Source organism: Lampetra fluviatilis, chromosome 56, assembly GCF_964198595.1.
Source record: "Lampetra fluviatilis chromosome 56, kcLamFluv1.1, whole genome shotgun sequence".
Classification (NCBI taxonomy): Eukaryota; Metazoa; Chordata; class Hyperoartia; order Petromyzontiformes; family Petromyzontidae; genus Lampetra; species Lampetra fluviatilis.
The window spans coordinates 3,452,007-3,596,185 of record NC_136330.1 but is presented as its reverse complement, the minus strand read 5'-3'; the positions used below and the strand labels follow the sequence as shown (position 1 = coordinate 3,596,185).

Genomic DNA, 144,179 nt, shown 5'->3' with positions numbered 1-144,179 from the left:
CTGCTCGATGTAACACGCTTTGAGTCGACATTTAAGCTTGCCAACAAATGCAAGTCCTCCCGGCGCAGAACTATTTGCGGGTTACTGGCCCAGACAGCTAAAGGTGGTCAAGTGGGAGCTGCTGTGGTCTGTGGCCTATCGTTGAGAGACGTAGGGGTGAAAATCCAGGGGTCGCCTTTGTCGCTATTATCTTCTGGAACAGCAGTTCAGTCAATGGTGCGAGTTTCTTAAATCCCCCCCCCCCCCCACCTAAATTTCGATTTAAAGCTTTCGTGACTGCAGGGATTCATCTTCTTGGTTCTTTCGGTAAAGTCACGTAGAAGGGAAATAATACAATAATTCTCACGACGTTTCGGCCACAACGCGCGCAGCCGTCCTCAGGTAATTCTCACGACGTTTCGGCCACAACGCAAGCAGCCGTCCTCAGGTGAAGAACCTGAGGACGGCTGCTTGCTTGCGTTGTGGCCGAAACGTCGTGAGAATTATTTTCTTATGTTTTATTTTTATTATTTGATTATTTCCCTTCTACGTGACTTTACCGAAAGAACCAAGAAGACCCCCCCCCCCCCCACCTGTTCTGTCCGCCCAGCGGTATAAATGTCCGCGAACCGCAGTTGGTCCATCGGCTGACCGCGTGTGACGCGCGTGCGGAATGCGTGTCGCATTCCGCACCGGCGCGGTCACGCAGGCCGCCGCTGCAGTCGTTTCCTTTCGCTCTCGGCAGCAAAGAAAAACGCCGGCGGTGGCCGACGGCTTCGACCCTCGGACGGCACAGCCCCGCGGACATGGCCGGCACCGGCTGGACCTCCCAGCGGTTCCTCAAGAGCCAGCGCGAGCGGCTGCCTCGCGCGATGGCGCCCTGCGTCTCCAGCGTCCTCGACTCGATGGTGGCGTGGGGCTTCATCAACCACGAGGAGCACGAGGACGTGGATTACCGGCGGCCCACCGAGGCCGCCCGCCGTCTGCTCACGATCGCCGAGGGCAAGGGCGAGGAGGTGGAGCAGGCGCTGCTGCTGGCGCTGTGGGCGCGCGGCTGCGTCGACCCGCCCGCCGAGATGCGGGCGCCGCTGGTGGCGCTGCGGGACGAGCTGGACGCCCGGTGCGCGTCTTGCGTGGGAGAAGATCCGGAGGCGAGGCTCAGGAGGATCCGACCGGCGCTGGTGGAGAGCTTCGACGACGTGGGGAAGGTGGTGGAGGAGCTGGTGCAGCAGGGGGCGCTCGGCGCGGAGGACCAGGAGAAGATCTTGCTGCCCTCCTACACGAGGCCCGAGCAGGTGGACGTTTTGATTAACTTTTTTCAATTGCGTGATCGAGCGTTATTCCTCAAATTTGCACAGTGTATGCGTACATGTTATATGTTTTGAGGAGTTCCCACAGACGCACTCGGAGACGCAGGTAAGTTGAGAGGCTTCCGCCAAAGTTTTATCAAGGATATAACAACAACACACACCAGGGTATACAACTTCCCAGGGGTTAGGGGTCCTACGCTGAGTCCCGCCACACGACCCTGCTCTGTCTGGTCCCAGCCCGGCTAGCTCCGGTCTCTCTCTCTCGTGTCGGATCGTGGACTCTGCCGACTCCACCGACCGGAGAGAGAAGCACCTCTACGGCTACCACCGGCTTCTCTTCAGACTCACCTCTTGATCCCTCTCTCTACCCCTGGTTCCCTCTCTACCCTTCTACCATCACCCGTTCCCACAGTGACCCCGCTCTCGTCACGGGGTCTCCCTTAAGTACTCTAGGAGACGTGACGTCATCGCACTGAACGGCAGACCTGACGTCACGTCCCCATTTCACTCCTCTACATATGTATGTTGAACTTCTTTCGCATCGTACGTAGCCAACCGTGCTCATCGGAGGGTGCAGGGAAAATGTCACAGGCATTAGCAATATTCAATTGTGGATGGAATTCCCAGCACGTGGAGCAAAACGTTGGAACATCGTGCCAAACAACACTCGGCTTTTGGCTAGCCATCGAGCAAAGACGGTCACTGCATCACACGTTTTTATATGCACTTCTGCGGCCGTCTGGAACGCTTCGTTCTGATATTGGAAGCCACAGCAGCTATGCACTTTTAAATCATCTAGATTGAAAATAAATTTCTTTAAAACTGCTGAGTGAGTGAGTAGGTGAGTGGGTGAGAGTGGATGGGTGAGTGAGTGAGTAGGTGAGTGGGTGAGTGAGTTTGTGGGTGGGTGAGTTATCAAGTCGGTGGGTGGGTAGGTGAATGAGTGGGAGGGTGAGTGGGAGTTTGGGTGAGTGAGTGGGTGAGTGGGTGAGTGGATGAGTGAGCGGATGGGTGAGTGGGTGAGTGGGTGAGTGAGCGGGTGGGTGAGTGAGTGGGTGAGTGAGTGGGTGAGTGAGTGGGTGGGTGAGTGGGTAAGTGTGTGAGTGGATGAGTGGGTGGGTGGGTAAGTGAGTGAGTGTGTTATTGTGAGCTGCAGTGTGGTGGTTGACCACCGTGTGAATCAGACACAGCAGTCAGTCTGCGAGACCGAGTCCTCGACACGGTGTGCACGTATCTACAGCAAAACTTGCGTTCTCTGTGTAATAATTCCGTGAGCGCCTTTCATTTCATCCATCTCTTGGCGCTGCCGTGTGTGTCGTCGTCGTCCCCTCCCGCAAGGTCCGAACCCTGCTCAATTTACTTGACGCCAAGGGCCCTCAAAGCGCGACGGCCTTCCTGGACTTGGTCGACGTGGAGAAGATCACCGAGCAGGGACCGCTGAAGCCCCCAGGTGTCGTAGTGCGCTCGACGTCGCGACGGGCACGCCCGCGGGCTAACAGCGGCCACAACAATTTACGACGAGTTATTTAAACTAAAACTATAAAGACTTTTTTTTTTGTAACGTACAAAGGTAAGGCCCACACCAGTGAACACGTCGCTCCTATTCTTTCCTCCCTGCACTGGCCCCCTGTAAAAAGAGTGTTTTGGCTACGGCAGTAAATGTCCACGCGATAAGCCACTTCGTCGGGCTGTCACTTGCGATGGCCAGGAGGTCGCGTCTGAAAAAGAGGCTACGTAGCTCAGTGGGCCTTACCTGAAAACAAATATATCAATGAATAAATAGACCGGCGATAACACAAGCGGATCGTAAACCCAACCCCCAACGCTCGTCGCGTTTCTCCCCCCCACGACCCTTCGGCGCAGTCCACGCGTTCCAGCGCAAGCTGCAGGACCACCACGAGTCGAGCTCGCGCCACCTGCTCGCCTACAGCCGTCGCGAGCACGCCCTCCTGGACGACGTCTACGTGGAGGTGCGGCTGCAGGCGCTGGCGCAGCCGGGCCGCCCGTCCGAGTGCGTCACCCTCGACTCGCTGGCTCGGGGCGAGTGGCTGAGCGACCGTGAGCGGAAGGACGTGCTGCTGGTGACGGGAGACGCCGGCAGCGGCAAGACCACGCTGCTGCAGAGGCTGACGGGCGAGTGGTCCCGCGGCAGGCTCCTGAGCTGCTTCGAGCTGGTGTTCGCCTTCGGCTGCGGACAGCTGAACGTCGTGAAGAAGGAGCTCTCGCTCCGGGAGCTGCTCTTCAACCATTGCTGCAGCCCCGGCGACGACGACGGCGGCGGCGGCGGCGGAGGCCTCGACGTGGTCGTGCGCTACGTCGCCGGTCACCCCGAGAAGGTCCTCTTCTGCTTCGACGCCATCGACGAGTTCCGCGAAGACTTCCTGGGTGAGGGCCGCGTCTGCTCGTCGACGGAGGAGCCCGTCCCGATGGCCGACCTCCTCAAGAACCTCCTGCAGGGCAACGTGTTGAGGGGCTCGAAGAAGATCGTGACGGCCCGGACGGGCGCGTCCCTGCAGCCGCTGGACGTGCACGTGTGCAGGAGGGTGGCGATCGCGGGTTTCTCGGACGACGCCGTCCTGCGGTACCAGCAGAAGTTCCACAGTGACGAGGGCGCCAGGAGGAACGCGTGCGAGCTCATCCGGACCAACGCGGACATCCGGAGCCTCTGCCAGGTGCCGCTCTACTGCTGGATCGTCTCCAAGTGCTACGACAGGATCGGCGGTCGCGGCGGCAGCGTGTCGACCGTCACCGAGATCTACCTGTCAATGCTCGAGGTGTTCCTGACCCGCGGCGAGTCGAAGGCGACGCCGACCAGCCGGACGACGCTCTTCAGCGCCAACAGGGACGCGTTGCTGCGGATCGGGAAGCTCGCGCACGTCGGCCTGCTCGCCGCGCGGACGTCATTCACCGCGCCCGACCTCGACGCCTGCGGCGTGACGCCGTGGGACCTGGCCCTCGGCGCGACGGTCCACACCCGGCGGTACGCGGGCTTCGGCGAGGGCGACGTGTACGGCTTCGTGCACTTCACGGTGCAGGCGCTCTTCGCGGCGCTGTACGCGGTGGCGAGCGCCGAGCTGGGACCCGAAGCGCTGCTCGCCCACTTCCCGAGCGCCGTGCGGCCCAAGGCGGTCAGGCGGGTGGTCGGCGCGCTCGGCTCGTGCGTAGCGGCGGCCGCGGCGGAGGCACCGCCGGGGTCCGGCTCCGCGCCTCGCCGGCCCCTCGCGGGCAGCGGCGGGGCCAACCGCCGCGCCGTGTGCCAATTTGCGAGCGGCCTGCTTTCCAAGAGGCACGGCGAGCTGCTGGCGCGCCTGTCGGGCGAGGCCTCCGTGCGGCGCAAGCGGGCCGCCGTGAGGAAGCAGCTGAGGCGCAGCGTCAAGGACCACGTCCGCGGGCTGAACGACCGCGACGGGCACCTGACGCCGGATTTCGTGTGGGTGCTACGCTGGCTGTTCGAGTTCCAGGAGGAGAAGGTGGCGCGCAAGGCGGCGCGCGACTTTGCCGGCGGGCACGTGAAGCTGAACTACACGTCGCTGGGCCCAGCGGACTGCACCTGCCTGTCCTACTTGCTGCGCCACCTGCCTCGGCCCGTCGTAGCGGAACTCGACAACAACTTTATCGGAGACCTCGGCCTGCAGCAGCTGCTGCCCTGCATCGGAAAATTCTCCGACCTCAGGTTTGGTTGTTCCTCTTCGTGTCTTCGTCCGCCTCCCTCCCTGCCTCCCTCCTTTCTTGTGCGTGGGTTGCTGCGAAACTTCTCCCAACAAGACGAACTGATTGGGGGGCGACCTCGTCACATCGGGAGTTGTTAGGAAGCCACCGGAGCTACGCACTTTTAAATCTCGAGTGAACACTCATTCTTGAGAACCGCTTTTTGTGTTTAGTTTGTTGTCCTAACCCCCGCAGCTCCCATTATCAAGGATGGCTACGTTCGGTGCGAAAGAAGTTCAACATACACACATACATAGACTCGCACGGAGACCCATAGACTCACACAGAAACCCATAGACTCACACAGAGACCCATAGACTCACACAGAGACCCATAGACTCACACAGAGACCCATAGACTCACACAAAGACCCATAGATTCACACAGAGACCCATAGACTCACACAGAGACTCATAGACTCACACAAAGACCCATAGACTCACACACATATATCCATAGACTCACACAGAGACCCATAGACTCACACAGAGACCCATAGACTCACACAGAGATATCCATAGACTCACACAGAGACCCATAGACTCACACAGAGACCCATAGACTCACACAAAGACCCATAGACTCACACAGAGACCCATAGACTCACACAGAGATATCCATAGACTCACACAGAGACCCATAGACTCACACAGAGACCCATAGACTCACACAAAGACCCATAGACTCACACAGAGACCCATAGACTCACACAGAGACCCATAGACTCACACAGAGACCCATAGACTCACACAGAGACCCGTAGATTCACACAGAGACTCGTAGTAAGTTTGTCATTCCTCCACACCTCCGATTAGCACGGTTGGCTACGTACGGTGCAAAATAAGTTCAACATACATAGGGGTGGGTGGTAGAGGGGTGGAGTGGTGGAGGGGACTGGGGATCATTGTTAAATGGCTCGCGACTGTTTTTACATTAAGTACGTGATCCCATCGATCACGTTGGGCTTTTAAAAGTCGTATTGTCGATATTGTGTTCTTGGACAGAGTTTACAGAGTGATCCTGGCCCTGATAGCAGGTGATGTTATTTGCTGTTCATCTGATTATATATTTTTTTTAATGCGGAGATTGCTCCAATGTGTATGGTCCATCTCCCGATGAACCCTTACTCCTCTTCGTAATAAATCAGGAGGCAAGATACCAGCTTTCATAGCGCTAAGCATGTCACAGCTTTGTACTTGTATAGCCATTTTACCAATCCACTGCTGGATGAAGGCCTCCCCTAACACGTTGTCGGTCGTTTGACCATACTTCACCACGCTGGTCAGCAAGGGTTGGTGAAATTGGGGACCCAGGACCGAATAAATCAGGAGGCAAGATACCAGCTTTCATAGCGCTAAGCATGTCACAGCTTTGTACTTGTATAGCCATTTTACCAATCCACTGTTGGATGAAGGCCTCCGTAACACTTTATCGGTCGTTTGACCATACTTCACCACGCTGGTCAGCAGGGGTTGGTGAAATTGGGGACCCAGGACCGACCGATACCACTCGCCGCTGACGCTATCTGTGGCCGGGAATCGGACTTCGGTAAAGTCACGTAGGTAAAAATAAATAATAAATAATGGAAATAATAATAGAAATAAAATAATAAATCACCTGCCTGTCATGTCCGTCGTGCAGTGCGCTCTCCGCTGCGCTTTCGCTTCATTGTTATATCCGGTAGACGTCCTCGCCGATTAATCGGCGGCATTATCTTTTTTTTTATTTTATCTCACGCGGTTTTGTCTTGCAGACTCAGCATCAACAGGATAACGGACAGAGGCGTCGACATCCTGATTCCTGAACTGATAAAGCACAACATCGTCACCTTTCTGGGGTAAATGACGGCACGGACGATGCATCTCGGTGGGAATTGTTAAACAGCTTTTTTTTCTAAAAAAAATCACGTTTCCACAAACCAATTTGTACATTCTAGATTTGAAGCTTTCGTGACTGCAAGGATTCATATTCTTAGGTTTTTCGGTACAGTCACGTAGGTAAAAAAATGTAAATGAATAAAAGTAAAATAAAAATAAAATAAAAATCACGACGTTTCGGAGGCAACACAAGCTTCCGTCTTCAGGTGGGGACTCTGGCGACCTAAGAATACAATTTGTACATTGCCACGGCACCTAAGCCGTTGACCCTACCCCGAGAGCTCATTTGCGCAACTCGTTTGCATGGAACCGAGTTGCTTGTCTGTGGTCCTTTCTGCAAGCGGTTGCGAGCAATCGCACAACTCCGTGGTTCACGGTAGAGGCGGGCTCGGCTCTAAAGCATCGCTCTGCCCGGCGATTCGCCGTGTGACACGTTTGCGAACTGTGACCGGTCGCCACAGTCCCGACGAATATCCGCCGTTCAATTTTCACGTTTATTGCGCAACTGCCCCCTCGTCTGCGGGCCGCGATTACGTTGCGCGTGATTTCCAGAGTGACCCTGGTCGCACGGCCGATGCTCGTGCGAGCCTTCACAGTCGGTGTGACCCCGCGCACCCGGCGATCGGACAAAGCGCGCGTTCAAGAAAGCAAGAGGCGGGGGAGCGCTTCAAACAGGCGTCCCCGCAACGCGCAGCGTAACAACGTACACACACCGTACTAACGGCGCCTCCGTTGCTTCCGTTGTTTTCTGCCGGGTTGTCGTCCCCCCCCCCCATTCACGCAGGCTCTTTAAAAACCAACTCACGGACGAGTCGACCCCGTTGCTTGCCGAGCTCGTCACCAAGAGCAGCCACCTCAAGTCGCTCGCGTGAGCCATCGCGGGGCAGGGCGGCGGCGCAGCGGTTATAACGATCGTGCCTCGCAGCAAGAAGGTTCCGAGTTTGATGCTCAAACTCTGGCGTCTTGCTGCTGCGTGGTGCTTGTCCGTTCTCCGCTGGGTTCTTCGGTTTTGCGCCAACAGCTGAAAGTAAACCCCCGATGCGCAATCGGTGACGGAGGGAAAGCGTCCCGGTGCTGCAAGGTTGCCTACGAATTTCTCGATTTGTCAACGCGGATTACACGTGGCAACCGCGAAAACTTGGGCAGCACCCTCCTGTCAATAATCGTGATACTCGGCGAGGCTTGCGAGGATCAACAAGAGGGGCAGTAAAATAATCTATTTGGTGTTCGAGCATCTTGACACCACCTACGGTTATTTTTCATAAAGGTTGCGCTCACACCGGGCGGGCAGGAAACATTTGATCCGCGTGACGCAGCGAGCCGCGGGGCCGGGACGCTGGGGAGTGCACCCTTCGCTAATTTGGGCAGTTTTCAATATGGCAATTCCCTAACAGCGACGTGATCTTATCCTAAAGTTTTACGATTCGTGTTTTATCGTCTTTTGCACGAGTTCTTTCGCCCGATAGCGTCGTGGGCAGACGGACGCGTGGACGTTTTCAGGATCGGAATATTTAATCTGTACCGGAGGAATCCGATGAGCTATGAAGCTCTTTCTCACACACGTCCATCGTCGTCAAACGGCCGCGTGAATGCGTCGCGCGCCGTTAATCTCGCGTTGAACAAACCACCGCTTCACCGGAACTGTTGGTGATCGACTATTTCCTTGCCTTGTGCTTCGTCTTGTTTTGCGGCTCCGCCAGGCTGGGAGAAAACCGCATCACCGGTGAGGGCATGGTCCCCCTCGCTAACGCCATCAAGCACAGCAAGTCGCTCAAAGTGATCCTGTAAGTCTTGCGCCGGGCACTCGGTCCTTGGGTGAGCCATTGGCTCGATGGATTGCTGTGCAGGTCAACGGGAGAAGTTTGTGTGCAGGTTATTGAATCGGATGGGAATCGCCTATACGCTACACTATACACTACATTATACATTACTATATACTACACTACACTACTATACACTACTATATAATACACTACACTGTACACTACACTATACACCACTACTATATACTACACTATACACTACTATATACTACACTATACGCTACACTATAAACTACATTATACATTACTATATACTACACTATACACTACACTATACACTACACTACTATACACTACTATATACTACACTATACACTACTATACACCACTGCTATATACTACACTATACACTACACTATACACTACTATACACTACTATATACTACACTATACACTACTATACACTACACTATACACTACATTATACATTACTATATACTACACTACACACTACACTACTATATACTACACTATTATACACTACACTATACAATCCATTATACACTACACTATACACTACACTATACTACTATACACTACACTATACACTACACTAAGAGTCTGTAGCATGACATGCGCACACTCCGTCATCAATTGACTCGGCGTTGGTAGCAGTCGTTGGGTGGTCGTGGATACGAGTTTTGGTCGTTACCGTGGCGGTCCTACTGACTAAGAAATGTCTTAAAAGCTGGGGGTTGCAAGGCGAGCCGTTGTCAATCGGGGGTCGCCCATATGTACGCTGAACTTCTTTCGCACCGCACGTAGCCAGCAGTGCTAATCGGAGATGTGTTGTTCTTACGCCCGCACCTCCAATGCGTACGGTTGGCTACGTACGGCGTGAAAGAAGTTCAACATACATCTATACACACATTCCTGCCCTCGCTAGCCATTTTAAATCTTCGGGAAATGCAGTGGGGGACACTGTCATGTGAAGGAACACAAAGGCAGTGGCAACTGGGTTGATTAGGAAGATAACACTGGTCAACACACTTTTTCTGGCATAAGGTATTCCAACGGTGGTAAGGTGATTTTGGGGTGCTGATTCTAAATCTGGCATCAGTTTTTGTCTATCACATCAGGTTTTTGAGATATCAGATATTGCATTTTCAATAAAAACTGCAGAAGAAAAATCTTAAATAAATGTGGATATCTACATAAAATTATATTATAAACACACTATCCTAAAAATACAGCACCATATTTTAACACTAAAGCAGTCACTGACTCGCAACAACTTGCAATCACAAGTGACAGAGTTAATTTCGGGTAAAATCAATGAAAATGGGGTATGCCGATAGCATAAAAATGAGATGTGATAGAGCGAATCTCAGATCAGATTTGGAATCGGCACCCTGAAATTAGTCTAAAACAGCTGCAAAATTCCAAGCCAGAAAAAAATGTGTGTTTTTTTGTTGACCAGTGTAATCATGGCTATGCAGAGGTCGCAACCATGTACCCGATACCCGTACCATACCCGATACCCGGCTACCCGTACCCGGCCGGGTACGGGTAGCCGTTTGCGACCCTGGTGCGGCCGGGTACGGGTAGGCCGTGAGTCACTAGTGAGTCACCGTTTGTCACTCATTTCGGGTAGGGTACGGGTACGGGTAGGGAACGGCTACCCATACCCGGCCGGGTACGGGTTCCCATTTGCGACCCTGGTGCGGCTGGGTACGGGTACGGGTAGCCGTTTGCGACCCTGGTGCGGCCGGGTACGGGTACGGGTAGCCGTTTGCGACCCTGGTGCGGCCGGGTACGGGTACGGGTAAGGAATCAAAACCCGTTTGCGACCTCTGTGGCTATGTCTGAGCAACGAGACGGAAAGTGTGGGTGTGACTGCGGGCCCTCGCTTAAACTTGCGTGCGGTGAGTTGCGCAAGAGTGAATGTTCTTCCTGCTTGTACCGCTGCTTCAATGTCAAACGAAGGGAAATTTGCGCTGGGGTGATTTTTTTTTTTAGCAAATCGGCCGGAGGTTCGTGAAGGGTGGCGGCTTTCGATCTCAAGAATAAAACCTCATTACGCGCCATTGCGGAACGTTGCGGGTAACATTTAGAAGAAAATAAGGAAGGGAAAATGGTGCCTATGAATGGATAAACCAAATGCCTTTTTCTTCACGAGTGTTTCGCGATAATTCATCCTCGCAGCGGCGGCTTTTGCCTCAGCCACCGCATCGCCAGGGGGCTTTCAGACGCGCTTCTGCGGCTGTCTGGAACGCTCTCTTCCTTCCGCTGTTAGGAAGTCACTGGAGCTATGCACTTTTAAATCGTCTAGTTTGACGAACTAATTTCTTTAGAACTTCCTTTTGTGTTTAGTTTGTTGTCCGTCCCCCGCACCTCTGATTAACACGATTGGCTACGTACGGTGCGAAAGTAATTCAACAAATCTTGAGCCGCACTTTTAAGACGACGTCACACGGCGTGTCTTGGAGAACAACCCGTGCCGGAGATGTCACAGAATTGCTTCTGAAATTCCTTCATTATCTCGCACGCCCAGCGGAAATTGTTCATCGCGCTGCAGTCGGAATGTATATATATATTAATATTTCCAAAATTTAAGTGCAAAGCCAAATTTTATTTGATAGCTTTTTCTTTTTTTATTCAGCTGTAGTAGGTTCGAATTAGGTGCACACACACGCAGCTTGGAGGCAACACTATTTATTAAACGGTAAGTAATATAACACTGTACATAAGGTGGTGACCACCTTCCTCAACTCACTAACACTCTGGAACACGACACAGACTGGACCAGGCAGGCAACGGCCTGCCTGGCCCAGGACGACGACTCGGGACTTGACGACCGATGATGTCTTCACTTTGGAGTACAGTACAACCGCCTCGCTCTGCGTTCACACCACGCTTATATCTGGTTTGGCGTGGCTGGCTCCGCCCAGGCGTGGCTGGCTCTCTTCAGGCCACGCCTCCCTTCCCAGGACACGCCTCACTTTCCCCACCTCTGGGAAGGTCCGGATCCCTCCACCACGTGACCCCCCAGGCACCCCCTTGGGGCCCCCAGCCTTCGTACAGGCCGACACAGTAGTGACCATTCTATGTCACTACACAGCCATTGGTGACCTGGCTGAGACCACCAAATCACTACACTTGACAACCCGGTTTGATCGCAGGCAGCTTAATATCCCGATTCCAACCCAGCTCTCAACAGTGGGTCACTCGACGCTCTGACGCCTGAGTCGGTTTGCCACCTAAGAGGTGGGATTATAATCACCCATCTGTCTCCCTGTCTCCCGCCCCTCTCTCCTTCCCTCCCCGACTGTCTCCCTGTCTCCCACTCTGTCACCCCATCTCTCACTCTGTCTCCCGCCCTCTCTCCTTCCCTCCCCGACTGTCTCCCCATCTCCCTCCCTGCCTCGGCGCAGCCTTTGGGGAAATGCAGTTGGGGACAGAGGAGCCGAGTGCCTGGCGGACGCGCTGGAGGTGAACGCCACACTCGAATTCATCAGGTGCGAGTCGTCACGCGACAGCGACGAAAATGAACCCCCCCCCCCCCCCCCCATTATTAAATTAAGGAATTAACTGATGAATGAATGAATGTGACAACTGAAGAGGCGCAAGCGTGTCAGTATCAGCGCGGGGGAGACAAAGGTGGCTGAATGTGGCTATAGCCACAGCACACCCTTGTTGTGCCGTGCCCCACATAATAGATGCTCTACGTACGTATGTTGAACTTCTTTCGCACTGTATGTATCATTTGCCAAATAGGTGGGGGCCTTTAAATGCAGGTGTATAGTCTGTGGGTCTCTGTGTGAGTCTATGGGTCTCTGTGTGAGTCTATGGGTCTCTGTGTGAGTCTATGGGTCTCTGTGTGAGTCTATAGGTCTCTGTGTGAGAGTCTACGGGTTTCTGTGTGAGTACGGGTCTCTGTGTGAGTCTATGGGTCTCTGTGTGAGTCTATAGGTCTCTGTGTGAGTCTATATATGTATGTTGAACTTCATTTGCACTGTACGTGGCCAACCGTGCTAATCGGAGGTGCGGGTGAAGGACAACAAACTAAACACAAAAAGCAGTTCTAAAGAAGTTAGTTTAAAATCCCGATTTGCAAGTGAACAGATTCCGGCGGCTTCCTAACATCGGACTGAAGAGCGTTCCAGACGGCCGCAGAAGCGCGTATGAAAGCGCCGCGCGATGCCGTGACCACCGTCGTCTTTGTTTGACGGCTGAGCCAACAGGCCGCCGCCGCCGCTGCGAGGGTGGTCGGAGTTCGCGTGACGACGGTCTACGCTCCTTGACGATGCTGTGAGACCCTTGCTTGCACTGTCGTTCACGGGGGGGTCTTTGTGTGCGGTTCGGTGGCGCAGCTTGGTGAGCAACAAAGTGGGGCACGCCGGGGTGGCGCGATTGGCCGATGTCTTGCACAGGAACAGCACTTTAAAGACCCTATGGTATGTATGGGTGTTTTGTGCAAAGCGCCGTGAGGATTTGTGTGAATTTGCACCGTGTTAAACGGCTGTGGGTCTCTGTGTGAGTCCATGGGTCTCTGTGTGAGCCTATGGGTCTCTTTGTGAGTCTATGGGTCTCTGTGTGAGTCTACGGGTCTCTGTGTGAGTCTACGGGTCTCTGTGTGAGTCTACGGGTCTCTGTGTGAGTCTACGGGTCTCTGTGTGAGTCTATAGGTCTCTGTGTGAGACCTATAGACCACCACTACCACCGCTACCCACACTACCCACCGCTACCGCCACTACCCACCACTGCTGCCGCCACCGTGGCTGCTGCTGCTGCCGTTGAGCAGGTTAGGTGAGAACGATCTGGGCGATGAAGAAGCTTTCCTGTTGGCCGATTGTCTCAAGTCCAACAAAGGTCTCAAAGAACTCTGGTAATTCAACTTTTTTTCTCTCTTCTCTCATTGTCGTCGGCTGACGGTGAGATGGAAGCCTCAAAAGTTATTTGTGATGCGTTGCAACAACAATAACAACAACAAAAACGCCCCACTATTTTTGATTTGTCCCACATACAATTCCAGTATTTAAGACCGACGGAGATGAGATATTGGCACTCTAAATGCATCGCTGCTAATCGACGGTCGACTGTAAATCTAAAATCGTGTTCTCCGCTTGTTTATTTTTGCCAAAAGGCCCAATCTCTGGTACAGCTTGACAACGCGTTTTGCCATTCGCCCCATCATACGTCGTGATTCATAACACCACCACCCCCCCCCCCCCCCCGATTGTGAATGCCACTGGTTGTGCGTGGTGAAAGGCTGAACAAGAACAAGATCACGATGTCGGGGGCGCGCGCTCTGCTGGATGCGTTGCAGGACAACGCGACCGTCGAAAAAGTGGTGTGAGTGTCGTGGACTGCGGCTGAGCGCGAGAGTTGTCGGGCACGCGTTGTGTTTTCTTTGTATCGGCGTCGATCACGGTGGTTCGTCTTCTTGGTTCTTTCGGTAAAGTCACGTAGAAGGGAAATAATAAAATAATAAAAATAAAACATAATAAAATACAATTCTCACGACGTTTCGGCTACAACGCAAGCAGCCGTCCTCAGGTGAAGAACAGGTCTGTCCGGAAGACAGCGTCTGAATGAAACACCACCAGGCTTGGAGCGTATATTTAAGCTGGGTTGGAGGGTGGTTCGGCTACGTCTCGGGCACACGTGGAGGAGGGGGGCTCGCCATTGCGCAGCCCCCCCCTGACCTATCGAGTTGGCCGTTCCCGCTTGCACATTCCCGCAGCATTGCATTTCGCATGTCCGATTGACACGGTTGGCTACGTACAGTTTGCGAAAGAAGTTCAACGCTTACACATAGACTCACACAGAGACCCACAGACTCGCATGTGAGACACACAGACTCACACAGAGACCCATAGGCTCACACAGAGACCCATAGACTCACACAGAGACCCATAGACTCACACAGAGACCCATAGACTCACACAGAGACCCATTGACTCACACAGACCCATAGACTCACACAGAGACCCGTAGACACTCGCACAGAGACCCATAGACTCACACAGAGACCCATAGACTCACACAGAGACCCATTGACTCACACAGACCCATAGACTCACACAGAGACCCGTAGACACTCGCAGAGAGACCCATAGACTCACACAGAGACCCATTGACTCACACAGACCCATAGACTCACACAGAGACCCGTAGACACTCGCACAGAGACCCATAGACTCACACAGAGACCCATAGACTCACACAGAGACCCATAGACTCACACAGAGACCCATAGACTCACACAGAGACCCATAGACGCACACAGAGATCCATAGACTCACACAGAGACCCATAGACTTAAACAGAGACCCATTGACTCACACAGAGACCCATAGACGCTCACACAGAGACCCATAGACGCTCACACAGAGACCCATAGACTCTACACCTGCATTTAAAGGTTTAAAGGCCCACACCTATTTTGCTTATGATACATTAATGTAATTGTACATGTGAGAAATCTATTATTTCCATTTGAATATAGTGGTGGGGAGGGGGTGGTGCAGCATCTGCTCATGAATGGGATTAGTTGCCAGGTCGATGAACTGAATTGTCGTAACGCTGTGAACGGTTGTGCCGATAAACCAAAAAAAAAATCGATCGATCGTGAATCGGCGCGTGTGTTCGTTACGCCACGAGTCACACCCACCCCCCCACCCCCCCGCGCAGCTCACCGTGTCTGTGTTTTTGTGTCGCGCAGATTGCGTCAAAATGCCCTCTCGGAGGAGGAGTACAAAGAAGTGCTCGCGAAGGAGCATCGGATGGACTGAACCTCCTCGTCTTATCTCGTAGGAATTTTACACGGCGCATTAACCAAGGAGCCTTACACAGAATTAACGACGGTACAACAACTTGTGTGAATGTAACGGTGGAGATGAAGCGAATGAAATGGATGAGAGGAAGCAATGGGGGGGGCGAATCTGTGATGATGATGATGCGTGACTTCAGTGAAGGCGAAATTGATGGCAGTAAATGACATTGAATGGATTGAATGGGTTTAATGAGTGATAGCCGCGTAATGAGAATACGAAGAGGGAACGGTGACGGTGGTTTGTATGAGGGTGAGCGAGGAGAGCGGAAGCTTAGTGAACGAAGCTTGTTCCGGTGAAGGGGGGCTGGGGGGGAGAAGAGAGAGCGGGCGACAGCGTGGATTGAGCACGAGGAGGAGGAACAGAGAGACGGCAAAGATTGCGAACGTAACTTACGGAGGATACAAAAAACCCGATCTTAGAAAGCCTCTGTGAACTATGCACTTTTAAATCGACGAGATTGAAAACTAATTTCCTTAGGACTGCTTTTTCGCGTTTAGTTTGTTGTACTTCCCCGCGCACCTCCGATTAGCGCGGTTGGCTACGTACGGCGCGAAAGAAGTTCAGCACGCGTACGTACGCACGGATCATGCGAAACTGCGTGTAACTTATGCAATAAAAATGTTATTGTTGTTTCCCGACACCAGGGGTCGGCAGCCAAAATACGAAGAAGAAGAAGGGCCATCTTTGTTCGAATTAGCTAAAATGCACCGTGGCCGCAATGCACCGTGGCGAATATGAAACGGTTGGAGTCCTTAATGAACGTCGTCACAGGAGAAGCGGTCCTTAAAGAGCAGCCGCGTGCGGCTCCGGTACCGCCGGTTGCCCGACCCCCTGGTCTAGACAGTGTAGGGTTAGGGTGGCAATCAGAATTTTTGAAGGTTGTTATTTTCAAGGTTGATGGCCGCCTTGATTTTCATTCGTTCGCCTGTTAAAAATTAAGCGCAAAGGTGTCTCCCAGGGCACGGGGTGGGGGGGGGCACCAAGGCTGGATTCAGGTTGGGGGGGGGGAAAACGTGGCGTTTGTTTAGGGTCTAAAACTCAAGGTGGGGGGGGGGGGATCCACGATAAAAAAAACATTACATTTTTTTCCGAAAAGCAAGGACTGTTTAATCACATCTATTTATTTTTTTACCAATTCGCGCCGCCCATCATGGTGCAGTGCGCGGGTCAAGCCACCTCGGTGATGTGACATTGTGTAGGAAGGAGGCGCTCATCGAGCAGTGAATTACACAAACGGGCTGTCAATTTATGTCGATGGGACCTTTTTGCCAGTATGAAAATGATAAAAAAATAAGAGTAGGTTTTACCCTTTCCGGCAATAAAAAAAGCAGGTGTTGAGATGTTAAAACACCAAATAGAAACCTTGTGCAGGGAATCAAGTCTGCATTAATCACACGCAGCGCTTTTGGTGAACATGCAAACGAACGTGGCTCTGATAATATTTGCATCGTCTTCGAAACCGATTGGCCTAGACCAGACAGAGCCTTCTTTAATTTAAATCATCATTATTTCCCGACGAGGGGAGTAATTGCACGAACGAGCTGTATCAGCTCTCTCCTCCAGTCCGTTTGCTCCACCGTAAACACACGAGCTCCCTCCTTGATCCACTGCTCTTCTCCTGCCTCCACCGTACCCCCCTCTCCCATGGCTTCCCCTCATTCCCGTCACCTCATTCCCGGGCCGCCGATGGCGCATGTCGTCGCGTCTCGGTACCGTGTCTCTCATGTCCCGGCCGCCAATCGTAGATGGCCGTACCCGCGAGGCTGCTCCCGGTCAAGTCGGCGCAGGGATCGGCCTCATGGAGGACCATTACGCGGAGAGTAAACGCCCGTTTGACGGGCGTTAACACCGCGCGTTTTCGCTTCAGCGCGGTCTTTCGCGGAAGGTTTTCGCTTAACGTGCGACCCTGGCGTGTGACGGACTACTTTTCTGAGCGGCGTGGGTGTTGTTGATGCCGGTACTACAGTACTCCAGTATTGTACTGTAGTACTGGTACTGTCGTACTGATGCTCGGTGTGATACACGGCGTGCTTTCTCCTTCCTCAGCCTTTGTTTTCTAGCATCTTTTGTGTACAGAGCGTCATCTCGCTCACTCACTTGATCGCCTTCCGCTCGGCATATCTCTCGCAGACTTGTATTTAAACGAATGACTTTCACACGTAGCATATTTATACAAATACGATATAAACAACGCGTTTTAATATAAACATGTACATGTAAAACGGTGTACTGTGAAGTAAAAATTGCGGGGCTGGAACGGTACCCCCATCTTCACTGTTATTCCGAATGGGAAAATTACTCCCGCTGAACGCGAATTCGCTTTACACGGCTACATTTTCAGGAATGCATTCCCCTCCGCCCGCCCGCGTTCAGCGGGGACTTTACAAGGAAATCCACCGCCCCTTGCTGCTTTTGAAACCTCGCGTGCGGCTGCCGTGCCTTTCCACACCGGTGTGTTTATATTTTCTCCTGACGACGGCAGGTCGAACAGAAGTGCCTTTGTAAATTGTGAACTTCACAATGGGAAGACCAACCATGCCAGCGTGTCCAGAGAATGACTTTTTTTGTAATCGGTGTGTCATGTTTACCTGCTGCCGTAAGACGTGTGACAAACACGAAAACATGCGCATCAACATTCAGTAGACTTTTGACAATCCACTCTCTGATGGGGACCTTTAAACTATAATAGAAGGGAATTATAGTATCCGATGGAGTCTCTCGATCAGCTGTTCACTTATCCTGTGGTCTGCTGACCGCCTGGTGTTTCCGCGAGGCTACGGCTACTACAACAGTGGAAGAGCGCGGAAAAGACGACAACCTATTATGGGACCTCCTTTTCCAGTACCAACATATGAGAAAGGTTTTTTCCCCTTTTTTCTGGCAGCAAAAAAACACCTTTTACAAGGAATCATGTCTGCATTAACCACAATACTTGTGGTCAGAATTCAAACAAAAAACATACTCTGATAATATATGCATTATCTTTGAAACTGATTGGTCCACCCAAGATGCTCACCCCGAGCTCTCATTACTCTGATAGTGGCATTGTCTTTGAGCTGTCCGCCTTTTGGCGTCCTCTGGTCTAACACCGTCTGAGACGAGGCTCAAAAGAAAGCTGTCTCTGGTGTGGACCAATCAGTTTCAAGGACAATGCACATATTATCAGAGTATGTTTTTTGTTTGCATTCTGACCACAAATATTGTGGTTAATGCAGACATTATTCCTTGTAAAAGGTGCTTTTTTGCTTCCAGAAAAAAAGGGAAAACCCCTATTCTCAAATTAACAACATCCTCACCAAATCGCGAGGCAGTGCTGTAGCGTGTGGCGGTCCGAGACATGTTTGGAGGTTCAAAACGGGGATTCGCCACAAACTCGACGCGAGGTTGGGAACTGCTGCTCTGAACAGACTTGTCTGATGGGGTCCCTTGATAATGCCCCACTGACAGATTTTGTGATCCCATCGGGGACCGGTGGAATGGCAGTGGGTGTCAATATCATGGTGGTTTTGATCAAAGTTCACCCGTTTTTTTTCCTGCCTTTTAAATTGCCCTGCGCCAACCCACTGCGCTAACCAATGCGCCACAGTTTGTTGTCCTTCCCCCGCACCTCCGATCAGCACAGTTGGCAATGTATGGTGCGAAAGAAGTTCAACGCATGTTGGTCATAAGATGTTAATTTGGGGTGGGGGGGGGCTCGGAAGCGAGTGGTGTGATATAGAGGCCGACCGAAACTGAATTTCTGGTTTCGGCCGAAACCGAAAGTAAACCAAAAGTAAAAAATTGACTTTCGGCCAAAACCAAACTATGCTGAAAGATATTCTTAGGTTTTTTCTTCTCACTTGATACAGCTGTCGTGCTGTGACAGTTCCACCTGAAGACGGAAGCTTGTGTTGCCTCCGAAACGTCGTGATTTTTATTTTATTTTTTATTAATTTTAATTTTTTCCTACGTGACTTTACCGAAAAAACCTAAGAATATGAATCCTTGCAGTCACGAAAGCTTCAAATCTATGCCGAAAGAGGCCATTTGCCAACTTTCGGCGCCGAAACCGAAAAATAATTTCGATCGGCCTCTAGTGTGATACCAGCACCATCACGTGTCTTAAGAAACATATGCCCCCTGGGAAGATGGCATGGTGGGCTGCTTTCTCCGGCAGGAGGGAGATGCGGTGGACACATCTTTCGTGTGGCCTGCACGGCGTGTGTTTTCGACGCGTGGCAATTAAACCAGAATGTGTTATTTGTAGAGGTTGTCGTCCTTGCCAAATTGATAAGTGACCAAGCAAATTAAATGTGTTTTTGTTAAATACAATTATTGGTGCCTTGACGTAGATCGGCCAACCCACTGCACTTAAAAAAAAATACTCAGTTTAGTCGAATGTTTTACACTCTTGCTTAACTTAAAAATGTTTTACAACTACACGCTCACACTTGTGTGCAAAATTTTTTTGCATACCTGTGTGTGCATGCATTTTTTACACGTGTATTAAAGTCTTTCACGTGCTCGCCTGCGTGTGGATATGTGTACTTGCGTGACATGCGGACATCTGCGTGAATGTATGACACGTGGTTGTCTCTGCGTATGTGTGTGTGAATGTCTGGCCGTACGGTACGTGTGCAAGGCTAAGTCTGCATGTGTGAAAATCTTCACGTGTATGTGGGTGTGAATGCCACTGGTTGTGTGTGTTAGTGTAGCGGTTAGCGCGCTATGCTACGTAGCCAGCGACACGAGTTCGAATCCCGCTCGCGGTCAACACCGGCGACGATTATCTGAACCGCTCCTAGGTCGACTCGGCCTCAAATGAGTACCTGGTGCGGTGTAAAAAAAAATCGCCACTGGGAAGACAAAGGCGGTCGGGCGTGATGCTGGCCACCCCACCGCCTCTTCCGCCGTGCCGGCCTTCATAGGTGCTATTCAGGCAGCACTTGTCCCCGACAGTCTTATTAAGGCTATAGGGGGTAGGGGGGGGGAGACATTTGCACGGTGAACGTATGAAGGGTTTGGGCAGGGTGAACGTTAACTTTGGCACCGAAGCATATTGTGAAGAGGTGGGCAGGACAGAATGTCTCCATAGGTCTCCGTCGAATGTCAGTGTTGCTTAAGACCCATGTGTAGTAGCTAGGGGCCCCGCACTTTCAAGGGCCCCGCGCTAGATGCTTTCAAGTTATCAATTCCGGTTCGGTGATTCTGCACTTGCTCTATTACTATAGTACTATACCGCCTTTCAAATTTTATGAACGACTGAGTATTGAAGGTTAGCGATGTGCTTGTTATCTGGCCGTATAGCAAATGAAAAAATTAAATTACTTTACTAAGCAAGTTAAGAAATGTGTGTTTTAATATTTACGTGTTTTTGTTTTATTTAGAGCCCCTTTATAACATTTGCTACAGGGCCCGCATTGCCCCCTTCCCGCTTCGAGGATGAGCTGTAGATAAACCCACGGTTCGCCACGAGATGGCGGTGCAGCGTGGAAACACGCCGGACTCCATCCTGAGTGTGAGTCTATGGATCTCTGTATGAGTCTATGGATCTCTGTGTGAGTCTATGGGTCTGTGTGAGTCTGTGGATCTCTGTGTGAGTCTGTGGGTCTCTGTGTGAGTCTGTGGATCTCTGTGTGAGTCTGTGGGTCTCTGTGTGAGTCTGTGGGTCTCTGAGTTTATGGTCTATGTGTGAGTCTGTGGGTCTCCATGTGAGTCTATGGGTCCCTGTGTGAGTATATGGGTCTCTGTGTGAGTCTACGGGTCTCTGTGTGAGTCTGTGGGTCTCCATGTGAGTCTATGGGTCTCTGTGTGAGTATATGGGTCTGTATGAGTCTACGGGTCTCTGTGCGAGTCTGTGGGTCTCTGTGTGAGTCTATGGGTCTCTGTGAGTCTATGGGTCTTTTTGTGAGTCTATGGGTCTCTGCATGAGTCTATGGGTCTATTTGTGAGTCTATGGGTCTCTTTGTGAGTCTATGGGTCTCTGTATGAGTATATGGGTCTCTGTGTGAGTCTATGGGTTTATGTGTGAGTCTACGGGTCTCTGTGTGAGTCTATGGGTCTCTGTGTGAGTCTATGGGTCTCTGTGTGAGCCTACCGGTCTCTGTGTGAGTCTATGGGTCTCTGTATGAGTCTATGGGTCTCTATGTGAGTCTACGGGTCACTGTGTGAGTCTATGGGTCTCTGTGTGAGTCTGGATCTCTGTGTGAGCCTATGGGTCTCTGTGTGAGTCTATGGGTCTCTGTGTGAGTATGTGGGTCTCTGTGTGAGTCTATGGGTCTCTGTGTGAGTCTATGGGTCCCTGTGTGAGTCTATGGTCGTTCTGTGAGTCTATGGGTCTCCGTGTGAGTCTGAATCTCTCTGTGTGAGTCTATGGGTCTCTGTAAGTCTAAGGGTCTCTGTGTGAGTCTATGGGTCCCTGTGTGAGTCTATGGTCCGTTCTGTGAGTCTATGGGTCTCCGTGTGAGTCTATGAATCTCTCTGTGTGAGTCTATGGGTCTCTGTAAGTCTAAGGGTCTCTGTGTGAGTCTATGGGTCCCTGTGTGAGTCTATGGTCCGTTCTGTGAGTCTATGGGTCTCCGTGTGAGTCTATGAATCTCTCTGTGTGAGTCTATGGGTCTCTGTGTGAGTCTATGGGTCTCTGTGTGAGTCTATGGGTCTTCGTGTGAGTCTATGGGTCTCTGTGTGAGTCTATGGGTCTTTGTGCGAGTCTATGGGTCTCTATGTGGGTCTATGGGTCTCTGCGTGAGTCTATGGGTCTCTGTGTGAGTCTATGGGCCTCTCTGTGAGTCTATGGGTCTCTGTGTGAGCCTATGGGTCTCTGTGTGAGTCTATGGGTCTCTGTGTGAGTCTATGGATCTCTGTGTGAGTTTGTGGGTCTCTGTGTGAGTCTATGGGCCTCTGTGTGAGTCTATGGGTCTCTGTGTGAGTCTATGGGTCTCTGTGTGAGTCTATGGGTCTCTGTGTGAGTCTATGGGTCTCTGTGTGAGTCTATGGGTCTGTGTGAGTCTATGGGTCTCTGTGTGAGTCTATGGGTTTCTGTGTGAGTCTGTGGGTTGTGTGAGTCTATGGGTCTTCGTGTGAGTCTATGGGTCTCTGTGTGAGTCTATGGGTCTCTGTGTGAGTCTGTGGGTTGTGTGAGTCTATGGGTCTCCGTGTGAGTCTATGAGCCTCTCTGTGAGTCTGTGTCTGTGTGAGTCTATGGGTCTCTGTGTGAGTCTATGAATCTCTCTGTGTGAGTCTATGGGTCTCTGTAAGTCTAAGGGTATCTGTGTGAGTCTATGTTTGTTGAACTTCTTTCGCACCGTACGTAGCCAACCGTGCTAATCGGAGGCCTGTGGCTCATCACGCATATTTAGTCGCCCTCTCTCTCTCAAAGTGTGCTAAGCGGCGCCTTACAAACCGACATGAACAAACCCGTCAACCCATCACGATGTACCCCTTATTGGTTCTTGTTCAGGGAAATTGAGTTTTCAAGTCCATACGGCGTACAGCCGTTTCAATACGGGCACAAGTAAAATGTTTTTGGTCTATTTGTTTGTGTTTAATCCTCGTGGTGGGATTTTGTATGATGAACGTTGAGATGTACAAGGGGCACTGGGTGACCGATAGGGTCTGAATTGGTCTGTAATTTTTCGATTTAAAGCTTTCGTGAATGCAGGGATTCATCTTATTGGTTCTTTCGGTAAAGTCACGTAGAAGGGAAGTAATAAAATAATAAAAATAAAACACAAAAAAATATTTATTGTGTTTTATTTTTTATTATTTTATTAATAATTTATTGTGTTTTATTTTTATTATTTTATTACTTCCCTTCTACGTGACTTTACCGAAAGAACCAAGAAGATGGTCTGTAATAAGTGAGGCATTTCGTTGTGTTGGTGTCAGATGGCCACGTTGAGATTTGAAGTTCAAATCGGGACAGCGCGAGAGAGTAGCTTCATGTTCTCCCTCTCTGCTTAGACATGTTCTTGCTAATTTGTCACTCTTGATAACGGTATGGGACCGTCCATAAATGACGTCACGCGATTTTGGACGATTTCTGACCCCCCCCCCCTCGTCACACGGCGTCACAAAAAGTCAGACCCCCCCCCCTCAAATATGACGTCACAAAGCTCTGCCCCCCTTCCCCCAAAAATAAAAAATGCTTCAAATCGCTTTAAACTATTGTCATTGTAGTGCGTATTTAATGTGGCGCTGCACTCTGATGTTGTAGGATAAAAAATTTGTAAAAAAAGTCAATTTACTTAAGTAGAACGCGTTGTCTATATTTATTTAAAGTTGCGCATTTTGATGTGACGTCACATTTCTCAAACTCCCCCCCCCCCCCACATTGTCACGAATGTCTGACCCCCCCCCCCCCCAGGTGCGTGACGTCATTTATGGACGGCCCCCAAAGCCGTTGCTATCACGAACGGTCCTCCGATGCAACAATCCACCTTGCACCTTCCCATATGTTAATTTGTATAAGAAAAATATATATTTAAAAAAAATAATCAATGACAACTTAAAAACAGAGAGAAAACCTCTCATCTGGCATAATTGCCCTCGAAATACAAAAACGCTGCAACGACGAAACGTGAAGACGCGTGACACATTGGCCGTGCAAAGTGGCTGCAGCCACGTGCCCTGATTTTCAGACAAGGCAATGAGACCCAAGCTGTGGCCCACGTCCCCGTGAGAGTTGAATACAGTATTTTCAAGCCACCGATAGCTTTGTTTTCAGACAGATGTAATTTAACAAGCCGTGGCCCGAGTTTCACATTGCAAACCACGTTGGCCTGAATTTCAAATATATTCAATGGGACCGAAGCTGTGGCCCACGTCCCCGTGGACTGTTGTTGACCAGTGCAAAGCCACGTGCCGTGATTTCTAAAGCTACGCTTTGTGAGACCGAAGCTGTGGCCCACGTCCCTCGTGAGAAGAATTGAGCGGTGCAAGCCACGTGCCACGATTTTCAAAGCCACCGCTTTGTGAAACCGAAGCTGTGGCCCACGTCCCTCGTGAGAATTACTGTACTGAGCGGTGCAAGCCAAACGTCGTGATTTTCAATTAACCCCCGCCGGCTTTTAACGAGAGACGAACCCCGAAGCCGTGGCCCACCTCCGCCTCTTCAGAATCCCTACACCGCACAGGCGGCCGTCGGAGTGCGTCGCTCGCTTCCCATTGGTCGAGCGGCGCGGGTAGCCCTCGCCCCAAGCGCTGTGGGAAATCAAAACGAACGCCGAAGCCCCGCCCTCTTCCGGTGACGTGTGTGGTCCGTGTCCGCCATATCCCCGTCTCTGTTGTAAACACAGCTCGTTCTGAGGCGGTCGTCTCTGCGTTCTTATTCTTTTTCTTGCCCCACCGCCTCTCTCCGTCGTTGATCGCGGTGGCTCCCCACCCACCCCACTCCTCACACCGACATCACGGCGACGAAGGATAACAGGCGACGAACGTCGACTGCCCAGGACTCGGCTCCCCCGTCATCCCATCTTGACGTGAGGGACACAAGTTTTTGTTGTGCGTTTCATCAACACACACACACATCGTGTTGCTGTCAGCGATCTTTCGAAGTGCACCTAGCCTGGCACGAACGCGGCGTTGGCGAATGGCGGCACGCGTGCTGGTGCTGGTTCCCGCTGTGTGGGCCCGGTGCAGATTCTGCGCGGCCGTCTGGAACGCTCTCGCGGTATTAGGAAGGCCAACGCGCACTTTTAAAGTCATCTCGGTTGAAAAGTCATTTTTTTTTTGAACTGCTTTTGTTGTGTTATACATTATTGGTTCTTTCGGTAAAGTCACGTAGATAGAAAAACTAATGTTTTACTTTCGTGACTGCAGGAATTCATGTCCTTGGTTCTTTCGGTAAAGTCGCGTAGATAGAAAAGAAAAAGAAAAAATAATAAAAATTAAAATGAAACATTATTGGTTCTTTCGGTGAAGTCACGTAGATAACAAAATAAAAAATTAATAAAATTAAAATAAAAAAGAATTAAATAAAATTGCAAGTACATTTTTTATAGAATTTTATTATTTTGTATAAAATAATAAAATCAATTTGAAATAACATTTTACTTTTTTTTATTAAAAATTTCTGTCCACGTGACTTTACCGAAAGTACCAAGAATGTGTTTAGTATGTTGACCCCCCCCCGCCGCCAAGCAACCTCGATTAGCACGGTTGGCTACGTACGGTGCGAAAGAAGTTCATACATTATCTTGCCAATCCACGCAGTCAGTTATAACCTATAACACCTGTGTTTGCCTGCCTTTGTCAGCGGGTCCTGCTTTGACACTTAACGCGATGGCCTCAAGGTGTACCTTGGCTGGCACAAGCGCTCAGGGAACGTGACACTCGCATTGTGGCGAATGGTGGCTTTTGTGTCTGTGTGTGTCATTCTCAGAATGTGAATCTCAAGGCTCTTTGTACCTTCCGCCGCTTGACTTTGGAATTCCTTCCAATCGTCTCACTTTCCCTCAATTCAATACAAAAAACCTGCTACCTCTTACGTATTATAACTTGGTTAGCGCTGTTTGTTTATCGCCAGTTCGGTGTTGTTGTGCTTGTGATTATATACTGTACTATACTACACTATGCGGTATTCAGAATCATGTTTTGCTGGCTGGCTTCCTGGCTGGCTGGCTGAATTCCTGGCTGGTTGGCTTCCTTTCTGGCTGGCTGGCTTCCTGGCTGGCTTCCTGGCTGACTTACTGGCTGGCTTCCTGGCTGACTTACTGGCTGGCTTCCTGGCTGGCTTCCTTTCTGGCTGGCTTCCTTTCTGGCTGGCTGGCTTCCTGGCTGGCTGGCTGGCTTCCTGGCTGGTTTCCTGGCTGGCTTCCTGGCTGACTGGCTTCCTCACGCACCCATCTCCGGCCGTGTATCCCACGCAAATGCGCGGGATCCGCTATCATACTCAGAAATCAGTTTAATACGTAAGGTTTCGCGACCAATATTATTCACAATAAATGTTTTTTGGTTAGATCGCTTAAGTATAAATGTGTCGTAACCCTCCACAACCCGACACAACCAGTAAGGTTTGTCACGTAAACGATGCACCAATTAGTTACTACAGCTGAAGTAGTAACTCGTATTGTAAATGTTATGGATTTACTCTCCAACACACCGGTGGGCTTAAGTAGTAACTAATTGGCACGTTGTATACGTGACAAACCTTACCGGTTGTGGAGGGTTACGACACATTTATACTTTGGCCATCTAACCCTAAAACCTTTATTATGAATACTCAGAAATATTTATACTGGAGGAGGAATCCGATGAGCTGTAAAGCTCTTTTTCCATAGATGTCCAGCCAGGGCCGGTCAGAATATTAACAACAACAACAACAAACAATACAAAAATACGATGGGAGTGAAAAGTATAGGAAAGGTAAACAAATCACTTTAAAAAATATAGACAAATAAACACAACTTTTTTGTATCTTTCTAGTTTAAGCCCACCGAGTCATTAGCTTATTTTTCAGAAGCGACTTTGCCACAAAATGATAGCTCAACTAAGCAGCGTATCGTGTGGAAATTAACAGCAGCAAAATAATCTAAATAATTTATACTATATACAGTACAATGCTATATTAGACAAAAGTTTGGCTGGCTGGCTGGCTGGTTGACTGGACAGACGGTCACGTCCAAAGGACGTGCGGGCTGCCGTGTGACATGGTATTCAACTACGTCTCTTATCTTGAAGATGATGACCCTGTGCGCATCTTATTGATTAAAAACGTCCCAAAAGTTTTGACCTGCCGCTTTTGTTGTGGAGCTCTGGGGACATCACTGCGGTTTTACTTCCGCGTGGTTTAATGCGTTGATCGCATACAGCCTCTTTTGAAAAATCCACACCGTGCCGGTCGCGGCACGATATTTTAACCGTACTTCACCACGCAGTTCGGTGCGGGTTGGGAATGATGGGGGGCATTAATGTCGGAGTGGAGTACAACATCAGCGGTTTTGCTGCACTGCCGTCATGTCCACAATGTGTTCCTCTGGCAGCCTATCAGAATCCGAATATGTATTGATACTGTAGGAATCCAATGAGCTATGAAGCTCTATTTTTTACAGATGGCCAGTTGTACAAGGTGGTCACCCACCCACTTTCCAGGCTCTCACTGCTGTTTAGTTTCCAAGATTTGATAAGATCGGTACCATTCCAGGTGATTTGGGCAATATAGGCTGACTTACTTTGTTAATTTTCACTTCTAAAGCGGTTGTTGATACTCGGTTTCAGCTGATTGGAAACTGTCACCGTCAAAGCAGAACTGTGTACATGCAAACTTCCTATTCCACGGTGTTTTCCCAGTACGTCATACAGTAACGTAGGGTTTGTCGGCTAGCAATCGGACTCTATCCCTCTTTCATCTATGAATTACCGTTATCATTATGATGGCAGTTATGGGACACTAAATTTGAGTATCAAATTGCTTTGCTATTTGTGACTTTCTCTTTGAAAAACTGGCCGATTTGATCAAAAGTGTTCCTAAAAACTTGGACGCAACAGAGAGCCACAAAGGACAATTAGCAAACAGGCTACACATGGGTTTCTGTTTGCTTGCGTACTGCTATTACAAAGACGAATCCATGTTGGAAATTATTCACATAAACCATGCATATTCATAATTGTTCTTCCTCATTTAATTGTCCTGTGCATCGACTCAATTTCCTGTTTGATGTTCTACCCGCGCTCTGACTAGATTGCCGGAATTACCGTCAAGATAAATAACTTTGACCGTGGCGATGATGAATTTTCATTTGCCCTAATTCTGCGTGGTCCTGTGCATCGACTCAATTTCCTGTTTGATGTTCTGCCTGCGCTCTGACTAGATTGCCGGAATTACCTTCAAGATAAATAACTTTGACCGTGGCGATGATGAATTTTCATTTGCCCTAATTCTGCGTGGCACCATCGCTGAACATCGCAGTGCGCGTCTCGTGAATGTGCGGGAAGTGGCCGCGTGTCTTATGTACTCCTGTTCTATTGACAGAAAGAGTAAAACCTATTCTTATTTTTTCATACTTTGATACTGCCAAAAAGGTCCAATTTTGTAGCTGCTCACTCCGAGCTATAAATGCTCTGAGAGTGCCATTGTCTTTGTGCTAATCGCCTTTTGGTGTTCTCTGGTCTGACACTGGTGAGACTAGGCCCTAAAGAAGGCTGTCTCTGATGTAGGTCAATCAGTTTCCAAGACATTGCGTCATATTATCAGAGCCACGTGTTTGTTTATATGTTCACCACAAGCACTGCATGTGGTTAATGCAGACTTGATTCCTTGCAAAAGGTTTCTCTATGATATTTGAACATCTTAACAACCTGTTTTATTTCCAGAAAGGGTAAAACCTATTATTTTTTCATCCTTTGTGTTGTATTCTTGGGTCTTTCGGTAAAGTCACGTTGATAGGTTCAAAGAAAAAAGAACAAAAAACTACGACGTTTCGATCGCAACACAAGCGGTCGTCTTCATTAACCATTCACATCGTGGCCAACACTCACTTTCACTCTACTTACTTCATGTTTTTTTTTCTTCTAAACTATTCATTGTACACATGCGTGTCGAGCCCTTTGGTCAAATCGCTGCTGGATGAGGGCCTCTTTACACTGTGCAGGTGATGGGGGTTATTTGACCATGCTTCCCAAGCTGCTCAGCGCGGGTTTGGTGAAGGTGGGTTCGGTATACACGGAAGCATAGAAGTACATTACGACGGTGGATTTTGCTGGATTGTTTTTTCTGCTGACAACGTAAGCCCCACAGCAGCCTACAAGACCTGTTTTATGCCATGGTGGTCATCCGTCTGAGGACTCTTTTGTATCGGCTTAAGGGCCACTGAGATTTGTCTCATTCCAGGTGATCTCTACGTAGACTTTATTCATGGGAATGTAGTTTTTAAAATTCCGTTGCAGTTGAGCGTGAATGCGGCAAGCTCCTACACAAATGGACAATCAACGATAGGCCCCAAAGTGTGATTGCGGTCACCGAATCTCAAGATTGCACCGCGTGGTAACACCACTACGCACTTTGATCATTCCCCCGAAGCCGTTTGCTGGCTTGTTTGCCAGCTTTGACACACACTTTTTTTTTTAAGCGGTGTGCTTTCGCTAAGTTGTCCCCACCTGAAGAAGGATGCTTGTGTTGCGCCCGAAACGTCGTGATTTAATTTATTTAAAATTTTAACCTACGTGACTTTACCGAAAAAAACAAAGGGTACACACGCACACATTGTATGTTTGTCACTGCTATAATGTGATGCACAAACGGCTCACCGGATCTTTAGTCTCATGGTGAAATCTCCGCATGAACATACATTGTTGACAAGAACAAAATTAACAACAGGGATTGCAGTTAATCCTTATTTAGCTATCATTGCCAGTGTGGAATTTCAAAGAGGCGTTATACGTGATCTGTATCAGTGCTGAACGCTCTTCAAAAATGCGTGCGATGAAGAAAGCCATTGTCCAAAATATATAACCCCCTTATAAAGAAATGTTGCCTTTCAGGCCACTGTTATTGTACGTACGCATGTTGAACCTCTTCTTAAGAGCGCACCGCATGTCATCTACCGTGCTAATCGGTTGCGGTGAGTTCTTTTTTTGTTGAGAGGTGACTGGGCAGTGTGGGGGTTATTCGTAAAATCCATGTCAAGTAACTGAGGCTGCCATCTTAATACCAGGGGGTTTAAACCCTGGTGGCCTCCAGAAATGTTGGGTGTGCTTTTAATTTATCGTCGCGTGGCTCCGGAGGAGAAATACGGTTCCACCTGAAGACGGAAGCTTGTGTTGCCTCCAAAACGTCGTGATTTTTTTTTACTTTCATTAATTTTTTACCTACGTGACTTTACCGAAAAAAACTAACAATATGAGAAATACGACTTGTGCGACTCTCTGGGTGATTGACAGACTAAGCAAGCGGGGTGGTCGGGGAGGGGGGGGCACTGCGTAGTGTTAGGCGAGAGGGGATAGTTGGCGTGCCCCGTTGAAGCATCCGTGTGGGTTGTAAGCGTCTAGAGTCAGTCATTGACATTGTGGTCTAAATCTTGACTTAAAGCTTTCGTGACTGCAGGAATTCATGCTCTTTGAGTCTTCCGGTAAATTCTAGATTTGAAGCTTTCGTGACTGCAAGGATTCATACTCTTAGTTCTTTCGGTAAAGTCACGTGGGTAAAAAATTAAATAAAAATTAATAAAAAAATATAAAAACAATAAAATCACGACGTTTCGGAGGCAACACAAGCTTCCGTCTTTAGGTGAAACTGTCAAAGACGCAAAGAGTATATATTGTGGTCTCTTGATAGAAGGGATTCATTCTCAAGCAGCTTGTGTTTTGGTGTGTGAACATTTTAACACGTTTTATTTCCAGATAGAGTAAAACCTATTTTTATTTTTTCATACTTTGATATTGGTGAAAGGTCCCATTTTGCAGCTGCTCATCCCCAAGCTATGAATGCTCTGAGAGTGCATTGTCTTTGCACTCCATTGGAACCTCCTTTGCCAGTAGCAAAATATGATAATAGTTTTTTTACCCTTTTATCTGGCAACAAAACTGGCACCTTTTTTTACAAGGAGTCATGTTTGCATTGACCACAATACCTGCAAACAAAAACACAACTCTGATAATGTATGCACTGTCCTTGAAATTGATTGGTCCACACCCGAGACAGCTTTTCTTAGAGCCCAGTCTCACATGGTGTTGGACCAGATGACGCCAAAAGGCGCACAACTCAAAGACAATGCACCATCAGAGTATGAGAGCTCGGGGTAAGCATTTACACCATTGGAACCTCCTTAGCCAAGTAGCAACATATGATAATTGGTTTTTTTGGCAACAAAACTGAGTTTTAAACAGATAAAAGGGTAAAAAACCAATTGTCTTTGCACCAGAGGTCGCAAACGGGTTTTGATTCCTTACCCGTACCCGGCCGCACCAGGGTCGCAAACGGGTACCCGTACCCGATACCTGGCCGGGTACGGGTAGCCGGGTATCGGGTAGGGTACGGGTATCGGGTACCCGGTTGCGACCTCTGCTTTGCACTGTTTGCCTTTTGGCGTTCTCTGGTCTGACACTGGTGAGACTGGGCCCTCGAGAAGGCTGCTGTGTCTTGTTTCAAAGACAATGCCCTTTATTATCAGAGCCACGTGTTTGTTTGCATGTTCATCACAAGCGCTGTGTGTGTGTTTAATGCAGCTTGATTCTTTGCAAAACTTTTATATTTGGTGTTTGAACATCTTGACACAACTGCTGTATTATTGCCAGAAAGGGTAAAACCGATTCTTATTTTTTCAGCCGTGTGTTTGTTTGCTTGCTTTCACGACTCCAAATTGTTGTAGAAAAATGTATACAAGTGCGGATATGTACTGCATATATTTGCGTACAGGTGCAGCCTTAAATTTCGATTTAAAGCTTTCGTGACTGCAGGGATTCATCTTCTTGGTTCTTTTGGTAAAGTCATGTAGAAGGGAAATAATAAAGTAATAAAAATGAAACAATAAAATAATTCGTCCTCAGGTGAGGACGGCTGCTTGCGTTGTGGCCGAAACGTCGTGAGAATTATTTTATTATGTTTTATTTTTATTATTTATTTCCCTTCTACGTGACTTTACCGAAAGAACCAAGAAGAGGTGTGCAGTCTTTTGTCAATCCACTGCTGGATGAGGGCCTCCCGTCACCGTGCGGGTCAATGGAGGTTACTCGGTCGACTTGGCCTCAAATGAGTTCCATGGTGCGATGTGTACAACATCCCTAGTTGTCTCGCTAGTGGATACACATGTGTACATGTATCCACTAGCGAGACAAAGGTAGCCTGGCGTGGTGCTGGTCACCCACCCCATCGTGTGCCGTACCGGCCTTCATGAGGTGCTCGCTAATAGGACTTGCCCCAAAAGTCTGGTAAGGCTACGCGGCAAATCTGAATAATAATAGTTTTAATGTATAAAGCACCCTTAAACAATCGTTTTTAGAGTTCTATGCATGGAAAGGTGGAACATTGTTTACAGCAACCAAAGGAAGACGAAGCTAGAAAGGCATTTGAACACAACTCGGGAGAGAAATCCATTTTAAACGGATACCTTTTTGTGTCGAGATTTGAAGATTTGTGTCTCGGAAGTGCCCTGGCCGCAAAAGGGGGGGCATGCAGTTCCAGAGTTTAGGGGCGGCCATTGCGAATGCGCCGTCACCACCACGCAAGTGTGAAGCCGAGAGACCGTTGTTGACAGTGAGCAATGCGCGATCTGAGGATCTTGATGATCTTGATGGATTATATGGCTGAAGGAGGTCATGAACGTAGCAGAGGAGCAAGCCCATTTAAGGCAGTGGTTCTTAAACCTTTACTGCAGCCTGGTTCTCAGAAAGGGCATCTCGTACCCCCAAGGGGTGCGTGCACCCCAAGTTAAGAACCACCGATTCAAGGCCTTGAATACCACCGGCAAGAAAATCTTTAAATATTTGTCCATATTTCACCACGCTCGTCAGCGCGGGCTGGGTGAAGGTGGGCAGCCGTTGCCATGAGAGTATAGAAGGACTTCACAGTAGTAAATCGGTGGATTTTGCTGCACTGTCTCTCTTAGCTGCCCGCCGCATATCTCCGCAGATTTTAACATCGTCTGCATGGTGGTTGCACGTCCAAGCACTATCCAGGCTCAACCCAACTTGGCTTCAGAGATCTGGCGAGAGATCTGGCGAGCGTTTTTTTGCACGATGTTTTCTGCATCATCGTCTGTAAACACATATACCTTACGCGGTACAGTACAGCGCGTGTACAATAACGCAAAAACCCTGCACGCTGCCAAATTACGTGTCGTAACGACGGCATGTAAAACAGATGGGTTTCCGCAGTTTTCGATTCCGTGTGTGTGCTCTGGCAAAACCGGCACGCGTCTGTATGTCAATGGAAGGCATTCATAACCATAATTACACCACCGTCACCACCACCACCACAGTGGGACCGAGACCATATTTTCATTCTCACAATCCCAACGTGCAGTCTTGTGAAGATTTGATAATGTTGATATTAAAATTACTAAGCACTCTCTGCAATATCTATATTGTCTTGAAAATAAATGTTGGGAAGGTTAGCGGGGTGGAATTTTGTCCCCAATTTGTTTTATTGCGATTGTGCAATCGGAATAAAATTATTTTGGCACGGTTGACTACGTACGGAGCGAAAGAAGTTTAACGCACGAGCATTACAAAATTAGCCGTGCTAAGCGTGCAACCAAATTAAATCTAATGGTGTGTGTGGTCGTTGGTGACCATGCTGAGGCCATCAACTCGTTCACACTGTAGGATCTTAGTTTAAGTCACCGGGCGTTGGATTGCCTTGGATTGAAACACAGAATCTCAGCGGTGTCGGCTCAGCCGCCCTCGTAATTGTCTTTTTTTTCTTCTTCTTCTCCCCGTGTAATTGGACTTTCCGATTGTGAGTGCAGTTCATTTTTTTGCGTTTGACGTTGTTTGCGGTTGTCGGACCGCTTTGCGTGGCGCGTGTGTGCGCGGTTGCAAAACGTTGAGCCGAGTTCAACTTGCAGTGCAGCGTTGCCTCGTTTGTTCGCGTAGAGGGACACGTTGCGGAGATGCTCCTGAATAGAACATTTTGCGGACAATGATATTGGCCGACGGAAATCTTTTTTTAATGAATTGCCACAAATAAATATATAAATAAGCTATTAAATACATGCACGTTATCATAATAGCGCATCAATTTATCTCATCACATTCTCTCTCATCACTGTATCTAACACATTCCTGCGGAGGGAGCTGGTAGGAACGTTGGGTTGCTCGGTCAATGGCCAGGGTCAACGGCGGCGTGGTGTATTCCGCAAATATGCTCGACTGTGAGGGCGGGCACAAGCCGGCGTGAGTAGGTTAAAAGTTGAGTTTTATAAGGGCACCACGGGGTGACCAGCCCCTCCTCACCCAGCCCCACCCCTCCCACCCCCTACCCAGCCCCTCCCCACTCCCCCCACCCAGCCCCACCCAGCCCCTCCCCACTCTCCCCTCCCCACCCAGCCCCACCCTCCCCACCCAGCCCCTCCCCACCCAGCCCCTCCCTTCCTACCCAGCCCTTCCCTGCACGACGGACACAATAATCCCCTGTGGGCTGGTGTAACCAGGAGGTTCCTACCAGAAAACAAGAAAAGGTTATGATAAAATATAATAGGTGTTTACCCTTTCTGGCAATAAAACAGGAGGTATAAAGATGTTCAAACACAAAATAGATTTTTTTTTCAAGGAATCAAGTCTGCACTAATCACACACAGTACTTTGTGAACATGCAAACAATCACGTGGCTCTGATAATGTATGACGCGTTGTCTTTGATACTGATTGGCCTACACCAGAGACAGCAGCCTTCTATAGGGCCTCGTCTCACCGCCAGTGTCTCACCACCAGTGTCTCACCACCAGTGTCAGACCAGAGAACAACGACAATGGGCGAACAGTACAAGCGCAATGCACCGTCAGAGCATTTAAAGGTTAGATTTGAAGTAAAGTCACGTAGGTAAAAAATAAAATAGAAATAAATTAAATCACGACGTTTCAGAGGCAACACAAGCTTCCGGCTTCAGTACAGTAATTTTGCTGTGACGGTGCCACCTTAAGACGGAAGCTTGTGTTGCCTCCGAAACGTCGTGATTTAATTTATTTTTATTTTATTTTTTACTTACGTGACTTTACAGAAAAAAAAAACAAAGTGTATGGACCCTTGCAGTCACGAAAACTTCAAATCTAGAATTCGATTTGAAGTGTTCTCTCAAGTGCACACACATTCATTCCGTACAACACATGTAGAATTGATTTGCGTGTTTCTATGCACATTATATGTGCCAGTGCAATACACAAATATAGCGTATTCCTCGTGCATTTTAAATGGGCAAACGCACATCTCAGTACGAAGATACCGTACAGTGCATGTGCGAACTCCGTGCGTTTTCGTATACCGCGGACCGGATCTCTGTAATTAAATTAAACGTTCGCTCCTGCGGGCCGGGGGTGTGTGGGCAGATTTACAAGCGGCTCGCGTGTGGAGCGATGGGATTATTTGGGAGAATGATCGTTGGCAATAAACCAGGTTACACTCCAAGAGTCACAACCTTGTTTTTACCATTACCGTACTCAAAATTATTTTGAATAGAATCGGAATATTTATCTGTACAGGAGAAATCCGATGAGCTTTAAAGATGATAATTGGTTTTTTACCCTTTTTTCTGGCAACAAAACTGACACCTTTTTTACAAGGAGTCATGTTTGCATAGACCACAATACCTGCAGTCGTAATGCAAACCAAAAACATAACTCTGATAATGCATGCACTGTCCTTGAAGTTGATTGGTCCACACCCGAGACAGCTTTCCTTAGAGCCTAGTCTCACATGGGTTGGACCAGATGTCGCCAAAAGGCGCACAACTCAAAGACAATGCACCATCAGAGTATGAGAGCTCGGGGTAAACATTTACACCATTGGTACCTCGTTTGCCAGTAAAAAATATGATAAGTGGTTTTTTTACCCTTTGATCTGGCAACAAAAACTGATGGAAATTCCACATTGCTATAACGGGCCAAGACGTTATCTATAGCACAACCGCAAAGCGGTACTAATTTTAACGACCACAGAGGGATGATGGGCTGAGTAAACCCCCAACCAGGATGTGAACTGAGACGGCGAAGGAAATTCCACGTTCATATAACGGGCCGTGAAGCAATGCATAGCACAACTACAAAGCAGTTCTCAATTTATCGACCACAGAGGGATGATGGGCTGAGTAAATCCCCCAAACAGGATGTGAACTCGATAGACTTCTGATTGCGGGCCGCTTGCTCCACCGCTGAGTGAGCCGGCCGGCGACTCAAGTGAATATCGTCATACAGCAACAAGGTGTCGTAGACTGATATTAAATGCAAGGTATCGTATCTTCCTCAGTACGTAATAATATCTACCGTACTTCATATTTATTTTTCTCAATTTTCCTGAAATATTTTTTCAGCCCGGCAAAATATTTATGAAGTCGAGAACTCAACAATTAATGGCTGTAATTAAATAGCTATGGCCCATTAAATTAGTGACGTTCCTTGAATGTTTTTCAGAGAAAAGCCATTGCATGGCAATCGTAAGCCGTCATACTTTTCACAGCTCATTACATTGTTTATCGAACGAGTCGATTGAATCGTGGTTGATTGAATTCGGAAATTATTCAACGTTATTTCACTGACCGCATCTGGATTACTATAGGCGTGACCGATTGTAATGCTTCCAAAAAAACTTATGGCAGGCTCATGCCGAGTGAACTGTGCAGTTGGTGACATTTTACGTTAAAATTATTCCTACAGCAGAGCACGAAAACCAGACGACAAGTTGCAAAATTCACTTGCGCGTCACGGGAAACGATGTCGCGACAATGCATATCGCCGTCACGCTGCGGAGAAATGACACCATCGTTAAACCGCGCTGTGCGGCCGACTCGGCCAACGGACGGCGTTGTGACCCTTGACACACCGTAGCGCGCTCTTCGTAACGCGCTCAGTTTGGGAGCGCGTTAGTATTGGGCAAACGAACGCACGGACATTTACTGAGATGCTTCAGCTGCCCTTGTGCGCTGAGCAGAGGTCGCAAACGGGTTTTGATTCTCTACCCGTACCCGTACCAGGGTTGCAAATGGGTACTTGTACCCAGCCGGGTACGGGTACCCGTTCCCTACCCTACCCTACCCGAAATGAGTGACAAATGGTTACTCACCAGTGACTCACGGCCTACCCGTACCCGTACCCGGCCACACCAGGGTCGCAAACAGGTACCCGTACCCGGCTGGGTACGGGTATCCGGGTATCGGGTAGGGTACGGGTATCGGGTACCAGGTTGCGACCTCTGGCGCTGAGTGGCCAAACGAATGTGGACCGTTGCGATGGAACACAATTCTCGAGGGCGATTCGTTCACTGGGTCTTTAATGTGCCGCTTTATCGTAGGGGGGAGGGGGGGGTGGTTTGTTGTTGCGCTAATTCCCCTTCTTGAAAAGCCCCCAGGGATCGAACCGCCGCTGTCAAACGGGACGGCGAATGACGCTGGCTCGGTGGCAAGTGGCGCGGCGATCGGCAGGCCTATCCACTTGACTCGCGCGCGGTCCCCTTGTGCCCGATTGACATTGAGGTTGGGTTGGGATTAAAAGCCAAAATAATCCGGCTCCGATGTCGCCGCGCGCGTGAGGCGGCGGTCCCCCGTCCGAGGTAGAAGGCCCAACGAAGCGCAGTCGGCCCCGATTCAGCGGGCACGTGTTCACCTACGGACACTCGAGGGCCGACGGATATATATCGAACCTGTCCCGCTGATTGCGTAGATCAACGAGGATTTTAAATCGTGCGCGTGCGTGGGATGTGCGACCTCCCCCCCCCCACTGACCCCGACCGTGTGTGGGCAAAAATAGCGACTTCAAATGATCTCAGGAGTCATCTTCTTGGTTCTTTCGGTAAAGTCACGCTGTCGCCTCGACAGACCTGGTTTTTACCTGAGGACGGCTGCTTGCGTTGTGGCCGAAACGTCGTGAGAATTATTTTATTATGTTTTATTTTTATTATTTTATTACTTCCCTTCTACGTGGTGACTTTACCGAAAGAACCAAGAAGATGAATCCCTGCAGTCACGAAAGCTTTAAATCGAAAAAGATCTCAGGAGTCGTTTTGTGAACCCTCTCTGACGACGCCTGCTGCACTGCTCTGTGACTTGAAGCCGATGGTGCAACTGGAACAAAGATTTGGGGGGTGGGGGGGAGGTAGACCACACAGTTGGTTCTAGATTTGAAGCTTTCGTGACTGCAAGGATTCATACTCTTAGGTTTTTCGGTAAAGTCACGTAAATTTAGCTGTGACGGTCCCACACACATAATCACAACTATGCCTGTTATATATATGGAAATGTTGGTAACTTTGGAGCGGAAAAGGATGGCGAGGTGGTTAACATCTCAGCCCCACGGTGGCGATATGAAGAGCTACGCTTGGGGCTCGTAGCAGCCGTGCCGGAGCAACTGTCCCACTGCCGCCGAGAAGCCACACGGTTGGCGAACGTGGCAGCCCCCGATGTATCAAACACGTTCCTTCGGAGTGGGCAGGTAGGAACTTGGTTGGACAGCGCATTCGTGCGATCCGTGTCACGCGGCGCAAGCTGCGTGGTGCTGAGCCCGCCCGAAGCGCTGCTATGAAATACAAATCGAGGGCGTGGCTATGCACGACAGACAGACAAATAATCCCTGGTGGGCAGTGTGGAGCCTGTTGTTCCTACCTGTAATAATCCCTGGTGGGCAGTGTGGAACCTGTTGTTCCTACCTGTAATAATCCCTGGTGGGCAGTGTGGAGCCTGTTGTTCCTACCTGTAATAATCCCTGGTGGGCAGTGTGGAACCTGTTGTTCCTACCTGTAATAATCCCTGGTGGGCAGTGTGGAACCTGTTGTTCCTACGTGTAAGATTGTTGAGCACGGTTCTCAAGTCGAGCGAGATGTTGATGCTCTCTCGGCCTTTGTCGAGGTGATTGCACGAGAATGCTGGCCAGGTGCATACCTGTCATCCCATACGGTTTACCCGTAGTCTTGTATGGGAATGGAGTAAAACGTTTTTTTTGTTTATTTGCGGTTCTCCCTTGTGATGGGACTTTGTAGGATGAACGTTGAATATTTATAAGGAGGCGCGGGGTGACCAGTAAGGTCTGAATTGGTCTGTAATAAGGTAGGCACTGAAAAGGGTTTGACAGGTGGCACAGAGGTCAAAGCTCTGAGCTTGGCACCGCTGAGATCCCCGTGTGTTGGAATCCGTGATTAATCAAGCGAGGTGAGTCGATGGTTTCAGCCTGGTCACCAAAAAAAAACTGCGTCAAAGAAACAAAAAGAACCTGCTTAACATTAAGCTTGCTTCAATATACATTTCCCAGGTCACTCTTGCAAATTAAATTCATCCTCTTGTCTCGAGTTCTCATCTCGTTAAGCAAAATACACTCGACGTGACCTGCTTCACCACCGGATTTTTTGTAAATTTCCAGATGTGAGATTTAAACCATCAATGGGTTTGATTTTCCCCGCGACGAACACTGCCTGCAGGGTAGGGCACGTAAAGATGTTTTCCGCTGGTTTTTGTATGAGAAGATGCTTATTTGACGTGTCTTGAGAAGCGGTGTTCCTGTGACGTCACCTTTTGCGGGGAGCATTTGCTGACCACGGAGTGGTGCGCTGCTCGCTGCGAGAGTTGTGAAATTTGATCACGGTACACGAAAAAGACGTTAAAAAAAAAACCACGTTAAAGACATTAAAAGAAGATTGCATGAAAAAGATTACTTTTATCCTAGATCCGAGTTACAGAGTCTACTCGATGTAAATGTTCCAGATAATTTAGGAGCACCGCATGCCATACAGTATTTCAACGAATTGTTTAGTCACAAGTCTAATGACTGAAAAAAAAGGCCCCGGTGGTTTTTGGCGACGTCATCCTCAAAGCTGCTTCCTCTCGTTTTCACAGCTGTTTCCTCTTTTTCACAGCTGATGAGCACAGGCCCAGAGGCTCCAAATAAACACCGACCGGATGACGACGACTAGTTACCTCTGTTGTTTACAGCCCTTTGCGTAGATTACGAGCGCGGCGCGTGGCAACGGGTTTCCCAAGCAGGGAGCAGCAGCGCGACGTGACGAAGCGGAAAGGTTGGTGTGTCCAGATGAAGGCCTCGACGCGGGTGATGGGATTGAGTGCGGCGAGTGACGTTGCCCATTGTCGTAGCGATAGCAGAGCGACGTGGAAGCGATTGACTGCCGGGGAGCGGGTTGACCGCGGTGAGGCGGGCGAGCGCTGGATCATCCATCAACCTGCCGGCGAGGGATGAGGTTCACTTCGGACGTTTCCAGGATGATAGTTTTGCAAGCGGCGGCTGCATTTTTTCGTTTCGCGTACGGTGCTTTATTTAAACTGACATTCCATGCCGTACCGCGGTCATCAGCTATTTCGGTCCTAAATTTTAAGCGTATTTAGCGCGAGATTGTACCGTGAACACGGAGGGAAGTGCTTTGCACAGGCGTAGCTAGGATAGTTTGCGCCCGGGGACGAACTATCAAATTGGCGCCCCCCCCCCCCCCGTTTAATCACTTACCAAAATGTAATTACATGACATGTAGGCTGCGTGTGGCGGGATATATAAACTTTGAGGTTGAGGTGTAGATTTGTGCAGTAGTTTCAGGCTGCCGCGCCCGCCGCAGTAAGTGATAATGTAACGTTGTAAGCCTCATTGTGGCGCCCCTTTACCTTGACGCCCGGGGAAATATGTACCCCCCTGCCCCCCCCCCTAGCTACGCGTCTGGTGCTTTGCGCCAAGGTGCGCAATATCTGACTCGCCTTGTCCACACGCAGCTGCTTTGGAGCCAGCTTCAATATATCCCGAAGCTGGATATAAGCACTCCCCTTGGGAGCAAGGCCAGCTGTGCTTATATCCAAAGTAGTGTGCATGTATCAGAAGTGGCCCTTTGCCTCCCCCCTCCATCAGTGTAATTTAAGGATATGTTGCATATTACTAGAACTGTGTTTATATAAGGCAGACGCACCAGAGGCAGATGTCACTAAAACTATTAAAACAAGTTTGTATTTGACCAGGTAAGGCCCACCGAGCTGTATGGCTATTTTTCAGAAGCGACCTTGCCTACACATGATAGCTCAACAAAGCGGCTTATCTCGTGGAAATTGATAGCAGTAGCTGAATGCTCTTAAACGCATATTTCTAAATGTGAAGGGGAATTAATAATGATAGTTTATTTACCCTTTTTTCTGGCAATAAAACTGAAAACTTTTTTTCACAGGGAATCATGTTTGCATTAACCACAATACCTGCGGTCAGAATGCAAACAAAAAACACACTCTGATAATGTATGCATTGTCCTTGAAATTGATTGGTCCACACCAGAGACAGCTTTCCTTAGAGCCTAGTCTCATATGGTGTTCGACCAGAAGACGCCAAAAGGCGTACAGCTCAATGCATTGTTTTGATTTCAACGAAGTGGCTTATCACGTGGAAATTTATAGCAGCCAAATACCCTAAACGCACGTTTATTCTAAATGTCGAGGGGAAAACCAGAGGACCCGGGGAAAATCCACACGACCACGGGGAGAGCATGCATACTCCAAATATACAGGCGTCAGGTTCGGGATGGAACCCACGGCCTCCTGTGTACCGGACGAGGTAGTTAACATCTCCTAGCCACCGTAGCGCCCAAATTAATTTACGTGTCATATTGCTTTTGACGGTGAACAGGGACCCCAGAGTTTAAATGGAGTGCTCTTGCCAATAACGTCTGGTAACCCGGCGGCATGTGTTTAACAAGCTGCTGATGGGACCCAGGTCAAACGTTATCTCGAGTTTGCTTGGTTAAACAATTACCGGATAGCCAGTCGTCTCATGGACGAAACACACATTTTTGTTCATATGAGGAGCGGCACAACGGGGGTTCTGATTACATTTTTCTTCTGCCTATAATGCCCCACGGCAGCCCGTAATGAAGGTGGGCACATGTCCCGGCCGCTACTGCGCTGACTAACAATCGTACTAATTGATGAACCCGTTAACCTTTTAGCACAAAGCGCGTCCGCTTAAAATGTGGGTCAACTTCTTGGTTCTTTCGGTAAAGTCACGTAGAAGGGAAGTAATAAAATAATAAAAATCAAACATAATAAAATAATTCTCACGACGTTTCGGCCACAACGCAAGCAGCCGTCCTCAGGCGAAGACCAGGTCTGTCGGGGAGACAGTATATTTAAGCTATATTTAAGCTGGGTTGGAAGGGGGGGGAAGGGCGCCTTGTTTTATTTTTATTATTTTATTACTTCCCTTCTACGTGACTTTACCGAAAAAACCAAGAAGATGAATCCCTGCAGTCACGAAAGCTTTAAATCGAAATATGTGGGTCAACGTTTGCGCTTCCTAAAATTGTTCTGTTCGACGTCGCCCTCGTTGAAGCTTGTGCTTAGGCGAGCGTTTGTTGTGCTGCGGCTTCGTTATTAGGCGGAAACGGTCAGCAGTTTGCGCCAACGCTGGTAAACAATTCCGTCTCTCCATCGCCGGGGCACTGCGCACGAGAAATGCCGTGGCGCATTCCGTAAAAAAAAAATGCTTTTTACGTGGGGCGCCTTTTCGAAACGCCCGTCAAGGGCAAGCTCGCGGAACGAAAATACTCTGGGGAATTAAAGTGGTGGGGTCATTATTTACGACTACAAATTCTGCTGGGACCTTTCAGCACGTAAGTGCGCGCAACAACTCCACACAGGAATTCAGGTCTGTCGGGGAGACAGCGTCTGAATGTTCAGACGCTGTCTCCCCGACAGACCTGGTCTTTACCTGAGGACGGCTGCTTGCGTTGCGGCCGAAACGTCGTGATAATTATTTTATTATGTTTTATTTTTATTATTTTATTATTTCCTTTCTAGGTGACTTTACCGAAAGAACCAAGAATATGAATACAAAAACTGTAGCAAACTGAACAAAACTATCTTTATTTTACCAGGTAAGGCCCACTGAGCTATGAAGTTTTTTTTTCAGAAGCGACCTGGCCACAAATGACAGCTTAACGAAGTGGCTTATTGTCGTGCGGATAGCAGCAACCAAATACAGTAAAACCTTGGATTGCGAGTAACTTGGTCTGCCAGTGTTTTGCAAGACGAGCAAATTTTTTAAATAAATATTAATTTGATAAACGAGCGAGGTCTTGCAATACGAGTAGTGCGTGTATACGCTTTGTCTGCCGAGCGTCACGTGATCACAACTGATATACGAGTGCTTTGGATTACAAACACGTTTCCGGAACGAATTATGCTCGCAATCCAAGCTTTTACTGTACTCTGAATGCACGTTGATTCTAAATGCGGAGGGGAAAACCGGAGGAGCCGGATAAAAATCCACGCGACCACGGGGAGAGAGACACGCAAACTCCACATATACAGCCAGCGTCAAGGTCGGGATCGAACCCGCGACCTCCTGCATACCAGGCGAGGGAGTTAATATCTCGCCACCACGGCCATTATGGTAACCCTTGCGGTTATCAGCGGATACACAGGGACTATGGGAGGGAATTTCCTCCACTTGTGGGTGACTCATTTCCTTCCCGCTCGAACTCGATCGTCGACTCAGCTCTCGGTTGCCACGAGACGAAGCCTCCGTTCGTAAGCTCTCGCAGAGCGGCGACGACTCGCCGTGTTGAAGGGCGGTCTGCAGAAGCGGATACGGCCGAGCTACCGCCGAGATCACCTCGAGTGACCACTGAATCCACGCAGAAGAGGGCAAGACGTTCACCACCCGCCGTACCGCTGGGAGTAGCGTTCGTTGCGTGGCAGTCGAACCGATATTTTCATTCGGAGCTGAGATTTAGCCGAATTGGGCGTTGTAACAAATTTTAATGCGATCGCTTTTTTTTTTTGTCCAGTCATTGTTGACCGGACTGAGACAAGCAAAGTCGTCACTACACTCGAGAACCCGGTTTAATCAGGGGTGGCTGAAACTTGGATTAGAAACCCGGATCTCAATGGTAACCAGCCCATCGCTATGAAATGTTTGTGTCGGCCACTCACACAGTTCACGTATGCAGTAAGGCTCTTGATTATCTGCGTGCGGTTTAATCTGATTTGCGGATTAACCGCGCACCTGAGATTTTGACAAAAATTAACAAAAATTTGGATTTAAAGCTTTCGTCACTGCAGGGATTCATGTTCTTGATTCTTTCGGTAAAGTCACGTAGAAGGGAAATAATAAAATAATATAAATATAAAACAATTAAAATTCTCATGACGTTTCGACTGCAACACAAGCAATCATCATCAGGTGTGAAATCCACAGCAATAAAATTTGAAAAAAAAAAGAATTTGAAATAAATTTCTTGCTGTGGATTTCACACCTCATGTTGATTGCTTGTGTTGCAGTCGAAACGTCGTGAGAATTTGTATTGTTTTATATTTATATTATTTTATTATTTCCCTTCTACATGACTTTACCGAAAGAATCAATAATATAAATTAATAACTCGTGAATTTCCCCATAAGCCCAAATTAATCTAAAAAAACGGTTATAGATTGTAATTCTTGGAAATGTTTATTGCAAGTCACGTGCTTAAACCGAACAAATATGTTGCCGCGGTTAATCCGAAATCCACGTGATCGCCTCTACAGTACAGTAGTTGCATATCTTTGCAAAAGTGGGCGGAGTTTGATTGATGTTGATTAGCGTGGCTCTGTTGCTGTTCACATCGTAGGCCGAGTCTTCTGAGCGGGAGCCAGGAAAGTGTCATCACGGAGCACGCACATCGATCGTCAGTTGTGCTTCAAAAACCATTCAGTTATACCCCTAAATTTGTGTTTTTTGGCCTTGAGCTTCGTGGAAAATTTCTATTTTTGGATCATCCGTGATTTAGAATTATCCACGGCCAATTCTCCCTGTCATTAGCGCGGATAATGGAGCGTTCTATTGTATTTATATCATAAAGAGAACAAACGTGTGCGCTTTTTGCAGCTTTACAGTGTCCGCGCTAACTTGATAACGTGCCACATCGCGGTGAGAAACTACGCTAATAACGCTTGTGCAGTGTCAGTGCTAACCTGGGCAACGTGGCCACATTGCGGTGAGAAACTACGCTAATAACGCTTGTGCAGTGTCAGTGCTAACGTGGGCAACGTGGCCACATTGCGGTGAGAAACTACGCTAATAACGCTTGTGCAGTGTCAGTGCTAACGTGGGCAACGTGGGCACATCACCGTGAGAAACTACGCTAATAACGCTCGTGCAGTGTCAGTGCTAACCTGGGCAACGTGGGCACATCACCGTGAGAAACTACGCTAATAACGCTTGTGCAGTGTCAGTGCGCTAACGTGGGCAACGTGGGCACATTGCGGTGAGAAACTACGCTAATAACGCTTGTGCAGTGTCAGTGCGCTAACCTGGGCAACGTGGGCACATTGCGGTGAGAAACTACGCTAATCACGCTTGTGCAGTGTCAGTGCTAACGTGGGCAACGTGGGCACATTGCGGTGAGAAACTACGCTAATAACGCTTGTGCAGTGTCAGTGCTAACGTGGGCAACGTGGCCACATCGCGGTGAGAAACTACGCTAATAACGCTTGTGCAGTGTCAGTGCGCTAACCTGGGCAACGTGGGCACATTGCGGTGAGAAACTACGCTAATAACGCTTGTGCAGTGTCAGTGCGCTAACGTGGGCAACGTGGGCACATTGCGGTGAGAAACTACGCTAATATCGCTTGTGCAGTGTCAGTGCGCTAACGTGGGCAACGTGGGCACATTGCGGTGAGAAACTACGCTAATAACGCTTGTGGAGTGTCAGTGCGCTAACCTGGGCAACGTGGACACATCGGTCGAAGATAAACTACGCTAATCACGCTCGTGCACAATTTACAGCGGATTTAAATCCACCGGCGGCGCGGCAACATCGGCGGCATTAGATCCTTATGGCGGTACCCCGTGGTTCCAAATAATACAAAATGTCCAGGGCAATTAAATATTGTATTTCTGGGACTCGGTCACGGACCGGGTCCTGGTCCTGGTCCTGGGCCGGCCCCGGGGCCTTCGCCCAGTGGGACGTTGCTGCTGCTGCTGCTGCCCCGTAGACTTCCAGGGGGAGTTTTACCAGAAGGGCATCCTTACCAGGTGACCTAACCACCTCAAATGGCTCCTCTCGACTCGGGCACACGTAGAAAAAAAATGTAATCCAATATTTGCTTTTGTGTGTGTGTGCTTGTGTTGGCAAAGTTCCAGCTCTGAGAATTTAATAAATGCAATACGTCTTGACGTCTCTCTTGTGACGGGGGCGACTTGTTTTTTGAAGGTTTTCTCAGAAGTGGGCCTCCGGTGACCCCTTCTGCGGGCCCTTCTAACGCCCTGTCGTGCAAAAAACGCGTTGTTGCTTGTCCACGCCTACATGCATCATAGCACGGTTGCAATCAAGTTAATTTATTTGGTATAGCCCTGTGAGCCATTCGGCTCTTGAATCGGGTGCAACCGCAACAAACAAAATAACATGAACAAGAAAACATCTTAAAGTGACTATGTGACTAAGTGCAAACAGAAAAGACAGCAAAATATTGCAGAAAAATACACCAACGCTGTGTGCAAAAATCCCAGTGGGATGCAAGTCAAATCGGGGAAGATACGAAAAATATAAGGGCGCCAGGCATTGCACGATCAAAAAGCGCCCCCGCCTTGCCCAGACCACCAGCGCAGTGGAACTGCACGTGTGGCCACGCCGTCGTCGTTGTCGTCGTCGTCACGATGGGTTTTCTCGCCGTTCGCGGACGTGATTCATCGTTTAATCCCGCGAGTGAATATAAAGTGCCTGGTGCGGCGCGTGTGTTGTGAACATGAAGACATTGACGAGGAGAGTTGGAACGGCGATGACGGAGCCGGCGTGCGAGGCGCTGCTCGGATTACCGCATCGCAGGATCGTGAGAGAGTAGGCGGCAGCTTGATTGGGGTGGGGGGGGGGGGCTGGGGGGAAAACCTTCATCCAGCAGTGGATTGACCGTGGCTGACGATGACGATGATGATGGTGATGACGGTGATCAGTGGTGTGAGACGTTAAAATGTAAATGTAGGGGGTTGTTAGGAGGATAAGACGTCGGCAGGACCTTTATTAACACATTCCTGCGGAGGGAGCTGGTAGGAACGTTGGGTTGCTCGGTCAATGGCCTGCAGGGTCAACGGCGGCGTGGTGTATTCCGCAAATATGTCCGACTGTGAGGGCAGGCACAAGCCGGCGTGAGTAGGTTAAACGTTGAGTTTTATAAGGGCACCACGGGGTGACCAGCCCCTCCCCACCCAGCCCCTCCCTTCCCCACCCTTCCCACCCCCAACCAGCCCCACCCTCCCCACCCAGCCTCTCCCCACCCTCCCCTCCCCACCCAGCCCCTCCAGGAGGTTCCTACCAGTATGAAGTTAAATAAACCTGTGTACAAGAGAGAGCGAAAGAGATCAGAATTCGTGCTAAGAGGTGGATGTCTGAAGCTGGAGTCGTGCCGATTACTACCGTAAGGGTCACGCGTTTGAACTCTGAACAAAGCAACTGAAAAATAGAGCCTTCTGGATTTTGGCTACGGGTGACCGTATGAATACGGTGCTACGAGCGATTAATTTAATGGAACGTTGGTTTAAGATCCTTGGAAGTTTTTTAGCAGAACGTGGCAGGGAAGCATGGTGTGCAGTCGTATTAGATGGTAGAGGAGCGTACGAGGCTTTTCCACATGGAGAAATCGTTTGCGATAACATGTCTGCGCGTGATTTTGGTTGGCACGTGGGCTCAATTGGGAAATGTTTTTATTGCTCGTGCCATTGCGAAAACACGAACCGCACCACACACAACGGCTTTGCAAAAAAAAAAACGACTGCGTGAGACGATCGGAAGCCCGGCCTGATTGAGGATTGGGGTCAAAGGTGACATGTTCTGAATGTCGTAGATTTATGCACAGCGGTTCCTCATATAACCGCGGTAGATGTGTTCCTGAAAAGTGGCGCATTAAGCGATTTCCCCCCCCCCCCCTCCAGTGGCATTTACATCTGCAGAACGTGAACAACCAGTGGCATCTACATCTCTAGAACGTGAAGAACCATTGGCATCTACATCTACAGAACATGAAGAACCAGTGGCATCTACATCTGTAGAACGTGAAGAACCAGTGGCATCTACGTCTTCAGGAGAGTATACAACTTTTAAAGCCAATCCCCGTGTTTTGTGTACATGCCGTACAAGGTGTTTGGAATCGACAGGAGTAAAGTTGGACTTGCGAACAAATCGACTTACGAACAGACCTCTGGAACCTAAATCGTTCGTAAGTCGAGGTTTCCCTGTACAACGAATGGTCACGGATTCTCACCGCATCCTGCGGATGATTCCGTGGGTAGCGTGGAATTTCTCTGCGTAGCAAAGTTGTGAGTCGAGTCGCATAATTGTTTCATTCATTCATTTATCACTTTCACCGTGTGTATGTGTGTGTGTCCCCTCCACACAACTCCCCATGCAGGTGCACAGTTGCCGTGGATGATGTCATTTCCTCTGGACGCAGTCATGCTGTCAGCCACCCAGATCTACATCATTCTCATGGTGCACATCACAGCCTTCCTCAACTTCTGCCCGGCCAGCGGTTTCATCATCGCGGTGAGACTTGGGGTGACGGTGGTGGCGGGACGGGCGGGCTTTCCGTCGGTCACGCAGGAAGCCACGTTCACGAATGCCGCGACTTCCAAACTACAGCTGCGACGTTTAGTTTGTTGTCCTTCCCCCGCACCTCCGAATAGCACGGTTGGATACGTAGGGCGTGAAAGAAGTTCTACATAAATACATAGACTTACACGGAGACCCATAGAGTCACACAGAGACCCATAGTTTGTTGTCCTTCCCCCGTAGCTCTCATTCGCACGGTTGGCTACGTACGGCGCGAAAGATGTTCAACGTACTTGCAGGTCATTCGGTCAATAAATCCGCTGAAAATTTGTGATCGACTGCTTTCTGTGGTCGATTACTCGGGGCTTCTGTTTTGGTCACCCTGCATTTGTGTGTGTGTGTATGTTGAACTTCTTTCGCACCGTACGTAGCCAACCGTGCTAATCGGAAAGACAGCAAACTAAACACAAAAAGCAGTTCTCAATAAATTCGTTTTCAGTCTAGATTTGAAAGTGCATAGCTCCGGTGGCTTTCCGAGATGTATAATTTCAAAAGCGAAATTTTATGAAGACTCACTCCAACCCTCCTCCCCCCCCCACTGCCCGCCCCCTCCAAAAAATAAAAAGGAATACCCTTGAAGAGGATTACGTGGTGCTATCTCTTCAACAGCGTGGTCAGAATTACCATAATTTAGTCAGCTGCGTCTTGTATACGCGGCTCGGCTGTGTGTGACTGTGCAATGGAACTCCACCCGGGCCGGTGCCCCAAGTTCAACGAATGATGCGTCACGTGCAAGCTTTACGATGCGTTGTTTTGTGGGAACAAGGTCGAAATTATGGAGAAAAAAATTTGACCCGATAATTAGAGTTTTATAGGTCCCGGCAATGCTTGTCCGCTCTGCCGGTTACAACAGCCAGGACACGCTGTGCGAGAGCCCCCTTTGCAAAATCGTACAACGCGCCGGGTAAGCGTGTGCCATCGAGGAGGGGGGTGCCGAAGACTGGTACCAGCGGTGTCAAAATCGGCCTCAGTGGAGGAGGCTCGTGAAGGACGCTACTGGGCAGTTGGAGGCAGTCGCCCTCCAACAACAACGGAGGGCGGAGGAGCGACGCTCACAACAACGAGCGGAGCGCCGGGTGGCTAAAGCACAGCAAGTTGGTGCAGTGGGGGGCACAGGTGGTGCGTCAGCCAGTCATCTCGGTCGTTTCGGTCAGTCGACCCGTGGCACCTGCTGGGTCTGCCCCGTGACCTCCTGCCAGTGGCCGTTCGACACTTCACGTGGCCTCAAGGTGCACTTAGCCTGGCACAAGCGTCGTGGTGACGTCACCGCCACTTAGTGGCGAATGGCGGTTGTTGTTGTTGTTCCGTGAGGATGCTCTCGTAAAAGTGTTTATGTGTCCTGTTCGAGTTTCTGCTTCTGCAGAAATCGCTAAAGTATTAACGCGTGTGTTTGTTCTCGACGAAAACGAAATGACTGCCGGTTAGTTAGAGGACGGTATAAACTTGTTTTTCTGACTGCAGAGGTTATTGAAATCAATACACCCCGTGAGCTTTGAAGTTATCCCACTTCAAAGTTCATGAAGAACGGCCCTCAGCGCACGCGAATTGTAAAATCAAGTCAGTAATTCCGGAAACGTTTCTGTGTAACTGATGTCTGTTGTATCTGACTCATCCCATCCGAAGACAGGCCTCTTGTTTGTACAGCTGGGGGATACCCCATTACTTCACTCATCGACGACTTTGCCAATTTTCAGTTCGATCACTTAACTAATCGATGACTCTACCGATTTTCACTTCTATTACCCCACTAACCAACACGTTGGAGACATATCACCTCCATTCCGCATGCGCCACCGGACGGGAGATGATAGGCCGAGAGCCTGGTGACATCATTGGCATTGGCTGGGGCGGCGCTTATCTGGGTTTCACCGCTTTCAGGAGGCATCTTGTGGGTCTGTCTGGCATGTTTGGAGACAGCTGTGCGTGGTGGTTTGTGCCCTGCTTTTTTGCGTAGCGCCTGGAGCCCCAGTGGCATTTCAACGGCGCGGTGGGTCACACGTTGTAACTGTGAATCGTAATCTGTCGCCGGCAGACGCGGGACAACTATTCAACGATGTTCGATGACCGCCTCTCCTCCTTCGGCAATCAGCTGCCCGAGCAAGGCCTCAAGGTTGGTGTGCAGAGAGCCGCCTCGATGCTCGCCGCTCTCACGATTGTGCCTCTTTGCGTGCAAATAAGCAAATAGATCTGTTCAGTTTTCGTTTTGTTTACAGACGGGAAAACATTGCAACGGTTTTTTAATCGAGTCGTTTGTCCCGAATTGCGACACTCCGTCAACGTTAGTTTTCACGCGCGTACCGGCTGAAATGTTTTTATATTATAGTGTTTGATTTTTTGTTTGTTTTACACTTTGGCTTTCGCGACCAGTCTTATAAATCACAATTGATTTTTGGGGTCAGATCGCACGAGTATAAAAAAATAAACGCGTGTCGCAAGCCTGGCAGCTGCACGATGATGCCGGTTGTAACGATTGGCGAAACGTCCGCGCCCGGCTGTTAAACGCGCGAGTGGATCGCTCTCCAGCAACGCACACACACCGGTGGTGCTGCTGAAGCGGTCGATAAATTGGCGCAGTCCATCACGTGACGCCTTCATTTAATTGGCGGCGTCGGGCGGAGGAGAGCTTTTTTGTTGTCGTTTTTATTTGAACTTTTTGTATATTTTGCGTCTTGTTTGCGCCCAACTCTTTTGCCGGGCGGCGGTGGCGGCGCACGCCGGTAAGCCCACAGTGACGTAGGCAGCGAGGGTTGGTGGATCGCGCGAGGTTTTGAAACTCCAATTCCTGCGGTCGTCGAGCTTCCATATATCCTGGCTCGCCGGGCAGAAGGCGGCAGAGCGAATATCCGGACTCCCATCGGTTGCATATTTACGTGATATAGTCTTGCAACCCTTTTGCCACTCCGATGATGTACGTCGACTTCATCGATTACCGAGGCTCCCACAAGGCCGTGCAGGAAGGGGCGTGCGTGGCACAGTTCGGCGCCAGATATCGTGGGGTGCGGTTGTATCGCTTCGGTTCTCTGCGGTGAGCGCAACGTCTTGAAAAACGGTGGTGCTACTCCGCCTCTCTAAATAATTAACACTGAACCGCTCGCGCGTTCTGAGATTCAGCGGTGAACGGGACACCCACCCACCCTGCAACTTGCAGACGTCTCGTAGTGGGAAAGGGTTAATTAGGCTCGTGCACCACTGCCAACGCAGCATCGCCGGGTTCCATTCCGACCGTAACGTCTGTAGATTAGCACAATTGGCTATGTAATGGCGTGAAGGAAGTTCAACATCCCTAGACTCGCACAGAGACCCATAGACTCGCACAGAGACCCATAGACTCGCACAGAGACCCATAGACTCGCACAGAGACCCATAGACTCACACAGAGACCCATAGACTCACACAGAGACCCCATAGACTCGCACAGAGACCCATAGACTCACACAGAGACCCATAAACTCGCACAGAGACCCATAGGCTCGCACAGAGACCCATAGACTCGCACAGAGACCCATACACTCACACAGACACCCATAGACTTGCACAGAGACCCATAGACTCACACAGAGACCCATAAACTCGCACATAGACTCATAGATTCGCACAGACACCCATAGACTCACACAGAGACCCCATAGACTCACACAGAGACCCATAGACTCACACAGAGACCCATAGACTCGCACAGAGACCCATAGACTCACACAGAGACCCACAGACTCACAGAGACCCACAGACTCGCACAGAGACCCATAGACTCGCACAGAGACCCTATAGACTCGCACAGAGACCCTATAGACTCGCACAGAGACCCATAGACTGTTGTCCTTCCCCCCAACGCCTCCGATTAGTGCGGTCGGCTACGTAATGGTCGCGAAAGAAGTTCAGCACAAACCTTGCCGTGCCAAAACAAGTCGTCCTCGCTGGTAGCTCAGGAGCACGGAGGGCACCTCGCCTCTAAGGGGCGCTGTAGCTCCATGCTGTCTGCCCTCCCCAGCTCGAGACGGAGTGACGTCACCACCCGGACCAACAGAGGGGGGTGGGTGGGGGGCAGAGGTCGCAAACGGGTACCTTTTCCCTACCCGTACCCTACCCGAAATGAGTGACAAACGGTTACTCACCAGTGACTCACGGCCTACCCGTACCCGTACCCGGCCGCACCAGGGTCGCAAACGGCTATCCGTACCCGGCCGGGTACGGGTAGCCGGGTATCGGGTAGGGTACGGGTATCGTGTACCCGGTTGCGACCTCTGGTGGGGGGGTTGGCCCTTATTTGGCGACGTTAAGACGTTGGCAGGCGTGCTAAGTGGGACTCAAGAAACTGAGAGAGAGAGAGAAAAGCCACGCACTCCCACCACCGCCACCGCCCCCCCCGCCGTTGAATGAGCGGCCATGGAAGTAATTATGCAGCGACAGTGTGACGCACACAATGCCCTGTGTGTGAAGCGAGCTCGTCGCTATTTTAACATCTCGTTGAATAAAATATGAAGGAATGATAATGATGGACAGCTTTTTGTCATTTTATTGATGGCCCTCCACTGGAGGGAGCTCTAGAAAGCCCCACTCGTGACTCGTTTGGCCTACTCTTCCACGCTGGACAGTTTTCTTTTGAAGAGGTGGGAGTGCGCACACTTTGCGCCACCGCACGCTCACTGCGGTGCAAACATTTTGTGCTGTTAGCTGGACAAGACGTGGCGTGGGGCGGTAGGAGCGGATTTGAGAAACGTGCCCCTCTGTTTTAACTGCCGTGTCGGGATTGCAAATCCGTTGCGCCCACCGCACAGGGTGGCAGATTCCACACTTGATATGTATGTATACTTTAAAAAGTAGTAACGTCAGTAATTCACCACGCATTTCAATGTTGCCGTTGGTTGAGTGATCGCATTCACCAATCTCCGTCTCGCTCTTTCTGACTGAACGGATAGTTTCAGCTCGGTCCTGTCACCGTGAGGGACGGATGGTGCCAAAGCCCCCCACACACGCGCACACACGCACACACACGCACACACACACACACAGGCACACACGCACACAGACACACACACAGACACACACACACACAGACACGCACACAGACACGCACACACACGCACGCACGCACACGCACACACGCACACAGACACACACACAGACACACACACGCACACAGACACTCGCGCACACACGCACACACACAGGCACACACGCACACACGCACACAGACACACACACACACGCACACACGCACACACACGCACGCACACACATACGCACACACACACACGCACACACACACACAGACACACACGCACACAGACAGACACACACGCACACACACACAGACACACACGCACACACACACAGACACACACGCACACACACACACACACGGACGTCTGTGGGAATTCAAGTGGGGTCTTGCCTCCTCCTACGCTCCCCAACCTCCCACCACGACCCCACACTCCCACACGCCACTGCAGCGCCACCCCGAGCCCCAACAACATTCACACGTACAGACAAAGCCCTTTTGGCAGGCCACACTGCTCTATCTTGGTCTCTTCATCAACGCGTGGTACCCCCGGGGTTGTTCGGAGCATATTTCATCAGGCTGGTCAGTGCGGGTTAGTACTACTACTACTATTTTACCAGGTAGGGCCCACTGAGCTCTTTAGCTCTTTTTCACAAGCGACCTGGCCACAAATGATCGCTCAATGAGGTGGTCATCATCATGTGGAAATTGATAGCAGCCAAATACTCGAAATGCACGTTGAGTCTAAATGTGGAGGGAAAAAGTGGAGGACCCGGAGAAATAATCCACGCGACTACGGGGAGAGAGAGACGCGCAAACTCCAGGCATACAGGGGTCGGGATCGAAACCACGACCCTCCTGTATACCCGGCGAGGTAGTTAACATCTCACCACAGAGAGAGAGAGAGACACGCAAACTCCAAATCAGGGTCAGGATCGAACCCACGTTCTCCTGTACACCAGGCGAGGTAGTTAACATCTCACCACGGAGACACGCAAACTCCAAATATGCAACAGGCGTCAGGGTCGGGATCGACCCCACGACTTCCTGTACACCAGGCGATGCAGTTAACATCTCACCACGGAGAGAGAGACACGCAAACTCCAAATCAGGGTCAGGATCGAACCCACGTTCTCCTGTACACCAGGCGAGGTAGTTAACATCTCACCACGGAGACACGCAAACTCAAAATATGCAACAGGCGTCAGGGTCGGGATCGACCCCACGACTTCCTGTACACCAGGCGATGCAGTTAACATCTCACCACGGAGAGAGAGAGAGACACGCAAACTCCAAATCAGGGTCAGGATCGAACCCACGACCTCCTGTACACCAGGCGAGGTAGTTAACATCTCACCACGGAGACACGCAAACTCAAAATATGCAACAGGCGTCAGGGTCGAGATCGAACCCACGACCTCCTGACACCAGGCGAGGTAGTTAACATCTTTGAAGGCAGGATGTCCACGGCCGGTTCAGATATATCACCCCACCACTGATGTTTGCCACGGTCGGGAATCTAACAGAGGTCACTGGGTTTATTCGTGCATCGCTCCACCACCCTACTGTATACTCCTTGCACTTGCCCAAACCGATCTTGAATCCATCCATTCACCAGCCCTCCCACACACACCATATGCAGCGAGTCTCTTCGTTTTCATGGTATCGGTGTCAATCCACTGCCGAATGAGGGCCTCCCCACGCCGTGCGGGCCGCGTGGATTATTTGAGCGCACTTCACCGCTCTGGTCCGGTGCGTGTCAGCGAAGGCGGGTCGCGTGGATGTGGGAGAGTAGAAGTGAAGTGAAAACTGTGGATCTCTTTTGCGCTGCCCTGGGGCTGCGTAAAACCCACCACCTCGACATAGCCCCACTGCGGGCTTGACCCCTGCCTAGCTTTCCGAGGTCAGGTGAGATTGAGCGCGTTCCGGGCGATTTTGGTCATCCAAGACCATTTGCCAGCGCTCGTTTTCAGAAAGTCCCTCCGTGGAATGTTTGGCAAAACAATTTGCGCGTGATTTTCTTTTTTTTTCTATGTTTGTGTGACTAAATTACCCATAGCTTCCCGACCCATAAGAAGGGAAAAAAACTAATTCTACACAGACAGCTTCAGAAGCCTACTTGATGATACTGCCTTCTCTTTGACACCTTACCACCCCAGTGGTCCGAGGCGGCTGCGAACAACAGGTTCCACACTGCCCACCAGGGATTATTTGTCTGTCTGTTGTGCATATTTGTCCGTCGTGCACGCATGCGCTGTCCAACCAAGTTCCTTCCTGCCCACTCCGAAGGAACGTGTTGGATCACGTTTCGATCGCAACACAAGCAATCGTCAAGTGGGACAATCACAGCAAGAAAAAACTGCTTTAGTGGCCGACCTCAGCAGTTTTTTTTTGCTGTGGTTGTCCCACCTGTTGAAGATTGCTTGTGTTGCGATCGAAACGTCGTGACTTTACCGAAAGAACCAAAGAGTAATTCCTGCAGTTACGAAAGCTCCAAATTAAGTATGATACCTTACCACCCCCTCCAGGCATCTTGGCTTACGTAAAAAGATGATCCCATCTGTGTGTGTGACCCACCAACTCTTAGAGTAGAATTAGTCATCTACTTCTTCTTCTGTCGACCAGCTGATTCCAATTTCACGTTCAGGTGGTCAAGCCAGATGACCGCGCCAGGAGTAGCGGAGTAGTGTATCGTCGCAGTGACGTCGCCTTCATATTTGTGGATCGGGCACGAAACGTTGCTCGGTCTGTTCTGGATGACCACAGTCGCACCACTACTGGAGAGTTTTTTAATCTGTCTCACAGGCAGCTCGAACAAAAGCCACCGTGAAACATTCGATGGAAAGCATTTACACCATTGGAACCTCATTTGCCAGTGAAAAATATGATAATTGGTTTTTTTACCCTTTTATCTGGCAACAAAACTGACACCTTTTTTACTACAAGGAGTCATGTTTGCATAGACCACATTATGACTGCAGGTATCGTGGTCTATGCAAACATGACTCCTTGTAGTAAAAAAAGGTGTCCGTTTTGTTGCCAGATAAAAGGGTAAAAAAAACAATTATCATTCGATGGAAAGTTTTTTTTTTAATCTATCAAAGACGCGTTCAATTTAATGGTGGCGTTCCGTGTGCCTGCGACCCTCCCCTTAGGGTTACCTGGTGCCCGTGCAGCCGGAAGAGGAAGGCTGCCACATACTGAGCCCTCCGCCCAAGATGCACAACGCCACCTACTTCATCGCCCTCATCCGCAGGGGCGGCTGCAACTTTGATGTCAAGGTCGGTCTCCTGGTGATGGGTGCCCCCCCCCCCCCCCGGTGACCGTGGTAACCCCCTTTGGTCGATGCACGTGATGGAGAGGCGGCCGAGGGAGAGAAACGCATCCCAGGAGGGGGGGTTGACCGCCGCCGTGGAGACGGAGCGATGGAATCGGTTTGTGTTTACGTGTGCAGGAGTGGGACGGGCTGTCGCAGCACCGGACCGACGGGCATGGAGAGGGGGGGAGGCTTTCATGCAGCAGTAGATAGACAACAAGTGCCGCTGAATGGTGATAATTATGGACGTGGACCAGATTGTCATCTGGACAGAATGGCAAAAAACCACGTCGTTAATATGACTTTTATAATCCACGGTCATTCCACTGCTGGATGAAGGCCTCCGAGACGTCGCCATCTCGCACGGTCCAGTCAAGTAACAATCCTCTTGGTTCTTTCGGTAAAGTCACGTAGAAGGCAAGTAATAAAATAATTAAAATAAAACATAATAAAATAATGTTTTATTTTCATTATTTTTAAACATAATAAAATATGTTTTATTTTTATTATTTTATTACTTCTCTTCTACGTGACTTTACCGAAAGAACCAAGAAGATGAATCCCTGCAGTCACGAAAGCTTTAAATCGAAAAAAGTAACTATCCGTTTAATGCGCGCACGCGAGCTGAGTTGGCCCCGTCTAACTCGGCTTGTCTCCCGCGGTGGACTTCCCTTGAGCTGTGAGTCCATCTTTCGAGTACCACTAACTTCTTCCCGAGTCGAGCCCAGTGTTTCTCCAACTCGTTTCGCCCCGCGGACCGCTCGTCCCGATGCCAACATTCCCGCAGGCTGCCCTCAAGGTCCTGGTGGTGACAAGACACATTCAACTCTCTCTCTCTCTCTCAATGATGCCAGTGATACACAAAATGATTCATATTACCGGAACATTAAAGCGTTTTTATTTATTGAATGCAGCCATAAGGTTTAGGGGCGGGGTGGGGAGGCATTTAGCTGTTAGGGTATTTTAATTACGGTCAGCATCACGTGTAACAAAATATGAATTAACGTCCGAAACCAAAGGTCATTATTGTCGGGATCAAACCGCTGCGTTTGCATCGCAGCCAACTCGGGACCACTTGGCGGTGGCGAGGAACCGCGCTCTTGAGAACCGCTGGGCTAGACCCCACCGGCCAACGTCCATGCTCACGACGCGTCCTGCCCCACGGCCCCGTTTGCGCTTCTTCGCAATCATCGCGATGTCTCTCTCTGATTTTGCGCACGTTCACGAATCCGTGCGTTGCTCGGCAAGTCCGTCGGTGGAATTCCAAGCTTGCACCTCTCCACGCTTCTTTCGCGCGCCCTTCAGCCTCTGTTGCATTTTCTTCGTCAGCCCGCGTGTGCCACGGTGGCGAGATGTTAACTACCTCGCCGGGTATACAAGGAGGTCGTCGTGGGTTCGATCCCGACCCTGACGCCTGTATATTTTTGGAGCTTGCATGTTCCCCCCCGTGGTCACGTGGATTTCTCTCCGGGTCCTCCGTTTTGTCCCCCCACATTTAGAAACATGCCATTGAGAGCATTTGGCTGCTATACATTTCCACGTTGATAATGCCGCTTCGTTGAGCTTTCATTTGTGGCCCGGTCGCTTCTAAAAAAGAGCTGTATAGCTCAGTGGGGGGGGGGGGGGTTAAAGTTCAGACATGGTGCTGAACAACACAGAGCGGGATACAACCCCTCCTGAGGTTCACAGCTCATCGGATTCCTCCAGAATAAATAAATATTCTGAATCGCAAAAAACATGCGCAGTGGTGAAAGTAAAGTGGAGGCCCGAAGAATGTCAACAGGTGCCTCCAGCGACTGCTCCCCCATCCTCCTCCCCTCCATCACCACTTCCCCCTAGGCCCCCGCCCCACTAAAGACAAAGATCCCCCGCACAGCCTTAACAGACTGTTGGGGCAAGTGCCGTTAGCGAGCAGCACCTATGAAGGCCGGCGCCGCACACGCCCGTCTGACTTTTGTCTCCCCGGTGGCGATGATGTTACGCACCGCACCGGGTACTCATTTGAGGCCGAGTCGACCTAGGGGAGGTCCAGGACCGGTTCAGATGATCGTCACCGTGTGTTGGTGGCCGTGAGTGGGAATCGAACCCGGTTCGCTGGGTCCGTAGCACAGCGCGCTAACTGCTAAGCCACCGCTCCTACCCCACCCCCACAGCCAGCCCCCCCCACCACACACGCACACGCACACACGCACACGCGCACACGCACACGCGCACACGCACACGCGCACACGCACACGCGCACACGCACACACGCGCGCGCACTTATCCGCTGCAACAAGCACAGCACAGGGCCACTGTACACGCGCCCAAGCGGTTTTGTTATGCCAGAGGCACAACCGGTTACACGAGGCAGGGCACCTGACCAAAGTTGACTGATTTGTTTCTCCGTTGCGCCACCGCAGTGGCAGTAAATGGTTACGCCCCGGTTTAAACGTGCGGCACAACCGTCCTTGTTACTCGCAACGTCGATGGCTTTGTCGTCGTCGTCGTCGTCGTCGTCCTCCTCCTCACACGTGTGACGAGTGACACGCTGATGGTGGTCTAGTGGTGTGCTAGTGCAGGTGTCGGCGACCAAAATATCAAGGAGAGATTTGAAGCTTTCGTGACTGCAAGGATTCATACTCTTAGTTTTTTCGGTAAAGTCACGTAGGTAAAAAATTAAAAAAATTAAATGTATTATTTATTTTGTATTAATTTTTATTTAATTTTTTACCTGCATGACTTTACCGAAAAAAACTAAGAGTATCAAGGAGAGACATTTTTTTCGAATCCGCTAAAACAAAAACACCCCTCAATATTTCAAGAGCCGCAATGCAACGCGGTCAATATACGAGACGGTGGTGCTCCTTAATAAAATAACGTCACAGGAATCGGTCCTTAGAGAGCCCGCCGCGTGCGGCTCCGTCTCCGCGGGTTGCCGGCCCCTGCTCGCCTTTGTGGTTTGGAGGATTCGGCGCTCTCACCGCGGCAGCACGAGTTCCAATCCCAGGGAACGAGTCTTCCCCCGTACCTCCGACGAGCGCGGCTGGCTACGTACGGCGCGAAAGACGCTCAGCGTGCTTATGTCCGTACGACGGACTCCCTTGCATGACTTTGACCCCCACGTGTTCCACCGGCGGTACAGCAGGAAGGGGGTCTTGCCGAGAAACCCGGCGACCTCGCTGTCCCCTTGCGAGCGTTGTCCGACTGTCACCTGCCACCTGTTTACTCCCATGTGACAATAATCTTTATAGTTAATGACAAACGTACATTTCTAATCCGGAATAATAACACCGGGAATGTGCCCCACCTCCAGACGGCCGCAGCAGCGCATCTGGCAGCAGTGTGCCAGTCCACGGGTACTCTCTCTCTGCGTGATGAGTACGTGGGTTTCCGCGCGAGCCTGCGGGTCTCTTGCGGATGTCTGTGCCGCGTTGATCTTAGCACAGACCGCGCAAATCGGAGGTGCGAATCTGGCGAGGCGAGCGGCATTTTAGTCTGGAGGTGGCGGTCGGAATGCACGACGGGTTTTTGCACGACGTGGCGAACAGCGAAGGCTGGCGGGGGAATTGGAACCGCACACGCCGGTAATATTCACACCTCCCCCCCCCCCCCCCCCCATCATGCCTTGCATGCTTGACATGCGATCACCGACATTGCACGTTCATTGTGCTCTTCTCAGACTTGCCCCCCGCCGCCCCGAGGGTAGCGTGGTTGGTACGCGTCGCTGCACTGTACGTCCGCGACACCACACCCGTGCTTCCCGCCTGCGCCAGTCTGCACGGGCCGAACGCGGTGAAGTCATAATCGCCACGACCCGCACGGCGCACGAGGGGGGGGCCCAGCCTCCCTCCATCATCCAGCAGTGGATTGAGAAATGGCCATACGCGTGGCAGTCCGTGTGTACGCACGTGCGTGTGTGTGTGTGCGCGTGTGCCGTATGCCGAACTTCTTTTCGCACCGCACGCAGCCAACCGTGCTCGTTCGGACGACTTAGAAATGTTCCACAGTGTCGTTTTGAGTTTCTTGTTTGGCCAGTAGTTTAAATTTACTTGCCCAGGGTTTTTCTTCCCCGCAGGAAGACAACGCTACACTGTACTCTGTACTGTACGTCGGTGGTTCTCGTCCTGTTTGGCATGGCGCCCCCGTGCCCAACAACGATCACAGGTCCCCGTGCTGCCCGCTGTGCCCCCCCCCCCCCACTGGCCCCCCACAAATTAGTAAAGGCACTGCAAGATCTGACCGGTTGCCGAACGAACAACGCCGTCGTGAGGTCGCAATCGTTCCAAACGCAAAGTGCTTCTCGCCACAAATGAGCCCCCACGATGCGTCGCTGATCTCGTCGAAGGAGCGTAAACCATCGTAGCGCCAACTCCGGTCATTCTCGCAGCAGCAGCAGCGGCTTTTAGCTGCTAGCTGCATCACGCGCGGCGCTTTCAGATGGGCTTCTGCGGCCGTCTGGAACGCTCTTTTTTCCGATATTAAGAAGCCACTGGGAGCTATGCACTTTTTTATCATCGTCTAGATTGAAAACGAATTTCTTTAGAACCGCTTTTTTGTGCTTACTTTGTTGTTCTTTACCCCGCACCGCCGATTAGCACGGTTGGTTACATACGGCGTGAAAGAAGCTATACACACATACACACAAGGCCTCAAGACTACACGGAGATCACGTGAGCACGCCTCGGGTCAACGCAAGCAGCATTTAGAAAGACACCCGTTTCATGTTGTGTACAAGCTTGTTTTGTAGCCGAAACTATAGAGCTGACGTTGCTGGCACGCATTCAAAAATGTTCCTGCACTGTATCCATGCTGCAGCCCCCCCCCCGTCCATTCCCGTCCCCCAAGTGCATTGAGAACCACTGCTAACACATTGTCCTGCGGAAGGAGCTGGTAGGAACGTTGGGTTGCTCGGTCAACATCGGCGTGGTGTATTCCGCAAATATGCCCGACTGTGACAGCGGGCACAAGCCGGCGTGAGTAGGTTAAACGTTGAGTTTTATAAGGGCACCACGGGGTGACCAGCCCCTCCCCTCCCACTCCCCACCCAGCCCCTCTCCACCCAGCCCCTCCCCACCCAGCCCCTCCCCACCCTCCCCACCCAGCCCCTCCCCACCCTCCCCACCCAACCCCACCCTCCCCACCCAGCCCCTTCCCACCCTCCCCTCCCCACCCAGCCCCTCCCTCCCCACCCAGCCCCTCCCTGCACGACGGACACAATAATCCCCTGTGGGCTGGTGTAACCGAGAGGTTCCTACCAGTATAATTTTTTCCTTTTTTTAACCAACACCGATGGGATTGATGCTTCTGCTGTTGTCGCAATACCATCAAGGTACCGGCAGGTGTCACCAAACGAGATTTCCCCCCTCCCCCTCCTCTTCCACTGCCGGCCAACAACTTCGCTGAAGTTCAGAGTCCATTTTTGGCAAATCTTTTTTAGGCCACGCATTTTGCGTCTAAAAGACCGTGAGAGGGATCCAACTCACCCGCCCAAGCGTGTAATCCTATACGAGCAACTCCCCACTGCATCGGAACCGTGTCTGGGTTGGGTGGGGTGGGGGGGCGATTGCTTGCGGCCGTGAACTCGGTGGGTTTGTATTTACCCTCGGCGATTTGAATAAGAGCCCAGCCGCTTTGCGTGACCCCGTTTAATCCCGTGTGGGTGGACCAATTTCCCGGACAGACCCGTTGGGACGGGGACATGGGAGCATTATCAATGAGCCGGGTATATTTTATTAAGGATGTACACTTTTGGTTTTGTTAAATGACGTGGGTCTTTGCAATGTCAGACGTGCCTGAAAGTCGCCACGTTTATTGCGCGTCAGCGGTGTGTGTGTGTGTTCTCTGCGGCTTACGAGCGGTGAGCGTTGCTCGTGCGAATTTGTTTCTACATAGGTTGCGGTTAAGATTGTTCAACGTGAATTTGATATGTATTTAGGAATATTGTCTTTGTAACCAGGCACTGTTGGTTGTGCCTCTGTTTTTTTTCTTTGTCATTCCCGTCATCCACAGCACTCTTCTTTACAACTTTTAAGCGGTCCCTAAGGTCTCGCCCCTGCCACCTAACGTACCTCGCCCGCTACCCACATTCCCTCGCTTCAGCTCCGTAACACATGACTAAACTCAAAACTAAAACTTTTTTTTTCACCAGGTAAGGCCCGCTGAGCTGTGTAACTCTTTTTCAGAAGCGACCTCGCCACAAATCGTAGCTCAGCGAAGGTGGCTTATCACGTGGACATTTCTAGCAGCCATGTGCTGTAAACGCGTGACGTTGATTCTAAATGGAGAGGGAAAAAACCGGAGGAGCCTGAGGAAAAAAAAATCCACACGAGCACAGAGAGAGAGAGACACCTCAAACTCCAATTATACAGCAGCAGGCGTCGGGACTGGGATCGAACCCACGACCTCCCGTATACCAGGCGAGGTAGTTAACATCTCCTAGCCACTGTGGCGTCGGGGTCCAGGGATCGAACCCACGACCTCCTGTATACCAGGCGAGGTAGTTAACATCTCCTAGCCACCGTGGCGTCGGGGTCCAGGGATCGAACCCACGACCTCCTGTATACCAGGCGAGGTAGTTAACATCTCCTAGCCACCGTGGCGTCAAGGTCCAGGGATCGAACCCACGAACTCCTGTATACCAGGCGAGGTAGTTAACATCTCCTAGCCACCGTGGCGTCAGGGTCCAGGGATCGAACCCACGACCTCCTGTACACCAGGCGAGGTAGTTGACATCTCCTAGCCACCGTGGCCGTCAGGCGAGACGGCGCAATCAAATAGCGGTGCCCCCCAGACTCATCCTGCGCTTGTCTGCCCTCTCATAAGTAGGCTTTACCTGGTCAAATAAAAAAAAATAGTTTACTTTTAATTGGGGGGAGGGGAGCTGAACCAAAAGGGAAAAGGCCAGGGGGGGAGGGGGGAGCAAAGAGACAGAGAAGGGGCAGGATTAAATAGAAAACAGGGGGAACATAGACATAGAGTAGGGAGAGAGGGGGTAGAGAGAGAGGGGGTAGAGAGAGAGAGGGGGGAGGGGTAGAGAGGGGGGGGGGTAAGAAGGAGGAGAGCAGAGCGTGAAATCTTTCATTTAAACGGGGGGGGGGGGGCACATAAAGCAAAGCATTGAAATAAAAACAAGAAAAACTAAATGAAGAAACGAAGCAAAGTGGCGACTACACCGAGCATCTTCTTGTTTCCTCTGATCGTAGAAAAAAGAGAGGGAGGGAGAGAGGGAGGGAGGGAGAGAGGGACGGAGAGGGTGGGAGGGAGAGGGTGGGAGGGAGAGGGTGGGAGGGGGAGGGAGGGAGGGAGGGAGGGAGAGAGGGACGGAGAGGGTGGAGAGGGAGGGAGGGAGGGAGGGAGGGAGGGAGGGAGGGAGGGAGGGAGGGAGGGAAGAACTCCTCCAGAGTGATGAAGCTCACACTTGTCGGGGCCCCGTATCTTGCACATGAAGGGCCTTATTGTCAGTCGACAGCTGGATGAGTTCTGCCCGTGGCCGTGTGCGGGTCACGGGGGGTTGCTTGTGACCGAACTTAGCGAATCCGTGTGAATCGATGCATTGTCGCGCTTCTGATTAAAGAAGAGAAGTTTTTTTTTTCCCCCCTCCAGGCGCATTGGTATGTTGCCGTGGCTTTTTTTATTTTTTAACGCAGGCTTTTATTTAATAATCAAAAAACAAAGACTTGAGCAAATGGACGTGTACATGTGCCCCGGTGGCGAGATGTTAACTCCCTTGCCTGGTATGCAGGAGGTCGTGGGTGAGATCCCGACCCTGACGCCTGCTGCTGTATATTTGGTGTTTGTGTGTCTCTCCCAGTTTTTCCCTCCACATTTAGAATAATATGTTTAGAGTATTTGGCTGCTGTAAATTTCCACACGCACTGGTTTTTGTGCAATCTTTGGTGATGGGGCTGGCCATTGAACAAAGACGGGGGTGGTCACTGCATCGCGCGCTTTCAGATGCGCTTCTGCGACCGTCGGGATAGCTCTTCCTTCCGATATTAGGAAGCCACCTGAGCTATGCACTTTAAAATCTTAGATTAAACACTCTTTTGTTTAGAACCTCTTTTTGTGTTAAGTTTGTCCGTCCCCCATACCTACGACCAGTGTCGTCGACTACCTATGGTGCGAAAGAAGTGCAACATGCGTACATCAACTCGCTCACTGCGCTTGAGAACTCGGTTAAATCACGGGTGGCGAATGAAGCCTGGATTCACACCCAACCTCTTGGCGGTGGGAGCTCGACTCGGCGTTATGGAAACCCTAACCGGGCCACTTTCCGTCTCTCTCTGTCTCTCCCTCCGTCTCTCTCGATCTCTTTTTTTTTATGATCAGTGGAAACAAGAAGATGCTCGGTGTAGTCGGCACTTTGCTTGGTTCATCATTTCGTAATTTTTTTTTTACTTTGCTTTATGTAAACCCCCACCTCTCGCTCACTCTCTAGCTCACTCTCTCGGTCACTCTCTCGGTCACTCTCTCGCTCACTCTCTCGCTCACTCTCTCGCTCACTCTCTCGCTCACTCTCTCGCTCACTCTCTCGCTCAATCTCTCGGTCACTCTCTCGCTCACTCTCTCGCTCACTCTCTCTCGTTCTGCACGCAGCCCTTCTCGCAGTCCGACGGCCTCCGACGGGTAGCTCATATCAGCATGCAGAGCTCCCCGTCATCTGCCACCGAGCACATGGCCTCCTCCATCGCCCACTGCTCCTTAAAGGCCGGCACGGCGTGGGTCAACTGCGCACGGCGGAACTCCAGCCACACCCTGGCTCCATCTTTACGTCTCCCATCTCTCTTTCTCTGTCTCCCAACAGGTGCTGCGAGCCCAGGAGGCCGGCTACAAGGCTGCCATCGTGCACAACATCAACTCGGAGCAGCTGGTCACCATGTCATCCGACGACGGTACGCGCCTGCACGCGCTTCCGCTCGTCACCGCTCGCGCCCGGGATTAGCGCCGTCTCGCGCGTCGGGAGGAGGGAGCCGTGGGGGCGGGGGGTAATTGGGGGCGAGAATGAGGGGGTGGAGGGTTTGAGCCACCGGGGTCTGTTTGCTCGACGCACATGTACACATGCACAGACCTTTCGACAATCTTACTGCTGGATGGAGGCCTACTCACGCTGCGTGGTTACTGGGGGGTTATTTGACCGTCTGTCAATATGTTGAAGTTATTTTCTCAAAGCAAGTGTCGCTGACAAAGGCGGGCATGCCCAGATGTTATAGGTTGTGACTGACTAGCTGATGTATTTTGAACTCTTTTTGCACTGTTAATTAGCCAAAGGATGATAAACTAAACACAAGAAGCAGTTTTTTAAAAGTGCAAAGCTCCCAGTGGGTTCCTAATAGCGAAAGGACGAGCGTTCCAGACGGTCGCGGGTTAGCGAAGACGTTGGAGCATAGAAGTACAGTATAACGATGGATTTTTCCGCACTGCACACGATGTGGCCGCACAGACCTACAGCAGCAGCTGTTACGCACGCACGGTGATCGCTCCACCATACACCACACCACTGTCCAGGCTCAAACCGGCTTGGCTTCCACGTGACGTCGTGTCAATAAAGGACTCGGTTAGATATAATCCGGGAGGCCACGTTGTCGGTCCTGCGATGTTTTTAGACATTCTAAATTTGACGTGATCATTTTTAGTTCGGTAGGATTGCTGCAACGGGCCAAAAAGACCCTGAAACTCGGATACTTTGAAAGCGCCTTATTTAGCAGCGAGCGGTCGCGTAACGAACTTCCCCCATCTACCAAGCCACCTTTCAAGGAGCAGCTGTTTCCTATTTAATTTTTTTTGGAACGACCCATACCGTCGGGGTGGTGGGGTGGGGTGGGGGGGTGCTATCAGGCTTTGCGCGTGTCCTCAGGATATTATCCATAGCTCCTGCTGCTGCCTTGAGTATCGTGAGCTGGGTCAGGGGTTGGAAGGGTGCAAATGTGCGTAGCCTTTTATGGGGTGGCTGGGAGCACGCGCGCTCAAGCAGCTGTTTGAGCGCGCAGCAATGCAGACTGGGGATTATTTTACCAGAAGTTTTTTTTATTGAAGAGGAAAAAGACAAAACTAGGGGGACGGTACAGAGTACGGTCAGACCCAGTTGAGATGGGTGGAACGGGAGAGGTACGTGTGTGTGTGTGGTTTTTATTTTTTTCAGACCGTACGTAACTAATCGTGCTAATCGGAGGTCCGAGGGAGGACAGCAACCTAACACACGAAAATCAGTTTCTAAAGAAATGGCTTTTCAATCTAGTTGATTTAAAAGTGCATAGCTCCGGTTGGTGTCCTAATATCGTGAAGGAAGAGCGTTCCAGACGGCCAGCCAGAAGCCGCTACGAGCAAGCGTAACGGAGGAACACCAAGAGGCCGAGTTTGGGTTCCACATAGGAGGGTTAATAGTTGCGTACCGATGTATGTTGACCTTATGAGTGGGAGAGACGCAGTGTAAGAGGGGGTGATGCTTTGAGGAGCGGCGTTGTACGGTGGCAGACAAATGAAAGGGTGTGGTTGTGTGCGTTGAAAGGGTGTGGTTGTGTGCGTTGCGGAGGTCGGGTGACTCCACTGGGCTGGTGGTGGTAATCGGTGAGCGCGTGTCGATCGAGTGAGGGTATATCTGGTGGGGCAACTACGAGGAGGGGATGTGTCATCGGTGGGAGAGCGTGGGTGCGCGACGTGCGGTGACGAGCGCCGCAAAGCAACGATTCGTGCAACCCGGGGCGGGATGGTAAAGCCGCGGGGGGGGGGGCACCATGAAACGCACGTGGAATTGACACTCAAGTTCCAGCCGGAACACCGACACAGGGCATCCTGAAGTGGTTTAACCGTCGGGGGTTTCATGGACTTGCGTGAACGAGATGGGAAAAAAACGAAATGCTGTTTTTTCGCATGACGGGGCAGATGGCTCGGGGGGGGGGGGGGTCGGGGCACGTTGCCGTCACCGTTGAGGGCCTGGGTTCGAATCTGGGTATCAGCCGCACGTGACCGAACGTGGATCTCAAGAGCAGAGGTCGCAACCGGGTACCCGATACCCGTACCCTACCCGATACCAGGGTCGCAAACGGGTACCCATTTGCGACCCTGGTGCGGCCGGGTACGGGTACGGGTAGGCCGTGAGTCACTGGTGAGTAACCGTTTGTCACTCATTTCGGGTAGGGTACGGGTAGGGAACGGGTACCTGTACCCGGCTGGGTACGGGTACGGGTACCCATTTGCGACCCTGGTGCGGCCGGGTACGGGTAAGGAATCAAAACCCGTTTGTGACCTCTGCTCAAGAGTGGCCGGTTGATGTTCTCCAACGATTGGCACAAAAAAAATCTTGTCGAGTTACGTTTGGTTTGCTTTTAATTCGTTGAATTTCTTGCTGTGCTAATTGAAAATTATCGTATGAGAAAAATAAAATTAGGATTTACTCTTTCTGGCAATAAAACAGGTGTTAAGATGTTCAAACACCAAACAGAAACCTTTTGCAAGGTGTTTGATCATCTTAACACCTCCTGTATTATAGCCAGAAAGGGTGAAACCTATTCTTATTTTTTCATACTTTGATCCTGGAAAAAAGGTCTCATTTAAAAAAAAAAATTGGTTTTCAACTGCCCGCAATGGACGTTCCTTACGAGCAATCATCATGCCTGATAAAGTGAAGGTATTTTCTGAAGTGGTTCCACAACATATCCTTACACGGGCCGTTATGTAAAACACACGGTTACGCTGTTCTGCGAGCGTTCCTAACGGACGCTACGTCGCATGGCACGATGGCATTATCACCACACTTGGAATAAAATTAAATATTTGTTTAACCCCCCCTCCGCCCCTCCCGCAAGGCTTACATTTTACCCCAAGACAGAACGGATCAGCATTCCGTCGTCGCTGTCGTTTCGTTCGTCGACGATAGCGGGTGGCCCGACTAGGAGCAGGAGGGGGAAGGGTGGGTAGCGAGTGGGGGAGCGACACTCGCCCGCTCGATGTGGGACAGGTGCCGCTCGGAGCCAGCGTTTGAACAGCTGCTCGACTGTAATTGGTGTCCCCGGCTATCGACTGGGCCGTTGCCGTATCGTCCGCGTGCTCAAAGCCGTCGACCCCCTCGCACCCCCCGCCCAGCCCGCCCGCCTCTCGCGCTTCCGCCGTGGGAGGGATATCGGGTTTGTGCCCCCTTGCACCCCTCTGGATAATCTCTGGCAGGGCGAATGCGGAACAGGAAAGGGCTCTCCTGTTGCGTCGTGCCGCCCACGCCATTCTGAACTAAACTAAAAAAATGTTTTCGATTTGAAGCTTTCGTGACTGCAGGAATTCATCTTCTTGGTTCTTTCGGTAAAGTCACATAGAAGGGAAGTAATAAAATGTAAAAAATTAAAAAATAAATAAATAAATACAACATAATAAAATAATTCTACGACGTTTCGGCTACAACGCAAGCAGCCGTCTTCAGGTGAAGAATGAAACACTGCCAAGCTTGGAGCGTATATATAAGCTGGGTTGGAGGTGGAAGAAGAGCGCCTTGACAAAATAATTTGCATATCAATAGGAATTTAGCATATTTATGGAAAATGCATAGGAGGTGGGCGGGGGCGTTTCAAAGTCATATTATGCCCGTGCATTATGCAGGATTAGCAAAAATTGTTTACCAGTCAAGGCCCACTGAGCCATACGGCTCTTTTTCAGGAGTGACCTGGCCACCAACGATAGCTCACCGAAGTGGCATTATCACGTGTCGGGTGGTGGAGGGTTACGACACATTCATAAATAACGCGATCTAACCCAAAAACCTTTATTATGAGACAAATTACTCTTGACGCATGTTTCTAAACGTGGAGGGAAAACTCGGAGGACTCAGAGAAAAATCGACGCCACCACGGGGAGCACGTGCCAACTCCAAATATGCAGCAGCAGGCGTCAGGGTCTGGACCGAACCCGCGACCTCCTGCATACCAGGCGAGGTAGTTAACATCTCCTAGCCACCGCTGCGTTTGTTGTTCACGACGCTTCGTGCAAGGTCCCGAGTCGACGGCGTAGAGACCCTCCACGCGCGGGTTGTCTGGTCGCGCGCACGCAGAGCCGTTTTGTTGATCCGCTGCTGGATGACGGCCTCGCCACGCCGTTGCGAGGCCGTGAGAATGTTTGAGCAGGTTTCTGCGCGCACACAGATCGGCGCGCGCGGGTGGGGACGATTTGGTGAAGGCGGAGAGCATAGACGTTTTTAAATTGGTAGGAACCTCCTGGTTACACCAGCCCACAGGGGATTATTGTGTCAGTCCGTTGTGCAGGGAGGGGCTGGGTAGGGAGGGTGGGTGGGAAGGGGCTGGGTGGGGAGGGTGGGGAGGGGCTGGTGGGGAGGGTGTGGAAGGGCTGGGTGGGGAGGGTGGTGCTGGGTGGGGGGTGGGGCTGGGTGGGGAGGGGCTGGTCACCCCGTGGTGCCCTTATAAAACTCAACGTTTAACCTGCTCACGCCGGCTTGTGCCCGCCCTCACGGTCGGACATATTTGCGGAATACACCACGCCGCCGTTGACCCTGCAGGCCATTGACCGAGCAACCCAACGTTCCTACCAGCTCCCTCCGCAGGAATGCGTTTATTCAGGTCCGTTGGCCCATCAACCCTCCTAGCAATGTTTCCTGCCCAAGCTCGCTTGCTATTCTGAACAGTGAGAATGATGTCATTGACCTGAATGTTTTCTAATCCACGTGTTCCACTTTCCGTCTCTCTGTGCAATGACAATCATGCAATATCCATGCACACCTTGAAGATTTTGGTCCGTATTGTTCGGTCGTGACCAAGTTTCTTAACCATATGTTCATGATTATTATTCACTACTCGCTGAAGGCCTTCGTCATATGCCGTATCACGGGGAATATTTTGACTATACTTCACCGCACTTTTCATTGTGGGCCATTTGTTTAAAATAAAAGTACATGTATAATGTTAACAATGTAACGTGATGTTTTATTATATTATGCAATTATTAATATATCAAAATAAATTATTACGCTTACGATTCCTGCATTAAAAATAGTGTGTAATTTATGTTCAACTGCTATCTTGGGCTTATAGAGAGTCGGAACAATACAGACGATATGGCAAGGCCCCACCGCTTTTTCGCTCCACATTTAGAATCAACGTCGCGCGTTTAGAATATTTGGCTGCTATAAATTTCCACATCATAAGCCACTTGGTTGAGCCTATAATTTGTGGCCACGTCGCGTTTTAAAAACGAGCTATTACAGCTCAGTGGGCGTTACCTGGTTAAATAAAAAATGGTTTAGTCTTAGCTTGTTTTGAGTGTCTTCTCGAATGCTTTACGCGCGCTTTAATTATACCCGTGGTCGTTTGTTCTGCCTCTTGTCTTGCAGTGACCATCTTCAGACAGATAATAATTCCATCGGTGTTCGTTGGCGAGACAGCGGGTCTTCTCCTGAAGACCTACTACTCGTACAGCGATAAGTGCGTCCTACCAACAACAACAAAAACCCCCTTCATTGCCCTTCCGTCGGTTTACGCACCGTTCGCGTAACGCGTCTCGACGGTCAGAATCGCCGTCGCGAGAAACGCGCCGCCGCCTGCTGCGTGCGTGGGACCTACTTATTGCGCTGCGTGGCACCGCAGGGCACGCGACGGGATGTCGGTGGTGGCTCTGTAATGTCCACTTCCACGGGCTGTTCTTTCACGCCATAGGGGTTGCACTGCTCTGCGAGCGATCCGCACGGATTCGGCGTCACGTGACGTGACGGCGCTAGCGATCGGGATCAGCTTGGGGGTGAAGAAAAAGACTAAACGTTTAAAGGTTTGAATGGATTACGTTAGATTGTGCTGCGGTTGGGGTAGGTTCTCGACTGACACGACAAGTCGGTTGAGTGAGGTGAGGGACTTGGCTGTACGTGTGTCTTGGTGTGACATGGTGACCCCGTGATGTCACAAAGGGTTCAGAGGTCATTCCGGTTAAATATGTGCCCCGTACAATCTGTCTGACAAGTTACCCCTCCTGAATGAATCGCAACCACGCTGTGTGGATGCTTTAGACCATCGAAGAGCGATGTCATCTCGGGACACGTGGTAGAAATATCTGTCAATGCAAGTTCCTCTTGTACGTATGTTGAATGTACGTATGTTGTATGTTGGATGTACGTAGCCAACCGTGCTGTTAGGAGGTGCGGGGGAAATGACACAAAAGGCAGCTGTAAAGAATTGAGTTTGTCAATCTAGATGATTTAAAAGTGCATCGTAGCTCCAGTGGCTTCCTAGTATCGGATGGAAGAGCGTTCCAGACGGCCGCAGAAGCGCACCTGAAAGCCCCCCCCCTCCCATGACCGAGGCGCGTTTGCATATTGCCGTGCGCTTTGCGCAGCTAATGCCGCATGTGAAAGTCCTGGGTCAGAAAGACAACAACAACAACGGTTCCCTCGCCCCTTGTTTAAAGAGTCCCCGACGAGAGTTTTCTCAAGCCACCCCCCCACCCTCGGGTTCGCCGTGAGCTCACCGGGGAGAACCTCCGGTGCGGCCGCGTCTTTAGCGGCGAGCGGCAGCAAGCGCAACCGCCGCGCGGCGGCGCGTTGTCGTTATTCCCAAGAAAGCGCCGAGCGTCGTCGGCCGACGGGAAACCACCCAAGGCTACTCACTCCCATTGTACTCCCCGCGGGTCACCCCGTTGTTTGTCGTGGTTCAGCGATAGTTTTTAAGCCCGTGCGTGTTTTTTTTGGGGGATTTAATAATGAAATAACGCTCGCTTGCAAGCGTCCGGGCGGGAGAGAGCGGAAATAACTCGCGGCGAGTCGGCTTTCCTAACGGACACGGGTGACCGTGTGTCCGGAAGGGACCCCGATTTAAAACATTTCTGCAATCGGCGTTTCCATCGTAAATGATTATATGCCTACGGTGACTGGGCCTTAAGTCAAAATTTAACCGCCTCTATGGGGGGAGGGTTTATGGGTACAAACTCGGCAATCACTGGAAGGACGTTATCCACCCGTTCAAGTCATGACTGGCTGTTATGTTCACTTTCTATCTACGTGACTTTACCGAAAGAACCAAGTAATATTATTATTATTTCACCAGGTAAAGCCCACTGAGACTAGGACGGACAAAGTTTAGTTTATTGAACTTAATTTGGAGCTTTCGTGACTGCAGGAATTACTCTTTGGTTTAGTTTATTGATCGGCTAACGTAAAGTCTCGGCTAAATCGCCTCGTCCACAATGTTGTCCTGTTGTATATACAGGGTGCTTCAACAAATGTTAACAACTAACATGCCACTATCGTTTTTAATGGGAAAAGAACGGATAATGCACTGTAACATGGTCACAAATGTAATGTTTAATAGCTACAAAAAGTCAAAGAGCCTCCACTTGTCCGCCATCATTGTCAACGCACGCCTGGAACCCTCTCCATGTGGTCTACAGAGCCCGGCACATTTGCTGTGGTATTGTCGAAAATTATCAGACGTTTCGATTTAAAGCTTTCGTGACTGCAGGGATTCATCTTCTTGGTTCTTTCGGTAAAGTCACGTAGAAGGGAAGTAATAAAATAATAAAAATAAAACATAATAAAATAATTCTCACGACGTTTTGGCCACAATGCAAGCAGCCGTCCTCAGGTGAAGACGGGCCTCGCGCTAAATGCTTTAAATCTATCAATTCCGGTTCAGTGATTCTGCACTTGCTCTATTACTATAGTACTATACCACCTTAAACTTTTATGAACGGCTGGGTGTTTAAGGTTTAGCGATTTGTCATATTTTCTGGCTGCATAGCAAATGGAGAAATACAATTACTTTACTATGCAAGTTAAAAATGTGTGTTTTAATATTTATGTTTTTATTTATTTAGGGCCCCTTTATAATAACATCGTGCTACAGGCCCCGCACCAGCATAATCCGGCACTGAACGTGGCGAGTTATTTTTGGAAATGCGTTTTGTTGTGCATCCCCCCCACCACACCCCCGACCCCCCCAACTTCAGCCGGTTGGTGTTTGCTCGCTTAATTGTTATTTGTTTTGAGTGAAATTACATCTGCACCACCGATGTGTCACCTGCCGGGTAAGGTCGGGCTGTGTGTGTGCGCGCGCGCGATGGTGGCCCAGTCTGACACAGCTGGAGGATCGTAGAAAATGGGGGAGGGAAGGGGACGGTATCCTTGCCTCACTCTGACGAGGACTTGCGAATAGCTGCGGCAGGCCACACGTTAATCCCATTCCCACGGTGGCTAGGAGATGTTGACTACCTAGCCTGGTATGCAGGAGGTCGTGGGTTCGATCCCGACCCTAATGCCTGCTGTATATTTGGAGTTTGTATGTCTCTCTCTCTCATCATCATCACGGTCGCCTGGTATGCAGGAGGTCGTGGGTTCGATCCCGACCCTGACGCCTGCTGTATATTTGGAGTTTGCGTGTCTCTCTCTCTCATCATCATCACGGTCGCCTGGTATGCAGGAGGTCGTGGGTTCGATCCCGACCCTGACGCCTGCTGCTGTATATTTGGAGTTTTCGTGTTCTCGCTGTGGTCGCGTGGATTTTTCTCCTCCGGTTTTTCTCACCACATTTTTGAAACATGCGTTTTTTGAGTATTTGGCTGCTGTCAATTTCCACATGATGATAAGCCACTTCGTTGAGCTATCATTTGTGGCCAGGTCACTTCTGAAAAGAGCTACATAGCTCAGTGGGCCTTACCTGGTAAAATACAAAATAGTTTGAACTTCTTTCGCACCGTACGTAGCCAACCATGCTAATCGGAGGTGCGGGGGAAGGACAACAAACTAAACACAGAAAGCAGCTCTAAGGAAACGAGTTTTCAATCTGGATGATTTAAAACTCCAGTGGCTTCCTAATATCGGAAGAGCGTTCCAGACGTCCGCAGAAGCGCACCCAAAAGCGCCCTTGAACGTCTTTGCTCCACGGCTCGCCAAAAGCCGCCGCCGCTGCAAGGATGACCGGAGGTTCGCGCGACGATGGCGTACGCTCCCTGACGACATCGGCGAGGTTCCCGCGGTTCATCTGCGGCAAGCGCTCTGCGCTGCGTGGAACGAGCGCGACCTCGTAACGCGTTCGTTCGGCGACCGAAAATTTAGCCCGACGCGCCGCGGTGGTTCGTGCTTGCGAACGTCGTCCATCCGTCCGCCGCGAGGCCCCCCCCCCCGTTGAACTCGGCCCGCGTGCTGTACCCCCCCCTCCTCTCCGTCCGTCCGACCCTGGCAGTGCCGTCATATTCCTGGGAGCCAAGGACCCCTTCTCGCTGGAGTACCTCTTCATCCCATTCCTCGTCATCGTCGGCCTGTGCCTCGTGATCCTGCTCGTGTTCGGGGTACGTGGCGTGCCGGCGCGTAGCCCCCCGACTCACAACGTTTGTTCTATATTTGAAGCTTTCGTGACTGCGAGGATTCATGCGCTTAGGTTTTTTCGGTAAAGTCACGTAGGTAAAAAATTAAATTAAAAGTTAATAATGGAAATAAAATAAAATAATGAATCATTATTAACTTTTAATTTTATTTTGCACAACGTTTGCTCACCTGGGTGGGGGGAGGGGGTTGGAGGGGGGCTGGAAGTTGTCGATAGTTCAATGTTAATGCGCCAATTTATTGAGGGGCTACTGCTGTGTGTCATCTTGGTGTGGTCTGGGACTGTTATGCTTTTTCTGTCTTGCCCAGTATTGATAAATCGGACATATATATTATTAATTATTATTTGAAGCTCATATTTAGTCACTTGCTTACCTTTCTCCATATTTTCGCCACTCCTATCGTGGTTTTATTTTGTACGTATTGCTTGCTGTCGTAAAACTGCTGACACACCCCCCCTCCCCGTCCATACTGGGACACCTTTGAAACAGAGCTTCATAGCTCATCGGATTTCCTCCTCTTGCAGTCACGATGAAGATTCTGATTCTGGTCGTCACGAGCTGCCCCCCTCTCTCCCCGACCCCCGCGCGTTGTCCCTGCCCCCCCCCCCCTCCCCCCCTCAGGTGGCGCGTTGCGTTCGTGAGCGCCGGCGAGCCCGCAGGAACCGGCTGAGCAAGCGGCAGCTCAAGAAGATCCCCATGCACCGCTTCGAGAAAGGTCACTCGCACCGCCCCGCCGCTCATCACCCTGCCGCTCCTCCTCCTCCTCACCCCGCCCCTCCTCACCCGGCCCCTCCTCACCCCGCCCCTCCTCACCCGGCCCCTCACCACCCCGCCCCTACTCACCCCGCCCCTCCTCACCCCGCCCCTCCTCACCCCGCCCCTCCTCACCCCGCCCCTCCTCACCCCGCCCCTCCTCACCCCGCCCCTCCTCACCCCAAGAAAGAGCTATATAGGTCAGCGGGCCTTACCTGGTAAAGTAAAAAAAGAGCTTTAAATAGTTCGTTTAAGGATTATTGTAAACCTAACAAACAAGGTGTGTGTAACAGCCGTTAACGAAACGCACGTGATAAACAATACTAAAAAAAACAGTGCAAACACAATATGAGAGCAAGAGGGTGCCAGAGAGAGAGTTAGGTACAGATGCAAGGTGGAAAAAATATTAAGTGCCCTCTGAGTGCGACAAAGATGCTTGCAGTGCCCAGATAAATATGATTCGCGGACCATTTCGCTAGTGGCAGGCCTCCAATGCGGCCACTGGCCGTATGAAATGAAGCCTGGCCTGTAGGCCTTAGGTTCCCTCAACCCTGTGCTTTGTTGTTGTTGTTGTGTCAAGCAGACGGCTTTGTCACGTATGTGGATGTACGTATATATGTTTGAACTTATTTCGCGCCATACGTAGCCAATCGGCGGTGCTCAAGAGCTGTGAATGGCCAGCGTGTTTTCTACGGTTTGTTTACTTTACCCCCCCCCTCCCTTCCCTCCAAATACGTTCAGCTTGTGCCACCAGCATCATGTCATGAAACAAGAAAAAAATTCCACTCGCAGCTGTAGCAGCTGGCAGTGTACCACCCTGTGTCATGGAATTACCTCTGAAACAACTTCAGTTATCCAGAGCAGGGACACGTGATCGGCTCGATTTTTTTTTTTACCGTTGCTTACATTCACGATCATGTAATAACAGTCTGTCGGGGGTGGGGCAGCTCATGCATGCGATTGTGTGTGTGTTTGTGCGCATTTGTGCGCACGCTTGTGTGAGCGCAAGTGCTCGAGTGTGGATTGTATCAATTTGTAACATTTGCAAAGGGCATTCCATCCAGCAACACTCGCCACGTTCGCACACAGTCGGTCCTGTTCGTCTTATTCAGCCGAGCCTGTCCAGGAACCCTCGCCCTCACTTGTAATGTTTCTTGGCGCGCGGTACGCATTCACCGCAGATCGTTCATTTGGCCAAGTCACGGCAAACAGTGACTCACTGTTGCAGAGAACACTGCCCCCGTGACCTTTCGTATCGGCAACACGACCAGACAGTGATGCTCGCGCGTTTCACCGACGCCTCCTCCCGTCTGCGCGCCATCTCCCGATCGTCGATGTCGGTATCGTTCGGCACGCCACTCAAGTTGCGCGGTAAATAGCGGGAGGCCTCGTCTGAGGGATGGATCCCAGGAAGAAGCCTGCGACTCGTCACTTGACAGGGCGAACCTTCCCCTCGGGGAGACGTTAGCCAGGGCAAACCGGGGGCGGCACCGGGTTCGCGCGGCCAAAAATCGCCCGCGCGTCACCCGCTCGGCACGCGGTTTGCCCCCGCCGTTTGGCAACGTGTTTCTGTCTGCGTGCCACGAGTTCCTCCTACGCCGGAACAAAAAAAAAGTGCTCCGTAAGTGTTTCGGCCAAACACCCTCCTGGACGACACCCTCCGAGCACAGGCCCGAGAATCGCGCGGAGCCTTCTCTCACCGGCCGTCTGGAACGCTCTTCCTTCCGATATCAGGAAGCCACCGGAGCTACGCACTTTGAAATCCTCTCGGTTGAAAACTAATTTCTTTAGAACTGCTTTTTTTGTTTTTAGTTTGTTGTCGTTCCTCCCGCACCTCCGATGAGCACGGTTGGCTGCGATAAGTGCGGATGAAGTATGGCCAAATCTCCTAGAGTTCGCCCGATTTAAGAAAAAATCTCAGAAGCTAAGCGGGTTTGAGCCTGGAGAGTGCTGTGATGGGCGGTCACCATGGAGATGAGGGTGCCAAGCCGCTGCACGGCTATTTTGTGGGCGGAAAGGGGAATTGCGCAGCATTATGGGGCGCCACGGTGGCTAGGAGATGTTAACTACCTCGCCTGGTGGACAGGAGGTCGTGGGCTCGATCCCGACTCTGACGCCTGCTACTGTATATTTGGAGTTTGCGTGTCTCTCTCTCTCATCATCATCGCAGTGGCTAGGAGATGTTAACTCCCTCGCCTGGTACGCAGGAGGCCGTGGGTTCGATCCCGACTCTGACGCCTGCTGTATTTTTGGAGTTTGCGTGTCTCTCTCTCTCATCATCATCACGGTGGCTATGAGATGTTAACTCCCTAGCTTGGTATGCAGGAGGCCGTGGGTTCGATCCCGACTCTGACGCCTGCTGTATTTTTGGAGTTTGCGTGTCTCTCTCTCTCATCATCATCACGGTGGCTATGAGATGTTAACTCCCTCGCCTGGTATGCAGGATGCCGTGTGTTCTATCCCGACTCTGACGCCTGTTGTATATTTCGAGTTTGCGTGGCTCTCTCATCATCATCCTCACCGTCACCAACCGGCATTGGCCCAGCGTCGTGACGACCGAGCATCATGGGCTGCTGCTGAGTTGTTTACAGCAGAGGGCAGTGCAGTGAAATGCATTGTGCGGCTACGCCTCGATTTACGGAAGGGGGATGATGCGTTATCGATATAAAATGCCACGCGTAATACGATTAAATTTTTTCAGCGTAAATCGGCTTTTCCCATTTTAACTTAACGTAAAAAATCATTTGGGGTGTGCGTTTTGGACGGTCATTCCACCTCGGCTCCTAACCTGAAAATATAATGCACCTGAATCACCTTTTCACCATGAAGGGCGGTCTCCGACTCTTATTGTCCGCTGCGTCTCTCTGGCCACGCGATCCGCGTGCCATGAAGAAGGGCCTATGCCCGGAACGTCGCCTACATCGTATATTTTTCTCCATGACGACCACAGTATTAAATTTTGATTTAAAGCTTTCGTGACTGCAGGGATTCATATTCTTGGTTCTTTCGGTAAAGTCACCTGATGATGATTGCTTGTGTTGTAGTCGAAACGTCGTGAGAATTTTATTGTTTTTTATTTGTATATTTATTTATTTATTTTATTGTTTCCCTTCTACGTGACTTTACCGAAAGAACCAAGAATATGGACCACAGTATTACTGACGGACGCGTTGACGTTTTGTCTATGCGTGCTGTTTATTTTCAAATGCGCGTATTATTAATGTCAGGGGTTGGATTGGTGGCGCACTGCGTGATTCACCCAGAACGCCGAGTTTGATCACCGGCCACGGCTAACTAATATCAGTGGCAAGTGATGTATTCCCCCTGCTTCACCAAGCTGCATATAGACTCGTGTGACCTTCACCACATGGGGAGGTCTTCATCTAGCAGGGGATTGACCTTTAGAACTGCTCTTTGTGTTTTAGTTTATTGTCCTTCCATCGCACCTCCGATTTGCACGGTTGGCTACGCACGGTGCGAAAGAAGTTCAGCGTACATACATAGACTCACACAGAGACCCATAGACACTTATACAGAGACCCATAGACTCACACAGAGACCCATAGATTCACACAGAGACCCACAGACACTTACACAGAGACCCATAGACTCACACAGAGACCCATAGACTCACACAGAGACCCATAGACTCACACAGAGACCCACAGACTGACACGGAGACCCATAGACACTTACACAGAGACCCATAGACTCACACGAAGACCCATAGACACACAGAGACCCATAGATTCACACAGAGACCCATAGACTCACACAGAGACCCATAGACACTTACACAGAGACCCACAGACTCACACGGCGACCCATAGACTCACACGGAGACCCATAGACTCACGCAGAGACCCATAGACTCACGCAGAGACCCACAGACTCACACAGAGACCCATAGACTCACACAGAGACCCATAGACTCACACAGAGACCCATAGACACTTACACGGAGACCCATAAACTCACACGGATACCCATAGACTCACACGGAGACCCATTGACACTTACACGGAGACCCATAAACTCACACGGAGGACCATAGACTCACACAGAGACCCATAAACTCACACGGATACCCATAGACTCACACGGAGACCCATAGACTCACACGGAGAACCACAGACTCACACAGAGACCCATAGACTCACACAGAGACCCACAGACTCACACAGAGACCCATAGACTCACACAGAGACCCACAGACTCACACAGAGACCCATAGACTCACACAGAGACCCATAGACTCACACAGAGACCCATAGACTAACACGGAGACCCATAGAATCACACAGAGACCCATAGACTCACACAGAGACCCACAGACTCACACAGAGACCCATAGACTCACACAGAGACCCATAGACTCACACAGAGACCCATAGACTCACACAGAGACCCATAGACTCACACAGAGACCCATAGACTCACACAGAGACCCATAGACTCACACAGAGACCCATAGACTCACACAGAGACCCATAGACTCACACAGAGACCCATATATTCACATAGAGACCCATAGACTCACACAGAGACCCATAGACACTTACACAGAGACCCACAGACTCACACGGATACCCATAGACTCACACGGAGACCCATTGACACTTACACGGAGACCCATAAACTCACACGGAGGACCATAGACTCACACAGAGACCCATAAACTCACACGGATACCCATAGACTCACACGGAGACCCATTGACACTTACACGGAGACCCATAGACTCACACAGAGACCCACAGACTCACACAGAGACCCATAGACTCACACAGAGACCCATAGACTCACACAGAGACCCATAGACTCACACAGAGACCCATAGACTCACACAGAGACCCATAGACTCACACAGAGACCCATAGATTCACACAGAGACCCATAGACACTTACACGGAGACCCATAAACTCACACAGAGACCCATAGACTCACACGAAGACCCATAGACTCACACGGAGACCCATAGACTCACACGGAGACCCATAGACTCACACAGAGACCCATATACTCACACAGAGACCCATACACTCACACAGAGACCCATAGATTCACACAGACACCCATAGACACTTACACAGAGACCCACAGACTCACACGAAGACCCATAGACTCACACGGAGATCCATAGACTCACACGGAGACCCATAGACTCACACAGAGACCCATAGACTCACACAGAGACCCATAGACTCACACGGAGACCCATAGACACTTACACAGAGACCACAGACTCACACAGAGACCCATAGTTTGTTCTTCCCCCGCACCTCCGATTAGCATGGTTGGCTACATACGGTGCGAAATAAGTTCAATGTATGTTGCCGACATAAAGATACCCCCAAATATTAGCCTCTTAAGACCGTTAAAATTGGGCGCTGTTTGCCTTTGATCGTTCATTGCAGCACTAAGTGCTCGGTTTAGGGTTAATCTAATCCAGGCGGGCTTCAGATACAATTTGCCACTGGTGTTGATCTTTAATGTGGTTGGTAATCAAATCCGGGGTGAGTCTGGGTCACGGGGATTGCAGTGCACTCCGCTGTATAACCATAAGGCCACTGCTGCTGCTGCCGAATACCAAGGCAAAGATCCCCCGCATAGCCACAACAGAATTTTGGGACAAGTGCTACAGCTGTAAAGCCATCGCGTGGCGGATGCTGTTCGCGAGTACCCACGAAGCTTCGGCACGGCACATGAGGGGGTGGTGTGGCCAGCACCGTGACCCCGACCGCCTTTGTCTCCCCAGTCAAGATACCACTCGCCACTAACATTGACCATTGCCGGGAATCGAACTCAAGTTGTCGGGTTCGTGACGCGGCTTGCGGCCACTGCACCACCGCTCGCCCACATGCAGTGCGCACGTACACGGGGAGATTCGGATAATCGCCACTGACGTCGGTTAGCCACGGCTGGGAATTCGAACTCCTCTGCTCGCTGGATTCATAGCGCCGTGCTCTAACCGCAACGCTACCGTCCTACGCACGCGCATGCGCGCGGCTCGTAATTGCGCTCACGCGTATACACATTTGCGCGCTCACGCGGATGCATTTGCGCGTGCGTGAGCGCGCGCGCGCGCACAGTGCTGCGCGTAAGAAGCCAGAGGCTTAATGGCACATTCCTCCGTCGACACACGATCACATCTGATGCGAGGCGGCCTGGAGACGCCCGCCGCCAACAGCCGCCAGCCCTGCAAAGCAGAGACGCGCCAGACGGCCACGCCGCCGTGTCGTCCGGCCTGCGCGCGCACTGTACGGGTCGCGGCCGGGGAACGGGGAGCTCATCTCTCGTGATCCACCACCTCCCCCCACCCCCCCCACGCGCTCCGACTCTCCGTCGCGGCCACTGTCGTCGCGCGTTAACGTACGACTGTTTCATCTTCTTGGTTATTTCGGTAAAGTCACGTAGAATGGAAACAATAAAAAATAATAAAATAAAACATAATAAAATAATTCTCACGACGTTTCGGCCACAACGCAAGCAGCCGTCATCAGGTGCCAGACCTGGTATTCACCTGATGACGGCTGTTTCCATTCTACGTGACTTTACCGAAAGAACCAAGAAGATGAATCCCTGCAGTCACGAAAGCTTTAAATCGAAGTACGACTCTTTGTCGATCCGCTGCTGGATTGGGGGGCGGCGCTGGATGAGTTTGTGCCGGAGGGCAGGAAGGGAGCGTAGAAGTATCCCTGTGCTCCAGTGGAGTTTGTTGTCCCCCGCCGCACCCACCACGCACCTCTCGTTAGCACGGTTGGCTACGTACGGTGCGAAAGAAGTTGGACATAATGCTGTGCTGCACACATACTACACTATACACTACATTACTATACACTACACTATTATACTACACTACTATACACTACACTACTATATACTACACTACTATACACTACACTACTATATACTACACTACTATACACTACACTACTATACACTACACTACTATACACTACACTACTATACACTACACTATACACTACACTACTATACACTACACTATACAGCTACATTACTATACACTATACTACTGTATACTACACTACATTACTATACACTATACTACTGTATACTACACTACATTACTATACACTACACTACATTGAAAACTAATTTCTTTCACTGCTTTTCGTGTTTAGTGTTGTTGTCCTTCCCCCCGCACCTGCGACTCGCACGGTTGGCTACGTACGGTGCGAAAGAAGTTCAGCGAACGTACATTTTGCTACGCTGCCCACTGCTGCTGCTCACCCCGCGTTGCTCCGTGACACGTGACATCCCGCTGTGCACATGGTGGTGGTGATGGTGGTGGTCACCCATCCAGTCGCCATCCCAGGTCCGAAACTGCTTAGCTTCCGACAATCTGATGAGATGGGGTGCATTCCGGGCGATTTGGCCGTAGGCCAGGTTACAGTAGGCACGTGTGTATTTTTATATTCTTGGTTCTTTTGGTAAAGTCACGTAGGTAGAAAATAAGATAAAAGTAACAGATAATAAAATAAATATTAAATAATCTATTGAAAATAATAAAAGTAAAAAACCCACGACGTTTCGATCGCAACACAAGCGGTCATCGGAGAGAAAGGAGGGGGAAGCCTCCAAATGCAATCTTAATTTTGGAGCTTTCGTGACTGCAGGAATTATTCTTTGGTTCTTTCGGTAAAGTCACGTGTAAAGATAAAATAATAAATTCAATAATAGGCCTCGTCACAGAGACGATCTTTCTCTTTGTGCCGATACGTGTTCTCTCTCTGTGTATCTTCGTGATATCTGTCTGCTTATATGTCTGTCTATAGTTTTCTGGTTAGATTTTTGTTGATATTTCTTTTATACCTGATGATGATTGCTTGTGTTGCAATCGAAACGTCGTAGTATGCTATTATTGAATTTATTATTTTATCTTTATACGTGACTTTACCGAAAGAACCAAAGAATACCTCCAAATGCAACTGCTTATAAGGGCTTTTATATGTTTGCATTGTTAACGCAGCGCAAAGGTCATCGAGTCTCGGGCGAGACTCTTCGTCTGGATTGCCCTGCGTTGGTCGGTTGTTGTTTTTTTTGTCGTCCATTGCCATTAAATGAGCGTTTTGCATGTGTGTGTGGGGGGGAGGAAACCTGATTCTTTTGTTTAAGGAAACATCTACGCGGATGTACATTTCGAACTACGAGGATGTTAGGGGTTGCCGCCACGATATGGGCGGCTGTGGTAACGCTTGTTCCCCGCACGCAGCAAGAAGCAACTGGGTTCGAATCCTGACTCGGGTGCCTTGCTGTTTGGAGTTTGTGTGTTCTCACTACCTTGTTCTGCGTGGATTTCCTGCAGTGCATCCGGTTTCCTCCCATAGCCGTCCCATAGCGAAGAGCAGCTGGCATTGGCCAAACATCCCAATTGCTGAAAACTTACCTGGCGCAGTACTCATTTTGGATTACACCGTGTTGCAAGCACTTAGCCGGGATCCTCCTGCAAAGGAGTCATGAGGCTCGGCGAAGCTTTGCTGGGTTAACGATGAGACGGTGATAACCGAACTCGGGGACCGGTTTCAGAAACCGGGAGCGATTATTGTCTTGTAGGGGTATGGCCTTAAAAAAATATTTTTGTTGGAAGCACATTAAACAGGAGGGTGGTGAGCGATGCTAGGATTCGGTTTGGGCCGTCTTTGTGTCGCTTGAGGCATGCTCAGACAGAGCACTCTGCTACTGTCACTCACCCTCAGGTATGTGGCATGGGTTGGTAAGAAGAAGAAAAAAAAAACATCTACGTGACTTTACCGAAAGACCCAAAGAATAGGGAAAAAAAAGGTACTGTACACGACTCGAATGAGAGACCTGGTGGCACGGGGGTGAGAGCAGCAAGGCCGGCTCCGTTGTGTTCCTGGGTTCTAATCCAGGTTTGGGGTCCACCCGTGATCAGAACAGATTCTCGCGCTGAGAGTTGATGGACTAATCTTGCCTGGTCGCCAATGACTGCTACCTGAAAGAAAACAAAACAACCAATGTCGCTCTTAATTTGGCTAAATTCCAGCTCGGAGAAATGTAAAACTGTGTATCTGCTTTTGTTGTCAAAAGACCGACAACGCTGAAATCCCCTGTAGCACGACGGGTGTGAAAGTGCTGCCTCCTCCCGCGTTCGACCAAAGGGTCACTGGAATGGATCTCACAGAGCTATCTCTGTCATATCCACTTCTATGGCTCGTTATTGTATTTTTTTAAAACACCGTGTGGCCTGTAACTCTTAGTCACGGCTTGGCTCGGGCTTGGCTCTGGCCCAGGTGAGCCGGCTCAAAGCCGCCACGGCGTTTAACCTGAGCCAGCTCTTGATCGTGGTCCCTGCCATGGTCAGGATTTCCACGGAGCCGATTCCGAGCCAGGCCACGGCTGAGCTGCTCGCTCGAGCCGTCTGTGAGAGTTGCTGAGCTGGCTCAAGCCTGAGCTGGCTCAAGCCTGAGTTGGCTCAAGCCTGAGCTGAGGCAGAGGCAGAAGCCGAAAGCTGCGACCTGAGACGATGGCCACGGGTTGGGGGTGGGGGGGTCAACACTGCCGTGTGAGAGAGACGCAAGTGGATTCGCTTGGCTCGTGACATGACACCCGGCGGCACACGGGGGGGGGGGGTGGGGGATAATACAGTTAGGGAAAAAGACCAACAAATATTATAAATCCGGAGGCCACCGGTTCGATTTCCTGATTTTTGTACAACGAGGAGCAGGAATCTTAAGTCCCGCTGCCCGCCCCTCCGTTCTCAAGGGAGCTCTCTCAGATGCTCCTCGTGAGAGGGCGTTTGGCATATGCTTCCACATGGGGCCACGTGGCTTGGAAGAGATTGGAGTACGCAAACTTTTACCCCCCCGCCCCGCCCCACCACCACATGCAGCGGGCCGACCGACTTAACCGTGGTGTACCCAAATATAATAAACTAAACTATTTTTATTTTACCAGGCAAGACCCACTGAGCTACATGGTTCTTTTACAGAAGCGACCTGGCTCCAGTTGATAGCTCAACGAAGCGGTGGCTTATCATGCGGAAATATACAGCAGCCAAATACTTTCAACGCGTGATGTCGATTCTAAATGTGGGGGGGGGAAACCGAAGGACCTGGAGAAAAATTCGCACGACCACGGGGAGAGAGAACACGCAAACTCCGAATATACAGCCAGCAGGCGTCAGGGTCTGTATCGAACACGTGACCTCCTGCATACCAGGCGAGGTATTTGACATCTCGCCACCGCAGAGTTGGGGAGGATTTGAGAAAGTGTGCCCCATTGTTTCAACTGCCTCCGGTGACTTACTGAATTGCGGGTCAAGCGTGATATAACCGTTAACGCCACACGGCGGTGTAAGGCCCGTAGTCCATTGTGCGGCCAGGACTTGGGCACAATTCTTCAAGAGTAAAATGACGTGCGCGATTCATTATTAATCCAATGCATTGGGGGAGTGGGGGGGGGCTGGCTTGGCTTGCTCGTAAGGAGATTTCACAAAAGAAGGAATCATTGATTTTCTCCGGGAAGTCTGCTGGGACGCCGAGGCCGGGCAAGCGACCGGCAATGGAGCCGAATCTGGGATGAGTGCCAGCTTGCGGCGTGTGACTCGCGCTGATGAAAACATGCTCGCTTCCTCACGCATGAAACAATAATACAAAGAAAAAAACAGTTGGCCAAACATCCCAAGTGAGCAAAAAACCATCACGAGGAACGAGTTTATATTTCGGCCTGTCTTAGTTAAACAAAGATGTTTAAACGTTTCCAAAGATAGATTACATTTTATTGCGATCAGTTAATTCATAAAAAAATAATGTAATCTGACAGTCGTGAGGCTGTGCGTGGGCCTGTTGTGGGTTTTACAGAGTGGGGAGATGTTCATTACCCCGCCTGGCATGCAGGAGGTTGTGGGTTTGATCCCGACCCTGACGCTGTATATTTTGAGTTTTTTCGTACTCCCCGTGGTCGTGTTGATTTTTCTCCGTGTCCTCCGGGTTTTCCCTCCACATTCAGAAACATGCGTTTTAAAGTATTTGGCTCCTGTCAATGTCCACGTGATAATGCCAATTCGTTGAGCAGCTCTTATTCTTTGTTCGACGTGACGAGAGCAAAACTTTTGTAGATGATATGATTGTTAGCTTTGCGTGCAGGCAGCCGCCGGATTGAAGCGCGTGGAGTTTTTCAAATTGCAACGTTTCGATGGCCAAGTTGACGAAAGGGTGATGCCAAAATCTTTTGAGACCCAAACCAGAGCCGTAAGTTCCACCTCGCAAATATGCCAAAGGCGTTTTTCACCAGTCAACGCCGCGTTGGCTTCCGTCCCGCAAAACCAAATGCTTCCGAAACACTAAATTTTGTTTCCAATTAGATATTTTTTTTTAAATGCATTTTAGTGCCGAGAACAGCATTGAATATTGGCGTTCCTCCCCCCCCCCCAACTCAACGCGTTCGCCGCAGAGACACCAATGAGCTCCGTTGGTCCAGAGACTTGTTTAGGCTCGCTGGGTGAGAAAAAAAATTTGTGCTGCGGGCTTCAAACGGTTTTTATGGGGGACTCTACAAGGAGGAATGCTACCCCACACCTCCTCGCCTGGGGGGCAGAGTGTGCACCCAGCGCCATCTTCACAGTCCACTCCACTTCACTGGATCCAAACTTCGCCAAAGCTTTGAGTTGTTCGTTTGGGTGGGTTGGAGGGTGGTTGGTGGTGGCATGGAGGGGCGGGCGGGCGGGTGGGAGTGGTTTAACATTCTTGATAATCGCATTGCATGAAAAAAAATCCCAATGCCAATTTTTTTTGGTCCATCGCTTTATGAACTGGTTAGCGTTTTTGTGGCTGTTTGTGACCTCCCATCAATCTGAATTCCATTGCCGTCCCACGGTGAACGTTGGTGGAGAGTTTAGTCCGAACCGGTCCCTGGGCTTCCTCGCCGTCAGCTTACCCGCGTTGATCGGCGTAAACGCTATAAACGCAGGAGGCCGATAAACAAATGAAAAACAAATGTAACGGTGTTTTTTATAAACAAATGATCCACTTTGCAACAAGTGCCGTGAGGTCCGGTCAAGCAAGCGCCGTGACTGACACGTCATGGTGAGCCCTCGATCCAGTAGCAGACTGACAAATGCCTTTAAGTTTATATATATGTGTGTTTTATGTGTGTGTAAATATATATGTCATGTGGGGAGCGGTATCGTAGTGGTTAGTGCACTGACCCGGGTTCGATTCCCACTCACGGTCAACACCGGTGACGATTATCTGACCTCGTCCTTGGCCTCCCCTAGGTCGACTCGGCCTCAAATGAGTACCTGGTGCGGTGCGTAAACATCGCTACTGGGCAGACGAAGGCGGCCGGGCGTGGTGCTGGCCACCCACCCCCTCGTGTGCCGTGCCGGCCTTCGTAGCCGTTCCTCGCTAACAGCACTTGCCCCAACAGTCTGTTGAGGCTACACGGGGGATCTTTGTGTATATATGTAATGGTTTTTGAACCCTCTGCAGCAGTGTGGTCTGCATCATCACTGGGGAAATAAAGCCCGGCGGATGTTTCCTGGTGTCTCACCAAACTACCACTTCATCAGAGTCCTTATACTGGAGGAATCGGATGACCTACAAAGCTCTTTTTCGCAGATGTCCAGTCGGGGCGAGTCAAAAAGTGACAACAACAATAAACTGCAGAGGTGCAAAGTATATGAACGATAATGAAATCGCTAAAAATAAATAAATCATGCGCCGTGTGCCGGACCGAACAGGTTATCGCTAGCAGCACTTTAACCGGCAATTTTATAAGCTTAACCGGGAGGAGTTTTAGCCTTCAGCTTTTTTTGTTCAAGTGAGTTTTGGGGGGGGGGGGGTGGTTGTTGGCGTTACCGACAGGAACTCTCACCTGCGGGGGTTTTATTCATTCCGTACTTTCCACTTGGCGTGCAAAGGAATGCGTTGACAACCGCACGAAGATTCCTTTCAAAATTGAAGCCCTCACCACCCCCCACCACCCCCCACCACCCCCCAACACCCCCCACCACCCCCCACCACCCCCATCGCTGTCGGGGGAACTTTTTCGTCGCCGTGTGCAATTTCCCTCCCAGGTTTCTTTCCCGTCGAAGCGTCTGTTTCGGATCCTCTCGCTCGTGGACGGGGGGGGCGGGTGGGCGATATCACTGAGCTATCTTTTGAGACCACCTTCAAAGTGACCTCTGGTCCAAAAACGGCAGGAGACGGTCGCGACATTTTTTGTTTGTTTTGCTCACGTGCCCGCTACGAAGGGAAATGTTTCCCGTCGAGTGACGGTCAAACCGATGCCTGCTCTTTCGGAGCTGGGAGTTTTAATCCGTCACAATTTTTTTTGTATTTTATCTAAAAACGTGCGGTCGCTGTGGACTGGCCCGAGACCGTCAACTCGATGCGCTTGAGAAGCCGGTTGTCATCACACACCGTTGCCTGGATTCGAACCTAGGTTCTCGGTGGTCCCAGGCACGGCACTCCGGTCTGACCTCTGAGCCATCCAGCCACCCCTTTCTTGCACCGTTTTGCGAGCACCCACCTAACAATAATAAAGATTATCATTGTTTCGCACGCCGCTCCTGAATCAGAATCAGAATGTCTATTTATACTGGAGGAATCCGATGAACCATGAAGCTCTTTTTAAATCCTTTATATTAAGTTCGCTTGCTTGCTTGCTTGCTTACGACCGTGCAAATCTTTCGGTCGTTTTTTAACCCACTTCCCGTGATCCAATCGAGCTGACATTTTGCACACCGACTCGTTGTGCGTGACAATGCATTTTCGTTTAAAATTTTTTTCAAAATTTTACACTTTTTAGGTAAAATTTTTTTATATTTAATTACCAATTGCTTAATGGTGGCAGGCAATCATCTGACCCATCGGTGGCAGCCATCTCAAGCCAGAGGACGAGAGGACTCTAGCCGCCCATTTCAAAGACCAATGTGGGCTGGGTTGTGGCCCATTGAACACGCATATAAAGGATTTATAGTGAAAAACTTTGTTTTTACGGGTTAATTGTTTCACAGACTTCCAGCGACAGGGGAGATCGTCTCAGATTCCTTCGCCATCGCGGGGATTGTCTCGCGAGACGACCGGCGTGTCGCGTCTCTCTCTCGAGGGCGACTAAATGCGGTGGCCAGGAGATGTTAACTCCCTGCCTGGCACGCAGGAGGACGTGGGTTCGATCCCTGGTCCCTGACGCCTGCTGCTGTATATTTGGAGTATGTGTCTCTCTCCTTCATCATCACCACGGTGGCTATGAGATGTTAACTCCCTTGCCTGCACGCAGGAGGACGTGGGTTCGATCCCTGGACCCTGACGCCTGCTGCTGTATATTTAGAGTCTGTGTCTCTCTCCTTCATTATCACCACGTTGGCCAGGAGATGTTAACTCCCTGCCTGGCACGCAGGAGGACGTGGGTTCGATCCCTGGACCCTGACGCCTGCTGCTGTATATTTGTAGTCTGTGTCCTCTCTCATCATCACCACGTTGGCCAGGAGATGTTAACTCCCTGCCTGACACGCAGGAGGACGTGGGTTCGATCCCTGGACCCTGACGCCTGCTGCTGTATATTTGGAGTCTGTGTCTCTCTCCTTCATCATCACCACGGTGGCCAGGAGATGTTAACTCCTTGCTTGGCACGCAGGAGGTCGTCGGTTCGATTCCTAGACCCTGACGCCTGCTGTATATTTGGAGTCTGTGTCTCTCTCTCATCATCACCACGGTGGCCAGGAGATGTTAACTCCCTGCCTGGCACGCAGGAGGACGTGGGTTTGATCCCGACCCTGACGCCTGCTGCTGTATATTTGGAGTTTGCGTGTCTCTCTCTCTCTCCCCGTGGTGGCGTGGATTTTTCTCCGGGTCCTCCGGGTGTTTCCCTCCACATTTAGAAAGAACATCACATGTTTGGAGTCTTTGGCTACTGCTATCAATTTCCAGGTGATGTGATGATAAGCCACTTCGTTGAGCGAGCATTTGTGGTCGCTTCTGAAAAAGAGCTACATAGCTCAGTGGGCCTTACCTGGTCGAATGAAAAATAAAGTTTAATAGTTTAGTTTAAAATGCCACCCATGGCTTGGAGCCTGAGCCGCTTAAGTGCCAAACGCTTCCAAACTCTGCCTGACGGAGCGTTGCGCAAGCAGCGCTGGTGTGGCCGGCGCGGCTAACGCGACTAACGCGACTAACGCGGGTAACGCGGCTGACGCGGGTAATGCGGGTAACGTGTGCGCCGTACCGTGGGTTTTTTGGTTGTTGCTTCAGAGCCGCATCAAGGCTATAATCGCGATGGAATTCGGGGGGGTAGTAGTTTTGTTTTGTTTTGCAGCGACGGGAGACTCAGGGCCTCATTCGTTGTCGTCTCCCATCATCATCATCATCATCGCCGCCATCGTCGCCTTGTGGCTCGCGTCGTAGCCGTCCCCATTCTCTATCTACCGCTGGTTAAAGCCGTTTGTAATTTTGTTTGACCTGTCGCTGACCCCCGCCCCGTGTCGCTGGAGTTGGTTTGACCGCGGGCAAATGGCCTGATTTCTGTGCTCCATCCTTCTGCGTTCCTCCAAAGAAAGGCACAAAGTGGTGGTGGCTAAATTCAATATCCTGATTAAACAAGGAAGAAAAATCATGGATATGCATGCATTCTGTATCGTATATATCATTAGTATTAATGGTGGCATCATGGCGAGCCCATTACAGACGGACAGAGCTAATGCATTGACGCTTTCAAACCACGTTGGGAAAACGGTTCGAACAAAAACCCCACGGCAAGCAGAGATAAGATAAATTCTGCAGATTCCTCGGTGTTCCTGGCCTTACCTGGCGCCAAACCATTTATTCTTTACAACTCCACCCCCATGCTTCTACCCGGTGACTAATGTGCATTTTTGGGCAAAGATTACGGGGAACGCGTCCGCCCCGACGCATCGCGGCCTGTCCACTCCTCGGCTCCTGGGGCTCTGCAGCGACGCCCCGCGCTGTCCGCGCTCGCTTTTGCGTGAACGTCGCTCGCTCCACGCGCATCACCGTCGGCGTGGGCGGCGGCGGTCGTCGTGCAGCGAGGGGAGTCGTAAAGTCCTCGGGGCTCCGTTAATATATCAACAAATTCTGCCGTCGACTGCGACGCTCGGCTCTGAGCCGAAAGCGCAAACCGAAGCAGTTTAAAACGGCGTGCGTCGAGAATTAAAAATAACTAAAAATCCACCGGGTGTGTAAAAACGAAAACAATCGATACGACGCAAAGCACCTGTCGGGGAGAGTCGGCATTCCTTGGACATTTTGGAGGTCACGAGGTCGCGGCGCTTGGGAGAAGCACGGGTTTTTGGGGGGGGGGGGGGGGCGAGGCACAGCTCATACTCTTAGTTCTTTCGGTAAAGTCACGTAGGTAAAAAATGAAATTTAAATTAATAAAAAGAAATTATTTTATTTTTTATTAATTTTAATTTCATTTCACGTAAAATTAATTTTAAAAAAATTCTATTAATTTTAATTTCATTTTTTACCTACGTGACTTTACCGAAAGAACTAAGAATCCTTGCAGTCACGAAAGCTTCAAATCTAGAGGCACGGCTCCTTCGGCCGCCTTTTGTGCGCTTGCGAAACCTCCGCAGGGCCGCAAAGTGCCCCGCTTTCAGCTGTCAGCCCCTAGGGGGTCTCTCCGGAGTTGAACGGCTCCTCCCAAAGTAATTGTAGGGGGGAAAAAAACCGCGTCAGAAATCCACGGGAGAAGATTCCGCGTCGACCCACGGCGTAGGTTTTTACGCAGCTTCAGGCGCGCGGGGGGTTTCGCCACCACCACTAGGTTAGGCCTTCTCCATGTCAAGGGGTTTCGCTGAAACTCCGTGATCTCACTCTTTACGCGTGTTTGCTTGTGGCGGATTTGACCCGCTGCTAGAGCGGTGGCGGTGGGCGGCAGTGGCTTGCGTGGTGCCCCAAGTAGAATCAGAATATTTTTACTGGAGGAATCCGATGAGCTATGAAGCGCTTTTTCACAGACGTCCAGTAGGGGGCAGGTCACAACGTGACAACAATGAACAATACAAACACATTGTAGCAGTGCAAAGTATAGGAAAGCAAATCATCATAATAATAATAATTGTTTTTTTTACCCTTTTTATCTGGCAACAAAACTGACACCTTTTTTGCAAGGAGGCATGTTTGCATTGACCACAATACCTGCAGTCGTAATGCAAACAAAAACACAACTCTGATAATGTATGCACTGTCTTACTTGAAATTGATTGGTCCACACTCGAGACAGCTTTTCTTAGAGCCTAGTCTCACATGGTGTCTCGGGTGTGGACCAATCAACTTCAAGGACAGTACATACATCATCAGAGTTGTGTTTTTTTTGTTTGCATTATGACTGCAGGTATTGTGGTCAATGCAAACATGACTCCTTGTAAAAAAAGGTGTCAGTTTTGTTGCCAGATAAAAGGGTAAAAAATCAATTACCTCCTATAATTACCAACATGCCCTTGTTATAGCTGCCATTTTTTTTACTGATCAGCTGTTTGCCTATGTTTTGTCAACAACAACACAAATCCCCACCCTGTGAAACGCCACGTTCCACCTGCGCCGTTCCCTTTTGCCTCCGCGTGTCAATGGCGAAGCTGCCCCAAGTCGTGTTTTATTTGCGCGCGCACGCACGCACGCACGCACGCACGTCGAACTTCTTTCGCGTCGCACGTAGCCAACCGTGCAAATTTAGATTCTTAACAGCCACAGTCGCGGCGGCGGCGGCTTGCATCGCTTTAGCGCCGTGCCCAGTCCGTGAAGAGTTGACGGCTGAATTGCCCGAGCTGCACAGGCAGTTCATTTGAGGAATTTGTTTGCTAAAAGAAACTTGCGGTTGGCAGGAAGGGGAACTGTAGGACTGCAAGGTCTAAGTCTTAACCTACACTGGAGGAGCCTTTGCACACCTTTCGTTCTCAATCGCTAAAAAAAATTATAATGTTCATAAATACGTAGGTTCCTTAGAAAAGAAACATCTGCCCATGTCTCGCACCCCTAGAAAAGGGAATCTCGCACCCCAGGTTAAGAAGCGCTAGGCTAAGTGGTACAAACTGGTAAGGGTGCAGCAGAGATCGCAACCGGGTACCCATACGCTACCCGATACCCGGCTACCCGTACCCGGCCGGGTACGGGTACCCGTTTGCGACCCTGGTGTGGCCGGGTACGGGTAAGGAATAAAAACCCGTTGGCGACCTCTGGGGTGCAGCCCTCTAATAACTTGATGAGACCACTGCCGACAGAAAGGGGGCCCCCTCAAGAAGAGAGCTCCAGAGGCTAGGTGGTGTGGGCAGCTTGGCCTACTTTTCCACGCTTTTCCGGACCACCTTGGAAGACGTGGGAGTATAATTTCTCATTTACTTGATACAGCGAGCGTGCTGTGATGGTTCCACCTGAAGACGGAGGCTTGTGTTGCCTCCGAAACGTCGTGATTTTTATTTAATTTTTATTTTTTTACCTACGTGACTTCACCGAAAAAACCCAAGAATAGTATACCCACACTTTACTCCCCCATCCCACCATACGTAAGCTGCGGGCGATCGATGCATTTTGGTGTCACCATTTGTGGTGTGTGGTAGATAGCGGGCGGTGGGTTGATTTAAGAAACTTCCCAGCATCAGAATCTGTATTTATCCTGGAGGAATCCGATGAGCTGTAAAGCTCTTCTTCACAGACGATTTTTTTGTTGCTCAACTGCCACCCCAGGAAGTAGGATTCAAACTGGCGGTCTTCGTATCGCAAATGCCGAGGGCCCTTTGACCGCACTGTCGCTACGCCACTTTGTCAGCAGCGCGTACCCCCTAAGCCTGCAGGGGTGGTCCAGATGTCTTGTGACCACACCCCCCCCCCAGACCATTGAACTCTAAAATAACGTAATATTTTTAAAGTAAGGTTTTATTTCAAACAGCAATGAATATGGGCAAAAAAAATGTTTAGGAGGCAATTGATTGTGGGTGGGGGGGGGTCACAGGACATCCGGACCAGCCTGCAGTAAAACTGCAGCAGAAATAAACCGCGGTGTAAGTCGCTTGAACACCGTTCAAAACTGCCGCGAAGCTTCAGCGTCTTAAATTTGGATTTAAATCTTTCGTGACTTGCAAGGATTCATCTTCTTGGTTCTTTCGGTAAAGTCACGTAGAAGGGAAATAATAAAATAATACAAATATTTTATAATGTTTTATTTTATTTATTTTATTATTTCCCTTCTACGTGACTTTACCGAAAGAACCAAGAAGACTTCAGCGTGTTGTTCGCAGCAGCGTTGGGGACAGCTACAGACGGCAGCAAAAGGGCCAAACGGGGGGGGGGGGGGGGGAAACTCTACACGTTCGTCAACAGCAGCTACTACTACTGCGGGCGATAAAAGGAACGGCGCGTTTTACAGCGGGCGAAGTTTCGGGGCAGAGACACTTCTTCTTCTTAGCTTCGGGGGGGCGGGGGGGGGGGGGTTGCGACTTCGCCCATTGGCCCCCCACGAAAGGTTGCCTTTATAAAAGTGAGAAAAAATATGAATAGGTCTAATAGAAGAATGACGTCTCCATAACTCCTGTTTTATTGCCTGAAAGGGTAAAACCTATTCTTATTTTTTCATACTTTGATACCGGAAAAAAGGTCCCCTTTTGTAGCCACTCACCACGAGCTCTAAACGCTCCGATTGTGCATTGTCTTTGTGCTGATTTTTTTTTTACCCTTTCCGGCAAATAAAACAGCAGTTGTGTTAAGACGTTCCAACACCAAATGGTCTGCATCACAGCCACAAGAACTGACGGTGCATTGTGCTTGGTCGCCTTTTGGCGTTGTTCTCTCGTCTGACGCTGGTGGTGAGACTGGGCCCTCAAGAAGGCTGCTGTTTCTGGTGTAGGCCAAGTCAGTTTCAAAGACGATACGTTATACATTATCAGAGCCACGTGGTTGTCTGCATGCTCTCCAAAAGCGCACTGTGTGCGTGGTTAACGCAGGAACTTGATTCCTCGCACAAGGTTTCTATTTGCTGTTTGAACATCTTAAGGGTAAAACGCCTACTCTTATTTTTTTTTTCACGAAACGTTGCCTCGTTGAACAAATGTTTGTCTTTTAAAGAAACGCTCGGCGGTTCTCGGACGCTGTCGTTTGTGCTTGGGCAGAGGCGCCAACTCGCGTGCCAGGGAGCAGCATCGCAAACAAAAGTGTTCATCCCATACCTGTCGAACCCTTGTCAGTGCCCCACCTTATAACAGACCAACTCAGACCTTACTGGTCACTCCGTGCCCCTTATGAATCTCAACGTTCACCCTACAAAGTTCCCATCACAAGGCAGAAACACAAACTAATAGACAAAACTAAATAATGTTGCCCGTATTGAAACGGCTGCACGCCTTATGAACTCAATTTCCCTGTTCAAGAATACGGGCAAAACGTGTAGTTTGACAGGTATGCACTACCCAATGTCTCTGTACCAGTGTCTCACTTCCCAGCAGTGTCTCACTACCCAGTGTCTCACCACCAGTGTCTCACTACCCAGTGTCTCACCACCCATTGTCTCACTACCCAGTATCTCGCTACCCAGTGTCTCACTACCCAGTGTCTCACTAGCCAGTGTCTCACCACCAGTGTCTCACTACCCAGTGGCTCACTAGCAATGTCTCGCCACCCAGTGTCTCACTAGCAATGTCTCACTACCAGTTTCTCACCACCAGTGTCTCACTACCCAGTGTCTCACCACCAGTGTCTCACTACCCAGTGTCTCACTACCAGTGTCTCACCACCAGGGTCTCACTACCAGTGTCTCACCACCAGTGTCTCACCACCAGTGTCTCACTACCCAGTGTCTCACTACCAGTGTCTCACCACCAGTGTCTCACTACCAGTGTCTCACTACCTAGTGTCTCACTACCCAGTGTCTCACCACCAGTGTCTCTGTACAAGTATTTCACTACCATACCTGTCAACCCTTTGTCAGTGCCCTACCTTATAACAGACCAACTCAGACCCTATAGATCTCAACGTTCACCCTACAGAATCCCCATCACAAGGCAGAAACACAAACAAATCGACAAACATACGGCTCAACCGTATGGTTTCACAGCCATGCGATTCAATTAGAAAACAATGTTTTTTTAATTTAACTCCACGACTGAAAAGTCCCTACTCCTCCCCCCCCGAGAATCTGCAGGCCGTATACTTTGCGAGCGGCCTCTCGCATGCTGGAATGTGGTCTGGCCAGAAACACGACAATGCCCACCTGTGCATACGGAGGAGACCCGGGTCAGATGGCGACCGACTGCCGCCACTTCGCTCTCTCGGGCCATTTAGTTGGCAAAATAATGGCGAACCGTGCTGGAACCGTGTTGGAACCGTGCCGGAACCGTGCCGGGGGTGCGTGCAATGGGTTTTCCGCATGACAGTCATTAAAAGGATCGCAAAGCTTGGTGAAGGTGCAAAAATCCCCCCGCGCGCGAGTTAATCATCATCTACGCCTTTCTCAGCGCTGTGAGCCCCAACACACTGAGCAGTGGCGAGCGCGCAGTTCCTCCAGAGACCTGTCTCTCTCTCTGTGTGAGTGCGCGTGTTTTCTTTACCCCTCTGCTTCACGCGGCCGTCCACGCTGCTGTTTGCGGTTCCGCGGACAGTTCACAGATTACTCTTTGGTTCTTTCGGTAAAGTCACGTATGAAGATAAAATAATAAATTAAATAATAGCATACTACGACGTTTCGATTGCAACACAAGCAATCGTCATCAGGTATAAAAGAAATAGCAACAAAAATCTAACCAGAAAACTATAGACAGACATATAAGCAGACAGATATCACTATGTATCTTTGTGATATCTGTCTGCTTATATGTCTGTCTATAGTTTTCTGGTTAGATTTTTGTTTGCTATTTCTTTTATACCTAATGATGATTGCTTGTGTTGCAATCGAAACGTCGTATGCTATTATTTAATTTATTATTTTATCTTCATACGTGACTTTACCGAAAGAACCAAAGAGTAATTCCTGCAGTCACGAAAGCTCCAAATTAAGATAGTTCACAGATTACATTTTAGCAAGCCGGCCGGACAGAGAGGCAAACGGGTGCTGCGGTGGCTAAGAGATGTTAACTACCTCACCTGGTATGCAGGAGGTCGTGGGTATCGATACCGACCCTGACGCCTGCTGCTGCTGTATATTTGGAGTTTGCGTGTCTCTCATCATCATCATCATGGTGGCTAGGAGATGTTAACTACCTCGCCTGGTATACAGGAGGTCGTGGGTATCGATATCGACCCTGACGCCTGCTGCTGCTGTATATTTGGAGTTTGCGTGTCTCTCATCATCATCATCACGGTGGCTAGGAAATGTTAACTACCTCGCCTGGTATGCAGAAGGTCGTGGGTATCGATATCGACCCTGACGCCTGCTGCTGCTGCTGTATATTTGGAGTTTGCGTGTCTCTCATCATCATCATCATCACAGTGGCTAGGAAATGTTAACTATCTCGCCTGGTATGCAGGAGGTCGTGGGTATCGATACCGACCCTGACGCCTGCTGCTGCTGTATATTTGGAGTTTGCGTGTCTCTCATCATCATCATCATCACGGTGGCTAGGAGATGTTAACTACCTCGCCTGGTATGCAGAAGGTCGTGGGTATAGATACCGACCCTGACGCCTGCTGCTGCTGCTGTATATTTGGACTTTGCATGTCTCTCTCCCCGTGGTCGCGTGGATTTTCCTCCGGGTCCTCGGGTTTTTCCCTCCACATTTAGAACCGACGTGCGTTCAGAGAGTATTTGGCTGCTCATACATATCCACGCGATAAGCCCACTTCGTTGAGCTATCATTTGTGACGGCCAGGTCGCTTCTGAAAAAGAGCTGCATAGCTTAGTCTCCCTTACCTGGTAAATGAAACAAATCTTAAATAGTTTAGCTTCATTAAAGCCTAGCCGTGTGAAGCAATGCGGGGGTGGGGGGGGGGTGAGTCGAACCCCAGGTGCGTCCAAGCAAAGCGACTCTGCAAATTCCTTTCCGGAGGATTTGCATCTCTGCGTTTCTGAACGTACTTGTCTGACCCACAAAAAAGTCTTGCAAGCCTTGGGACTCTACTTTCAGGGGAGGGTCCTGCCAAGTTTTTTGGGTTTTTTCCCCCCGCAGTACACGGCGATGTTGCCGTGCGTGTGTGTGTGTGTCATCCCAATTGAAACGTGTTTTTTTGTTTATTATTTAGATAATTATTCGTCGCTGCCGCTGTAAAGTTCCACGCGATATCAGCCGCTTCGTTGAGCCGTCATTAGTGATGTCCGGGTCGTTTCTGAAAAAGAAGCTGAGAGCTCAAGTGGTTCTTAACCTGGTAAAATAAATAAAAAAAATTGGTTAGATTTAATTGTCGATTTTTTAAAAGTGATTTGTTTACCTTTCCGAAACTTTGTACTCCTACCGTGCCTTTGTATTGTTGTTGTTATAACGTTTTGACCCCGTGCCCCTACTGGAAATCTATGAAAAAGAGCTTCATAGCTCATATGATTCCTCCAGTTTTCATAAATATTCTGATTGTGAGTAATTTGCAAGGAATTGTTTTCAGCATTGGAATGTTTGACCAATGCCCAGTTACTTTGTACGTTCTAATTGCCACAGCATCACCGTGAATAATTCACGCAAGAATCCTCCGTGGACAATTTCCCACGTTCGTGCGTCCATTCTATTGAACGGGATTCCAACGGGTTATTTCCACCACGAAACGGAATGCCGTCTTAGCTCTCCGATGCGCCGTCTCCACCGATGCGCGCTGACCGGCGCGGTGAAGTATGGTCAAGCAGCCCCTCCCGCCGACTCGCACGACGTAGGGGGAGGCCCCTCATCCAGCAGTGGATTGACAAGCGGGCTGCGCGTGTACCTGGACTCTTGCCAAGCGCAGCTCCCGACCGAATCGGGCGCCTACGATAGTGCAAGCTTGCCACTGGACGTGTTACAACGCCGCTTGTTCATCGTGATGCGTGACTCATCGATGTTATGCACCGCGTGTCCACACAGTGTTGAGCCTCACGTAATGTTTGACTTGTTATTGTGGTTTGTAGATTGTTAATTTTTAAGATCGTACTGTCTTCATCTTCCACGGGCTAAGCCCTGCGTCTCTCCCCCCTCATCTCACTCTAATCCCCTCCACACACTTTCCTACCTCTCCCCCCTCATCTCACTCTACTCCCCTCCACGCACTCTCCTGCCTCTTCCCTCTCATCTCACTCTACTCTCCTCCACGCATTCTCCTACCTCTCCTCCCTCATCTCACTCCACTCCCCTCCACACACTCTCCTACCTCTCATCTCACTCCACTCCCCTCCACGCACTCTCCTGCCTCTCCCCTCTCATCTCACTCCACTCCCCTTCACGCACTCTCCTGCCTCTCCCCTCTCATCTCACTCCACTCCCCTCCACGCACTCTCCTGCCTCTCCCCTCTCATCCCACTCTACTCCCCTCCACGCATTCTCCTGCCTCTCCCCTCTCATCCCACTTTACTCCCCTCCACGCACTTTCCTACCTCTCCCCTCTCATCCCACTCTACTCCCCTCCACGCATTCTCCTGCCTCTCCCCTCTCATCCCACTTTACTCCCCTCCACGCACTTTCCTACCTCTCCCCTCTCATCTCACTCCACTCCCCTCCACGCACTCTCCTGCCTCTCCCCTCTCATCCCACTCTACTCCCCTCCACGCATTCTCCTGCCTCTCCCCTCTCATCCCACTTTACTCCCCTCCACGCACTTTCCTACCTCTCCCCTCTCATCTCACTCTACTTTCCTCCACGCACTCTCCTGCCTCTCCCCTCTCATTTCACTCCACTCCCCTCCACGCACTCTCCTACCTCTCCCCTCTCATCTCACTCTACTCCCCTCCACGCACTCTCCTGCCTCTCCCCTCTCATCACACTCTACTCCCCTCCACGCACTCTCCTACCTCTCCCCTCTCATCTCACTCTACTCCCCTCCACGCACTCTCCTACCTCTCCCCTCTCATCTCACTCTACTCCCCTCCACGCATTATCCTTCCTCTCCCCTCTCATTTCATTCTACTCCTCTCCACGCACTCTCCTGCCTCTCCCCTCTCATCTCACTACTCCCCTCCACACACACTCCTACCTCTCCCCTCTCACCCACTCTACTCCCCTCCACTCCACGCACTCTCCTACCTCTCCTTTCTCATCCCACTCTACTCCCCTCCACTCCACGCACTCTCCTGCCTCTCCCCTCTCATCTCACTACTCCCCTCCACACACACTCCTACCTCTCCCCTCTCACCCACTCTACTCCCCTCCACTCTACGCACTCTCCTACCTCTCCCCTCTCATCCCACTCTACTCCCCTCCACTCCACGCACTCTCCTACCTCTCCCCTCTCATCCCACTCTACTCCCCTCCACTCACTCTCCTGCCTCTCCCCTCTCATCTCACTCTACTCCCCTCCACGCACTCTCCTACCTCTCCCCTCTCACCCACTCTACTCCCCTCCATGCACTCTCCTGCCTCTCCCCTCTCATCCCACTCTACTCCCCTCCACTCCACGCACTCTCCTGCCTCTCCCCTCTCACCCACTCTACTCCCCTCCACGCACTCTCCCCTCTCATTTCTCCTCTACTGCACCACTCTCACTCATCTTCCCCTTGCTCGCGACCGACACTGTGGTGGAGCATGCTGGCGCTGTGCGCGGGCACGCGCGAGACGACAGTGCCTGCTCGGGCAGCAGCAGCAGCAGTGGCGCGCGCACGTAGGCGGCAGTGCAGCAAGTAGGGTTCGCTGACCTTACTCGTAGGCGGGGTCGTGCGTTCCTCCACGGCGTTTGACGCCTCTCCTGCCACGTGGAAGAGGGGTTCACGTGAAGCGAGCGCTTTGCCAAAACATTCAAACGCACGCAAAGGTGCAGCGCTGCAACTGCTTTGCACGTTCCACCGCTGGAGCAGAGTGGCCTCCACCACCAGAGAGAGAGAGAGAGGGAGGGAGCTCTGGAGAGCCCCTGTGAAGCTTGTTTGGCCTACTCTTCTAGACGTCTCCCACGCTTTACCCCACCGCACGCGCCCTTTGCCGAGTGACTCAGCTGCTGGGTGGACAGAGGTGGTCGGGGCGGGGGGGCGAGGGATTAAGTAACCTGTACCGTTGCTTCTACTGCCGCGCCGGGAGATAGAATCGAAGCGACGGGCTTATGGATTGCAAGTCCAGCGCGCCGACCGTTACACGCCGCTGCGGCAGCTTCCCAAAAACAGTTCCCGACCGAAAATGTCATCCTGGGGCTGAGCAAAAGCCGCTACTTGGGACGTCCGTAGCTTCACTACCAGTCACACCCCGCAGGCGTGCATACACTCGCGAGGCTTACGCGTGCCAGTGCGTGCGCGTGCGTGCGAGCGTGCGAACGTGCGTGCCTGGCCGGGAGAGGAAATGTCGGCGACAAACGGGAAGGAAAAAGTGACCGTGCCTCGCTGCTGTCGCGCGCGCGCTTGTCACGACTTCGTTAGCGGAGCACCTGGCACGCCCGGACATCCCCCGCCACCCTCCTCGCCTCCGTGCCACACGTGCCACGACTCCCCTTTTGGAGGCAAACCTTGTCTCCTCCGGCCTGCTCGGGTGCGAGCGAGCGACCAGACGGGAGACGTGCCCTAGCTAGCGTTGGATTCGGTGGCGGTTGGTACGCAGAGCCCGGCCCTAGGGTGCACGGCGAATCGGAGCAACTGCCCTGGGCCCTGCACTTTGGGGGGGGGGGGGGCGCGCTATGACGTCACGCTGTCAGATGTATTACTTCCGGTTTAGTTTGGATGCTTCACGTGGATCGCCCTGGGGTGGTGAGGAGTAGGGTTTTAGTGTCTGTTTTGCCACGGAGGGCGATATGATACCCCGATGCGTTAACGATTGCGTTGCGCAAGCCATTGCCGACGGCGATAGAGTTGCCTGAGCACGTTGGGCCACGTTCGGATTAAAAAAAAAAACATCCACGTGCTTGCACAACGGTGGCTAGGAGATGTTAACTGTCTCGCCTGGTGTACAGGAGGTCGCGTGTTCGATCCTGACCCTGACGTCTGCTGCTGTATATTTGGAGTTTGCGTGTCTCTCTCTCATCATCATCATCACGGTGGCTATGAGATGTTAACTACCTCGTCTGGTGTACAGGAGGTCGCGGGTTCGATCCCGACCATGACACCTGCTGTGTATTTGGAATTTGCGTGTCTCTCTCTCTCATCATCATCACGGTGGCTAGGAGATGTTAACTCCCTCGCCTGGTATACAGGAGGTCGTGGGTTCGATCCCGACCATGACACCTGCTGTGTATTTGGAGTTTGCGTGTCTCTCTCATCATCATCACGGTGGCTATGTGTCTCTGAGTGAGTCTGTAGGTCTCTGTGTGAGTCTATGGGTCTCTGTCTATGAGTCTCTGTTTGATTCTATGGGTCTCTGCATGAGTCTATATATGTATGTTGAACTTCTGTCTTACCATACGCAGCCAACTGTGCTAATCAGAGGTGCACACCACCTCCCCCGCACGCCCACACCCCGTATTTACAACCAAGCATTGGCACGGTGTTCTAATGTATCGGATCGGAGCACGTCAGCGACCGCTTACGAAAAACCAGATTATAATTTTTTCCCCCGAAAAGTATTTTTATTGAACAAACGATTCGGGTGTGCACACAGAAGGGCATGTATGGGAATTGACACATTAGTGTCGACACAATGCCAAGTCCAATGATGATACCCCACGTCTTCTTGGTTCTTTCGGTAAAGTCACGTAGAAGGGGGCGTTGTGGCCGAAACGTCGTGAGAATTATTTTATTGTGTTTTATTTTTCTTATTTTATTACTTCCCTTCTACGTGACTTTACCGAAAGAACCAAGAAGATGAATCCCTGCAGTCACAAAAGCTTTAAATCGAAAATTATACCCCACGTTTTACTTCTTGAACCACCTCTCTGCGTGTTTCACTGAACTCCTACGTCTCTGGGTGTCAACTTCCTTTAACACGGATCACTCTCGAGGGGGGGAGGACGGGGTTTGGGTGTGTGGGGGGAAGGGATCTAACGTACGTGCTCAAATACATTTTTCTGGGCAACTACCGCGGGTGTAAGTCGTTCAGCCTCCGACAACTCTCCCACGTTGTTCAGCTACAGCCTTGCAGCCCTGCTGCTGTCAACATGGCGAGCTACGTGGGGGGGTATTAGACCACGCTGCACCGTGCTGGGGCAGTGCAGGGGGTTGGTGGTGAAGTTGGGGGTGGGTGGGTGGGGTGGGGGAGCGTCGACTGGGGAGTAAATGTGGTACAGCGGTGGACTTTGCCGCACTGCCCCCCCTCCCCGCAAAGCCCCGTGACAAAACCTCTTTGTTGTGGCCTTTGCTACCCAGTTGTGCAAGCGCCGTGCAGGATATGCGACCCTCTGAGTTTAGCTTCCGGGTCTTCTTCTTTCGCGTGGCATCTTTTTGGGGGGGGGGGGGTTGGATTGCAAAAGATTCTAAATCGATTTCGAGGTTCGATATCCGTTCCGACTGCTTCGGAGGAGCCCCCTCCCCCCCCCCCCTTTGAATGATCCGATTGGGGCGGTCGTTCACCGTCTTTAGATGTTGCACCACCACAGTCACGAGCTGGACTCTCGTTAAATGTTACCGTTCGTGGAGAAAGTGTCCCACCTTAATTTGGAGCTTTTGTGACTGCAGGAATTATTCTTTGGTTCTTTCGGGTAAAGTCACGTATCAAGATAAAATAATAAGTTAAATTAAATACTAGCATACGACGTTTCGATTGCAACATTTCTAAAGTATACTAGATTTGTGTTTTTATTTAATTTATACCTGATGATGATTGCTTGTGTTGCAATCGAAACGTCGTATGCTAGTATTTAATTTAATTTATTATTTTATCTTGATACGTGACTTTACCGAAAGAACCAAAGAATAAAGTGTCCCACGTGCGATTCCGCAGCCTGTGTGTTACTCCCCCTCCTCTTCAGCCAGGATTCACATGGAACTGTTCCCTTTTGGGTGTGGGCGGGTGGGGGGTTGGTAGCGGGCATGAATTATCAACAGGATGCATGTGAGCCGAGGGCTCGGCTCTAGCCAGCACTTACTCAGCACCCAGGGTGGGGTCTCAATGCTCGCGCCATCCGTGCCAAGCAGCGGGCAAAACACGAGCGCCGCGTATCCTGCGCTGAATCATAACGTAATAACGATAATTGAGTACACCATTGCAACCTCATTTGCCGGTAAAAAATATGATAATTGTTTTTTGTTGCCAGATAGAAGGGTAAAAAAGCAATTATGATAATTGAGTACGTTTGGTATTTGCGCGCAGGCTATCGCCAATGCGCTGCGTTTAACGGGTCGATGTGCAGCCTGCCAGAGGGTGGGCCGTGTTGCTACGTTGGTTTTACCGATTGACCGTACGAGCGCATTTTGAAATTGGGCAGATTCGGAGCGTGACTTTGGCGGCGTGCGGGCACCCGTTCTTTCTCTTCCCGAGTGACGTCGCCGGATCTCTAACGTCTTGCCGAGAAGCAGATGGCGCGTAGAATTTTACGGTCGACAAGCCCGCAGTATTAACCGGGGCGGCCACCGGTTCTCGAACCACAAACATCTTCTTGGTTCTTTCGGTAAAGTCACGTAGAATGGAAATAATAAAATAAATAAAATAAAACATAATAAAATTATTCTCACGACGTTTCGGCCACAACGCAAGCAGCCGTCCTCAGGTGGAGAGCAGGTATGTCGAAAAGACAGCGTCTGAGTCATTCAGACTCTGTTTTTTATTATTTTATTATTTCCATTCTACGTGACTTTACCGAAAGAACCAAGAAGATGAATCCCTGCAGTCACGAAAGCTTTAAATCTAAAAATGTAACCACAAACACTCGACGAACGCGCTACCCGCTCGGCCGTCTCACCATCCCCCCTTCCTGTGCCCCGGTGCGTGTGGTGCAGTCGAGGGGTAATGTGCGGTCGCACGTACGTTGAAATTCTTTCGCACCGTACGTAGCCAACAGTGGTAGTCGGAGGTGCAGGGGAAGGACAGCAAACTGAAACACAAAGTACTTGTAAAGAAATGAGTTTTCAATCGAGATGATTTTAAAGTGCATAGGTCCAGTGGCTTCCTAATATCGGAAGGACGAGCGTTCAAGAGGGCCACAGAAGCACACCTGAAAGCGCCGCGCGATGTTTGCTGAGCGGACGGCGACTTGTTTCAATGTCACGTGATCCCTGGCTCTGGCTGCCAGATGAAGAACTTGTGCGATTGCCAGAATGCAGATGCCCCCTGAATGGGAAGATTAGGGGCTCTGGCGGTCGCGTTAAAAGTGATATCTCTGTCCGCTTCCCCACGTGGTAATTTTGCGGACTTGACGCAATAAGTCTGCGGATGAACTAAACGTACGAGAGATGACGAACGCGCCGTGAGCGTAAACTCATGAAGGTTTGGCGCAAGAAGCGTTTTGGACGCCTTAATCTTAAAGGGCTGTGGATGACCTCGAGGATTGATGATCATCGGGACATCAAGCCAACACCTCTGATGGGTCTGGGTTTGAATCTGGGTGACCATTCACCGTTTACTAAAGCAGGTTAATCTCGTGTAGTGAGTTGAAATTGTATTTTTAATTTTACCAGGTAAGGCCTGACTGAGCTCTACAGCTCTTTTTCAGAAGCGACCTGGCAATCACAAATGATAGTTCAACGGAAGTTGCTTATCACGTGTAACTTTATTGAGTAGCCCAATACTCTATGAACGCACGTCGGTTCTAAATGTGGAGGGGAAAACCGGAGGGCCTGGAGAAAAATCCATGTGACCACGGGAAGAGAGACACGCAAAGTCCAAATATACAGCAGCAGGCGTCGGGGTCGGTATTGAACCCACGACCTCCTGTACACCAGGCGAGGTAGTTAACATCTCATAGCCACCGTGGCACCCAAGGTGTCAGCCTGGTGGTCACTAATGGCCCTTTGCCGCCATGAAGAGCGGAGGTTTGCTGATGGAATGTCGATGGGTTGCTGACCAGCCGGTAGTTCGGGAAGGAAGTTTCCTTGGCTGACATTTAGCGCAGAAAGCCTCAACCGGGGGACGTAATCGGTGGTGGATTTTAACAAAGAACTCTCTGAAAAGGCGTTACGCACTTTTCGTCTCCCGTTCTCAGGTCCGTCTCATTGGGCGACACGGTGGCGAGATGTTGTCTGCCTCTTCTGGTACGCAGGAGGTCGTGGGTTCGATCCCGACCCTGATGCCTGCTGTATATTTGAAGTTTGCGTGTCTCTCTCTCATCATCATCACGGTGGCTAGGAGATGTTAACTACCTCGCCTGGTATGCAGGAGGTCGTGGGTTCTATCCTGACTCTTGACGCCTGCTGTATATTTGGAGTTTGCGTGTCTCTCTCTCATTATCATCATCACGGTCGCGAGGAGATGTTAACGACCTTGCCTGGTATGCAGGAGGTCGTGGGTTCTATCCCGACTCTTGACGCCTGCTGCTGTATATTTGGAGTTTGTGTGTCTCTCTCTCACCCCGTGGTCACGTGGACTTTTCTCCGGGTCCTCCGGTTTTTCCCCTCCACATTTTCGGAAAATTGCGCATAAGAGTATAAACTTCCACGTGAAAAGCTAATTCGTTGAGCTATCATTTGTAGCCAGGTCGCTTCTGAAAAAGAACTACATAGGTCAGTGAGCCTTACCTGGTAAAATAACTAAAAAAGTAAATAGTTTAACTACATTTGAGATACTTTAAACATGTGGGTATTTATCAACACTGTTATCGTGATGTGGTTTTACATTTTTTTTGTGAAGTGGGCAGAGCATATCAGCCGATCAGGGCTGTGATTCAACAGGGAGAAATCGTTTTGCCCGCATTTCCTGCCTACGGAGGAAAAACTCGTAAAATAACTACACCTGGTCGCACGTCACCGGACGGAGCTGACTCAAGTCACCCGCACCACGATGGCGATTGAGCGTTCCAGCTTCGTGTGCGAGGTGTCAAAACGCTCTGGACGCGGGCGGCAGGCTAGCGCCCGTGGCAACGCTTGTGCCTCCACAACAAGAAGGGGCCTGGGTTCGATTCCTGAACCTGGGGGTGTCTTTTTGCGTGTGAGGTTTGTATTCTCTTCCCGTCGTTCTGCGTGGGTTTTCTCCAGGTTCTCCGTCACTGGTGTTGGCCGTGAGCGGGAATCGAACCCTTGTCGCCGGGTTCATTGCGCAGCGTAGCGCTAACCGCTACACTATCGCTCCCCACTGCCGCACACACACCCACTGACACACACCCACTGACACACTCACACACTCAACTGACCTCTCCCTTGCAAATGTCACCACGGCTGTCGTTCACTCGCGTGTTGACAATCCGCCTGCCCAGCGATTGGACGAAATCATCGCAATTCAGAATCACAATTTGGGTTCCAGGACTGGTCCCTTTTTATTTTGTCTCCAGATATGAAACAAATTATTTGGTGATTCTGCTGCTGGTGCTGCTCCCAGTGGTGGGCAGGCACAACCAACAACATAACCCCCACTCGCTTGCCAATAACACTGTGGCATAAAAATAAAAAATGAGAACGTGTGACATTGTGGGCAATGGGCCCGTCTTGGTAGCTTGCGTGTGGATTTTTTTTGTTGGCTTTGCCGTCTCGCTCTTGCACCGTCTCGTCTGTGTCGTCTGCCTCGCATCGCTGGCTTGTTCCACCCTGTTCTCCCCGCTCGCCCGAGGCCAACGCTTGCAGTTGGAACAGATTGTAAAGAAATTATTCTTAAGACGCACAACGTTGCGCATATCGTGAGCGCATGAATCAATTTGAATCGATGAATCAATAAGTCGATAACATGCCTGGTAATTGGTGATGGTGGGAAGCGGTGGTGGCGCGCTGCACCCTGCACCTGCATCAGAGTGCACACGTAGCTCGTCGTCATCGTCGGCAAACACCGCAGGCCCCTGGTTCTTTGTGGTCAGAATAAACCCTTAGTCGGTCTGTGCGCTGGCCATCGGTCGGCCCGCTTGCAGTCGCACACGGTGGCGACGTTTGTCACAGCGAAGATCCCCGTTGCGGGAGAGCGAACCACGCGCACGGCAGCGGCAATGCCCCCCCCCCGATTGCCTCCCGCTTGTGACGAGCTGCAGTTTATACCGTGTTCGTTTTTGCTTACTGGCGATTGCGCAACGGCTGTGATGTATGTGGCCAGGGCGAGGCACGTGGTGAGCTTTCATAACTGCCATCATCATCATCGTCGTCGTCATCATAATTGTTTTTGTTTACGACTAACATTACTCACTGGGCGAATGCGAATGACCGTGCGTTTTTTTTGTGCCGACTCCCCGAGCCGCATTGCGCGTCGTAGGTTAGACAATTAATTTCCCGCGAGAGCCACCCATTGGCCCCTGCAGGGGCAACCACAGACTCGGCACGCGCTCGAAAGGTGGCGGCAGAGGTCGCAACCGGGTACCCGATACCCGTACCCTACCCGATACCCGGCTACCCGTACCCGGCCAGGTACGGGTACGGGTAGCCGTTTGCGACCCTGGTGCGGCCGGGTACGGGTACGGGTAGGCCGTGAGTCACTGGTGAGTAACCGTTTGTCACTCATTTCGGGTAGGGTACGGGTACGGGTAGGGAACGGGTACCTGTACACGGCCGGGTACGGGTACCCGTTTGCGACCCTGGTGCGACCGGGTATGGGTACGGGTAAGGAATAAAAACCCGTTTGCGACCTCTGGGTGGCGGCAACCACCTGCGCAATAATTCTGCAGCCGGGCGCAACCGCACCGGGCAGTCCGCTCGCGACAGCCGCAGCGACGACGACTTGGTCGGCGTGCCCACTCCGGTCTACGAGCGAAAAAGAAGAAAATAAAGAATAACAAAAAATAAAACCTTCAACGAGAAACGTGAAGCCCTCGCCACGTGCCATGGGGGGCGGCCGTGAACCAAAGTGACGAGCAGAGCCGCCGTTGTTCTTCCGAATTCGGTGATGAGCTCGATATTTCTCGAGAGCCGCATTGCGACGTGAATACGGGAGACGGGGTGGGCCCTTTATCAATGAATTCACGCGGAGCGGTCCTTGAAGAGCCGCGCGCGGTTGCGGAGCCACAGATTGCCGACCCCTGGACTGTGCCCATTATAGGGTTTTCTTTTTTTTGGGTTAGATCGCGTAAATGTAACTGTGTCGTAATAGGTTTTTACTCTTTCAACTGGTACAAAAACTGACACCTTTATACAAGGAATCATATTTGTAATAACCACAACACATGCAGTCAAAATGCAAACAAAAAGAAACAACTCTGATGATGATAATGATATGCACTGTCCTTGAAGTTGATCAACTTGACAGTGCATATCATTATCATCATCAGAGTTGTTTCTTTTTGTTTGCATTTTGACTGCATGTGTTGTGGTTATTACAAATATGATTCCTTGTATAAAGGTGTCAGTTTTTGTACCAGTTGAAAGGGTAAAAACCTATTACTATATTTTGCCACTGGTAAAGGAGGTCTCATAGTGTAAATGCTTACCCCGAGCTCTCAATACTCTGATAGTGCGCTGTCTTTGAGTTGTACGCCTTTTGGCGTCATCTGGTCCAACACCAATGGAGACTAGGCTCTAAGAAAAGCTGCCTCGGGTGTGGACCAATCAACTTCAAGGACAGTGCATATCATTATCATCAGAGTTGTTTCTTTTTGTTTGCATTTTGACTGCTTGTGTTGTGGTTATTGCAAACATGATTCCTTGTATAAAGGTGTCAGTTTTTGTACCAGTTGAAAGGGTAAAAACCTATCACTACATTTTGCCACTGGTAAAGGAGGTATCATAGTGTAACTGTGTCGTTAAACCCGCCACCATCACCTGGCACGGCCAGTTAGTAAGGTTTGTGTCACGTAAACAAAACGTGCCAGTTGGTTACCAGTTCAGCGCACCGGTCGTGTGTTGGAGAGTGAACCCGCTACAACGTCTCCAATACCGTGTGACGTTTCGCCGGTAATTACGATAAGCAGCATCATCAGGCGACAGCCGCAGAATTGTGGAGAAATCCTCCTCCCGTTTCGGCCTTAAGCAGAGGCACTATGTGTACGTCAGGTGCTGTCAAACGTCTTTGCCGCTTGTTGTTGTGGTTGTTGTTGTCGGCGGCGATATCGTCGCTCATGTGCCTGCGTGCCGCTGTGTTGGCCCTGCAGGGGACAGCTACGACGTGTGTGCCATCTGCCTGGAGGAGTACGAGGAAGGGGAGAAGCTCCGGGTGCTACCCTGTGCTCACGGTGAGTGCCTCCGCAGAGACGACACGGCTCCAATGGGGGCCAGCACCAGCCACCGAAGTGACAATGCAATGCTTCGGAAATTTCATCATCATCAGCAACAGCAGCAGCATCCTCATCGCCCGATTTTCATTTAAAAAAGACAAAATAACATTATACTGGTAGGAGCCTCCTGGTTACACCAGCCCACAGGGGATTATTGTGTCCGTCCGTCGTGCATCCAAAAATGGGAGAGTGAGCGGTGGGCCATTGGGGCCCCAGCCAGGCAGAGGCCAAAGCTGTTTGTGGCCAGCGGGTACCTTGGACGCACAAGGCCAGCCGGAGGGCCCGGAGAACAACGGAACATAACAGACAGCGAGCCTTGAGAGCTGGCAATCCTTTCGTTTTGCCGACGCCAATGTTAATGCAAATGGAGTATCGGCGTCATTGTAATACGGTACCAACACCGCCGACTCTGCCAACACAGCTGCTAACGCTAACAGCTTGACCCTTATCTCATCGGCAATAGCATTTGCCTACGCCCCACCCCCCGCAGTGCAGTGCCTGGTATCTCGAGGTTAGTCCACGTTTACCTCCCGGGAGACCGAATCCAAACACAGCCATGACCGACCCCAGCCGAAGCGCATCGTTGCTCGAAGGGCGTCGGGCGTGGAGTCAAGATACTGGACCAATCGCAGCAGCAGCAGCAACAGCAGCGTCGTTATTGGCACTTCCTGTAGTTTACCGCAGCCGGGCGGCTGTTGAGTGCCGGCCGGTGCCGATGTTGTAAGTCATCGCCGTGCACGCTACGCAACAAAGATCCCACCCCACGTGTCGCTTGGTGGCCAAGTGCTGCTCGCACTTGGCCCAACAGCCTCCTAAAGGCTGTGCGCGTGAGTTACTTTGTCTTTGTTGCAATCGCAGCACCGTGAGAGGTGGCGACGGCTTTGGGGGAGGCCACCATCCGACAGCGCACTGATCGTGGCCGACGACGACGATGATGATGGTGGATTGCTGTGGGCCGAGTTGACTGAACGAAAGGACTCCAGGGCCTGGTTTCAGATACCCATTGCCGTGGTCAGGAATTGAACCGGAGTTTGCCAGGCCCCATAGCACCGTTGTGTTCTGTACAGCAGTTGCACACCATTCGATAGATGTACATGGCAGCAATCACGATTGTCCACGTTTGAGAAATGACAACGCAAATGACTTAATTTGGATCACGTGTATATATCTTCTTGGTTCTTTCGGTAAAGTCACGTAGAAGGGAAATAATAAAATAATAAAAATAAAACATAATAAAATAATTCTCACGACGTTTCGGCCACAACGCAAGCAGACCTGGTCTTCACCTGAGCACGGCTGCTTGCGTTGTGGCCGAAACGTCGTGAGAATTATTTTATTATGTTTTATTTGTATTATTTTATTATTTCCCTTCTACGTGACTTTACAGAAAGAACCAAGAAGATGAATCCCTGCAGTCACGAAAGCTTTAAATCACGTATATATACGCACGCACACACGTACGGCTTTATTGGCGGTACTCCGGTGCAGCGTAACACGCCGGCTCCGTCTGAAAAGAGTCTTGTCATCACCATTTGAACTCACAATTCGTCAAAACGACGTCGCAAGAACTCGTCTTGACTCGCAGCACCCCACCACATTTTTTGATCGGGGGTTGCGAATGATGGTGGGGGGGGGGGGAAATAAATAATGATCACGTTTTTATATTATTGTGTAATATACCGCGCACCACCGCCAATACGTTATTATACATATATACTGCATGCAACGCAACCTTCGCATACACTACTGCGCAAAAAAGATCACCCTCCTGATAAAAACAGTCATGGGACCCTGAGCGTAGCTTTCCTGGCTAAACGAACGTGTAATCGGTAATCGTGGTAATCGGTAATCGTGGTGAATGAATGGCTTGACAAGCTCCTCTGTAGTTCGAAGCAGGTCACGTGGCCCTAGCCGTGCCCCGAAATGAGCTGCAGGCGGGCAAACGTCTGAGCACCCTCGGCTCACAAGCCTAGACATGACTCGCTCCCGAAGGGGTCCCGTGCCAACGGGAGAGGCAATGGACTGTATGTATTTTTTTTTCTGTTCATGAGCGAAAAATATCAAGGGCCCCAGATTAAAAAGTGAGTGCGGGCGACGACGTGAAACGTTGCGTCAGGGTCGGAGCAACTTCGTGTGACGACTGCCAGCGCGACTCGTGCCTCTCCGCCGAAATATAACAGAGTCTTCTACCTACCGCTATTTTTTTTTTACACGCTTTTATTTCACTCGCCCTGTCGTTGTCGTTGTCGTATTTTCAAATGTTGTAACTCGATTTTAACCCACTTCCCAATGTGGTATCGACTGCAAACTTGGTATACTTATTCATTCTAGATTTGAAGCTTTCGTGACTGCAAGGATTCATACTCTTAGGTTTTTTCGGTCAAGTCGCGTAGGTAAAAAATAATAAAATTTAAATTAATAAAAGTAATAATAAAAATAAAATAATAAATCACGACGTTTCAGAGGCAACACAAGTCTCCGTCATCAGGTGGGACCGTCACAGCTAGATTTACTGTATCAAGTGAGGCTGATGACAATACTATATTCTATCCAAAAAAAAGTATTTTTAAACATTCTTTTTTATATGTTATGTTTCGGATTGGGTCTAATTGTCCACGCTCAACTGACGTTGGCTGTAAATAACCACGGCCCCCTTACGTTATGGCAAGCTTCGGGGCCACTTCCTGGAGTCGTGGAGTTCTACCATTACTACTAGTTAGGGTACATTTCATTAAAGTGTGTTTTAAAAAAAGTATTTTTAAATATTACTTATTTTTTTGACCAGCTGTCATAGCTCTTTTGTCGGAAGCGACCTGCCCACCACAAATGATAGCTCAACGGGGAGTGGCTTATCGCGTGGGAATTTATAGCAGCAGCAAAAATATTCGAAAGGCACGTTTCTAAGCCTCTGCTGTCGAGCCGTGATCAATCCATCGCCTCCCCTAGCCGGTCATTCAGCCCCCCCGCCCCCCACTCCACAATCCGTCCATCCCACAGTGAAAGAGTTCACCTGACGTGAACCGATTCCATCGCTCCGTCTCCTCTCGTGCACGTCCATCCCTTGGTTGCCACTGGAGCACTGCTCTTGACCGGTTGCCCGCCTTCACTTAGAGCTCACGAGTGCCCAAGTCCCATTTACTTTTCTGAACAGTTTTAGCCAACGCTTTTTTTTTCACCTGCATATTGTTTTCTCTCAAATCCACACCGCCGTTCCTCTTTCTAATCTTTCTCAGTGCCGTCATGCCGAGCGTGCATCTCTCCCGCGCTTCGTTTCGGTTCAGTTTTCTCCACGAACGTCGTGTTTCTGATCCGTGCGTCGTAGCGGTGGGGATAGGGGGTTAGGCCATATTCATTCAAACAGATTCATTAAAACAGATTTAAATGCGCTGTGCAACTAAAAAGTTACCGTTACCGTGAACGCGGCCGATCGATCTAAAAGCTGACCCTGAAAGAATTGAGAAAAGACGCTCAAAATTATTTCAGCCGTGGTGCCTCTGCCGAGTGGAATGATATTATGTCTGGGCTCTGCGTGTCATCGCTACCATCTTGATAAACACGTATTTTTTTCACAAACATTAACTTTGTTAAGTCAGCGTTGGCATTTTTAGAATTTTTTGAAAGCTCACAATGCGGGCGGACGTCGCTGGTTCCGTCTTTAATTTTTTTGCCCCACGGATTTTTTTTGTCGGATCTCGAAAGCTTAAGCTGGTCGCGTTGAGCCTTGATAGGTCAACTAACAACGTGGATGGCACGGGGTGGGGGGGCGGGGGGTGAAATCCGTCAACATCCGCCAATGTATTCCTATGCTCCCGCACCTACACTCGCCACGCTCACCAACCCACGCTCACCGCCGGTGTGGTGATGTATCGCTTGAACTAAATTCAACTGAACTAACTCATTTATTTTACCGGGTTAATGCCCACGTGGACATTTTATCAGTCTGTTAAGCGCATGTTTCTAAATGTGGAGGGATAAACCGGAGGACCCGGAGAAAAATCCACGCCACCACGGGGAGAACGTGCAAACTCCGAATATACAGCAGGTGTCAGGGTCGTCGGGATCGAACCCACGACCTCCTGCATACCGGGCGAGGCAGATAACATCTCGCCACCGTGGCGCCCCCAACCACATGGACGTTTCTTACAAAAAGACAAAGATTTCAGCCGTGTGACCATTTTTTTTCCAGACTTGTTTATATAAGTTTATTGTGCCACCTGCACCATGAACCCGGCACGGCTAACGACGGTGGTGGCGAGTGACATCTGAACCGGTCCTCAGGTGCCCCCCCCCCCCCCCACCTTGACCAACCCCCGCACCGACCAGCGTGGTGAAGTATGGTCAAACAAACCCCCCCCCCCCCCGCTTCAATTTTTTAAATACCCCAGGGGAGATGACAGAAGCAATGTAGACAAAACAGACATGCAATGAGATAAGGGGCACGTGGATGCAGACGAGATAGAGATGTGCGATTATTTAGCGTCTCATGTCGCTCGACTTTGTTACGCTAGGATTTGCATTCGAGACAAAATGTTGAGGCACCCTTCTCAAAGCAGGGGGGGGGGGGTGGAGGCCCTTTGAGCTGCTTGAGGAGCTAAGATTATGCTCGGTGCTTAGGCCCAGCGCCACCGCTGCTGCCTGTAACGTGGACATGTGGTCCAAATTTGCTCAATTACTCCATAAATTACTTTGCAGGGAAGCCACAAAGCAACATCGCCCCCCCCCCCCCCCCCCCAGATTACTGGCAGCTCAGTGGCCACTTGCAGGCGGGTGACGCATGCACCTCGCACCGCACAGGGACAGTTGCCACCACCAGGCGCGTGACGTGTACACTGCGAAGATGCAGCTGATGATGATGACGCGGCTGATGATGATGATGCTGATGATAATGCTGATGCTGCTGATGATAATGCTGATGATGCTGCTGATGATGCTGCTGATGATGCTGCTGATGATGATGCTGCTGATGATGATGCTGCTGCTGCTGATGATGATGCTGATGATGATGATGATGCTGATGATGATGATGCTGCTGCTGCTGATGCTGCTGCTGATGATGATGGTGACGCTGCTGATGATGATGCTAATGATGCTGATGGCGGGCCCGCCGACCACGCCGCTGTCGCCGCACACGCAGCGTTCCACTGCAAGTGCGTGGACCCGTGGCTGACGCAGCAGCGCAAGAACTGCCCCGTGTGCAAGCGCAAGGTGGTGCGCTCGCACGGCTCCGACTCCGACTCCGAGTCGGACGCCGAGTCGGGCGCGCGCGGCGGCGCCGGCGGAGGCGCCGGCCGCGACGATGACGACGACGACAACGACGCCTCCGAGACGACGCCGCTGCTGCGCTCGCCCGCGGGGCGCCCGCCGGCGCCGTCTTTCGGCTCCACGGCCGGAGCCTCGAACGCCGCCACCGCCGACGACGACGAAGACGACGACGATGGCGGGCGGAGGGCGGCCGCCGATTCGTCCGACGAGGAAGCGGGGAGGGGGCTCTGCGGGCCGCGCGGCGCCGCGGACGGCACCGAGGCCCCGGAGGACGGAGGAGGTCGCGGCAGGAGACGCAAGGGAGACGCGGAGCGTCCGGCGGCGTCCGCCTACCGCGACGCCGCCGCTGCCGCTGCCACCGCCGGCGTCACGGTACAGGTCCACACGGACAGCGGGGAGGATCGGCAGGATCGTCCCGGATACGGCGGCGGGCGGGGCGGGGACCCCGCGCCGACCCTGATCATTTAAACCGCGGCCGCCGAGGGGACGGGCGCGGTGTTTCTCCGTTTGTTCGTTTCTACCGTTGGTGCGGGCGTGTCAACGGTCGAGAGCGATCCGTCGGTGAACGTCGGTTTGCGTGCGCGATCGCGCGGATCGAATCGCCCATCGAAGGATGAGAATCGAGCGCCGTCCTTTTTGTTGTTTTGTCAGTTCCCCGTAAGGTTGCACGTTGAAATCAAGCAGTGTCGGGGGCCCTCTGGAAAAGGAGGGATTGGAAGGAAATTGTGGTAGTGAAGGGCGGGGGTGGGGGAAGTCCAGCAGTGGGAAAGTTCCAGGCCGACGACAACAACAACCGCAGCTCATGCACACGTTGTAGGTAATTGGCTAACGTGAGACAACTCGATAGACAAATCCGTTCGCGCCAACGGCGTTCGCAGGAGAGGGGGAGACGACACTCGAATGGACTCGACGGATCCGTAGGGAGTCCGGCGAAGGCCAATTGGTTTTTAGACGCCTCCCGTTGGGTTTTTTTAATTTTCCGCCCCCCCCACAATCACGGCATACCTCCCTCGTGGTGAAGTATGGTGAAACAAAGCCTCGTGGTGGGGATGGGGGGGGGGATTGACAATCGGCCTGAACACTGCCGATAGCCCCCTTGACCTAGGGCCGGAGGTTTTGTTGCAGGTCTCTCGGCCACCCCCCTCCGCCTTGCGCGGCGGGACGGGGCCGTGCGGCCTGCTTGGAGCTTCCCCGGCCGCTTTGTAGCATTTCGTTGTTTTCGCTTGATCTCTCAACGTTGTGACGTCGCCAAGCAAAATAGCCGCCGGCGGGGAGGAGGAGGAGGCGATCGATTATCAGCGGCGATTACTAAACGAAAAAAACTGTTACTGTTCTTTCGGTAATGTTCTGGAATATCGATCAATCGATCGATCGATTTTTTTCTTAAACTGATTATCGTTTTATTGTTGGAACTGGGCCAGCTGACTCGGCGGTTGATGGGGGTTTAGCACTCAGCTCATCATCCCTCCAGGATCAACGAAGTACCACTTTATTTAGAGACTTGCTTCCCCCGCCCCCTCCCCCATCATAGGAATGGGGAATTTCCACCTCTGGCTCGGTCCTGTAAATAGATAGGGGATAGCATGATGCGATGCTCATTTTAACAAGAAATTTATGTAAAACAAAAAAAATGTTTAACTTTAAATTTCGATTTAAAGCTTTCGTGACTGCAGGGATTCATCTTCTTGGTTCTTTCGGTAAAGTCACGTAGAAGGGAAGTAATAAAATAATAAAAATAAAACATAATATTATTTTATGTTTTATTTTTAAATAAAACATATTATTTTATTATGTTTTATATTCAAATAAAACATAATATTATTTTATCATGTTTTATTTTTATTATTTTATTACTTCCCTTCTACGTGACTTTACCGAAAGAACCAAGAAGATGTTTAACTTTAGTTTCATTCGCAACCCACGACGAGTTGTGCCTTCGAGCAGTGCGACAGCTTCCAAACAAAAACACGAGCGAGGTGGCGGGCAAGCGGGCGGGCGAGCGGGCGGGCGAGCGGACGAGCGAGTTTGAAAAGCTGGCGTGGGTACGATATCGGGGGACTAGCCTAACAATGTCCACGCTGAAACGCCGCTTGCAACGCGTTGGGGCTGTGAGAAATAAGCCAACCGCGCAGCCCTGGTGTGCCCGGGCCCCCCTTATTTCGTGGGTCATTTGCCGCAACGCGATAGAGACAGGGCGGTGGGGTGAGCGGCCGTGGCCTCGCTGTTTGCGCGAGAGCCCCACGCCGTCCGCGCTCTTCCGCCCTGTGTTCCGTTTTCGTGCCGCTCCTCTGATGATTTAGTCAGAACGGTATCAGCCCCCCCCCCGACCATCGCCTCTCCAAACACCCCCCGCACCCACCGCACCCACCGCCTGTTGGCTTTCATCTTTTAAAGTGAACGGTTGTTTTAAAGTTATTTTCTGTTGTGGATGGCGCTCCGCCCCCCCGTATTTTGTTATGGTATATCAAGGGCTACTGAAACTAGACTTTTAAGTGCATGCTGTGCCGGGAAGAAAGTGTGAAGTTTGTTTTCTCAATACATTTCCCCGACAATTATTCTTATTTTCTGATCTTGTAATCGTCAGTTAGGTGCCAATATGTATTTAGCATACGATAAGTTACTCCTGCGTCGGTGTCCGCGGTTGTGCTGCTGCTGTTCGTAGCTCTCGGCCGCGTGTTCTGGTTGTGCCGCTCGCCCCGACGTTGTTCGCCACGAGGTCCGACGTTTCGCTCCGCGTGCCCGGGACCTTCTTCTGGGACTGAATTGAGCCTCGCACACTCTCGCTCGATTACAAGGGTGCCGCCGTGGCGAGATGTTATCTCCCTCGCCTGGTATGCAGGAGGTCGTGGGTTCGATCCCGACCTCCGATGCCTGTTTTATATTTGGGGTTTGCATGTTTTCTTTCCCCGTGGGCCGCGTGGAGTTTTCACCCGGGTCCTCCGGTTTTTCTCTCCACGCATTTCGAGTATTTTGCCTGCTGTACATTGCAACATGATGCGCCACTTTGTTGAGCTATCATTTGTGGCCAGGTCGCTTCTGCAGAAAGAGATACACACAGCTCAGTGGGCTATGTAGCTGGCGCTGCTGTGTTGCTTCAGCTCTTGACGTAGGTCACTCGCTGTTGGGTTTCATCCTCCCAGCACGTGCGGAGAAACGTCGATACGTTGTGTCCAAACAACACGTGGTACAACCCCTGAAATGTACAGAGAGCATTTTTGTATTTGCCCGTTACCACTGTCAATGCAGATTTATGTTCACGCCAACGTTAACCCTGACCGCACCACCGACCCACCCACCCACCCACGAATTAGTTAAACACCCTGCAGGGGAGAGGCCCTGGATCCCTGTAATTCCAGGGTCAGTTCGGTCTTCACGATCGGTCGAGATGGGTTGGAGGCAGCGGTGACTTCGTGTCGAGCTCTCGTCTCGCGTAACTCAACATCAGCGTCTCGCACTCGCTCCCGAACTCTCATCCGCACACATCCCACCACACCCCCCGTCCTTCATCTTCACTTGCATTTTATTTGCTTCATTGGTTCGCACCGTACGTAGCCAACTGTGCTAATCGGAGATGCGATTTGTGTTTCGTGCGAGAAAAAATGCGTTGCGTTGCCGTCCCCCCCCCCCCCCTGCCGCGCCAGACTTCATCGCAATTTGTGGCGCTAATGCAGAGTTTACCGTGTACATATAGATTCGAAATAAATAAAAATACACGATTTAAAACAGCGGACCCAACGACGTAAGATGTTTCGAGTGGCTCGGCCGCTAACAAACACCGTGCACGTTTGCGGTGCTGGTTGCGAAATCGGACGTTCATTTCTTTCCGAGTGTTGACGATGGTTATTCTCATGGGGATTGTCACTTGTCCTTGCCGTGTACTCGAGCCATCGATGCAAGCTTGCTTTTACGTACCATTAATCCATGTGTGTGTGTGTATGTTGAACTTTTGTCACCGTACGTGGCCAACCGCACTAATTGGAGGTGCGGTGGAAGGACAGAAAACTACGCGCAACAAATCGGTTCTAAAGAAATGGGTTTGCCAATCTAGATGACGATGATGTAATAGCGCACAGTTCCAGCGGCTTCCTAATTTCGGGAAGGAAGGGCGTTCCAGACGGCCACAGAAGCGCATCTGAAAGCGCCGCGATGCGGTGGTGACCGTCTTTGTTCGATGGCCAGCAGAAAGAGGCCATGCATGTCACCTTCTCAACCCTCCCAATAAACCCACTTGACAAATTGACACTTGAACTTTTTTTTCGTGCATTTTTTTCACTTTCGTGAAATGCAAGTAGTGTCCAAAGCTGACGATAACCGGTGCAATTTATATTTTTTAACAAAAATCCCATTCTTGAAATAGCTTTGCTTAATAAGCGTTCTCACCCACGTTGCTTCATTTACCGTGGACGGCTGCAACACCGGGGAATCGGCAGAGTTGCGTCCGGGTCTGCAACTACGCTTTGCCAACTGCCCTGGTTCTTCCCCTAGGATTGTCCTTTCTGTTGTTTGTGTGTTTGAGCCGGGAAATCTGTCGGTCGTCCCGGGGACAATAATGTGCATTTCTGCTGCTGCTGCTGCTCTATTTAAGACCGGGAGCAAGAGCAGAGCCTCACCATTCTGGCGAATTGCCCGATGATGCTGGATGCAATTACCAGCGAAACGTCGTGCTCAAAAAATTGTAAATGTTGTCGTTTCACGCTTCAACACACCGGTGGGCTAAAGCAGTGAACTATTTGTCTTTTGTCAACGTGACACTTTTTTTGCCGATTGGCCGTGTCGGGTGGTGGAGGGTTACAACACATTTATAAATAACGCGATCTAAACCCAAAAACGTTGATTATGAATAATATTGGTCGCGAAAGCCTGCTACGTGTTAAACTTTCTATACAAATTGTTCGCGAAGTCCTGCCCCCCCCTCGCCCCTCCCCTCTTTTGAGATGTTTTTTCCCTTCTCACTGCATGTCCCCCCGGGTCGGTTTGCATCTCCGAGGTGAACGTATTCGTACGTTGTTGCATGCAACGGAGAGTGTGGCACTGCGATCGGTTGGATGAAGTCACACGGGAGCTTCGTGAAATTTCAACGCAAAAATTACAGATTGCGTGTTTCCCCCCCCCCCCACACACAGACATACACACCACACAATGTGTGGCAGCATGGTTATGTTTAATGATAAAGTCTATCACGTGTGTTCATAAAGGTAACCAGCAACTCACCTTGGTCATTTTGCTTGCATGTTTGCGCCTCTGTTAAATTTGCTCGTCACTGCCTTGTGTTGTCATGGATGCACCCCAAGCAAGGCAGGCTGCGTTTCCTTTCCTAGATCCCCTGCTGGGTTCGACTAGTTTATCATGGGCCAGGCTGTCTATGCGAGAGAGGAGGGTAGGGGGGGCGGGGTGTCAGGCCCCTTTAGCCTGCACTGTGTCGACCATTAGAGTTGGGACTATTAGTCGGTTCTGTTGATTGACTCCAAATTGTAAGTGAATACTTTTTTTCTTGTGGTTCATTAATCGGGCCTCTTTCAAATTGGCGGCCGCCCCTACATCCCGTTTCCAGAAGGTGGGAAACCCCGCTACAAGCCACGCCCAGCACAACACGGCCGATGATGTCACTAAGCCTCGCCCAGCACCTCCCATCCAGAGGCACACGTGGCAACAGAAGAGAGGATTTTTATCAAACTATTTTGACTCCTTGTAAAAAAAAAAGGTGTCAATTTTGTTGCCAGATAAAAGGGTAAAAAAAACAATTGTCATGATTCCTATTATAGAGTTGATCTTGCCGAGTGAGCCATCACACGTGTGGTCGACCTGCAGCTCTGCGGTACTGCTTTGACATTCTACAAGGAGGCCAAATGTCTGCTTCAACTGGATTTGATTTCCTTTAGTCACGAGCCATTCGCTCATTTTATTCCAGCCGCTCAATCATTTCTCGATGACGATTCAGCAAAAAAACACGAAACGCATGTTCTACTCAAGGAATGAGGGTGTTCTCAAAGCAATGTTTCGCGTTTCCCCTTCCGATTTGAGCGTTCCCGCATGAAAGTACTTTTACTGCACCTTTAGTTTCGTCCCATTTCAGCAAACCCAAGTCAAGTTTTGTTCTGTGTAACCAGTTGTGAGAACGATTAGGATTTATTTCGATTTAAAGCTTTCGTGACTGCAGGGATTCATCTTCTTGGTTCTTTCGGTAAAGTCAGACCTGTTCTCCACCTGAAGACGGCTGGTTGCGTTGTGGCCGAAACGCCGTGAGAATTATTTTATTATGTTTTATTTTTATTCTTTTATTATTTTCCTTCTACGTGACTTTACCGAAAGAACCAAGAAGATTAGGATTTAGTCTCATTTGCAAGAGTCACCTGGGCCACCACAACATGACGAGAGTAAGAAAAAAAACACGAATTCAAAGTGTGGCAATGAGCACAGAGACATCGGTGCAAAATCAACTGTGGCGTGAAGCAGGAGAAGGAGGAAACACGTGTCATTCAGAAACAGTCGCCTCGCCACCTTTTACCCAACGGATGTGAACAGGCAAAGGCTGTCATCACCATCATCATCAGCAGCAGCAGCTTGCGAAGATGTCACTCTCTCTGTGTGCGTGCTCACCACAAGTCCCGCGCGTGGTTCATGCAGCACGTGAAACCTCGCAAAAGGTACCGTCTGGTTGGTGTGTGTGTGTGGACATCTTAACACTACCTCTATTACACTATGATACCTCCTTTACCAGTGGCAAAATATAGTAGTAGGTTTTTACCCTTTAAACCGGTACAAAACCGACACCTTTATACAAGGCATCATGTTTGCAATAACCGCAACACAAGCAGTCAAAATGCAAACAAAAAGAAACAACTCTGATAATGGTAATGATATGCACTGTCCTTGAAGTTGATTGGTCCACACCCGAGACAGCTTTTCTTAGAGCCTAGTCTCCATTGGTGCTGGACCAGATGACGCCAAAAGGCGTACAACTCAAAGATCAGCTTAAGGAAGGCGGTTGGCAACGCGCAGGGTAGTACGAGGAACCCGCACGGACACGGGAGCCTTGGGGTGGTGGCCTGACCGGCATCCCCATCGTGGTTTCTGGGCGGTCGACGGCGGACTACTTTCTTGACGCGCGCGGAGTGATACGGTGCGCGGAATGATAGTTACACGGCGGCGTAGCCCCCCCCCCCTCGGGTATCCGTCCCGCCGATGTCACCGCGTGTGCGTGGGAGCGCGCCGCACCTCGCCAAACGAGATCCGCATTGCATTGTTAATGGGGGGGAAAGTGTTTCGCTTAACGCGTTTTTTCGCTTAACGCGTTTTTTCGCTTAACGCGTTTTTTCGCTTAACGCGTTTTTTTTTCGCTTAACGCTGCACTTTCCAGGAACGCATCTACCGCGTTAGACGAGGACTTGTATTTGTGACCGCGTGTAAACGATGGCGGTGTGGGTGGGGAGGCGGTGGTGGGTGGAGAGGCGGTGTGGGTGGAGTGGTGGGGGTGTGGGTGGAGGGGTGTAGGTGGTGTGGGTGGAGGGGGTGCAAGAGGCGGTCCCACATTGTAGGTCCACCCGCACGATGTCGTGTGCGCTGTGCTCCGAACACCGCCAACCCGAGTTCGATTCCCGCCCACTGCCAACACCAGCGACGATTCTGAACCGGTCCTGAACCTCCCCTAGGTCGACTCAGCCTCCTGCTGCTTTGTGTTAAACATCGCCACTGGGGAGACAAAGGCGGCCGGGCGTGGTTCTGTCCACCCGCCCCCTTCCCGTAGCACCGTTCAATCCCGAGTTGCGTCATCAACCTTATCAGTGGGGACAGCCAATGAATATTCCATTTCTATTTATTATTATTACAACAAAGAGAACGAGTGGAACACGTGGTCGTGATTAATATCCACCACGTGTAGCTACGACGGCCACTCTCAAGCTGCGCATTAAGCACACGCACGCAGAGCGTGCCCGCGACGCCGGCTGACATCGTGTTCGCCCTTACATTATTCATCTCGCTTGGCATGTAACGCGAGCCGAGTGCGTTAAGTATTTTTGTTGCGTGTCCGAGATACACAAACACGGCAGGGGAGGAGGGAGGGGGGCAAACGTGACGGGTGTAATTACCGATCGTGCTTCTGAAGAGCGTTTAACGCCAAACGAAAGTCGTCGTTTTGTTAAAAGTCCCCAGGATCACGGCTTTTTAAAATACTTTATATTAAGTTCGCTTGCTTGCTTGCTTACGACCGTGCAAATCGTTCGGTCGTTTTTTAACACACTTCCCGTGATCCAATCGAGCTGACATTTTGCACACAGACTCGTTGTGCGTGACAATTTATTTTCGTGAAAATGTTTTCCCAAAATGTTACACTGTTTAGGGAATTTTTTTTAAATATTTAATTACCAATTGCTTAATGGTGGCAGACAATCATCTGACCCATAGGTGGCAGCCATCTCAAGCCAGAGGACGAGAGGACTCTAGCCGCCACGCATATAAAGGATTTAGAATGAAAAACTTTGTTTTTACGGGTTAATTTTTTTTGTTGGGAGGGGCGCAATTAATGTCATCGTGGTTAGGAATTTCACTCACACCTCTGGCCGTCGCCTAATGACGCTGGTTGTTAAATCTCGATTTAAAGCTTCTTTCGTGACTGCAGGGATTCATCTTCTTGGTTCTTTCGGTAAAGTCACGTAGAAGGGAAATAATAAAATAAATAAATAAAACATCAAATAATTCTCACGACGTTTCGGCCACAACGCAAGCAGCCGACCTCAGGTGAAGAACAGGTCTGTCGGAACAGACCTGTTCTTCACCTGAGGACGGCTGAAGAACAGGTCTGTCGGAACAGACCTGTTCTTCACCTGAGGACGGCTGCTTGCGTTGTGGCCGAAACGTCGTGAGAATTATTTTATTGGTTTATTTAATTATTTCCCTTCTACGTGACTTTACCGAAAGAACCAAGAAGAAGACGCTGGTTGTTGTTGTCGTAGTATTTAACCGGCGAAACGTCGAATTGTGAATGTTGCAGTGGGCTTACTCTCCAACACGCAAGCCGGTGAGTGCTGCACTAGTAGCGCTGTTACTCTCTCAAATTACTGAAATGAACGTTCAAAACGTTGTACTCAATTGTTAACGTTGTAGTTGTTTACTCGCAATCGCACCGATGTGCTGAAGTTAATCGTCACGTGATGTTCACGTGACAAACCTTACTAATTGGCTGGTTTAACGACGCATTTATATCAACGCCGTCGAACCCAACAACGTATATTATGGTCGTGGGTGTACTCTCCCAACACACACAACCGATGTGTAGAAGTAGTGAACCAATTGGCATGCTTTGTTGACGTGATAAAATCTGAATTGGCTGTCGGGCAGTGGCGAGGTTTACCGACACATTTCTATTTACGCGATCTAACCTCAAAAACCTCGATTATGGACTTTCTTCCAATGGGGTTATGTACATCGTCAGCCAGGGCCAAGGAAACTTAGCATGTAACTGGGCACGGAAGTGGCTATGTTAATGTGAGAGATTAGCATGATGTTAATGTGAGAGATTAGCATGTAACTAGGCACGGAAGTGGCTATGTTAATGTGAGATATTAGCATGATGTTAATGTGAGAAATTAGCATGTAACTGGGCACGGAAGTGGCTATGTTAATGTGAGATATTAGCATGATGTTAATGTGAGAAATTAGCATGTAACGGGCATGGCAGTAGCCATGTTAATGTGAGAGATTAGCATGATGTTAATGTGAGAGATTAGCATGTAACTGGGCAAGGAAGTAGCTATGTTAATGTGAGAGATTAGCATGAAATAACAGCTGACATAGGCAGGTAGGATGGAAACATCACAGTCAGTTAAGACTTTACCTGCTTAATAACGTCTTTCCAATGATTGCTCAGAGTGTACCCATCATATAGTGATCGGTTTTTACTCTTTCAACTGGTACAAAAACTGACACCTTTATGCCTTGTATAAAGGTGTCAGTTGTTGTACCAGTTGAAAGGGTAAAAACCGATCACTATATTTTGCCACAGGTAAAGGAGGTCTCAGTGTACCCATCATCTCGGTTGAAGTTGTGTCTGTGTTTAAGGCTCTCGTCTCACCTCCAGTGTCAGACCAGAGAACATCGCCAAAAGGCGACCAGTACAAGGGCAATGTCACACGTTATCAGAGCATTTATAGCTTGGGGTGAGAGCAGCTACAAAACAGGATATTTCTGCCAGTATCAAAGTATGAAAAATAACAATTCATGTAACCCTGTCTGGCAATAAAACAGGTGTTGAGATGTTCAAACACCCAATATAAACCCTTTGCAAGGGACATCTCGACTCGTTTTATTACCAGAAAAAGTAGCACCTATTACCAGAGGTGTGGACTCGAGTCATGTGACTTGGACTCGAGTCAGACTCGAGTCATGAATTTGATGACTTGCGACTCGACTTGGACTTGCATAACAATGACTTTGTCCCACCTCTGCCTATTACACTGGTCAACAAAAAAAAAACATTTTTTCTGGCCTGGACTTTTGCAGCTGTTTTAGACTAATTTGAGAGGTGCTGATTCCAAATCTGATCTCAGATTTGCTCTATCACATCTCATTTTATGCTATCGGCATACCCCATTTTCATTGATTTTACCCGAAATTAACTCTGTCACTTATGATTGCAAGTTGTTGCGAGTCAGTGACTGCTTTAGTGTTAAAATATGATGCTGTATTTGTAGGATAGTGTTTATAATATCGTTTTATGTAGATATCCACATTTATTTAATAGTTTTCTTCTGCAGTTTTTATTGAAAATGCAATATTTGATATCTCAAAAACCTGATGTGATAGACAAAAACTGATGCCAGATTTGGAATCAGCACCCCAAAATTACCTTAACACCGTTGGAATACCTTGTGCCAGAAAAAAGTGTGTCGACCAGTGTAATCATTGTTTCATACTTCGATGTTGGAAAAAAAGTGTCCCATGTTGTAACTGAATACAACCTTGGAATAAACGCAGTTCAAAAGCAATAAGTTCGATTGTATGCCAAGTTTCACAAACAAAAAAATATATACTCTTTGGTTCTTTCGGTAAAGTCACGTAGGTAGAAAAATAATACAGGTAGGAACAACAGGTTCCACATTGCCCACCAGGGATTATTTGTCTGTCTGTCGTGCATGTCTGTCCAACCAAGTTCCTACCTGCCCACTCCGAAGGAACGTGTTGGATCACGTTTCGATCGCAACGCAAGCAATCATCAGGTGGGACAACCACAGCAAGAAACAACTGCTTTAGTGGCCGACCTCAGCAGTTTTTTATTTGCTGTGGTTGTTCTCACCTGATGACGATTACTTGTGTTGCGATCGAAACGTCGTTACTTTACCGAAAGAACCAGAGTATGGATTCCTGCAGTCACGAAAGCTTGAAATCAAGATTATCCAAAAAATATTTTAACCATAATTTCATCATCTTTTATTCAGATTTTTTACGGCCGTTTACACCGATGGAATTATTCTTTGTGTTTGTTTCCAACAGGTCTTCGTGCAGACAAATGACGTCGCCCAATGCCACGCGACAATTTTGGCAGGGGCATATAAAGACCCGCGCCAGGAATCGACGCAGTTTTTTCCCACACCCATTGCACGTTCTGATCAATCCGATAATCGATCCAATAACCGATGTTACATTGGCGAACTTTAATCGAGGGCCAGGCACTCCTATCAATCTCGGACTCATCCCTAATAAGGCCCAAGACCTCTTGCCCACCGTAAGCAAAAAAAAAAACATCAGAGGACATCCATCGGCAAGTTCTTAACAGAGGGAAACTGTGTTCGGCAAGTCTGTTCGACGAATCCAGAGGAGAACCGCTTTTTTGCACGACGGATGCCTGCATCTTGCCAAACACCACGTGTCCTACCCCCTCGCCCCCCACAATCTCGTGCGTTGCAAACCCAGTGGATGCACACAGACTAACAAGAGAGCACACACAGTCTCCACTTAAAAGGTTTTTTGCTCGTGCTTTTATTAGTTCCGGTTCGATCCTCAATCCGTTCGTCTCCCCCCCCCCTCCTCCTCCCCACTCCGGCCACTCCCCGCCCGGCCGCACTTTGCATCGTGATGGTGAACGTACACAAACACTCATAATCAAGGTTTTTGGGTCAGATCGCGTTATTTAGAAATGTGTCGTAACCCTCCACCACCCGACACGGCCAAACAGTAAAAAAAATGTGTCACGTTTTTCAAAGGACAAAATAATTCACGTCTCTAGTCCACCGGTGTGCTGTAGAGAAAATCAACAGCATTTTAAAATTTGAGTAGTACGACGTTTCGCTGATAATTACAATCAGCTTCATCGGGCAAGAATAGTGAAGCTCTCCTGTTGCTTCCGGTCTTAAATAGAGCAGCTTCAGGGTGACGTCATAATTTAATTCAATCTGGTGCAGTGATTCAAAACAAAAAAAAATCTTGTAATTATCTAGATTGGTAATCATTCAATTGTTATTCATTGATATGTTTCCCTTATAAGGAATTGTAATTGTATTTATTTGACAACACGCTGTTTTACTGTTTGGCCGTGTCGGGTGGTGGAGGGTTACGACACATTTATAAATAACGAGATCTGACCCAAAAACCTTGATTATGAATATTGGTCGCGAAAGCCTCCCACGTGTTTAAAGTACACAAACACGGCAAAGACATGGCAAATCACTGGGGGGGGGGGGGGGGTGCTTGGCCCAGTGCCCACAGGGTTCATGGGTGACCACCACCACATTCACACGCGCCACATGGAGCAACTCAAAAGAACCTGGGCACCACTTGAGGCCAAGCTGCTATCTTTCGCAATAAAAAACAAAGTATTGTAGCATTAGCTTTGAAACCACCTCTTTGACAATGTACGCTGTGTGTATATATAAAACCAGCCAATAATGTTCACACGCCCACACCCAAAAGAATAAAAACCACCATTAAGGACGTTTAGCAAAAGAACAAAAAAATATCCGGCGCGCACCGTTATGCCCACTGGGTTTCTCCAGAGACGAACAGAGGTCTGGTGTAGTGTTGGCTTTTTTGTTGTTGTTTTATTGCAGCACTGAGAAAACGTGGAGCAACCACGGTCGTGACAGACACACACAAAAAAAAATCACCTAAGCAGCCCCCTCCCCCCAAAGAACGCATCTGGATCACCTTCACGTACTTTTGTGTTAATTACTTTTTCTATAGAACATCTTGACTCCTCCAATTGTAATATACTAGGCACCTAAAATCCCAGATGAAAAAAAACCAGTGATGGAAAGCAAAAATGAAAATCGTACGTGGGCCACCGTGGACTTGCGATTTCTGCTGAACAATCAGTTTAGATTCGTGTTGCTCTGCGATTGGTTAAAATTTCCCCCACAAACCCCACTCGGGGCAAAAAAAAAGAGGATTTTTAACAAAACGCAACATGCAATGTAAGACGGCTCTCCACGCAGCAGCAGCGATTTAATCAGTAGGTGCGCGCGCTCAAACCGTTTCACAATTTCTGCCCCAATAACTTTCAATAAAACTCAAGTGGTCCGAGTGGATATTTAAGACAAATAAGCCACGGATTCGTTTTTTTTCTTCTCAAGAAAAGGCGCTAAACCTCAAGTCGGCCAGAACAAATGACTCAGCTTGGAGCTCTCCTAAACAAAAATGCAGTCCACATTCGGAACATTGGTCCCGTGTTTATTTTTTTCTTACAAATTTACAATCCCTCCCGAGAAAGGAGTAAGAGGGGGGGGGGGAAGATAAGGCGTTAAGAGAGTTGAGATTTTAAACCATCTCCCTGCCTGGGTTTAAAGCTTCATCACGTGCCCTTAAGAAAATACAAGCACAACATTGATACAGCAAATTGGTTTAATGCAATTATAATGACTCGCAAACCTTTTGACCCCAACGTAAAAGAATGCATATGCCAAGGCAAGTGGGAGGAACTTATCGTCGTGCAAAGACAACTCTACGCCGTGTTGTGCTGCAAATTTTTTGTTTGTGGGGGGGGGAAACAAAAATACACGATTGTAGAGGTTAGGCACGCACATACCAAATTGTGTTTAAAAAAAAAACACAAACCACAGGATTCATTTGCCGCTTCCACAAACCCGGTTTTCTCTCCACCTCGGCAACCATGACATAACTTTGGAAGATCTGAATAAGCCCACAGGATGCCGTGATTCTGCCACGGCTAGCCGCCAAGTTCCGATACGCAACAGCGAATGGGGGGGGACGGAGGGGGGGGGGGACTTAGCCACTCAGCTCTTAAAAGTCACGGCGGTAGGGATGAGTCAAAGTACTGCGCAAGAAAATTGGAGCGATACCACCAGGGTTTGAACTGTAATCGTTTATTGCATTTGATTTTGCATTGTTGCCTTGAAGTGATGCGCCTCGTCAATTTTTTTGTTTACTTTTTTTTTATTCTTATTTGTTTTTTTTACATTTTTTAGAACTTTTTTTCCACCCATTTTTTTTTAGTAAAAACAATAAACCCTCCCCCCCCACTCACCCACCCACCCACCACCACACCCCCAGAGGAAGAGGCGCCACCGCTGCTTTTAAAGAGAGACGCGAAACTGTTGTCGCGCGCGCTGTGGCCAGACCCGTTCGAAATCGAGTAGCGGCGGCGGTGCTGGCTGACGCGTAGCAAAATACAGCGGGAGTAAGGGGGGGGGGGCACGGACAATGCACTTTTTATCAAATTGTATTTATTTTCTCCTCGTGTTTGTGTATATATATCGTGTATATATAGTTTTTCTTTCATCAATTGACCAGTTTGGGTTAGCGAGCGATACAAGTCGGCGATAAGGTTGCCATTCTTTTTCATTTCATCCTTCCCTCGGGGGGGGGGGCTTGCCCTTAATACCCCACCTTCCGCAAGTAATCCGCCACGTCGAATGCGGTCTTATTGAGAAGCCCCCCGTGAGTGCCTTCTTTGCCTTCCACCATTACCAGAGCTAAAGGGGGGGGGGGGAGGGGCACACGTGGGAGGAGAGGGGGAAAAAGAACGAATTAGAAAATATGAAAATGTGCAAAGATATCGCACTCGACAAAGTCAACACGTCAAAAATACTCCTCGCAACTCCGGTAACATCCAAATGATTCCTATAGATTGGAGAAAAAAAATGACAACACAAAACGACAGCATTGTTTTTCCCCCCCATCTGGCACATCCGAGGCAGCACGGGGGAGACACACACACACACCATCGTGGTGGTACAGGTGGGTTTTCCACACCTAGCACATGCCACATTGTTTGAGACTAAAGCAACCCAACTTTGTTGCTTCTGCTTTGCCCCGGGAGTAACCACGTTACGGAGCCAATAGCACCGTTCAAGGGCCATGTGTTTATTCTGTGTTTAATACAGCACGGGTTATTCAGGCCCGAGGGGCTGAGAAAGGCCACTGCTTGGAGTGGGGGTGTGGATGGAGAGGGGGAAGGGGCATGGGTGGAGTGGTGGTGGAGTGGTGCGTGGGTGGAGTGGTGGTGGTGGAGTGGGTGTGAGTGGTGGTACCACATCGGTCCCATTGCACGATGGGCGACATCACTTAGCACCCTGAGAACGATTGTTCAAGGGCGTTTTATACATTTAAATTATTATCATTCGTCTGCGGGCAGCCCGATTCCTTGTCAGCCCTGCAGTGGAATTAAGCAAAAAGGTGTCTCTCCTCGGCAAATTGATTACACAAACAAACACATGTTAGAGAACAGGGAAGTTGTACACAGCCGTGGATTGTGCGGCACTTCCGAACGTGCGGCCGTTACAGGAGGCATTTAACTGGCCGCAACGAGAAAGAAAAATAGAGGAACGTAAGTAACTCTCTGCCGTGGGTTGAAAATAATTCCGGTCGAGTGCTTTTCCTTTTTTTAAAGTCAGATTAAATCCAATATTCACGCATCGGGAAATGAGGGGGGGGGGGGGCAGGAGGCACTTTCGACCCGCCGGCCTGTCTAGGGAAAGGCCACAGACCCCCAGCGAGACCCAGAAAGAAAACCTTGAAGTCTTAAACACTTCCGCAGGATAGTCCCCCAAGCAAGTAGTACCTGGCCACGAATGATAGTTCAACGAAGCGGCTTGTCACTTGGAAAAGCATGGGGACGGGCAATGCCGGACGAGGAAATGTGCTGTGTTTTCCAGACTATAAGACGCTCCCTATCTCCAGGAGGAGGGGAAGAGAGGTGGGTCGTAATTTTTCCAGAAAAACATGAAGTGGTGTGGAAGCGGTTAACAGGGGTGCAAAGATTTAAACTGACAAAGTACCACAGTGAACGCTGGAGAAAATAGGTGCGTCCCGTCAATGCGGAAAATACGTTCCAAGCCAAAGAGGTTGGAGCACATGCCGGCAATAAGTGTGTTTCGGTGCACCCCGAGGCAGTAAAATGTATTCAAATGTTAATCGCATGTAAGTGGTGGCCAAGGAGATGAAGACCACAGGAGAAGGGGCCACGTTTTATTTAAAATAGTGGGGTGGGTGAGGCGTGCATCTTATGATCCAGAGAATATAGCAATTCAGAATATTTATACTAAAGTAATCCGATCAGCTATAAAGCTCTTTCACACAGATGCCCTGTAGATAAACCTAACCCCCACCCACCCCTTTTAAGCAGCCACACTGCGACAGAGGTCGCAACCGGGTACCCGATACCCGTACCCTACCCGATGGCCGGGTACGGGTACCCGTTTGCAACCCTGGTGCGGCCGGGTACGGGTAGGCCGTGAGTCACTGGTGAGTAACCGTCTGTCACTCATTTCCCAACGTCTTGTCTCTTCTCACAACTCAAGTTCCTAGAATCAACCCACCCGCGCCTGCAACATGGCTTCATCCCAGAGGTCGCAATCAGGTACCCGATACCCGTACCCGGCCGGGTACGGGTATGGCCGAGTACGGGTACCCGTTTGCGACCCTGGTGCGGCCGGGTTCCGGAATCAAAACCCGTTTGCGACCTCTGCACTGCGCCCGACGCAACTTACTTTGCAAGGACTTGGCGATGGCGATGTTATAGGTCGTACTACTGTGCCCGTCGGCCTTGGTGCGCAAGTCCATGGTGTGCTCCTCTTCCACGTCAAGACTGTCGCGGAGGACGGAGCACTTCCGCCCGGCCACCGTTATGCCGTTTGTGAGCAACCCATCTCGGTCTGGTGCAGACAGCTGGGCCACTTCCGCAGGCTGCAGCCAGAGAAAGAGGGGGGGGGGGGGAGAAAACACAGCCACCAACACTCATCAAGTCCTGGCCAAAGGCCTACACACACAAGGTGGCAGTCGTAAGGGGGGGGGGGGGGGGGAGATTCATTGGACCGAAGAGTGCGGGGATTTGCTGGTGGTTAAGGGCAGACCCGGTTGGTTTCTGATACCGCTCTCGCCAACCGACCTTGGCCGTGGATGGGAATTGCGACTTGGGGTTCTCGCTGGGTGTAAGAGAGCAGTGCGACCGACACTCTCTCTCACACACACACTCCCGTCCCCGCGGGGTTTTCATACCGATCGTAAAGTACATTTTTACGGCCCAAGAAACGCCTTGCGGGAGGATTAAATTAAAGGCTTTGACCTCATGAGAACTGCCGTATTAAAAAAAGGTGTCGCATCGCCACATTGGGGTAAAACAAAAGCAAGGCACACGAGCGGCTTGACTTCTTTTGCAACAATGTTGAAAACTCATTCAAATTGCATGGCACACAATCTGCAACTAGTCAATTCTTTACAAATATCTTCTTGGTTCTTTCGGTAAAGTCACATACCAAGAAGATGAATCCCTGCAGTCACGAAAGCTTTAAATCGAAATCTTTACAAATACTTTTTGCGTTGAGTTTGTCGTCCGTCACCCCCCCCCCCTACGTATTGTGCACGAGACCCAAGTTCAACATGCATTCCACTACTGCCAGTTTCAGATGATATCTCTGGATGTCCAAAAATGTCTTGCTCCCGATAAAATTTCAAAGCATAATAAATTCTCAACTTCTTTGCAGATTCCCTGGCCAGTCACTGCATTCATGAGGCTCAAAGCATCAACAGCTATATTGTTATTCTGACTTCCGCTAACCTGTCCCGATGAGTCAGACTTATGTTTGAAACTAAACCGTCGTTTTCAAACGCTAAATTTGGTTGAGAGAATCGTTATTCAACTTAACCGGGCGAGCCGAATCGGTGCATCGTTAAAATTTCTACTGTTTTTTGCGGCTGTATCAGATCATAATCAATAGTCCTTTGGTCACATCGTCAGATCATTCATACGGCCCCAAAAACTCAATTGTCAATCATCGCTTGCTTAAAAACCCCAATCGGTATGTTGCGTGTATAAAGAAAAGCAAAAGGTGCAGGCCCTGCAACTTTCTTGCGAACACACCGCTACGAACGGAAGAGCCTCGACTCAATCAAACTGCAAGAGCCGCTCCAGAGGGTATTTTGCGGGAGGTGACAGAAACCCCAGACTTGACCCCACCACACGTGACCCCACCACACGTGACACCCCCCCCCCCCGCCAATCGACTGCGGTGTTCAATACTCGTGTTGCTACGCTGCTGGTTGGACGGTGGCAAGGGAATTTGGTTTGTGACCGGACTTCCCGCCGCTCGCTATGCAGCACACCGTTTGATGCCCTCTTCTCTTCCCCCACATCTCACCGTCCCCTTTCCTGCTCTTCATTCAAACTATATTTTGTTTCTATTAGCAGGTAAGGGCCCACGGAGTTATGGAGCTCTTTTCTTCCACAAGCAACCTGGACACCGCAAAGGATCGTCAAACAAAGCGGCTTGTGGAAATGTATCGTCGGCCATGTAGTCTTAATAATGCGTGTCGATTCTAAACGTGGAGGGAAAGACCGCGACGAAAATCCACGGGGAGAAAGAACATGCAAACTCCAAATACACAGGGCGTCAGAGTCGGGTTTGAATCCACGACCTCCTGAATACCATGGAAAGGGAGTTAACATCGCCACCGCTTAGCTCATTCTTTTTCAGAGTGTCTTTTCAAAAGACACGCCCCTGTGTATTATCCACGACCAGCTATTTTGGGGTAGTCAAGTATCAAACGGAACCCCATACAAAAAATATCAGACTCCTCGTTTGTTCCAAAACCTCCAAAAGAACTCAAATTAAGAACTGGCCGACTTACTTTCAAGTGGCGCACGGGCAGGAGACAATAGAGTTTTACGGGCGACCTCTGCACTTGCCGGTGCAGTGCTAGCCATTATTGCACCATGGTAGTAGCCACACTCCCCCACCCCACCACCAACACCATCCCTCGGCAAAAAAACACAACTGTGGCTGCTCGGCAAAGGTGCGGCCAAGACACCACCCCAACCACCACCCCACCCCCAACCTCGTCGGGGCTTCGCCGAGAGCGCCTGGGCGAGGCATAATCTGCCACCATCTCCCGCCCAAAAAAAAAACCCCATTCGCTGCTGCAACCACTTCACGCTATCAAAAAAAGCCACTTGCCCGACAGCTGCAAAGCACAGCAAGGCACGGGGGGGAGAGGGCGGGAAGAAGCGTGGAGGGTCCAAAGATTTGTAACCGTGGGGCTGCGAGCCGCCGACAATCAGAGAGGTTCAGTAAAAAATAAACACACGGGCGGAAACGGATTTGTGTGTCGTGCCGTTTCACGACGCGAGAAAGACCCCCCCCCCCACCGTTTATTTGGAATCGTGGCGGGGTCCTTCGAGCTCGCAAAGGGAATCAATGTCCGGGTGGAGTTGGAGATACTGGAATCGCCAACATTCGGAACGAGCACGTTTCGTGCTCCATTGGCCGTCTCCGAATGCGGCCTAGGCAAGGGCCCACAGCACGAACGGACAAGACTGGCTGGTGGCGTGCCCAGAGGCACCGTGGTCTACGACGGGGAGGCAATTTTAAGGGGGCAGGAGACAAAAAACGTTACTCGTTGATTACAATTCTCTAACTAAACGACGAGCTTTAGTCTTCTTGGTTCTTTCGGTAAAGTCACGTAGAAGGGAAATAATAAAATAATAAAAATAAAACAATAAAATAATTCTCACGACGTTTCAGCCACAACGCAAGCGGCCGTCCTCAGGTGAAGAACAGGTCTGTCGGGAAGACAGCGTCTGAATGAAACATCCCAGGCTTGGCAGCGTATATTTAAGCTGGGTTGGAGGAGCTTTAGTTTGAGAATTGCAGTTCATTTTGAAGCAATCTGTGTGAGCCAAGCAGCTCTGGAATCGGGTTTCACGAAACCCGATTCAGGAATTGGTTCACGTCGTACAACGGTAACCCGACACGGACACTGAACTTCCGTTGCGCCTTCACAAGCCCACCAGTCGCAACAACTCTACTCGGTTCGTCCTTGCGGCAAAATTTCCGTTCGCTCGGTTAACCAAAAAAAAAGTCATCGGCATTCACGGCCTCTCGCCGAATTTGCGGTCGCGACGACCTAAAAATCGACCCAAATTTTGTTTTTATCGTCACCCAATCGGCTCTTAAAAAGGAACGAGCCAGCCGCAGCCGTCAGCTCAAGGGCCTCCGGGTGCCTACAACTTCGTGGACTTTGCAGGCCAGAGACTGCGTGTGGTGGTGGTGGTTGGGTGGGTTGACCTCTCTTCTCGTGCGTGGCCCACGCCACGCCTGTGCACCGTCGCTGCTCTCTCGCTCTGGGTGGGGCCCACTCGGTAGTCAAACATGGAGGAGGGGAGGGAGGGGGATGAGGAGGGGAGGGAGGGGGGTGAGGAGGTTGTGGGGGAGGAGGAGAGGGGAGGAGCCGAGCCACGCCCTGAGACATGGCAGCACCAGTTCGCGAACAGTCGATAGCGGAAATGGCAGAAGAATGGGACAAACCGTTCAACTCGTGTTTTTTCTCGTTCTTTTGCCAAAGCTGCCCCCACAGACACAAATGATGCAGGTAGTGAGTGGTGCGTTTCCTTGTCAGCGAGGCTGCCATGTGAAGAAAACAAATAACCCGTTTATAGCTCATCGAATTCCACCAGTAGAAAAATTCAGGTGGCGATTTTGCACTGACAAGCGTCTGATGATGTGTTAACAACAATGGGGGTTTTCCCCCCTTCCGCCCCGCTACAGCAAAACTGGTCATCACCCACGCTACCTTACCACACACCAGCCTCAACACGCTTTAAAACACAAACGCAAGAGTTGTTGACGATGCCTTTATCAAACGACACCCGCAGCCTACCTGGCAGCAAAATCCTGCATCAGCAGTGATGATGAATCAACATCAAGTCTAGCGTAGATGCCCCCCCCACCCACCACACACACAGCATATAAACTATTTTTTTTTATTTCACCAGGTAAGAGCCACAGCTCTTTTTTCACAAATGACAGCCCAACGAAGGATGCGGCTTATCGAGTGGAAATTTATAGCAGTCGACTACTCGATAAACGCGTGACTGTTGATTCTAAATGTGGTAGGGGGGTTGTAACGGAGGACCCGGAGAAAAATCCACGCGATCACGGGGAGAGAGAAAAAAGACACGCAAACTCCAAATATACAGCAGCAGGCGTCAGGATCGGGATTGAACCTACAACCTCCTGCATACCAGGCGAGGTAGTTAACATCTCCTAGCCACCGTGATGATGAGACACGCAAACTCCAAATATACAGCAGCAGGTGTCGGGATCAAACCCACGACCTCCTGTACACCAGGCGAGGTAGTTAACATCTCCTAGCCACCGTGGCATTACAACGCATTTCATGGGAGTCAGGTTAGAGAGGTGGAGATACGTGGCCAGGATATTTAGTGGCGTTTATTTGCCACGCAGTTAAGGACCACCACCACCACCTTCTTCCGCATTACTGCAGCTGCAGTGCAGTCTATTAGCCTCGCACACACTGGGTTGATTAGTATATACCACGTACAACAGAATAGGCCTCAAGTCCTAAAACATCACGAGTGGACCCCACACTAAGAGATTTCCCCACCGAGCACATCACAAAGCCATCAATTGGACTCGACGCCAAACAGAATTGCCCTCTCGCTCACCGATTACCCAGAGACACCCTTGACCACTGAAACCACGCGGGGTTATTTCTCAACCGATTTCGTCGCACGAGGTGAAAAACGCCGCGTGGGTGCCCTCCTTCGCTGCCACAACACAAAAAAGAGGGCATTTACTAAGCATTCGCACGCCGCGTTGAAACGACGAAGGTCACCAAACAACATTTGTATCGTGGCAGTGTGTGGCAAGGCAACTCCTCTCTTATGCAAGCAAGGAGGGGGGGAGGGAGGGCCTTCTTTGTCGTCTCGCTTTTGAGTGTTTTCTCCAAGTGTCCGGCATTAGCTCATACTGGCAACACAGTCTAGCCTAGTCGAGAGTGGTAGTAGTAGAAGTATTTTTCGATTCAAAGCTTTCGTGACTGCAGGGATTCATCTTCTTGGTTCTTTCGGTAAAGTCACGTAGAAGGGAAATAATAAAATAATAAAAATAAAACAATACAATAATTCTCACGACGTTTCGGCCACAACGCAAGCAGCCGTCCTCAGGTGAAGAACAGGTCTGTCGAGACGACAGGAGAAGAACAGGTCTGTCTCCACGACAGAGCTGGTCTTCACCTGAGGACGGCTGCTTGCGTTGTGGCCGAAACGTCGTGAGAATTATTTTATCATGTTTTATTTTTATTATTTTATTATTTCCCTTCTACGTTACTTTACCGAAAGAACCAAGAAGATGAGTAGTACAAGTAGTTAACCACGAGTTGTTACTCTACCAGTGAAAAATTGGCGCCATCGCAAAACGTTCACGGTTCGAATTCGATGGGCGGCCCCGGCGATTTAAACTTTGTGAGAATTTTAGGGCCAGAAGATGTCCAACTTTATTAGCAACGGCGAAGCGATTGTGAACAATTCTACCCACACGGCGTCTTTTCTTGCACAGATGTGGCGGTGATGACACCCACTACAACAACCACCCACCCATCTTTAGAGTTATTTCCTGGTTAAAAGAAAATGGCCTTAAATAAAGATATTAAAAGTTCTGCTAACAACAACAACAAAAAATCTCCCAAACTGCTATTTCGTTGTCGATGGGTTAAGAGAATATAAATCGGAACCACTTGGAATTTTAGTATCGCTCGTAGGCAGACCACAAAGGGAAGTTCTAAAAGTGAATTTAAAACAAAACCACACTAACGTTTAAAGTTTCCTCTCCCTATTCAGCCCGTCTCCCACAATGTAACAAGTTATATATTGTTATAATACCAAGTACATCGGATGGAAAATAAAACCATTCTCACACACAGACAGACACACATACAGACACACACACAGAGACAGTGTTTCACTCTGGCGGGGCTTAGAGCGCACACACCCTGTAACAATGACAAAGATCCCCCGTATAGCCTCAACAGACTGCTGGGGCAAGTGCTGTTAGCGAGTCGTGCTAAAAACCACGCCCGAGCCCGCCTTTGTCTCCCCCCCCCCCGTAGCTATGTTTACACGACACACCGCACCAGGGACTCATTTGAGGCCGAGTCAACCTAGGGGGTTGTTGGTGGTGATCGTGAGCGGGAATCGAATTGCGGGAGTGGCCGGCAGCGCTAACCACTGGCCCACCGCTCCCCCGGGGCTTGACAAAGCTCCCCCGTGTAGCCTGTGACACTGTTTGGGGGCAAGTGCTGTTAGTGTGTGGCACCTATGAAGGCCGGCTTAGCACACACAGAAACAGTGACACACACACAGAGACAGTGACACACACAGAGACACACAAAGACAAAGATCCCCCGTGTAGCCTGAACAGCTGAACAGACTGTTGGAGCAAGTGCTGTTAGCTAGTGACACCTATGAAGGCCGACTTAGCGCACACACAGACAGACACACACACACAGAGACACACACACAACACTACGACAACAGAACCAGCGTATTGCCGCCTTACACTCTCATACCGCCACCTTCCAGATCATTCCCCCCCCCCCCTCTGGCCCAGCCCTTCGTCTCCACTACCAGACGCAGCACCCATAACAATTACAACCACGACTATTGTTGTAATTATTACAACAACGACGACGATGATGATGACAACCTCATCTTGCAAACCTCCCCTGCCTACGCCCTGGGGAAGCCGCGCGTCATGGCGGGGCCGCCGCCGTCTCTTCGATTCGTTGGCGGGGTCCATTTGCCCCTCCTCCTCCCACCACCACCATCACCACCATACCGCCTCTTCTCGTACCCTCATCCCTCCACCATCACCACCATATCGCCTCTTCTCGTACCCTCATCCCTCCATCACCACCACATCGCCTCTCTTCTCGCTCTCCCACCCTCATGTCGACATCTTCCTGCATCTGTCCCCCAATGTCGTTCTTCTTGCTCCTCTCCCACCCCACCACCCAACGCATTCTCCACTTCTCCCGCCATACTTCACCACCACCACCCACACCATGCATCTCCCCCCCTCACCACCACCATGCATCAAGCCACCACCACCCACACCACCACCATGCATCTCACCACCACCCACACCACCAACACCCACACCACCACCACCACCACATCTCCCCCCCTCACCTCCCACACCACCACCACCCACACCATGCATCTCCCCCCCTCACCACCACCCACACCACCACCATGCATCTCACCACCACCCACACCACCACCCCCCACCCCGCATTGAAGCCATCTCAGCCCCGACCGCGGCGACACCGCAAGCTCGTGCAGTGCCATGGTGGAGGCGCCTTAGGGCGTAGCCGAAGCCCTTCGCGTCTCTATCCGACCCCCCACCACCATCATCACCACCACCCACACCACCACCCCCACCCAAATCACCACCACCCACACCACCCACGCCACCATAACCCTCACCACCACCACCACCCACACCACCATCACCACCCTCACCACCATCAGCACCACCACTCACCCCACCACATCTCTCTCTATCACCGCGTCTTAACCTCCCCTGGGCGTCGCCTCACCACCCCGCGTATCTCTCACCACCCACAAAAAAACCCAATCGCCCATCATCCACTCCATCATCTCTCGTGCCATCTTCCCGCTTAACCACCCCGTCTCCCTCTCTCCCCCCCACCACCCCGGCATCTTCGCCGTGGTGTAGGAGGGAAGAGAGGAGAGGAGACATCGCCTCACCGTGATGTTTCGCAGGTGGCTGCCCGGGTGAAACGCCCACACCGACTTCGATTCCAGTCCCACAATGACGGCGTCTTTCTCCACGCCGCTCTGCATCAGCCTCCCGATGTAGCCGTCCCAAGACATGATTGACGGGCTTGGTGTTTGCTAAGGGGGAGGAGGTTTTGGCTGTTGTTTTTTTAATTGATGGCGCTGCGTCCCCTACAACAACGACGACTGCAGCAGCAGAACAAGAGGAAGCCGCGTGCGGGGAAAGCGAAATGGCGGGGCCGTCCCCGCCCTTCTTTATATACCCGCAGGCCACGCCCATGGAGCACAAACGCGGCGTCCCATTGGCTGGCGCCCACCGCCAATGGCACCGCCCGATGCTCTGGTGGGAGGAGCGTGGCAGGGCGCGATTACGCGGGACGCGCTGATTGGTCGCGGGGCGCGTCACCTGACACTATAACTAGGCGCGGACGCGTTATGTTAACGAGGCTCGGTGCATATATTATGCTAATGAGCCTTCAGATTGCCACGGGTTTGCCTACGCGCGGTGCGAAAGAAGTTCAACATACGTCCATAGACTCACGCAGAGACCCATGGACTCACATAGAGACCCATAGACTCACACAGAGACCCATAGACTCACACAGAGACCCATAGACTCACGCAGAGACCCATAGACTCACACCGAGAATCACACAGAGACCCATAGACACTTACACAGAGACCCACAGACACTCACACAGAGACCCATAAACTCACACAGAGACCCATAGACTCACACAGAGACCCATAGACTCACGCAGAGACCGACAGACTCACACAGAGACCCACAGACACACAGAGACCCATAGACTCACACAGAGACCCACAGACACTCACACAGAGACCCATAGACTCACACAGAGACCCATAGACTCACGCAGAGACCGACAGACTCACACAGAGACCCACAGACTCACACCGAGAATCACACAGAGACCCATAGACTCACACAGAGACCCATAGACTCACACAGAGACACTCACACACAGACCTATAGACTCTCACACAGAGACCCATAGACACTCACAGAGAGACCCATAGACACACAGAGACCCATAGACTCACACAGAGACCCATAGACTCACACAGAGAGCCATAGACTCACACAGAGACCCATAGACTCACACAGAGACCCACAGACTCACGCAGAGACCCATAGACTCACACAAGTTTCAAGTTCAAGTTCATTTATTAGGTATAGCCCTGTGAGCCATTCGTTCTTGAATCGGGTGCAACCGCAACAAACAAAAAACAAAAACATGAACAAGAAAACATCTTAAAGTGAATATGTGACTAAGTGCAAACAGAAAATCCAAGAAAAGACAGCAAAATATTGCAGAAAAAGCACCGTACGCCAACGCTGTGTGCAAAAATCCCAGTGGGATGCAAGTCAAACAACAACAACCACAAACAACTTAGATTAAGGCAATCAGTCTTACTCTGTACTACAACAAACAAACATGGCCAAACCAAAACACTTTTCGAAAATCACCAAAACAAAGCCATAAAAACAATGAAACAGTGATGAGACAGTTACGATTTAGAGCTTTCGTGGCTGCAGGAATTCATACTCTGGGTCTAACGGTCAAGTCACGTGGGTAGAAATTAATAGATTACGACGTTTCGATCGCAACACAAAAGCAATCGTCTTCAGGTGATTGCTTGCGTTGCGATCGAAACGTCGTGATGTATTATTATTTTAGTTTTATTTTTCTACCTACGTGACTTTACCGAAAGAAGCAAAGAGTTGTGGATTTCCCTGCAGTCACGAAAGCTTTAAATCAAGATGATACAGGCTGTGTCAAAAAGATGGACCCAAATTTGAAAGCAGTAATCTTTGGGCCTGCTTTGAAATTTGGGTCCATCTTTTTTAAAACACCTTGCGTGTAGACACTGTCCATTCACCGTCTACGCCCCAACATGCCTCTGAAATGTCTCTTAGGGGCCGCCCATAAATGACGTCACGCGATTTTGGACGATTTTTTACCCCCCCCTTCGTCACACGGCGTCACAAAAAGTCAGACCCCCCCCCTCAAATATGACGTCACAAAGCTCTGCCCCCCCCCCCCCCCAAAAAAAAACAATATTTCCATTTTGAAAATTAAACATGCTTCAAATCGCTTTAAACTTTTGTCATTGTAGTGCGTATTTAATGTGGCGCTGCACTCTGATGTTGTAGGAGAAAACATGTATTGAAAAGTCAATTTAATTAAGTAGAAGGTGTTGTCTATATTCATTTTAAGTTGCGCATTTTGATGTGACGTCACATTTCTCAACCCCCTCCCACCTCGTCACACATCGTCACAAATGTCTGACCCCCCCCCCCCCAGAAAACGCCCGATGATGCTGGCTGATGTAACCACCAGCGAAACGTCGTACTAGTCAAACTGTGAATGTTGTGGATTTACTCGCCAACACACCGGTGGGCTGAAGTAGTTACTAATTGTTTACGTGACAAATCCCTCACTAATTGGCTGCGTCGGGTGGTGGAGGGTTACGACACAACATTGACACTTACACGATCTAACCCAATAAACCTTTGATATGAATAAAAGTCTTCCATCGTGTTGTGTATCGGCTTGCCAGTTAACATTGCAAGTTGGGCCAACGGATTGCGAACCACATGCCAACGTCGCATGCATCGCTTTTCAAAGCAATCAGC

At 50.2% G+C, this 144,179-nt stretch overlaps 3 protein-coding genes across 7 annotated transcripts in view; 2 read left to right on the top strand and 1 right to left on the bottom strand.

The window, feature by feature from the left end:
- The window catches only part of NOD2 (nucleotide binding oligomerization domain containing 2), a 20,232-nt gene extending 3,803 nt beyond the window's left edge, over positions 1–16,429 (top strand). For 2 of the 4 annotated variants that reach the window (XM_078880110.1, XM_078880111.1), the window contains 11 exons: positions 725–1,274; positions 2,628–2,739; positions 3,153–4,962; positions 6,751–6,834; positions 7,659–7,742; positions 8,575–8,658; positions 12,072–12,155; positions 13,011–13,094; positions 13,442–13,525; positions 13,909–13,992; positions 15,365–16,429. In XM_078880110.1, coding sequence (XP_078736236.1) covers positions 786–1,274; positions 2,628–2,739; positions 3,153–4,962; positions 6,751–6,834; positions 7,659–7,742; positions 8,575–8,658; positions 12,072–12,155; positions 13,011–13,094; positions 13,442–13,525; positions 13,909–13,992; positions 15,365–15,434 — 3,069 coding nt within the window. In that variant the 5' untranslated portion in view covers positions 725–785 and the 3' untranslated portion in view covers positions 15,435–16,429. The remainder of the gene's footprint in view (positions 1–724; positions 1,275–2,627; positions 2,740–3,152; positions 4,963–6,750; positions 6,835–7,658; positions 7,743–8,574; positions 8,659–12,071; positions 12,156–13,010; positions 13,095–13,441; positions 13,526–13,908; positions 13,993–15,364) is intronic. The other 2 variants (XM_078880112.1, XM_078880109.1) reach the window with 1 other exon arrangement.
- Positions 16,430–24,709: 8,280 nt separating this feature from the next.
- Positions 24,710–118,689, top strand: LOC144950087 (E3 ubiquitin-protein ligase RNF13-like). Of its 2 annotated transcripts, XM_078880108.1 has the most exons (11): positions 24,710–24,934; positions 40,014–40,096; positions 48,447–48,580; positions 50,679–50,756; positions 56,801–56,926; positions 65,747–65,834; positions 71,267–71,357; positions 75,099–75,204; positions 75,862–75,955; positions 111,088–111,168; positions 116,345–118,689. In XM_078880108.1, the coding sequence occupies exons 3-11, from the start codon at positions 48,464–48,466 to the stop codon at positions 116,938–116,940; spliced, it is 1,377 nt and encodes a 458-aa protein (XP_078736234.1). In that variant the 5' UTR covers positions 24,710–24,934; positions 40,014–40,096; positions 48,447–48,463; the 3' UTR covers positions 116,941–118,689. The 2 variants fall into 2 exon arrangements, with proteins under 2 accessions (XP_078736234.1, XP_078736233.1); XM_078880107.1 differs by lacking the exon at positions 40,014–40,096.
- A 10,794-nt stretch (positions 118,690–129,483) lies between these two features.
- On the bottom strand, positions 129,484–141,760 carry LOC144950086 (profilin-1-like). Its single transcript, XM_078880105.1, has 3 exons — positions 141,488–141,760; positions 133,410–133,605; positions 129,484–131,393 (listed from the first exon to the last, which is right to left on the bottom strand). The coding sequence occupies exons 1-3, from the start codon at positions 141,611–141,613 to the stop codon at positions 131,296–131,298; spliced, it is 420 nt and encodes a 139-aa protein (XP_078736231.1). The 5' UTR covers positions 141,614–141,760; the 3' UTR covers positions 129,484–131,295.
- Between the last annotated feature and the right edge of the window lie 2,419 nt (positions 141,761–144,179).

What these genes read in the sequence shown, in the direction of transcription:
- LOC144950086 (XM_078880105.1), bottom strand. Translation starts at nt 141,613, where the DNA reads ATGTCTTGGGACGGCTACATCGGGAGGCTGATGCAGAGCGGCGTGGAG. An exon ending in GCCACCTGCGAAACATCACG is followed by an intron (nt 133,606 to 141,487) that starts GTGAGGCGATGT and finishes CTCTGGCTGCAG; the next exon opens with CCTGCGGAAGTGGCCCAGCT. An exon ending in CATCGCCAAGTCCTTGCAAA is followed by an intron (nt 131,394 to 133,409) that starts GTAAGTTGCGTC and finishes CCCCCCCTTTAG; the next exon opens with CTCTGGTAATGGTGGAAGGC.
- LOC144950087 (XM_078880107.1), top strand. Translation starts at nt 48,464, where the DNA reads ATGATGTCATTTCCTCTGGACGCAGTCATGCTGTCAGCCACCCAGATC. An exon ending in TACTACTCGTACAGCGATAA is followed by an intron (nt 71,358 to 75,098) that starts GTGCGTCCTACC and finishes CGACCCTGGCAG; the next exon opens with TGCCGTCATATTCCTGGGAG. An exon ending in TGATCCTGCTCGTGTTCGGG is followed by an intron (nt 75,205 to 75,861) that starts GTACGTGGCGTG and finishes TCCCCCCCTCAG; the next exon opens with GTGGCGCGTTGCGTTCGTGA.